A 144,179-nucleotide genomic window follows, 5' to 3' on the forward strand; every position below is an offset into this window, starting at 1 on the left:
TTAATTTATTATAGCAAAAAGTAAAAAATAAAGTTTTTTGTTTTGTTTTTAAAATTGTGGCTCTTTTTTTGTTTATGTAGCGCCGACTCCTGAAGAGCACGCGCTATGTGTTTTTTTTCTATTTAAAATTCCTAAAGCCACAGTTGGCTTTTAAGAGGAAGTAAACTCTCCCACTCTGATGCTTCTTTTTATTTAGTCCATTATAATAAGTAATTATCAGACTATAGCTACTGTAATCCAGCCCAAATCACATATTACTTACTGTTTAAAGAAACTTTAAAAAACTTGTTTCCAGGGGTTAGGCAGCGCCATCTTAAGTATTGTTTTCTGAGTCCACAGTGGAGTGTATTTCCGCCCTTACATTGAGCACTTCCTGTACTGTTAACCAAGCCTCCTTCTCAATCCAACGTTTCTATGGTAACCCTGCTTCCCTGTTCATACAGTGGTGTGAAAAAGTGTTTGCCCCCTTCCTCATTTCCTGTTCCTTTGCATGTTTGTCATACTTAAGTGTTTCGGAACATCAAACCAATTTAAACAATAGTCAAGGACAACACAAGTAAACACAAAATGCAATTTGTAAATGAAGGTGTTTATTATTAAAGGTGAAAAAAAATCCAAACCATCATGGCCCTGTGTGAAAAAGTGATTGCCCCCCTTGTTAAAACATACTATAACTGTGGTTGTCCACACCTGAGTTCAATTTCTCTAGCCACACCCAGGCCTGATTATTGCCACACCTGTTCACAATCAAGGCATCACTTAAATAGGAGCTGCTTGACACAGTAAGGTCCACCAGAAGATCCTTAAAAGCTACACATCATGCCAAGACCCAAAGAAATTCAGGAACAATTGAGAAAGAAAGTAATTGAGATCTATCAGTCTGGAAAGGGTTATAAAGCCATTTCCAAAGCTTTGGGAATCCAGCGAACCACAGTGAGAGCCATTATCCACAAATGGCGAAGACATGGAACAGTGGTGAACCTTCCCAGGAGTGGCCGGCCGCCCAAAATTACCCCAAGAGCGCAGCGACGACTCATCCAAGAGGTCACAAAAGACCCCATAACAACGTCCAAGGAACTGCAGGCCTCACTTGCCTCAGTTAAGGTCAGCGTTCATGCCTCCACCATCAGGAAAAGACTGGGCAAAAATGGCCTGCATGGCAGAGTTCCAAGGAGAAAACCACTGCTGAGCAAAAAGAACATCAAAGCTCGTCTCAATTTCTCCACAACACATCTTGATGATCCCCAAGACTTTTGGGACAACATTCTGTGGACCGATGAGACAAAAGTGGAACTCTTTGGAAGGTGTGTGTCCAAGTATATCTGGCATAGAAGGAACACTGCATTTCATAAAAAGAACATTATACCAACAGTAAAATATGGTGGTGGTAGTGTGATGGTCTGGGGCTGTTTTGCTGCTTCAGGACCTGGAAGACTTGCCGTGATAAAAGGAACTATGAATTCTGCTGTCTACCAAGAGATCCTGAAGGAGAATGTCCGACCATCTGTTCGTGTACTCAAGCTGAAACGAACTTGGGTTCTGCAGCAGGACAATGATCCTAAACACACCAGCAAGTCCACCACCGAATGGCTGAAGAAAAACAAAATGAAGACTTTGGAGTGGCCTAGCCAAAGTCCTGACCTGAATCCTATTGAGATGTTGTGGTATGACCTTAAAAAGGCCGTTCATGCTCGAAAACCCTCTAATGTAACTGAATTAGGACAATTCTGCAAAGATGAGTGGGCCAAAATTCCTCCAGGACGCTGTAAAAGCCTCATTGCACGTTATCGCAAACGCTTGGTTGCAGTTGTTGCTGCTAAGGGTGGCCCAACCAGTTATTAGGTTTAGGGGGCAATCACTTTTTCACACAGGGCCATGATGGTTCGGATTTTTTTTCACCTTTAATAATAAACACCTTCATTTACAAATTGCATTTTGTGTTTACTTGTGTTGTCCTTGACTATTGTTTAAATTGGTTTGATGTTCCGAAACACTTAAGTGTGACAAACATGCAAAGGAACAGGAAATGAGGAAGGGGGCAAACACTTTTTCACACCACTGTAGCTGACTTGTTTTATTTCATATTATTTACTTGTGCTGATTACCTAGTGTTTGCCTGTATGAGTCCTATCAGCTTCAGCTGATAAGACTGCAGTAATACTGTCCCATGCCCTGCTTTACACTGCATGTGAGGTCACATGGTCACATGGTGTGTAGAAGGAAGCTCTGAGTGATTACGCAGCCTCCTGGGAGTTCAGGGTTGTGTGCTGTAGGATGTCCTGATAACAGATAGATAAGACATAGAGAGTGTGCCGTAAATCATGGGAGATCTGGGCATGCTTGGTGACGTCATTCTAAAGAACAAAAAGGATTACAACAATACTAAGCAAGTAAGGAGATATCTACAAGCAGTGTTCATTATGGATTTTTATGCTGATTTAAATGGGACAAAGTTGTAGGGTAGGGTTTACAACCACTTTAAGGGTTAATTATACCAAATTATGGTTTCCGTACCAGTCTAGCTGGGTTGTACTGGGTTCTCCTTGGCCACAGTTGTCGCTGTCACCACTGGCAAGTGTGAGAACGCAGTTTAGCTAGGCATATTGAGTGCCATTCTTTCTCGGAACCAGCCCAGCGGGAGTGTCATCTTGCTGTGCATTCTGGGAGAGGGTACTTAAGGTACTGACATCACGTGCTTCTGGGTTCCGGTCCAGAAGATTTTTCTGTCTGCTTGGTCCTGGTCCTCCTGACCAGCCCCCATGGCCCTCATGGCCTGGGGTGCGGATCCATCCAATTCCAAGTCTTGGAGCTGGCTAGCCTGAGGCAGAGTAACTGGGAGGAGGATTCAAAGGTGGTTCATGCCGTCTCATCTGTGGAGAGGCCCAGCAACTGGAGAAGCAACTAGGGGAGGACTCTTCAGGAGAAGGCCACGCATGAGGCTGGCTTCTCAGAAGGGGCCTGGAGGCTCAGTTGAAAGACACCAAGTGAATCTACACTGATACGGTATCGCCAGACCGGCTGCGAGATACTGGTACCATATGATGGCTCTCTAAATGTATCTACATCCTTCAGTTACATCCAAGTCTGTGGCAGAGACTTTATTAACAAGTGTTCTACATCCAAGTCTGTGGCAGAGACTTTGTTTTATCTAAACACTCTATCGGCTGCTGGGCCTAGTGAGAGGAGGTCTATCCGGTAGCTGTGAGAATCCAGTTGTGAGTGGCAATTCTCTGGATTCCTATAGTGAGAGACTTCCTATCTTTTGCAGTTCCAAGAGTACCTGAACTTCCTACCCAACCCTCTATCCTTCATTGAGAGACTGTTCTGTCTACTTGTTGTCAAATAAATATCCCAAAAGTGCATCCAGTGTCAGTTTCTGCAGTTGTTTGGGCCATCTACCTCGGGAAAACCCCTAGACCTACACGAGGTCAAGAAGGTAACGGTAAGCCCAATTAAACCAGCCGCTCCTTCGGGGGTCAGTGCTACATTTATAAGAAAAAAAAGAATAACAACCGCATCGGTGATCAAATACCACCAAAAGAAAGTTCTATTTGTGGGGAAAAAAAAGGACTTCAATTTTGTTTTGGTGTAACGTCGCACGACCGCGCAATTGTCAGTTAAAGTGATGCAGTGCCGTAGGGCAAAAAGTGCTCTGGTCAGGAAGGGGGTAAATCCTTCCGGGGCTGAAGTGGTTAAAGTGGAGATCCAGAAATAACAATTTTTGTTTTTGTTCTGTTTTTTGTGTTGAATGGAGAGGGGAAGAGGTACAGTAGTTGGAGGAATTATTCTGCAGTCGGTGTAGCCTCTTCCCCACTTTAGCCAACCATTAAAAAAAAATTCTGTCTGGAAGTCCACATATCCATTTACGAAACTTTCTACATTCAATTTTTTATGTTTGTTCTTGACCCTTTGCCTTCAGTACTGTAGAGTAGATGCCTTAAAGCGGAGTTCCGCCTGGGAAGCAAATACTGCATTGGCTGGACTTTTACCATAAGGACACTTACCTGTCCAGGGAGCCCGCAATGTCTTCTGGCCCGTCCCTTGGCTCCCGGTGCCGACATCCTTACTAAGGGAAACAGGAAGATTGGCCAAGCATGCGGGGTCACAGTGCATGCTTGGCCAATCACGAGCCAGCAATGCACTGCGCCATCGCAGTGCATTGTGGGCCGTGAGCGCCACACGAATTTGGCACGAACGGCCCATAACGTTCGGAATTCGCCGAACGGGCGAACAGCCGATGTCCGAGTCGAACGTATGTTCGACTCGAACACGAAGCTCATCCCTATGTATATGTAATGACAGGTCATGTGACACTTAGATTGCACACAGGTGGACATCATTTCACCAATTATGTGACTTCTGAAGGTAATTGGTTGCACCAGAGGGGGTGAATACATACACACATGGCAATTATCAGCTTTTTATTTCTGAAAAATAGTTTTATGTATATGTTTTTCTAATTTTACTTCACCAACTTAGACTATTGTGTTCTGATTCATCACATGTAATTCAGATTAAAAGAAACCTTGAACTGAAGGCTGTAATGTAACAAAATAGGTAAAAATGGGGCACTGTAGTGTATGTGAGGGTTTACAACTACTTTAACAATTTTAGCAAACTAAAATATCAGTTAATAGAGAAAAAGAGGGTGCCATTTTGGGCCATAATGGCATATCTGAGTTGGATATATTGGTAAAACACCCGCTTATCTAAGTTTAATTCTTCTTGAAGTTGTTAAAGAATTTTAAAAAGAAAAACTCTTATTTGCACACGTTCAGGAGATTGAAATGATGCTATGTTTAGCCCAATTTAGAGCATTAAGCCATATAGGGAGGAAACGAGTGTACCTGGTTATCCCAAGAAGAATTTTTGAAGTCCAAATGCGTCCCTCAGCTGTACAGTAGGAAACTTAGAATAAGCATGAGATTCCAGGGCATGCAGAGGGCTTAGCCTTGGCAAAAGTCCACTTATCTACTCTTAAAACTTTGTACATTTAATTTGTTATGTTTGCTCTTGGCTCTTCAACTTCAGCACTGTAGAATAGAAGTTGCAGGAATTTTTATGAAGTCAACATACTTTATTCCTTTACTTTTATTTATGACTTTTGGTACATTTTTTAACACCTTCCGCAATAGCATTTAAAGGATTATCCGGCCTGCCAACAACCAGAAATCATCAGCTTAAGTGAACAGAGAAGATTAGAACTAGACAAACTACGCGGCACTTATGCAGACGCCTAGCGGCGCTAAGCATCACACAAGGATAAAAGAAGAGTTTGGCAAAGTTCTACATTTTTTTTTTTTTTCCTTTGCTAAGTTTTTCTTTTCGCTAAGCACAATTTGTAAGGTTGCTTCTTTCACACAGCTTGACAAATAGATTCTGCTTGGTGCTGACGACATTCAACCCTATTTGCAAAAAAAAGCCACCAAAGTCAAAAGAAAGGTACTTCGAACAATACATCATCTAAGGTTCGCAGCGGCCATGCCAGGCTAATTAAATAGACTCATTCAGAATGATTACGCCGGTGTTGCATCTCTCCCCTGGTCTCGGCGATTGACAACCCAGCAAGCTCCTGACTCACTATAAGCCATCTTGAGAATTAGGTAACTGCTGACGACTGTTTCGGCTAGTAGGAGAATACGTTGGATATAACCATCACACACGATGAATCAAGAATGGAAGGCTTCACAATTGTGCCGTCAGTTTTCCCACAGATTTTGAGAAAATGGTAAGAAAGTAACGTCACCGCAATACTTGTTTGTAAAACAACGGGGGTTTCGAATGGTTTTGATACTGGTGGGAGTAAAGAAGCTGAGAACGGTCTCCTTGGCAACTGCTGCTACAATATTACAAGTCCTGTCGCTTTTTTTGTACAAAAAGGATAAAAAGATAAGATAAATTTATCTTTATTTATTGACTGCCCGGGGAATGACCTTTGTGCCATCTGGCCGCCAAGTCATAGAAAGCCCATTCTACTTCGGGACTATATGTTTAAGAGAATATGTTGCCTATCATTTTGGTCAGATGTGTTTAACTGCAATCTTCCAGCCACCTTAAAGAGGAAGTAAACCCTGATGGGTTTACTTTCTCTTTTTTTCCCTGCAAAGGTAAAGCATAATGGACTACTATGCATCGCATAGTAGCTCATTATGTGTCACTTATCTGACACAGGAGCCAGCGAAGTCGCCGCTGATCCCTGTAGTCCGCCGCATCCATGTTGCTGGTGGCGTCTCGCAGCTCCGACGAATCAGAGCGGCGAAGCCGCGATGACGTCACTCCCGCGCATGCGCACGGGAGTCGCGTCTCGCAGCTCCGCCGCTGCCACTCGGCGAAGCCGCGATGACGTCACTCCCGCGCACGGGAGTCGACAAATTTGGCAAATCCATTCATGGATTTGCCGCATTTAGTGCGCCTGCGCGCCGCTGTCTACGGCGCATGCGCCGTAGACAGCGGTGCCCATTTTCGGGCAAATATCTCCTAAACCATATAGGTTTAGGAGATATTGCTTGGACCTACAGGTAAGCCTTAATCTAGGCTTACCTGTAGGTCCAAGTTGTTTGGAAGGGTTTACTTCCTCTTTAATAGAGTGTTTTGTTTTAGTAGTAGTTTTTGATGCCAAGATCTCATTACTAGTGCATGGAAATGGTAGATTGGTAGAAACCCCCACGCCTAGCTAATTAGGCTTTTTAAAAATGCTTTATAAACCTGTAATTACTTACCTCAATCCACAGTCACATGATACTCTTTCAATATTGGGGACTGGTGCTGTACATTTTTTCTGTTTTCTTCTGGTCTCCATTGTTCTTTTGATGGATCTACCAACCTTTGTGATGTCACAGTCCTTCAAGACTAACAAAGTCCCTGTGGACCAAGGTGACGCACAACTTAACCGTTTCAAACCCTGGAAGATTTTACCCCCTTCCTGACCAGAGCACTTTTTACAATTTGGTACTACATGTTGTTGGACGCTGTACCCAAACGAAAATGTGCCCCATTTTCCCACAAATAGAGCTTTCTTTTGGTGGTATTTGATCACCTCTGCGTTTTTTTTGTTTGTTTGTTTTTGCGCTATAAACAAAAATAGAGCGACAATTTAACAAAAATTAAAAAAATATATATTTTTAACTTTTTGCTATAATAAATATCTCCCCAATTTTATTTATTTTTTAAAACAAATGTCTTCATAAGTTTAACCCAATATATGTTCTTCTACATATTTTTGGTATAAAAAAAAATAAATAAGGGTACATTGATTATATAATCAATATTATATAAGCAAAAGTTATAGCGTCTGCAAACCATGGGAAAGATTTATGGCATTTTTTTTTTTTTTACTAGTAATGGTGGCGATCTGCGATTTTTAGCGGTACTGTGACATTGCCACTGACAGGTCAGAGACTTCTGACACTTTTTTGGGACCATTGGCATTTATACAGTGACCAGTGCTATAAAAATACAGGGAAGGGGTTCACACTAGGGGGCGTTCAAGGGGTTAATTGTGTGTTCCCTCACTGTGTTTTAACTGTGTGGGGGATAGGATTGACTAGGAGATGAGACATATTGTTTTTCCTACTTAGTAGGAACAAACGATTTGACTCCTCTCCTCTGACAGCACAGGGATTTGTGTGTTTATACACACAAAACCCTGTGCTGGCACTCGTGCACGCGATCGCAAGTGGACGGTGACGATCGTGGCTGCTGGCCACACCCATCAGGTCCCCCCACCATGCGGCGGTAGGTTTTGGCATCAATACTTCAACCCCCATGCTTCATAAACTTGTAATTACTTACCTCAATCCACAGTCACATGACCCTCTTTTAATGGTGGAGATTAGTAAATGCTGTGCACTCTTGATCTCCAATGTTCTCTTGATGGGTCTACCAACCCTCATAATCACATTGCTTCAAGACTCAAAAAGCCCCAGTGGACCAAATTAATGGACAACTTATGCAGCCAATAAACAGAACCCATGTCACTAGGACTGACATAATTACAGAAGAGTCCCTGGTAGGTTTTGGCAAAAAAAACTTCAGATGCAGATATGAAAAGTTCGTCAACCCCCATGCCCAGCTAATTAGGCTTTTTAAATATGCCCTATAAACGTGTAATTACTTACCTCAATCCACAGTCACCTTACCCTCTTTCAGTGGTTAGGACTGGTACATTTTTGCTGTTTTCTCTTGGTCTCCAGTGTTTTCTTGATGGGTCTATCAACCCTTGTGATGTCACAGGACTATATATTTCAGATAATATGTTGGTTATCATTGGGTCTTCGGGCTGGGCAGCAGGCTCCGGGTCTCCGGGTTGGGCAGCAGGCTCCGGGTCATCAGGCTGGGCAGCAGGCTCCAGGTCATCAGGTTGGGCAGCAGGCTCCAGGTCATCAAGCTGGGCAGCAGGCACAAGCACATCAAGCTGGGCAGCAAGTACATCAAGCTGGGCAGCAGGCATGGGCACATCAAGCAGGGCAGCAGGCATGGGCACATCAAGCTGGGCAGCAGGCACATCAAGCTGGGCAGCAGGCACGGGCACATCAAGCTGGGCAGCATGCAGGGGCACATCAAGCTGGCCAGCAGGCACAGGCACATCAAGCTGTGCAGCAGGCATGGGCACATCAAGCTGGGCAGCAGGCACGGGCACATCAAGCTGGGCGGCAGGCACATCAAGCTGGGCAGCAGGCACATCAAGCAGGGCAGCAGGCAGAGGTTTGGCAGAATCAGGTGGGTTATCAGGTTCAGCTGGCATGCAAGCAGACTGGAGCAGGTTGGTTGATGTGGAAGCAAGATAGGTTACTGGCAGGATCGTGTGAGTGGGGAAGAATTTCATTTCTTCTTTGGCTTAACTGCTGAAGATCAGTAGGTGGCTGTAGGATTGTAGGTAGGAGGTGAGGCATACTGAAATGAAGGGCTGGGATATGGCAAGGAAGGGGGGAACAGCGGCCAGAGGAAGTTTTTGTGGGGAAGTTGCATATAGTAGAGAAGAGGCAGGTGGGTTAAAGGCAGGATAGGTGCAGGAAGTAGAAACAGGGTATTGATACTTGATGGGGAGCAGGGTATATTGGACTGTAGCTGAGGTTGCCACGGGGAATGGGAGAAAGGACGTCTGAGCAGGCAGGTGTTTAGTAGCAGGTCTGGGTTGTGGAGAGTTGACAGTGCTTGAAGTACAGGTAGCACAAAATAATCCAACAACCATACTAAGGATGCAACCTGGTTAATGCTGAAGGGGGGGAGAAAAGTCATCATGGCCATTTGGGATACAGGGCAGAGCCAGCTCTGTACACATTCCAATCAAAGGCTGAACATCCTCAAACAGTACACTGCCCTGATCAACCACAGTGTGAGCTAAACGAATAATCTCCAGCAGCTGATCACTCGACCACCCCTTCAATGTCTGGCGGAGATATTCAGAACTCTCTGTTGCTAGTTGAGCATAATAAACAATTATATCTGAATTCATCTCAGCAATGTGAAACAGAACCAAAATGGTTCCCCTGTGCAGCCACTTCTGGTCAGAGATGGCTTTGGTATACTGTCATGAACAGGTGTGACCAGATTGTATGGACTGCAAAGAGGAAACCAAAATGCACGTAAGTGAATAAGGATAACGTTTATTTAAGATAAGTGATATAAATAAGTAAACACCCCAAATACAAATAGTGCTCAACCAACCAACAGAAACCCACAGAGAACAGATAATATATACAGCCAAAGGGAAGTACCGAAATCAAACACGTTAGCCAGGCCAGGGTCATACACAGGGGATCAGCAAATGAACAAGGGCAGGACAAGAGAAGATAATGGATGGGATCAGGCTTACAAGGGAACAGGAACACAGAAGGGACAGGATCAGGATGGGATCGGTTGCAGGCTCAGGTTACAGGGTTCCGGATAAAGGTCGTAGGTACAGGCCAGGGCACAAGGAAGAAAGATACCAAGGCAAGCATGTGAGGGCTTGCCGGGTATTTATGAGACTGCCAGTGATTGTCCTCATGTAACTCCTGAGCGCAGGGAGTGTTGTCTGCTCCATACTGCCAGGATCCATCCGCTGGTGGACGTCAGTACTGCAGCCCAGTGATGACATAACACCCGCAGGGAAAGACTCTACTGACAGTTCCAAACTGCCATGAGACACCTGCTGGTGGACCTCAGTACTGCACGCCAAATGATAGATCTTAAGCGCGGACAGACCCTTTCCTGACAGCTGCACTGCTTCTTTAAAAACAATCTTTTTAAACTTTTTTTTGCATTAGTAGATGTAACGGAACCACACTCTGCTTGAGTGCTTCCGTCATATACCGTTTCCTCCAGTCTGAAGATAGATATCAGATATTATAGCCGCATATTGCAACCAAGAACTAGGCAGAACTCGTTTGGCTGCAAAGCTGAAACACATTTGAACAAACTAATACTGAATAAATAAACCACTGGAGGATCATATTACCCTAACAATAAAAACTGCACACAGGATAATAGATAAAACAACAGATATACAGTGGTGTGAAAAAGTGTTTGCCCCCTTCCTCATTTCCTGTTCCTTTGCATGTTTGTCACACTTAAGTGTTTCGGAACATCAAACCAATTTAAACAATAGTCAAGGACAACACAAGTAAACACAAAATGCAATTTGTAAATGAAGGTGTTTATTATTAAAGGTGAAAAAAAATCCAAACCATCATGGCCCTGTGTGAAAAAGTGATTGCCCCCCTTGTTAAAACATACTATAACTGTGGTTGTCCACACCTGAGTTTAATTTCTCTAGCCACACCCAGGCCTGATTATTGCCACACCTGTTCACAATCAAGGCATCACTTAAATAGGAGCTGCTTGACACAGTAAGGACCACCAGAAGATCCTTAAAAGCTACACATCATGCCGAGACCCAAAGAAATTCAGGAACAATTGAGAAAGAAAGTAATTGAGATCTATCAGTCTGGAAAGGGTTATAAAGCCATTTCCAAAGCTTTGGGAATCCAGCGAACCACAGTGAGAGCCATTATCCACAAATGGCGAAGACATGGAACAGTGGTGAACCTTCCCAGGAGTGGCCGGCCGCCCAAAATTACCCCAAGAGCGCAGCGACGACTCACCCAAGAGGTCACAAAAGACCCCACAACAACATCCAAGGAACTGCAGGCCTCACTTGCCTCAGTTAAGGTCAGCGTTCATGCCTCCACCATCAGGAAAAGACTGGGCAAAAATGGCCTGCATGGCAGAGTTCCAAGGAGAAAACCACTGCTGAGCAAAAAGAACATCAAAGCTCGTCTCAATTTCTCCACAACACATCTTGATGATCCCCAAGACTTTTGGGACAACATTCTGTGGACCGATGAGACAAAAGTGGAACTCTTTGGAAGGTGTGTGTCCAAGTATATCTGGCGTAGAAGGAACACTGCATTTCATAAAAAGAACATTATACCAACAGTAAAATATGGTGGTGGTAGTGTGATGGTCTGGGGCTGTTTTGCTGCTTCAGGACCTGGAAGACTTGCCGTGATAAAAGGAACTATGAATTCTGCTGTCTACCAAGAGATCCTGAAGGAGAATGTCTGACCATCTGTTCGTGTACTCTACCTGAAACGAACTTGGGTTCTGCAGCAGGACAATGATCCTAAACACACTAGCAAGTCCACCACCGAATGGCTGAAGAAAAACAAAATGAAGACTTTGGAGTGGCCTAGCCAAAGTCCTGACCTGAATCCTATTGAGATGTTGTGGTATGACCTTAAAAAGGCCGTTCATGCTCGAAAACCCTCTAATGTAACTGAATTAGGACAATTCTGCAAAGATGAGTGGGCCAAAATTCCTCCAGGACGCTGTAAAAGCCTCATTGGTTGCAGTTGTTGCTGCTAAGGGTGGCCCAACCAGTTATTAGGTTTAGGGGGCAATCACTTTTTCACACAGGGCCATGATGGTTTGGATTTTTTTTCACCTTTAATAATAAACACCTTCATTTACAAATTGCATTTTGTGTTTACTTGTGTTGTCCTTGACTATTGTTTAAATTGGTTTGATGTTCCGAAACACTTAAGTGTGACAAACATGCAAAGGAACAGGAAATGAGGAAGGGGGCAAACACTTTTTCACACCACTGTATACTATAAATATTATGTTAATTAGACACCTGCATGACTCAGTGCCCACCCAGACAGAAACAATAGGTGCATGGGAACTCACACCTAGACAATGCTTTGATTTATCAGGATCTCACTACTTGTTGTCACCGAGCTTCACACAGTGCAATACACATTATCATAAGTATAAACACAGAACACCTTCAGACAATAGCATGGGGTCTACTCTAATTAAACCCATTATGGCAGGGGGCCCCAGACAGGTGGGTTGCTGATAACATCAACATCAGCTATGAGTCCCAAGCTGGCATAGACCATCATGGCCTTTTTAATAATGGCCTTTTGCATTACATAACAGAACATCTTGCTAAATGCTTGTAGCTCCCTCAAATGCCAGGGCCCATAGTCAGTAGGAAAGAGGCTAGCATTCAGCCCCCCCCCCCCCCCCCAAATCCTCTGTCCCGGGTGAGTCTGCCATCTGTGCTGTGAATCACACATGTCCACCACAGCAGTATCCAGGCCCCATACCTTTTTTATGGCCAATAACTTGCGTATAAGCCTTCAAAATGGTGATTTTTCAAGTTCGGGTCCCATAGACTTCGATAAGGTTCGGAGTTTGTGTCTGAACTTTTGCTATATTTGGGAATTCTGGTGCGAACTGAAACAGGGAGTGTTTGTCTCATCTCTATTCACAAAAGAGTAAAAGATTTAAGCATTACATCAATGGCAGTTCCAGTGTTGGCAAAGTGTCCCCCGTATTAGGGGACACACCCCCTTTCTCAGAGCTAGAGATAGCTCTGAGAAAGGAGGTAATCTCCCGAAACTCGCCAGCTTGCTGATATTGTGGTGCATTGGATCAGGTGACACTTTACCAACACTGGATCTGTCATTGGTGTGATACAATGCTTGCATTTTTTACCTCTTTTGTGAATAAAAAGGAACAAGATATATCCCTGGGAATTACAGACCAGTTAGCCTGACATCAATAGTATGCAAGCTCTTAGAAGGGATGATAAGGGAATATATACAAGATTTCAGTAATGAAAACAGTATCATTAGCAGTTGACATCATGGATTCATGAAGAATCGTTCTTGCCAAACCAATCTATTAACCTTCTATGAGGAGATGAGCTGCCATCTAGATAAAGGAAGACCCGTAGACGCAGTGTATCTGGATTTTGCAAAGGCATTTGATACAATTCCCCACAAATGTTTACTATACAAGTTAAGGTCTGTTGGCATGGACCATAGGGTGAGTACATGGATTGAAAAGTGGTTACAATGAATGAATGAATGAATGAAATACTTATATAGCGCACAATGCGAACTGAATCGCCTCTAGGCGCTGTGGCGAGCTTTGATCATCTGCTAAAAGAGGAAGGTCTTGAGTTTTTTCCTAAAAGCCAGGTGATTTTCTTCCAGGCGGATGTTGATTGGTAGAGCATTCCATAGCCGAGGCCCTTGGACAGCGAATCTCCGATCACCCTTGGATTTATACCGGGCTTTGGGCACGAGGAGGAGGTTTTTGTTGGCTGATCGAAGACTGCGGTTTGGTGTGTAATGATTTATTTTCTCCATTAGGTATTGCGGAGCTTCTCTATGCACGCATTTGTGGGTGAGGCAAAGGGTCTTGAACCTGATCCGATTTTTTACGGTTAGCCAATGTAAGCTCCTCAGTGAAGGAGAAATGGATTCCCAGGGTTTTTTTCCTGTTATCAGCCTTGCCACCGTGTTTTGGATCAGTTGTAATCGCGCAAGTTGATATTGTGGTAATCCTATGTAAAGCGAGTTTGCGTAGTCCAGTCGTGAATTAATGATTGTTCCAACTACCACTGCTTTGTCATTCTTTGGGATAAAAGGGATGAGTCTGCGAAGCATGCGCAGCAGATGGTGAGATCGACTGACTACAGATCCTATTTGCGCATCCATTGACATTTGTGCGTCTAAAATAACCCCGAGACTCTTCGCTTTGGTCTTTGGGGAGATAGTCTGCCCAAAGACGGTTGGTGGAGAGCAGGAGGTTTTGGTTGCGGGCTTATGATTTGGGTGTAAGATAAGAAGCTCTGTCTTTGATTGGTTCAGCTGGAGGGAGTTGGTGGTCATCCAGTCCTCTATTGATTTGAGGCAGTTTTCAAGTTGTTGTTGGTGATCTTTTTTTCCATTGATCCGGAAATAAAGTTGCGTGTCGTCAGCGTAAGAGTGGAAGCAGAGATCTGAGCATCTGATGATTTGAAGGAGTGGGCGAATGTAAATGTTGAAGAGAACGGGTGACAACGGAGAGCCTTGAGGGACTCCGCAGGTGACTGCCCGAGTTTCGGAGAGGAATTTTCCTAGTTTCACTGTCTGTGACCGATTTCCTAGGAAGGACGCGAACCAATGGAGATCTATGTCTTGGACTCCGGCTACTTCTGTGAGGCGGACGAGTAGAGTATTGTGATCTACTGTATCAAACGCTGCACTTAGGTCTAGCAGTACGAGGAGACACGGCTCTCCGTCATCTGCTGCTTCGAGGGCGTCATCCCAAATCTTGAGGAGAGCTGTTTCTGTTCCATGACCCGGGCGGAAGCCTGATTGCAGCGGGTCCAGGAGTTTGTGAGTATCCAGGTGAAGTTGTAGCTGATGTACTACAGCTTTCTCCATGATCTTAGAAATGGTGTTGAGGCTTGTAATCGGCCTACGGTTGTTTGGATCCTGAGGGTCCAGGTTTGGTTTCTTGAGTAGAGGTTTGACGATGCCTTGTTTGAGGATGCTGGGAACAATCCCTTCGTGGAATGATCGGTTTATGAGGTGGGTTATGGTTGGAGCCACGATGTCGGAGCATTCTTTCAGTAGTTTTGTGGGGATGATGTCAATAGGTGAGGTACTGTCACGCAGTTTATTAATGATGTTTTTTGCGGTGTCTACGGTAATTGGGGATAGTGAAAATTTTGGCGGTTGCGGTATGTTGGTGCGGACATCCTCTTTATGTATTTGCTGGCTGAGGTTGGATGTTTTCTTCTGACAAATTGTTTCCCTGATGGTTTTGACTTTATCGATGAAAAAATCCGACAGTTTGTCACAGTAATCCTGGGATTCGTTTTCTGGGGGTTCTAGGCACACCGGATTCATTGATTGATTAACCAGTTTAAACAGTTCCCGTGGTTGGTTTGCGGCCGTTGAGATTGTATATGAGAAGTGGTCCTTTTTGGCTTTGAAGATTGCTTTCCGATAATTCTCTGTCAGACCTTTGTAGTTAAATAGGTTTTCCTCGGTGGGATTTCTTCTCCATGTTCTTTCCGCTCTTCTGCGTTCTTGCTTTAGTACGGAGAGGGAGCTATTAAACCATCCAGCATTTTTCTTCCTGATGAAAGCCCTGCGTTTTGGTGCTACCGAGTCTGCTGATTGCAGTAATGCCTTGTTCAGGGAGTTGAGTGTTTCCTCCGTAGAGTGGTTTAAAGTTATTGTAGATATTTTTTTGGACAGAGTGGTTTTGAAGGCTTCAGAGTACAGTTTTTTATGCGATCTGGTCCAGTGCGTTGTTACAGGTTTCCGTTTTGCGTTGGTGATGTTGGTAGTGATTTTGAATTTGATAGCGTGGTGATCCGTCCATGGCAGAGTTATGTTGTCGAGTATGTTGACGTCGATGTTCTGTTTGAAAATGAGGTCCAGGGTGTGTCCTGACCCATGCGTGGGAGTCTTTATCAGTTGCTGTAGACCCAGTTCTTCTAGTTGATTGATGCAGGCAGTCGCGATGGGGTCTTTAGGCTCGTTTGCCCAAAGGTTGAAATCTCTGAGTGCCAGGAAATTTTTGAATTTTAGGGTGTGCATTGCAAAGGATTCCGTGAGGGGTGAAAGAAGATTGGACTTTGGTCCCGGTGGTCTGTAGCACAGTAGAATATGAGTGGTGTCATGGGGTGTTGGTTGAAAATGTAGCGTCAGGGTTTCCATAAAAGACACTGGGTTCTGAGATGATGGTTTAGTGAGATCCAGGTGACCTTTAAAGATCACTGCTAGGCCTCCTCCTTTTTTCCCTATCCGGTGTTCGGTTAGGATCCTGTAGTTTTCCGGCACCAATTCGGTGAGGATGGTGTTGCAGTCAGAGGTTAACCAGCTTTCGGTGATGAAGAGGCAGTCTACATTGTTCTCGATGATGAAGTCGTGTACTTCCAGTCTATGTTTGACTGCAGACCTGGCGTTAATCAAGGCGCAATCTAATTGTAGTGGTCGAGTAGATGTCTTCCTGTGGTTGGGAGCTGGTTGTCGTCCGGTTTTTAATAGTTGTTCTCTTTGAAGTATTTTTTGTATGGAAGATGGCAATGTGGTGTTGATGTTCCTTAGTCTGTGCAGAACTTCAGCTGAGTATTTGAAGTAGCACATGGTTTGTGGATGCTGTTGATGGTACTATGGGCCTAAGATGATGATCCTGATCAGGGTATTGATCCTGAGGTGGGGCTAGGTATCAGACTTGCCGCCGTGCTTGAGGCTATTAGCGCGCAAGTTGATCAGGGGATGCCTATATGGATGCGGAAGGAGTAGTTGTATTCGGTTGCTGGCTGTTCCAGCTGCCTTTACTTAGGGTGGAGGTCTCCGCTTAGAAAGGAAGTCTGGCTGTGATCTGGAATAGTCGTCCTAGGATAGCGTAAAAAATGGAAAGGAGGCCGGAGGTAGGGGTATGCTAACCTATGGTTGTTCTAGAGGAAGGCGAAAAAACCCCTGACAGTAGCAGCCAAATGCACCAGTGGGGAAAAAAGTTCAGAAGGTGGTGATAAATGGGGAGTACTCGGAATGGTCAGGGGTGGGTAGTGGGGTCCCCCAGGGTTCTGTGCTGGGACCAATCCTATTTAATTTATTCATAAATGACCTGGAGGATGGGGATGGGGTAAACAGTTCAATCTCTGTATTTGTCAGACGATACTAAGCTAAGCAGGGCAATAACTTCTCTGCAGGATGTGGAAACCTTGCAAAAAGATCTGAACAAATGAATGGGGTGGGCAACTACATGGCAAATGAGGTTCAATGTAGAAAAATGTAAAATAATGCATTTGGGTGCCAAAAATATGAATGCAATCTATACACTGGGGGGAGAACCTCTGTGGGGATCTAGGATGGAAAAGGACCTGGGGGTCCTAGTAGATGATAGGCTCAGCAATGGCATGCAATGCCAAACTGCTGCTAACAAAGCAAACAGAATATTGGCATTAAAAAGGGATCAACTCCAGAGATAAAGTGGTAATTCTCCCGCCCTACAAGACTCTGGTCCGGCCACACCTGGAGTATGCTGTCCAGTTCTGGGCACCAGTCCTCAGGAAGGATGTACTAGAAATGGAGCGAGTACAAAAAAGGGCAACTAAGCTAATAAAGGGTCTGGAGGATATTAGTTATGAGGAAAGGTTGCCAGCACTGAACTTATTCTCTCTGGAGAAGAGATGCTTGAGAGCGGATATGATTTCAATATACAAATACCGGACTGGTGACCCCACAATAGGGATAAAACTTTTCTGCGAAGGGCATTTAAAAAGACTTGAGGCCATTCACTAAAATTAGAAGAAAAGCGTTTTAACCGGAAACTGCATAGAAGGTTCTTTACGGTAAGAGCAGCAAGACTGTGGAATTCCCTTCCACAGGCGGTGGTCTCAGCGGGGAGCATCAATAATTTCAAAGAACTATTAGATAAGCACCTGAACGACCGCAACATACAGGGATATACAATGTAATACTGACATATAATCACACACATAGGTTGGACTTGATGGACTTGTGTCTTTTTTCAACCTCACCTACTATGTAACTATGTAATATGAATTTGGCTTTCCTGTTTATTTATCAATAAATCTTTTAGTAATGCATTAGGCATTTGTGCCCTCCTGTTTGTTTCAACTAAAGTAACATTCCAGTTAAACTGAAATTGAAATTTTGAGATCCATATAGGGAGCACATCTTTACGATTAGTAAGTAGTAGTAGTAATAGTAGTAAGTAGTTCAGTTTTTCAGTCCACTGTAGTCCTTTTCATCATGGAGGTCTTGAAATAAATATATATTGTAAGGGATCTTCCCGGGGTAGGGTGTGTTTGGACACAGTTCACAGCAGACTTGGAATTTGATAAAGCAGATCTTGGCGTTTATTCGTGGTACAAACAGTCCAGCAAACAAAATATACAGCAACACCGTGCTTTCTAAGTACAACAAAAATAAAAGTCCTAGCCCGACTGGGCGCTTACTAACAGGTTCTGCTCACCTATCTGACACTTACAAACACAGCGTCTTTCGCCTGGATGTCGCAGGGTGAGTTTTAGCTCCAGCAGTGGCTGTGCTTGCAGCTTCCTTCAACACACAGATTGTTCATTCCCTGGCTGAGAAGCAATCACCTGCAGACCCTACAGAGCCTTTAGCTTCCCAGGCTAATTAGGATCCAAGCTCACCTGATCCCAAACCCAGAACTGGATCGGGGGATGTGGAATGACAGGTCCCTCTACCAAACCTACCTGCCATTCCATATAAACCCAGGCCCGGCAAAATTAAATAACAACTCAGCAGCATATCGCTGCTGAGAAACTGATCCATCCTGGATTTACCATCTCACACTGTGTAGCAACCTAGGTGAGATGTACACCCCCTCGATCACTTCTCCAGTGACATGTCTACATATCCCCCCCCTCTTTTTCAGACCGGAGGGCTGAGCCTTTTGTCCCCACAGACAACTTACCCTTGACAATGCGTCAGCATTTGCCTGTAATTTCCCTGGCCTGTGTTCCACAGTGAAATTAAAGTTTTGTAGGGAGAGAAACCATCTAGTCACTCTTGCATTTCTCTCCTTGTTTAACTTCATCCATGTTAGGGGGGCATGGTCTGTCACCAACTTGAATTTCCTGCCTAGCAAGTAATATTTTAAAGATTCTAGGGCCCACTTTACTGCCAAACATTCTCGCTCCACAATGGCATAATTTTTCTCGGCCGGGGTTAGTTTTCTACTCAAGTACATCACTGGATGCTCCTCACCATTCACTACTTGTGAGAGTACTGCACCTAAGCCTGTGTTAGAGGCATCTGTCTGGACCAGAAATTCTCGCCTGAAATCGGGGGTGACTAACACAGGTGGTTGGCACAAGGCAGACTTAAGGCTTTGGAAAGCCTCCTCGGCCTCTGGGGTCCACGTGACCATTGCTGTCTTTCCGCCCTTTGTCAAGTCAGTTAGCGGAGCAGCAACTGAGGCAAAGTTCGGCACAAATCTACGGTAATAACCCGTAATACCCAGGAAAGCTCTAACCTGTTTCCTTGTCAGGGGTCTAGGCCAATTCTGTATTGCCTCAATTTTATTTAGCTGTGGCCTAACCAATCCTCTTCCAACAATGTAGCCCAGATATTTGGCCTCTTCTAGGGCTAGAGCACACTTCTCGGCATTTATGGTCAACCCTGCATCACTTATGGCATCCAACACGGCCTGTACCTTACAGAGGTGACTTTCCCAATCAGGGCTAAAAATGACCACATCATCGAGGTAGGCGGCTGAGTAATCACGATGTGGTCGCAGAATCAAGTCCATCAACCTCTGGAAAGTTGCAGGCGCTCCATGTAACCCGAACGGCATCACTACATACTGGAATAGCCCATCAGGGGTGGAGAAAGCAGTTTTCTCTTTAGCCTCGTCAGAAAGTGGAATCTGCCAATAGCCCTTTGTGAGATCGAGGGTGGTTATGTACCTGGCGTTACCCAACTTCTCAATCAACTCATCTACCCTGGGCATAGGATACGCATCGAACTTGGAGATCTCATTCAACTTTCTGAAATCGTTACAGAACCTCCAAGTTCCATTGGGCTTTGGGATTAGCACAATTGGGCTGGACCATTCACTCTGTGACACCTCAATTACCCCCAGAGCAAGCATACGTTTTACCTCGGCAGATACGGCTTCCCTACGTGCCTCGGGTATCCTATAGGGCTTAAGGTTTACTCTGCTTCTAGGCTCAGTTTCAATGTGATGATGGATGAGGTGTGTACGCCCTGGGAGGTCAGAGAACTTGTTTTTGTTTTTCTGTAAAAATTCCTGAGCCTCCTGTTTCTGTGATACTGATAGAGTATCACCTACCTTGACTGGAGGGATTGGTTGTGACAAATTATTAACAGTATTTGTCGCCCCCAAGGATTCCCTGTCTTTCCAGGGCTTGATCAAGTTTATGTGATAAACTTGGAAAGGCTTCCTTCTACCTGGTTGGTGCACCTTGTAGTTCACCTCACTGATCTTTTCAACAATTTCATAAGGACCTTGCCACTTCGCCAAGAATTTACTCTCAACAGTGGGGACTAGTATAAGGACCCTATCGCCTGGGTTGAATGTCCTGATTCTTGCGGACCGGTTGTAAATTCTACTTTGGGCCTCTTGAGCTCTCTGGAGGTGTTCCCTTACCAGGGGCATTACAGTGGCTATACGGTCCTGCATTTGTGCTACATGCTCAATAACACTCTTGTATGGGGTGGACTCATTCTCCCATGTCTCTTTTGCAATGTCTAGTAGACCCCTAGGGTGATGACCATAGACCAACTCGAATGGTGAGAACCCTATGGACGCTTGGGGCACCTCCCTAATAGCAAACATGAGGTAGGGTAATAAATGATCCCAGTCACGACCATCTTTTGCCACCACTTTCTTCAACATATGTTTCAAAGTTTTATTAAATCTCTCCACCAATCCGTCCGTCTGGGGGTGGTACACAGAGGTACGGATGTGTGAGATTTTAAATAGTCTGCATAATTCCTTCATTACTTTCGACATAAATGGCGTACCTTGGTCAGTTAGGATTTCTTTGGGGATCCCAGTCCTAGAGAACATATAAAACAACTCACGTGCAATTGTTTTAGATGCAGTGTTTCTTAAGGGTACAGCCTCAGGATAGCGGGTCGCATAATCCAGGACTACCAAAATATACTGGTGTCCTCTAGCTGACTTTACAATGGGACCCACTAAATCCATGGCAATACACTCAAAAGGCACCTCTATAATAGGGAGCGAAACCAAAGGACTGCGAAAATGTGACACTGGGGCACTAACCTGACATGTGGGGCACGACTCACAGTATTTTTTAATGTCATCATATATGGCCGGCCAAAAAAACCTCTGGAGAACCCTCTCTCGCGTTTTGTCAGTCCCCAAGTGTCCCCCAAGAACATGGTTATGTGCCATGTCAAGCACCTGACGCCGGTACGGCTTAGGTACCAGAAGCTGTTCCACAATCTCATCCTTAACCTTATTAACCCTATAGAAAAGATCATTAGTCACCGAAAAATGTGGAAATCTTTTTTCAGCATCTGGTTCCTGAGGTACCCCATTCATTACAGCAACCTGCTCTCTCGCATTTTTGAGAGTGGGGTCCTGTAATTGTGCAGCCCCAAAATTATCTCTAGACACCTCTAAGTCTAGTATATTTTGCTCAGTGGGAGGAGCCTCCTCCTCCCCAGCCAGGACCTGTAAAGGAAAACAATCATTTTCATCCTGCATATTTTTATCATTCACAGTGGACAAGGCAACCCCCTTAGAGGTATCCTCACTCCTTTTGGGGATTTTTCTTTTTTTCCAGAGAGCCCAGAATAATGGAAAATCGCGCCCCAATATTACATTATGCATGAGGTTTTTAACCACACCCACTTCATATTGTACGGTGCCTTGTTCAGTCCCGACTTTAGCCAGCACTATAGGGTACATTTTTGTATCACCATGTATGCACACAACACTCATATGCTTTTTAGACTCTAAGTCCCCAGTCACCAGGCTAGCATGCACCAAGGTTACAAGGCTTCCTGAGTCCATTAACGCTTTAACAGGAAAGTCATTGATTGTAATATCGCAGATTTGCGGTTCAGTCTCTAGTCCAGGAACTGCAGCACAAGATGGTTCCGCAAATAGCGACTGACGCCGGCTAGCGTCACATTCCATGGGTTCAGAGGTAAGAGGGCAATGGGCCGACACGTGTCCCGCCTCATGGCATCTCCAACACTGGATAGGGCCTGGTCTCTTTGGCAAGGAGTCCTTTTCAGAGCCCCTTAGCCACCCGGGACCATCACCAGTCTTTTGTCCCTGAGACACCACTTGAGCCCTTTTCCCCCCCATCAGCACCCCTCCACACTCCCCCAATAGATGGAAGTCTCTTACCAGCTGACGGCACAGATCTGGCGCTCCGGGGAGGTGAAGATGCTGCAGGAACATCACGGAGGTAGTCCTCAGTCGCCTGGAACCTCTCCACAAGGTTGACAAGTTCGTTTGCGTTCCTAGGATCACCTTGTCCCACCCAGCGTTGCAGGTCAGTAGGAAGCGCTCGGAGGTAGCGATCCATCACGACCTTCTCTAGGATTTGTGCAGGAGTAGAAGTGTCTGGCTCCAACCACTTTCTTGCCAAATGGATTAGGTCATACATCTGGGACCTCGCTGATTTGTCCAGACTGTAGCTCCAGTTGCGTACCCTCCGGGCACGGACTGCAGTAGTAACTCCTAGTCGGGCAAGTATCTCCTCTTTTAGCCGAGTATAGTCCTTAACCTCTTGCTCACTGAGGTCATAGTAGGCCTTTTGAGGTTCACCTGTTAAATAGGGCGCAATTACCTCTGCCCACTCAGCGGCTGGTAACTTCTCTCGCTCAGCCACGCGCTCAAATACTGTTAGATAGGCCTCAACATCGTCCTCAGCAGTCATCTTTTGCAGCGCTTTCTGCACAGTCCTTCTCCCAGAAAAAATCTCTGGAGCGGCTCCCATCACCACAGGCGCCTCTCGATTTGCTATCAGGTGCTCAATAAGTTGTTGTTGTGCAGCCATGGACTGTTCATGTCGTCTATTGGCCTCTATCTGAGCCTGCTGTTGTGCAGCGATCATCTGCTGTTGTTCAGCCATGGACTGTTCATGTCGTCTATTGGCCTCTGTCTGAGCCTGCTGTTGTTGCAAACTCACTTGCATAAACTGCTTCAGCATCTCCTCCATGTTGCTGGACTGTTTTTGGAGTGTAGTTGCAGCTTTCACCCAGGACATCAGCAGCTGTAGCCAAGTCTGTCCACACCGTTGCCCCTAGCAACCGCGTTGCCCGCTACCTCCACCAATTGTAAGGGATCTTCCCGGGGTAGGGTGTGTTTGGACACAGTTCACAGCAGACTTGGAATTTGATAAAGCAGATCTTGGCGTTTATTCGTGGTACAAACAGTCCAGCAAACAAAATATACAGCAACACCGTGCTTTCTAAGTACAACAAAAATAAAAGTCCTAGCCCGACTGGGCGCTTACTAACAGGTTCTGCTCACCTATCTGACACTTACAAACACAGCGTCTTTCGCCTGGATGTCGCAGGGTGAGTTTTAGCTCCAGCAGTGGCTGTGCTTGCAGCTTCCTTCAACACACAGATTGTTCATTCCCTGGCTGAGAAGCAATCACCTGCAGACCCTACAGAGCCTTTAGCTTCCCAGGCTAATTAGGATCCAAGCTCACCTGATCCCAAACCCAGAACTGGATCGGGGGATGTGGAATGACAGGTCCCTCTACCAAACCTACCTGCCATTCCATATAAACCCAGGCCCGGCAAAATTAAATAACAACTCAGCAGCATATCGCTGCTGAGAAACTGATCCATCCTGGATTTACCATCTCACACTGTGTAGCAACCTAGGTGAGATGTACACCCCCTCGATCACTTCTCCAGTGACATGTCTACAATATATATATATATATATATATATATATATATATATATATATATATATATCTATATATATATATATATATATATATATATATATATATATATATATATATATATATTGTGATGCTGGAACATACACTGCAATTAATCTCTTACAGCAAAAAAAACAAAAAACAAAAACACAGTACTAAGAATTTTCTCGTAGCAACCAATCAGATTCATATGTTCTTATGTTGAATGTGATTGGTAATACAGAAAGTAGAGAGAGAGGAAGAAAGCACAGATCAGTCTTCTTCTTGCAGTCTTTCAATCCTGTTGTGTCTAGAAGCTAGCCACTGCCACCTGGTGGATGGTATTCAGCACTGTGCTTGATCACACTGCAACTGCACACCAGACCTCAATTAGTAGAGTTTAAACCTGAACCCTGTGCACTAAAATGTTAATTGACATTTATTTCTCAAAAGATACAAGGAATGTAAATCCACTTTGTGTGCACCACCTGCCTTTACAAACCTAGTTATTAACTTGTGAAAGTAGCAGTGACATCATCACTGTGGTGTGCATAGCTTGTGCAGTGAGAAGGGCTGGGGGACCAGCAAGCTCCACCCACTAAAGGCTGCCTGTAAAAAACTACAGGAAGGGGGCGGAGACAAAACAATCACCCTGCACAAGGAGAGGGAGCGCCAATGAGCGCGCTTTACTACAGGAAGCTCCTGTACAGAGGTAGCGTCTCACACTGGATTACTGCACAGATCTGGAAGAAATTCACAAAGTACATCAAGATTTAAGAAAAAATACACATGAGGAATAGATTTAGAGTTACATTTTTTTTTTTTGTAGATCCTGGAGTTCAGATTTAAAGCTGTATTAAACCCAAAATACAAACATATATTATATTGTAGCTTTCAAATCCTTAGGTGTGGTGGCTGCATTCATTTTCTTTGTTTAGGCTTTTTTTCCCTTTTATTTTCACCTGGTGATTCAGCCATTAAGTCTGTTATTTATCAACTTCCTTTAACTACTTCCAGTCCGGGCCTTTTCTGGCACACGTCTGTTCACATGCCCTCCTTACATTAGGGTGAAGATATTTGCCAGCACACCATGGAATGGCATAAATAGCGTCCAGACGGGTAATTTATTGCATGATCACAACACAAAGTGAGTGCACTCTCCTTGTGTGGTGATCATGCAATAAATTACCCATTTGGACGCTATTTACGTCGTTCCATGGTGTGCTGGCAAATATCTTCACCGTGACTTGAACCAGTATCCAGCTGGTTGTTGCTACAGCACCTAAAATTCGAGAGCTCATCAAGGAACGTGTGCGATGGTAATATGAAGTACCCCTTACATTAGGGTCCCCAGAGAGCCTCCCCCTTATATCAGGGTCCCCAGAGAGCCTCCCCCTTAAATCAGGGTCCCCAGAGAGCCTCCCTCTTAAAATCAGGGTCACCAGAGAGCCTCCATCTTAAAATCAGGGTCCCCAGAGAGCCTCCCCTCTCCTTGGTGTCTGCTGCAGAAACTCGGGGCTATGGGCTCCAGATTCGGGGGTTTAGCCCCAAAAGCCCCCCCTAGCGACGCCACTGCCCACTAGTGTTGCCAATGTGTTCCCACCAGTGCTGCCAATCCGTGCCTCCTCGTCAGTGTCACCTGTCAGTGCTACCTACTGTATCAGTGCCCCCATCAGTGCTGCCTTTCAGTGCCACCTATCAGTGCCCATCAGTGCCGCCTCATCAGCGCACATCAGTGAAGGAGAAAAATTACCCGTTTCCAAAATTATATAACAAACTATGAAAAAGTTTTAGTTTTTTTAATCAAAATTTTCTTGCCTTTATTAATTAACCACTTACAGACCGGACCATTTTGCTGGTCAAAGACCAGACCACTTTTTGCGATTCGGCACTGCGTCGCTTTAACTGACAATTGCGCGGTCGTGCGATGTGGCTCCCAAACAAAATTGACGTCCTTTTTTTTCCACAACCATCTGTTGGTGGTATTTGATCACCTCTGCGGTTTTTATTTTTTGCGCTATAAACAAAAATAGAGCGACAATTTTGAAAAAAACGCATTATTTTTTACTTTTTGTTCTAATAAATATCCCCCAAAAATATATAAAAAAACATTTTTTTCCCTCAGTTTAGGCCGATACGTATTCTTCTACATATTTTTGGTAAAAAAAACTCGCAATAAGCGATTATTGATTGGTTTGCGCAAAAGTTATAGCGTTTACAAAATAGGGATAGTTTTATAGCATTTTTATTAATAATTTTTTATTATTTTTTTTTTACTAGTAATGGCGGCGATCAGCGATTTTTATTGTGACTGCGACATTATGACGGACACATCGGACATTTTTGACACATTTTTGGGACCATTGTCATTTATACAGTAATCACTGCTATATAAATGCAGTGATTCCTGTGTAAATGACACTGGCAGTGAAGGGGTTAACCAGTGGGTGGCAGTGTAGGGGTTAAGTGTCCCTAGGGGTGTGTTACTAACTGTGGGGGGGTTGGGCTTTCATTTAGTGAACACTGATCTCTGCTCCAATCACATGGAGCAGAGATCAGCGTCACTAGTTGCTAGGCAGAATGGAGAAATGCTGTTTACACGGCATTTCCTCCATTCAGCCGTCCTGTGAGATGATCGCGGGGATGCCCGTGGCGATCGAGACCGCGGGTCCCGCGACCGGACTCACAGGGGTCCCGACCAGCGCGGGAGCGCACTGCTGGCGGCGCGCTACCGATGGAAGAGCGGCATTGAAGATTGGACGTACATGTACGCCAATATGCCTGCCCGTGCCATTCTACCGACGTATATCGTCGTGCGCTGGTCGGGAACCGGTTAATTTAGCAAAAAATAAAAAACCCAGTGGTAATTAAATACCACCATAAGAAAGCTCTATTTGTGTGGAAAAAGTTATAAAATTTTGGTTTGGGTACAGTGTCGCATGGCTGCGAAATTGTCATTCAAAGTGCGACAGCGCTGAAAGCTGAAAATTGGCCTGGGCAGGAAGGGGGTAAAAGTATCCAGTAGGCATTAACATGGACGAGATACCCTCATAAATAGCCGATTATTTAAAGAAAAAAATGAATAAATAAATAAATAGCCGATTATTTAAAGAAAAAAATGAATAAATAAATAAATAGCCGATTATTTAAAGAAAAAAATGAATAAATAAATAAATAGCCGATTATTTAAAGAAAAAAATGAATAAATAAATAAATAGCCGATTATTTAAAGAAAATAAATAAATAAATAGATGATTATTTCTATTTTCTATGCACATCACTTTCCACTCTATCAAAAACTGAAGAAAAAAAAAAGTTTTGCGTTTAGTTACACTTTGGGAAATGTGTATTAGACTTTGTACACAATTTTATATCTGCTTCTTTTTGACCAAAAGTCTTATTTCTAAAAACTACCAGTGCCATATTTTTTGGTGCCATCCCCTAATTTACTGTGAAAATGGGGAAGTGTTTGTAATAGCTGGGAGAGGCAGAAACCCGACAAATGCAATAGGGGTTGATTTACTAAAACCGGAGAGTGCAAAATCTGGTGCAGCTGTGCATGGTAGCCAATCAGCTTCTAACTTCAGCTTGTTCAATTAGACCCCTTTCACACTGGGGCGTTTTTCAGGTGTTTTTCAGGCGCTTTAGCGTTCAAAAAAGCACCTGTAAAGCACTTGAAAGAAGCCTCATCTGCAATCCCAATGTGAAAGCCCGAGTGCCCCTTTCACACTGGGGCGGGAGCGGCGTCGACGGTAAAGCAGTGTTATTTTTAGCGCCGCTTTACCGTTGTTTTAGCGCCGGTATGCGGCCGCTAGCGGGGCGGTTTTAACCCCCGCTAGAGGCTGAAAAAGGGTATAGCGGTATAGCCACACTGCCCCATTGATTTCAATGCGTAGGAGCGGTGAAGTTGCGGTGAATACACCGCTCCTTCACCGCTCCAAAGATGCGGCTAGCATCTTCACCGTTCTGCTAGCGCACCGCTCCAGTGTGAAAGCCCTCCGGCTTTCACACTGGAGTGAAAGGGGCCAGATTTTTTCAGGCGCTATTTTTAGCTCTGTAGTGCCTGAAAAACACCCCAGTGTGAAAGAGGCCTAAGAGCCCTTTCACACTGCCAACGCCCGAAAAAACGCTCGTAAAGTGCTACTGAAACTAGCGGTGCTTTACAAGTGTTTTTCGAGCGCTAGTGGGGCGCTTTTAACCCCAGCTACTGGCCAAATAAAGGGTTAAAAGCGCCCACAAAGCGCAGCTGCCAAAAGCGTTTTGCAGGTGCTTCCCATTTATTTCAATGGGAAGGGCCGCTTCCATGTATTCACCGCTCCAAAAGCGCTGCAAAGAAGCTGCTTGCAGGACTTTTTTTTATGCCCTGCCAGCGCAGCTTTCACATTGGGATTGCAGTTGAGGCTTCTTTCAGGAGCTTTTTTTAACGCTAAAGTGCCTGAAAAACGCCATTGTGTGAAATGGGTCTTTTTTTGATGCCCTACAAGTGCAGCACCTCAGTGTGAAAGCACTTGGGCTTTCACATTGGGATTGCAGTTGGGGCTTCTTTCAGGCGCTTTACAGTCGCTTTTTTTAACGCTAAAGCACCTGAAAAACGCCCCAGTGTAAAAGGGGATCTTAAGCTTTGACAAAAGAACCTGAAAGCTGATTGGCTACCATGCACAGCTGCGCCAGATTTTGCACTCTACAGTTTTAGTAAATCACCCCCAATGCATTCTTCTGGTACCTTATTTAGGTCAGCACTAATATGCCCGGCGCAGATCGGTCTTCCATACCAGATTAGATGAACGCTAATTGAATTTTTGTTAAATATTCCGGATCACACGTCTGTCTGCGGGATTCAGCGAGGACGCAGGAAATGTGTGTTTCTCATAATTTTAAGGAATTGAAAACAAACAAGCCGAAATAATTTTCCTGGGAATCCATGTTTTATTTACTCCTCCGATCTTCTTTTTTTTCTTTTTTTTTTTTATAGCTTTTTGATATCGTGCCGCGGCCTTTCCTGGGATTCTGCTGGGATCTATTAATATGCAAGGAATGGAACATGATCAAGGACACAGGGCTTTGCCCCACAAGAAGGAAAGCTAAAATAGAAGCCCAGAGGTCTGCTGGTATCTGGTATGTGTTTTCCTTGTAATGCCGATTGCCTCTGTGCATTCTGGCCGGCCCTGCAATGTTTCACAAATTAGAAGCTCTATAAACACACAGGAAGGGTCTTGGCTTCCCAGGCTGGGTTCACATACAGTACATACCTCCCAACTTTTTGAGATGGGAATGAGGGACACCTACCGTGTTTCCCCGAAAATAAGCCAGAGTCTTATATTATATTAACCACTTGCCGCCCTCCATATAGCAAAAAGACGTCGGCAAAGTGGTTACGTCTTTTACGTCCCGGGGGCGCACATCACGGCGATCGTTGTTGCGATGTTTCAGTCTGACACACCGCAACTCCCATCTAGGTAAACAGTCTCTGACGGAGACTCTTTACCACATGATCAGTCATGTCCAATCACAGATGATCACAGTGTAAACAGGAAGAGCCGTTGATTGGCTTTTCCTCACTTGCGTCTGTCAGACACGAGTAGAGGAGAGCCAATTGGCCGTTCTTCTGACGGGGGGGGTTCTGTGCTGATTGATTATGAGCGCAGCCCCCCCGAGGATGCCCACACTGGACCACCAGGGATGCCACCAGGACCACCAGAGATGCCCACCACTAGTCCCCACCAGGTATGCCATCCATTGCCATCAGGGATGTCAATCAGTGCCCACAATGGATGCCAATCAGTGCCCACAATGCATATTGTGGCGTATTGCCAGCGGTTTTAACCCTTTTGCGGCTGCTAGCGGGGGGTAAAAAACGCCCCGCTAGTGGCCAAAATGTGCCGCAAATCCGGCGGTAAAACGCCGCTAAAAATAGCGGCGTTTTACCGCCGACGCTATGGGCGGTGTGGTGTGAAAGGGGTGCTTGACTTGGCTAGTAATGTTATCATACTCTCCCTGCCTTTATCAGTGCGAACTGCCTATAAGATGTAACATCATACATATCATAGTCATGTAGCTCCTGTTATTTTTTTGTATTTGTATTCCTGTTTCCTTTACTGTATTGTTATATTGAGTTCCCTGGGGGCCTCTCTCCCAGAATAAATAAAAAAAAATATATATTTTTTTTCTAAATTGTCGCTCTTTTGTTTATAGCGCAAAAAATAAAAAAAGCAGAGATTATCAAATCCCACCAAAAGAAAGCTCTATTTGTGGGGAAAAAAGGGACATCAATTTTATTTGAGTACAGCGTCACATGACCGTGCAATTGTCAGCTAAATCAATGTAAGTGTCATATGGCCTGGTTATTGAGCAGCCAAATCTTCCGGGGCTGAAGCGGTTAACTAACTCATCAAAATGGTATCACCCTGAGGACATGGCTCTCGAGAGCCAGTAGGTACAGAGCACTTTCATGGGTCATCGTGGTTCTCAGATAATTTATTATCCGTGCCAATTTGCTGGAGGACCTTTCTCCAGAACAACTAGTGACCATCATGTTCATATATAAGTACTACAGTAAGGCCGCGTACACACGGGCGGACTGTTCGCCCAACCTTGTTCGGCAAACAGTTTCATCAAACAGTCCGCTCAAAATTTGCATGAGCGGACTTGCCCACACACGAGCGGACTGTTTGACGAACAAGGTTGGGCAAACAGTTCGCTCAACTTTTGAAATAAACGGACTCGCCCACGTAAGGCGGAGGCAAGTCCGCCCATTTCGAGCGCGTGTACAGGTAGGCGGGGCCCGCGAAGGAGACGTCGCGGGCTCCGCCGCCTGGAATGGGCTTAAAGGGGAACCCCAACGCCGAAAAAAATCGGCGTGGGGGTTCCCCCCAAGTCCACACCAGACCCTTGTTCGAGCACGCTACCCGGCCGGCCAGGAAAGGGGGGCGAGCGAGCGCGCCCCCCCTCCTGAGCCGTACCAGGCCGCGTGCCCTCAACATGGGGGGGTGCCTTGGGGAAGGGGGGGGCCGCGCGGCCCCCCCACCCCAAAGCACCTTGTCCCCATGTTGATGAGGACAAGGGCCTCTTCCCGACAACCCTGGCCGTTGGTTGTCGGGGTCTGCGGGCGGGGGGCTTATCGGAATCCGGGAGCCCCCTTTAATAAGGGGGCCCCCGGATACCGGCCCCCCACCCTATGTGAATGAGTATGGGGTACAATGTACCCCTACCCATTCACCTGTGAAATAAAGTACAAATAAAAACACAACACAGGGGGAAAAAATATTTTATTGCACAGCCGGGGGTCTTCCGTCTTCGGGGGTCTTCTCGCCGGACTCCTCCGCTATGTGTGTGTAGCTCTTTTGCCAGCGGAGGAGTCCGGCTTTCTTCCTCCCCGCCGCCGGCCTCTTCTCCCGACTTCGGGGGTCTTGTCCCCCTCTTCGGTTCTTCTGCCGGGCCACCGCGCCTGGTCCGGTGGCCCGGTCTTCTGTCGCCGTCTTCCGTTCTTCTGTCGCCGCCTTCGGTTCTTCTGCCGGGCCACCGCGCCTTCTTGTAGCTCTTTTACAGGCGGTGGCCCGGTCTTCTGTCGCCGTCGCCGCCTTCCGTTCGTGTTCTTCTTCTTGTTCTTCTTGTTCTTCTCCTGGAGATGTTGACTCGACGAGCTCTCCGGCCGGAATGCCGGGGACGCGCTGTGCGGTCACTTATATAGTGACAATGGGGCGGGGTCACATGGTATATGTCACATGGGTTGGTCACATGGGTTGATGTCACATGGGGACTATGACATCGTAAGGGGGCGGGGTCACCATGTGACATCAACCCATGTGACATATACCATGTGACCCCGCCCCATTGTCACTATATAAGTCACAGCGCAGGGCGGCTCTGGCATTCCGGCCGGAGGGAGCGACGTGTCAACATCACCTGGAGAAGAACAAGAAGAACAAGAACGGAAGGCGGCGACGGCGACAGAAGACCGGGCCACCGCCTGTAAAAGAGCTACAAGAAGGCGCGGTGGCCCGGCAGAAGAACCGAAGGCGGCGACAGAAGAACGGAAGACGGCGACAGAAGACCGGGCCACCGGACCAGGCGCGGTGGCCCGGCAGAAGAACCGAAGAGGGGGACAAGACCCCCGAAGTCGGGAGAAGAGGCCGGCGGCGGGGAGGAAGAAAGCCGGACTCCTCCGCTGGCAAAAGAGCTACACACACATAGCGGAGGAGTCCGGCGAGAAGACCCCCGAAGACGGAAGACCCCCGGCTGTGCAATAAAATATTTTTTCCCCCTGTGTTGTGTTTTTATTTGTACTTTATTTCACAGGTGAATGGGTAGGGGTACATTGTACCCCATACTCATTCACATAGGGTGGGGGGCCGGTATCCGGGGGCCCCCTTATTAAAGGGGGCTCCCGGATTCCGATAAGCCCCCCGCCCGCAGACCCCGACAACCAACGGCCAGGGTTGTCGGGAAGAGGCCCTTGTCCTCATCAACATGGGGACAAGGTGCTTTGGGGTGGGGGGGCCGCGCGGCCCCCCCCTTCCCCAAGGCACCCCCCCATGTTGAGGGCACGCGGCCTGGTACGGCTCAGGAGGGGGGGCGCGCTCGCTCGCCCCCCTTTCCTGGCCGGCCGGGTAGCGTGCTCGGACAAGGGTCTGGTGTGGACTTGGGGGGAACCCCCACGCCGATTTTTTTCGGCGTTGGGGTTCCCCTTTAAGCCCATTCCAGGCGGCGGAGCCAGCGACGTCTCCTTCGCGGGCCCCGCCTACCTGTACACGCGCTCGAAATGGGCGGACTTTCCGAGCGGGAACAGTCCGCTCATTTCGAAAGTACAGCGGACAAGCCCACACACGGGCGGACTGTTCGCTCAAACACAGTTTCAGCGGACAGTTTTTCGGAATTTCCGAAAGACTTTGTCCGTCCAACTGTCCGCTGAAACTGTCCGCTGAAAGCCCACACACGAGCGGACTGTCCGCCCAAACACTGTTCAGCGGACAAGGTTGGGCGAACAGTCCGCCCGTGTGTACGCGGCCTAACACTTGGAATCATATCAGCAAGCCCTTCATCATGTAATAAAACTGTCTGTTAAGATGGAGTGAGACATGACCCGAGCTTGGCAAAGGTTGCAAACTGGACAATTTCCTCAACACTACTGAAAGTGGTTGTAAACCCGAAAATATATATATTTTTTTTAAAAACATACCCCATAGGACAAAAGCTTAATGAGCTAGTATGCATCGCATACTAGCTCATTATGAAATACTTAAAAATGAAGTGGTAGCGCCGCCTCCTGGTCGCAGGGCAGTATTCCAACATGATAACGACCCCAAACACACCTCCAAGATGACCACTGCCTTGCTAAAGAAGCTGAGGGTAAAGGTAATGGACTGGCCAAGCATGTCTCCAGACCTAAACCCTATTGACCATCTGTGGGACATCCTCAAACAGAAGGTGGAGGAGCACAAGGTCTCCAACATCCACCAGCTCTGTGATGTCATCATGGAGGAGGGGACGAGGACTCCAGTGGTAACCTGTGAAGCTCTGGTGAACTCCATGCCCAAGAGTGTTAAGGCAGTGCTGGAAAATAATGGTGGCCACACAAAATATTGACACTTTGGACCCAATTTGGACATTTTCACTTAGGGGTGTACTCACTTTTGTTGCCAGCGGTTTAGACATTAATGGCTGTGTGTTGAGTTATTTTGAGGGGACAGCAAATTTACACTGTTATACAAGCTGTACACTCACTACTTTACATTGTAGACAAGTGTCATTTCTTCAGTGTTAAGCAAAAACAGAAAAAAAGAAAAAAGGAGAAGACGGACTTTAGAGGTTGCCACTATGATCCCAAATAGGAAAAGGGAATCGTCTCGTATCTGAGTAAAAATATATAATTTATTTGAATCACATTAAGAAACACATATATTAAGAAAAAGGTCATATATATATATATATATATATATATATATATATATATATATATATATATATATATATATAGATATATAGATATATATATAGATATATAGATATATATATAGATATATATATATACAGGAACACATCTGAAAAAGTACTACACTGTCTCATACAAAAGAATAGATGAGGAAGCTGAAACAGAGACGTCTCATCATGGATGGCTTATGAGACTGGGAAGCCAAGTAGTCCTAGAAGATTCCTTCAGGCTTAAGGTCAAACATAAAAAACTTCAATATCAGCACCAATGTATCGCAACGAGTTTCACCTTTAGCTTCTTCAGGAGAACCTATTGGTACTAAGAAATATGTCATAATCACTATTGAGTTCATATATAAATGTATCATATTGAATTGTTGAAAATGTTCGGAGACCATCATCTTGATGGAAAATATTCAATTTTAACAACTGTGTATCACTCAGAAATAAAAGATTATATATATATATATATATATATATATATATATATATATATATATATATATATATATATATATATGCTTAGTATTTTTTGAATAACAACCTAAAAAGCACACTTTCATCAGTGTTGTCACATGAAAAGATATAATAAAATATTTACAAAAATGTGAAATACTGTAAGCCTTATTACAGGCTTACCTGTAGGTACAAGTGGTGTAACAGGGTTACCACTTGAAGACTCCAGGGAAAGCATTAATACGTTTCTTAGCTTTTCTCAGTTTTTATCTGTGCATCAGGTAGACTACATAAGTCGACTATTACTTTAAACTTGTCATACATAGATTGATATGCTACTCTGTGCTCTTGCTAGGCAAAAAACGACTGATCTAAAATAACATGGACATTTTTCTCTGGGAGAGAAAACAGTTGCCATCGAGACTAATGTTGGGTTTGCATCATATCACTTATTTCACTTTGGTGACCTGCCGGTAGTCGATTTGTAGTCTGCATTGCCACAGAAGTTTCGGGGCATCCAGTTCTTCATACCAGTGTTTTTGGCATCAAATTTTTATTTCATTTTAGTTATAGTACAAAGAGCAAAGGAAGTGGGACTTTATATGAAGTACGGGGGGGGGGGGGGGGGGGTTAAGGTTTGGTATTAGATTTCTGTAATAAACGTATCTGCACCTTGTTAGTTAATAATAATCAGGCATGTACTGGCCATCGGGACTACCGGGAGTTTCCCAGTGGGCCGATGGCTCAGTGGGCCACTCTGATATAAGGGGGCTGGTGATGGGACACTCTGATGTAAGGGGGCTGGTAATGGGACACTCTGATGTAAGGGAGTGCTGATGGGACACTCTGGTGTAAGGGGGCTGGTAATGGGACACTCTAATGTAAGGGGGCTGGTAATGGGCCACTCTGATGTAAGGTGGTGCTGATGGGACACTCTGATGTAGGGGCTGGTGATGGGACACTCTGATGTAAGGGGGCTGGCTGGTAATGGGACACTCTGATGTAAGGGACTGCTGATGGGACACTCTGATGTAGGGGGCTGGTGATGGGACACTCTGATGTAAGGGGGTGCTGATGGGACACTCTGATGTAGGGGGCTGGTGATGGGACACTCTGATGTAAGGGGGTGCTGATGGGACACTCTGATGTAAGGGGGTGCTGAGGGGACACTCAAAATGTAAGTGGGCCGGTCTGGATGAAGTCCAGGGCCAAATTTCTGTCCCAGTCCAGCCCTGATAATAATTATATTATTATTAATCATTTTGGATAAATATATATATATATATATATATATATATATATATATATATATATATATATATATATATAGATAGAAAGATATCTATATCTATATACATATATATATATATACTGTATATATATATATCTATATATATATATATATATATATATAATGTGTTATCTAGATAGATAGAGAGAGAGAGAGAGAGAGAGAGAGAGATCTATATATATATAAATTATTATTATACACGATTTATATAGCGCCAACAGTTTACGCAGTGCTTTACAATGTATAGGGGGGACAACACAATTACAGTTCAATACAAAAGGGACGTGAGGGCCCGGCTCGTAGAGCTTACATTCTAAAGGGAGGGGGTGGTGGTACAAATGGTAATAGCGGCAGAGAATGATTTGATGGGGGTGGGTGGATGTGGGATAGGCTTCCCTGAATAAATGAGTTTTCATGGATCTCCTAAAGGTGGATATATATATATACACATAAATAAGTACCTGCATAATTCGATATTACTGTAACTCCTAACCTTGAAGAGGGATGAGAAATTATACTAGATAAAACCTTTATTATACATTGGTGAATACACAGTTCGTAAACAATCAATAAGAAATTTGACAAACACATAATGGATAATGGAACCCAATGTCTTTAGGCTAAGAACAGTTGGTACGGTACAGACTACATTGATATGACACAAAATGGAAAACGACAGCTATTGGCTCAACGCGTTTCGTGACTTAGTGTCACTCAACAGGAGCAAGCGTGTAATGTGTTTCTGCAATGATATAGGTAAATTTCTAATTAATTCAGTATATTCCCAAATAATCAAATGAAAAAAGGGGGGGTGGACCCCATACAGTGCTTACAGGGTATCCATGTGATGATGGTATGGTACTGTAGATCATGAGTCCCCCCATGCGGGGAGTGTCTCCTTGGGGAGCTGAGATGTTATATTCCACGACGGACCTCCCACATAGGCCCCACCCAGGACAGGCAAGCATCAGGCGGTGAATAATAAGTGGGAATGATACCAAAAATGGTCTGCAGCTGTAAAAAACGTGTGGTATGTGTTAAACCAAGAGTGCATGACATCCCCCATCTAGATAGGGAAGGTAGTGCAGAAGAATAGAAAATGTGATAAGTGAGGCTGAATCAGAAATGACCGATGGAAAAACAAATGGATGAACATCAAAAGGGAAAGAACGCCCAAGAAAACCAAGAAAGTGAAGGGAATGTATAGAAATGAAATACAAGCAAAGTGAATAAACTAAGAGTGTTACCTGCCAACCAAGCTGGAAGGCATACAATGTATGAAGTCCAGTGGAATGAGAGAAAGCCAAATGCTTGAACCATTCAAGGATGGTGCCCATATACTGTAAGCACCGCCCATCAACGTCATGCACGCCGAGCAAGGGGAAAGGGGAGGCGCCTACACCAATATGTAAGAGCCGCCAGGTAGTTTGGCGCCAAACACTTCCCATGCTGCTCGTAGCGGGATAGTCACTGCCGTAAGTGCGCCACCGGAAGTGATGTCGCAAACCTGTCCATCCTGGGTGGAGCCTGTGTAGGTTGTCCGTTAGGGAATATACCATCTCAGTTCCCGGAGGAGACGTTCTGCGCATGGGGGACTCATGACCCACAGTACCATACCATCAACACATGGATACCCTGTAAGCACTGTATGGGGTCCCCCCCCCCTTTTTACATTTTTATTATTTGTGAATATACTGGATTAATTAGAAATGTACCTATATCATTGCAGAAACACATTACGCGCTTTCTCCTGATGAGTGACATTAAGTCACGAAACGCGTTGAGGCAATAGATGTCGTGTTCCATTTTGTGTCATATCAATGTATTCTTTACTGTACTGTACCAACTGCTCATAGCCTAAAGACATTGGGTTCCATCATCCATCATGTGTTCATCAAATTTCTTATGGATTGTTTACAAATTGTGTATTCATCAATGTATAATAAAGGTTTTATCTAGTATAATTTCTCATCCCACTTCAATGTTAGGGATTAGAGTAATATCTATATCTGTACATAGATGTGTTTTATCCAAAATGAAATAGAATTCTTATTAATTAACAATGTGCTATAGATTACCATATATTATACAGTACATCACAGATATGTTTATTACAACAATGTAATACCAAACCTCATCCCTTGCATTGTAGTTATAGTTTTTTGACTAAAATGCCATTTTAGTTTTTAGTCTCATTTTATTCGTTTTTTTAGTTGAATAAAATCTCCAGTACATTTTAGTCAAATAAAATAATTTTAGTCTTCCATTGAAGGTAAATTTTAATGCATTATTTAAGTATTTCTATAAAATTTCCAAACTCCTGGAGTAAAAAAAAAGATTCCAATATCAAATCATTATTATTCAACCCAAAAAATAATGTCAAAGCAATAACTCCAATAGCACGAAATTAACAGAAGGAGCCCAAAGGGTGGCGCTAAAGAGCTGAAAAACCACATAGTGCATTTAGTACGTCATTACGTTTGTAATTGTCGGCCAACAATTGTGTGGCCGTGTGTATGCAAGACAAGTTTGGGACAACGCCCTTCAGACAAAATTACACGGTTTTGTTGGCCAACAATCTGATCGTGTGTACGAGGCATACAGGGCTGGACTTACCATTGGGCTTGACTGGGCTCAAGCCCATGGGCCCCGCCCAATAGGGGGCCCTGTGGGCCCCACCGAGATACATAGCTGAGTGTACTCGGCTCCGCTCCTCTCACAGCCACGCCCAATCCCGCCCCATGATGGACATAACACAGGGACTGGGCGTGACTGTGAGCCGAGTCAAGTACACTAGGCTACTCTTGGCTCCACTCAGGACTGCGAGAGGACCCTCGGCCACCGAGAGGACCCTTAGCGCCCGAAAGCCGCCAAGAGGACCCGATAGCCGCCGAGATAAAGAAGACTATGTATCTCGACAACGCCATTTTTAAACTTCAAGACTGCAATGACAAGGCTGCAAATGACACTGGGGCAAGGCTGCAAATGATAAGGCTACACTGACAAGGCTGCAAATGACACAGACAAGGCTGCAGATGGATGGGCAAGGCTGCAGATGGATGGGCAAGGCTGCAGATGGATGGGCAAGGCTGCAGATGGACACTGATAAGGCTGCATTGATGGGCATTTAAATGTAAGTTTTTTCCTTAAACTTCCCTCCTAAAAGTTTTTTTCCTTAAAATTCCCTCCTAAACTTGGGATGCGTGTTATACGTCGGTGTGTGTTATACGCCAATAAATACGGTAATGTATAGAAGGTAGGGCCTGAAAGTGACCCAAGCCCAGGGGCCCCCACCACCGTAAGTCCTGCCCTGGAGGCATAAGACTTGCTGCCCAACCTGCAGGCCAATGACCACATGGCCTTTGTGCTTTGTTATTCTGGTTCTTGACCAAGATGCCTCCCTCTCCAGGAACACATAAAATAATCTATATATACTGTGTATGTATATATATATATATATATATATATATATATATATATAATTTTTTTGCAGGCTCTTGCCTATTTGTAAAACAAGTGGTCTGGGCAGCTGTAGAGACCATCATTCTCTAATTAGTCCCATGTAGATGTAATGTTCATACACATCCACTGATCATGTTTAAAGGTCATGAAAAATAGTCCACACCTCTCTGAAGACCTCTTCGGGGGGACAGAAGCACACTCCAAGGACATGGGGAAAAAAAGAAGAAATATAGAGGGCACCTCTAAAGCCCCATACACACTATCAGATTATCTGCTGGGTTTTTCCTTCAGATTTACCAAAACCATGTAGTAGAAGGGCCTGCCTGATTGCATACAAATTGAAACTCCTAAGGTTTGTCCTCATATTATATTGCTTTGGTAAATCTGAAGGAAAAACTCAGCAGATAATCTGATAGTGTGTATGGGGCTTAAGCCCTTGTACACACGGTCGGACATTCCAACGGAAAATTTCCGATCGGACCATGTGTGGGCTTCATCAGACTTTTTCCGTCGGAATGTCCGACCAACAAAGTTTGAGAGCTGGATATAAAATTTTCCGACAACATGATCCGATCGGACTTTGTCCAATCGTTTGTAGAGAATTCCGATCGGACAAAGTGCCACGCATGCTCAGATCAAATTCCTAGACCAAAGCTATTGACTACTAGCCTGAACGTAGTCCTGTCACAACAAACGAACATCATTACGTTCTGAACGATCGGATTTTCCGACAACTTTGTCCGATCGTGTGTATGCAACACCAGTTTCGGACAAAATCCGTCGGAAAAAATCAGACGGATTTTGTGGTCGGAATGTCCGACCGTGTGTACAGGGGCTAAGAGCAGACTGCATGACATTTAGTAGGGAAATAATATAAGAACAACTCACACTGAGTAGGATAAAAAAACAGGCACATCAAAACATCCTGCCTCGGTGGGTCTGCGCTCCTGCTGGTCGTGTCATACCCCTGCTCAACTGGGAGTGAATGCCGGCTCAGTGCGTGGATTGGGAAGGCAGAAACACGCGTTGACCGCGGCGGCGAGCGTGATTAAATCAGCGGGCGTTACCGCAACACGTTTCTGAGCATGCGCACTGGTGATGGCAAACACTTGAAAAAAAGGAGCGTGCCTGACCTTGCCATCGCCAGTGCACATGCTCAGAAACGCGTCGTTGTAACGTCCGGTGATGTCATCACGCTCGCCACCACTTCTACTCAATGTCAACTGTTCTTATATTATTTCCCTAATAAATGTCATACAGTGTGCTGCTAGAGGCACCTCTGTATTTCTTCTTTGGGCAGCTGTACAGCTTTCTGATGACAATCACTGGGCAAGGGGTGCACGTCTCTCCACCATCCCTGTAGTTTCCAGGCCCTCCCATGAGCCTGGTACCACAACAAATACTTTCTAGTGTAGCACAGACTCTGGACTGGTCTGGCTCTTTGGTCCCGGGTTCCATTCCCTGATTGGCATATAGTAGCCAGGCACACGGTAGTTCAGAGTCACTTGACTTTAACTCTGAACTGCCCCTTCACGGTGAGAACCACCTTCTTGAATGTGTAGGGTAACTAGATCCAAACAGGAAGTCCTCAGCAGCAGTATAATCATGGATGTATTGCCATAAGCTCTCCCAATTAGGGCAAAAAAATGTCCCTGGAATCCACATGGTAGGTATGCACTGTGCCCTGTATACTGTGTTGCCATCTGCAGTATCAGTCAGCTTCTGTATTTGTTGCCTGTGTCCTGGATCCTCAGGTGAGTTTTCTGCATGCTTTCAGGAGGCTAGGCCAGAGGTTCCCCAGCCCAAGCAGGAGCTGAGGCCCCCAAAAAAAATTCTTCAGTCTCACAGTGATGCCTCAGCCCTTACTCCCCGAAGAACAAGAGGAAGTTCTTCCAAGCCCCAGCCTATTTATACCCCTCTCAGCCACCTGCTGGTCACTCACTCTTCTCAGAGTTCAGTGGAATGCAGGGGAAAGTAGCTGAGTTTTTGCCAGCATAACCTATAACAGACACTAACAAATGATAACTACTCTCCCTGAATACAGGGAGGCCAAAAACGAAATGTACCTAACACTAGTAGCCTACTGAGGGCACTACACTAGGTAGTGAGTGGAAGCGAATGCAGCAGACAGAGCGACAATTTTTTCCCTGATCAGCTCTGTGATAAACCAACCCAGAAATAGTGAGCCCTGAGCACTTCTGGGTTCAGAGATCTCAGAACCCGGTGGCTCTCGCAGGGAAAACAAGGAAATTGAGCGCTGAAACAAAGAAACATAGAGTAATGGCAGAAAAAAGACCAAATGGTCCATTTAGTCTGCCCAATTTTTTAATATATACACATTTTGATTTCAGAAGCTGGCTATATTCATTCTATTTCCATTATATTCTATGCTATTCTAATCCATTTTATATTCTATTGTTTTGTATTCTAATCTATTCTTTTATATTATTTTCTGTTCTATTCTTTTATATTCTAGTCTATTATTTTATTTTATATCCTATTCTGTTTTTTTATATTCTATTCTGTTTTAGTATATTCTTTTATTTTCTGTCCTATTCTGTTTTTTTTATATTCTATTCTTTTATTTTCCATTCTATTAGACCCCTTTCACACCACACCGCCCAATAGAGTGGGCGCTAAAATGGCGCTATTTTTAGCAGCGTTTTACCGCCGGATTTGCGGCGTATTTCTGCCGCTAGCGGGGCGCTTTTACCCCCCCCCCCCCCCGCTAGCAGCCGAGAAAGGGTTAAAACCGCCGGCAATATGCCGCAATAGCGGCGTTTTGCCGGCAGTATTACAGCGCTGCCCCATTGATTTCAATGGGGAGCAGCGGTGGAGGAGCGGTAAACACATCGCTCCTTCACCGCTCCAAAGAAGCTGCTGGCAGGACTTTTCCCTGATGTCCTTCCAGCGCACCGCTGTAGTGTGAAAGCCCTCCGGCTTTCACACTACAAACAATGGTGCAGCTTTTTTAGGGCGGATTGCAGGCGCTATTTCTAACGCTATAGCGCCTGCAAAACGCCCTGGTGTGAAAAGGGTCTTATGTTTGTTCTATTCTACTCTATTCTATTTCTTTATTTTCTATTTCATTCTATTCCATTATTATATTTTCCTGTCTATTCTAGTCTTTTATATTGTAATATTTTCTATTCTATTCTTTTTTTATTCTATTATATCCTTTTATTTTATTTTCTATTGTTTTATTCTATTCTATTCTTTTTTAATTCTCTATAAAGCAGCGTAAGTAGGAATCATCATCTTATTTCACTTTCATACATTACTGTATTTATTAAATATGTTTCCATTTCAAATTTTAATTAATTTTCGAATTTGAATAATATGTTTTGGTATAATTTATTACTGATGTTATTCGGAAGTTTGGATACATCAGAATCTTTGAATAACAAAAAATTTTGTTGTCTGAATTTAGTTTCCTGACTAATTAAGCAGCTCATTGAATGTGCCTTCCAACTGCTCCTCCATTCTTTAATCATGTTCCGAAGGGAAGACTGACAGCACTGTGGAAATCAATAAAGATCAAATTGGCTTAGATGCAGGGATCTCAAACAGAAGCAGAAGAAGAAAGGTCAACACTCTAACATAGCTCCCAACTGTCCCGGATTTCGAGGGACTGTCCCTGATTTGGAGCAAAGTCCCTCCGTCCCTTTCCCCCCTCATTTGTCCCTCATTTTGGTCTTATCTATATAGTTGTATATAAAATTCACTAATTATCTTTCATAAAGTGTTTCCCAGTGTTAAACCTTTCATCCAAATTCTAAATTGCTGCATTTGTCATTTTTTTTAAAGCCAATATAAAGGAATAATAGTAGTAAAAATAAATGGATTTAATTAACCTTTTTTTTTTTGGTAATTCTCCTTTAAGGGGTGTGGCAGGAGGCGTGTCCTATGCCTACATACGTTTGCTAGTAGGTGTCCCCCTTTCCAGGGCCGTCTTTAAGGCAGGGCAAAAGGGGCAGCTGCCCTGGGCCCTGTCCTGGTTTACATTCCCTTGTCCCTTGAAGTTTTAGTCCTGTGCCGTGTCCCGATATCTCAGTGTGAAGTGCTGCTACTAATGCTGCCCAGCCCTGCCATATTGTTGTGTACAGATGACTCACCTGCAGACCCTGTGTTTACATGTAAATAACCAGCATTCATATGTAAATAGTGGCAGCATTCATAAGTAAATAGCTGCGGCCGGCAACATTGATATGTAAATAAGGGTGGCATTCATATGTATATCATGCCCCCCTGCAGTGAGAAGATGATGTGCTGTAACCTCTAGCAACCAATCAGTGGGCAGTATTACTGTACAGTAATCTCTAGCAACCAATTAACAAGAAGAAATCATTTGCTGTAACCTCTAGCAACTAATCAGTGAGCCATAATGTGTGCTGTAACCTCCAGCAACCAGTCAGTAAGCAGTAATAATATGCTGTAACCGCTGGCAACCAATCACAATTGCTGCCTGATCTGATACAGTTAATTGATTTTAAGTCTAGCTGCTATTTATTGTATGTCTCAGAGCAGGTGGAGAGTGAAATTGCATGGGGGGGGGAGGGGCCCAAGAAAAATTTTGGCCAGGGTCCAATCCATATTAAAGACGGCCCTGCCCCTTTCCCATCTCAAAATGTTGGGAGGTATGTTCTAAGCCAGGTGTCTCAAACTGGGGGCCCTCCAGAAAAGTTCCATTAAGACATTGCAAAGCTGACAGTTACAAGTGTCGCGTCACATTCGGCTACCCATCACATTTTGCTACCCGCTGGAGTGCGCATGCGTGACGCCGTCATATGCATTCCAACACAGGGCCCCTTGCGGGCATGCTTCAGGGATGGCCTCACTTCGTTCGGCATAATTATACTCTAGCTCTAGGTCCACTTGGATGGTGGGGCTTGAACCTGAACTCAGGGGTGGAACGCGTAGGGTGGCATCGCGCATGCGCAGTCCAGCGGGTAACCAAATGTGATGGGTCGCCATATTGCCATTTTATATTGGCTTTAAAAAATTACAGATGCAGCAATTTAGAATTTGGATGAAAGGTTTAGCTCTAGGAAACACTTTTTGAGAGATAAAAAGTGCATTTTATGTACAACTATACAAATGAGGAGGAAAGAGGGACAGAGGGACATTGCTCCAAATCAGGGACAGTCGGGAGCTATGTTAGAGTGTTGTCCTTTCTTCTTCTGCAAATGAAAAGAAAAAGAAAACATTTAACCACTTGCCGACCGGGCCATAGGCGAAAGATGACTACAGCTTGGTCGTGTTTTTCTGGGTGGGCGTCCTCCTAGAATCTTGCTCTCACGCGCCCCCTGGGGCGCGCTCCCACAAACATCCGTGACCGCCAGGATTGGTACAGTGCGAGGGGAGAGGGGGAGAGATTGCAGCAGCGCTGTGGGCTGGATGTGTGGTGCCCACAGCGCTGCTCAGTGCCAATACTCTCCCCATACTGTGCAATACTCTGCAATACTCTGCCAATACTCTGCAATACTCTGCCAATACTCTGCAATACTCTGCAATACTCTGCCAATACTCTGCAATACTCTGCCAATACTCTGCAATACTCTGCAACACTGTGCAATACTCTGCTATACTTGCCAATACTGTGCCAATACTGGTCAATACTCTGCCAATACCCTGCAACAGTGCAATACTCTGCCAATACTATGCCAATACTCCCCAATACTCTGCCAATACTCTGCAATAAATTTTAACAGAAACAGATTTTTATTTATTTTTTATTACCGACAGTATACAATCCCACAGTATACACATACATGTACACATAGTATACACAGACATGTTTCTATTGGCTGAGAAGGTACTGGAAAGGTGGGGCAGCTATAATCTCAGGATTTTTAAACCAAAAGGATGTTGGTAAGGGACATTTTAGAGACAGATGTAAAAAAAAACACACATATTTACATACTGCCCCTGGTTTTACTGAGGCTGGATAACTCCTAAAATGGGCATTCCCGGAGGTATAGAGGCAGAATGTCTACTGATTAGACATGTGCAGAGTAAAATATTTCGTTTCGGAATTTCTTTTTCGTCCGAAAACTTAATTTATTTAGTTACTCCCGAAATTCGTTATTTATTTATTTATTTCGTTTTTCGTTCAAAAATTGCATTCGTCCGAAAATCCACATGAATTACGATCGAATCTGTCTTTGAAGGCTTATGGTGTCTGTCGAATGTATAAAGAAGATTCGATGGAGCTAGTATACAGCATACTTTAGAACCCCTATTAAAGTCTATGGGACTCCAAGGTTCAAAATCTAAAGTGCTAATTGTAAAGACTAATTTGCAAGTTACAGTCCTAAAAAGTGTTTGGGGACCCGGGTCCTGCCCCAGTGGACATGTATCAATGCAAAAAAAAGTTTTAAAAACGGCCGTTTTTTCGGGAGCAATGATTTTAATAATGATTAAAGTGAAACAATAAAAGTGTAATATTCCTTTAAATTTCGTAGGGGGGGGGGGGGTTGTCTATAGTATGCCTGTGAAGGGGCTCATGTTTCTGGTGCTTAGAACTGTCCCTGCACAAAGTGTCATTTATGCAGGAAAAAAAGTCCTTTAAAATCACTCGCAGCTATTATGAATTGTCGGCTCCGTAATACAGAGAACACTCATTGAAAAAAAAAAAAAAAAAAAAAACGTGGGGGTCCCCCAAATTCAATTACCAGGCCCTTCAGGTCTGGTATGGATATTAAGGGGAACCCTGCTTCAAATTTAAGAAAAAATTTGACGTGGGGTTCCCCCTAAATATCCATAACCAGACCCTTCAGGTCTGGTATGGATATTAAGGGGAACTCCGCGTCAAATTAAAAAAAAAATTAACGCGGGGGTCCCCCTAAAAATCCATACCAGACCCTTTATCCGAGCACGCAACCTGGCAGGCCGCAGGAAAAGAGGGGGGCACGAGAGAGCGGCCCCCCCTTCCTCCTGAACCGTACCAGGCCACATGCCCTCAACATTGGGAGGATGCTTTGGGGGTATGTGACCCCTCAAAGCACCTTGTCCCCATGTTGATGAGGACAAGGGCCTCATCCTCACAACCCTGGCCGGTGGTTGTGGGGGTCTTATCAGAATCTGGAAGCCCCCTTTAACAAGAGGACCCCCAGATCCCGGCCCCCCCCCTATTTGAAATGGTAAGGGGGTACAAAAGTACCCCTACCATTTCACAAAGAAAGTGTAAAAAATAGTTAAATAAGACAAACACACTTTTGAAAAATTCCTTTATTAAAAAAAAAAAAAAAAAAAAAAAAGATTCCAGTGGTGGTAATCCACTCTTGCTATAAAGCGACGGACGATCATCTCTCCGGGGTCCAGCGATGGCTCATCTGATTCAGCGCAGCATCCTTCTTCTGTCTCCATGGAGGAGACACTGCAGGGATTCCTGCGGCCTGATGTTTCTTATATACGGAGGGCGGGGCCACCCGTCACCTGACCCCGCCCCCCTCTGACGCAAGGGGAAACCCAGAGTTCCCTGTGACGTATGGGTCACCCCGCACCCCTCTGATGTAACGGAAACCTGCCTGTGTTACATCAGAGGGGTGCGGGGTCACCCATACGTCACAGGGAACCCCGGGTTTCCCCTTGCGTCAGAGGGGGCGGGGTCAGGTGACGGGTGGCCCCGCCCTCCGTATATAAGAAACGTCAGGCCGCCGGAATCCCCGCAGTGTCTCCTCCGTGGAGACAGAAGAAGGATGGATTCCCTGCGCTGATTCAGATCAGCCATCACTGGAGAGATGACCGTCTGTCGCTGGATAGCAAGAGTGGATTACCGCCGCTGGAATCTTTTTTTTATTATTTTTTATTTTTAATAAAGGAATTTTTCAAAAGTGTGTTTGTCTTATTTAACTATTTTTTACACTTTCTTTGTGAAATGGTAGGGGTACTTTTGTACCCCCTTACCATTTCAAACAGGGGGGGGCCGGATCTGGGGGTCCCCTTGTTAAAGGGGGCTTCCAGATTCTGATAAGCCCCCCGCCCGCAGACCCTCACAACCACCGGCCAGGGTTGTGGGGATGAGGCCCTTGTCCTCATCAACATGGGGACAAGGTGCTTTGAGGGGTCACAGACCCCCAAAGCATCCTCCCAATGTTGAGGGCATGTGGCCTGGTACGGTTCAGGAGGGAGGGGGGGCCGCTCTCTCGTCCCCCCCTCTTTTCCTGCGGCCTGCCAGGTTGCGTGCTCGGATAAAGGGTCTGGTATGGATTTTTAGGGGGCCCCCACGTCAATTTTTTTTTTTAAATTTGACGCGGGGTTCCCCTTAATAACCATACCAGACCTGAAGGGTCTGGTTATGGATATTTAGGGGGAACCCCACGTCAAATTTTTTCTTAAATTTGAGGCAGGGTTCCCCTTAATATGCATACCAGACCAGAAGGGCCTGGTAATTGAATTTGGGGGACCCCCACGTTTTTTATTTATTTATTTATTTTATCAATGACTTTCAATGAGTGTTCTCTGTATTACGGAGCCGACAATTCATAATAGCTGCGAGTGATTTTAAAGGACTTTTTTTCCTGCATAAATGACACTTTGTGCAGGGACAGTTCTAAGCACCAGAAACATGCGCCCCTTCACAGGCATACTATAGACACCCCCCCCCCCTACGAAATTTAAAGGAATATTACACTTTTATTGTTTTATTGTATCACTGCTCCCCGAAAAAACGGCCGTTTTTAAAACTTTTTTTTGCATTGATACATGTCCCCTGGGGCAGGACCCGGTTCCCCAAACACTTTTTAGGACAGTAACTTGCAGAATCTTTTCTCTATGTCAAATCTTTTTCTCTGTCGAATATTTTCTCTATATAATCTTGGACTAATAGACTACACATTGGACCACAGGTTCTATAGACAGATTGTTATTGTTAAGCCGCGTACACACGGGCGGACTGTATGGCCTACTTAGTCCGTCGAAAAACAAATTTCAGCGGACAGTCCGCTCGTGTGTGGGCTTCAGCGGACTTTTTCAGCGTGCAGTCTGGCGTACTAAGTATTTCGGATTTTTCGAAATACTGTCCGTCATACTTTGGTTTCAGCGGACAATCCGCTCGTCAGTAGGCTAGTTCGACAGACTAAGAATGGTGCATGCTCAGAAAGGATTTACACGGCGGAAGGGTGCATTGCTGTGTATTGGACTTCCTATTTCTAGTCCCGTCGTACGTGCTGTACACGTCATCGCGCAAGCTTTCGACGGACTGTTTGTGCATCCGTGTGTGGTCAAGTCCGTTCATTCGAAAGTAGGACGGACTGTCCGTCGGATTGTATGACGGACTAAGTAGGCCATACAATCCGCCCGTGTGTACGCGGCTTCAGAGTCACGTCGAATCTCCTATTCTATATCGAACTGTTGTAACAATGAAAACGAAAATAAAGCATTTATTTATGTCGGATCTTTTGTTTTTTTGGATTCTGTGCTTTCGTTATCGTTTGTCAAAACGAAAATGAAAATAGCTGAAATTCGGACGAAAATGCATTCGGACGAAAACGAATGCACATGTCTACTACTGATGTCTGAATAAGTTTAATTGGGTTAAGTGGGGTCTGGGGCAGCTTTCCATTCACCTATTGGTCAGTGTGTTAATGAATCCAACTATTATCTGCTACGGGATCTACACTCCTAGTCATGGGTAGGGCATGGTTTTATTGTTAGGGGAATGCCCCTGGAAAATTAGTTAAGAAACCCCTTGCATGGGGAATAAGATAAAAAGCCAGCTGTGGCTAAATAAAGTTGTTGATTGACTCCCTGATCTGTGTGTCGTCCAGTTACTGGGGGGTCGGGGGGGGGTAAAAGGTGGCTGTGGATAAGTTAGCACTTCCTCAGCTTCAAGGATTTCCCAGCGGACTTGGAGATCCTCTACAGCAGGGGTCTTCAAACTACGGCCCTCCAGTTGTTCAGGAACTACAATTCCCATCATGCCTAGTCATGTCTGTGAATGTCAGAGTTTTACAATGCCTCATGGGATGTGTAGTTCTGCAACAGCTGGAGGGCCGTAGTTGAGTTGAGGATCCCTGCTCTACAGTGTCCAACAAGGTCATATAGGTGTGATGAATGATGGTCAGGTGTCCACCAACCTTGGGTCATGTAGTAGAGAAACAGAGAGAAGAGAGAGAGAAAGCATTTTTTTAAAAGACCACAGGTTCATTTTAGTAGACATAAAGCTACTGCAATTCTTTTTAGCACGCTCTTTACGAATATAATCTAGAGTTTGTCTTCTTTGGGCTGGCAAATGACCATTATTAGCTAAGTTAAGTGTACTAACCTCTTTGTCAGATTAGAGCCCATCAAAGCCTGCAGACATCTAAGATATCAACAGAAGCCGGCTTATTAAATGCTTATCTCTAGCTGTGGTAATTGAAAATAGAGATAGAAATAGCTGCTGAGCCAAGCTTGTGTCTGCGTATTTTCGTAAATTCTTTTTGGCGGTGGCTAGGAGAGATGTGTTTCTAGATACAAAGGATACAGGATTTCTGCCCCAATTCATTTCTCTGCATGCAATATAAGAATATAAAAGCCACAAAACAAAGTAAACACTGTCCATAAACAATCGCTACCAACAGAGGATATGAGTGTAATCAAAACTGTTCAGGTTTATATAAGAAAATCTATAATAGCACCACTTTAAAATCCACCATGCCTGCAGCCATTATTTTTTAAACATGTGTTTTAGAAAAAGAAACGGGATTTTAAAGGTGCCAACACACTTGGTATACAAATATCCAAAGTTTTATTATAAATACATATTTTAAAATGATAAATTCATACAAAACCATCACAGAGGATCCAATGCGGCTTTAATGCATGCAGCAGCTTCAGTTCTCAACATGTTTCACTAATCACTGGCTTCTTCAGGAGATTTTTAGAAATGTGGAATTTCAAATTCTCCTGAAGAAGTCAGTGATTAGCGAAACACGTTGAAGCTGCTGCATATGCATTATAGCCGCATCACATCCTCTGTGATGGTTTTATATGAATATGTAATTTTAAAATACTCTATGTATTTATAATAATACGTTGGATATATTTATAACAAGTGTGCTGGCACCTTTAAAATCTTGTTTCTTTTTCTATACACATGTTTTGAATTTTTTTTAAAGAGGAAGTAAATTTCCTTTATTGACTTTTACCAAATAGGTAAGCCTATAATAAGGCTTACCTATAGGTAGTGTAAATACTTACTGGTGTATGCACTCTGAAGGAACGGCCACCTGTGCTGCTCCTTCCGAGCTCTGTTCCATGAAAGGCGGCTCCCACGTACATGCACAGGAGTGATGTCATTGCGCCTCCAGGCCAGTCATGTAGCTAGAGCCCGCGAAACCCGGAAGCAAGACCGGTAAAGATGAAAGCTGCGGCAGTGCTGACATTGCGGTGCTGACATTGTGGCACTGGAACAGCTTCGTTTTAAGGTAAGGTTCACATAATGTGCTAGTATGTGATGCATACCAGCACATTATGACTTTACCTTAGAGGAGAAAAAAAACATCCAGCGGTAGACAACCACTTTAAGGGATGTGGTGCCTTTGAGTCTCAGACACCAGAAAATTCTACTTTTTTTTTATTTTGTTATACAAATGTAGCACCCTGCTCCTAATGAGCAATCGCTATTGTTTTTGTAAATTCAAGTTTGTCTGAAGCTGCAGTTTGGCTCGGACTAATTATGTCCAAGTTCTGGTTTCTGTACCAGTTCAGCTGGGTTGTGCTAGTTTCCACTTGGCCGTGGGTGTCGCTGTCACCACCGGTAAGTGTTGGGAATGCAACAGGCTGAATGCATTGGGTACCCCTTTTTACTCGGAAATGCCCAGTGGGAGTGGTTCACCTGCTGTGCATTCTGGGTAAGGGTACTTAAGATACAGGCGCCATATTTTTTGGAGTTCGTTATCCTGAGTTCATGGCCCTCCTAGCCTGAGGTGTGTGTGCTGCTTGTCTCTATGTCTCGGGGGCCGGCTGGCCCGAGGCTTTATAACTGAAAGGGTTTGCCCAAAAGTCTTGAGGCCTACCGATCCAGGGGTGGTCCTGTGCTGTCTTGCCTGCGGGGAGAAGCCAAGCGACTGGAGGATCCAGGGGAGGACTTTTTCAGGAGAGGACCGACCAACAAGGCTGGTATCTCTGGAGGAGCCTGGAGACATAGTTGGAGGACACCCGGGTCACTAATCACGCAGTATCGCCGGATCGGCTGAGAGAAACTGGTACTGTGTGACAACTCTTTAATTTCTCAACAAGTTGCTGGTTGTGCTTTCCTGTGGCAGAGGATTGCACAAGGATTTCGTTGAATTGACAAGTCTGTGGCAGAGACTTTGAACTTCTCACCGGCTGCTAGGTCAGTGAGAGAGGCCTATCCGGTGGTTGCCAGATCCAGCCTGTGGAAGCCGTTTGTCCTCTGGATCAAGAAAATACCTCTAACCCGCAATTACAAGGTACCTGAACTCCCCTTAACCCTCCATCCCTATATTGCAAAACAACATGTTTCTTTCAAATAAATCTTTGGAAAAAGGACTAAGTGTCGGAGCTAACCGTCTTTAATCCATACTACAATGGGACCCCTAAGACGGATACAGTGAACTGGTGAGGTAACGGTAAGCCCAACAAAAACCAGCAGCTCCTTCGGGAGCTACACAAAGTAAACCCAGCTTTAGATATTCAATATGCACCTTTAATAAAGTGACTTCCCCTGCAGTCATTTTTTTTCTGGCATTAGTCTTCTGTCTGATGGCCAATATTGTACCACCCACTTCCTCTAAGCCAAGACTATCCTGACACCCCCCCCCCCCCCCCCTCCCAGCCTGTGACTGCACAGTGAAAAAAGAAGCAGCACAATCATTGATTGGCTACATGTATTGCCTGTTCCACTTCTCCGCCAAGAGACTGATACCAGAATACATTCAGGTACAATCACTACTTGCATTTAATGATGTACTAATGATTACAGAGATGTCTTCATTTGTGTCTTTTATATCTGCTTGGAGTTCAATCGTTTTTTTTACGTCAATACTTTTGAATCACTGACCTGAAGAAAAATGCTCTCCATAGATGTCACATTTTCTTATCTTTATTTGTGTTTCAGGTCAGCAACTCAGACAGCATTGAAGCCAAAGCTTCGTCATGACAGCCAGGAAACTAGTATCCTCAAAAGTTGAGTTTAGTGACGGCAGCCTCCATTATATCCTCAGGGCGATCTACTTTTAAATTGGTAGTAAATTCAAAAGTTTGATTTTACACTACAGGTAAGACTATATAGAAAGTCTTAGCCCTTGTACACACGGTCGGAGATTCTGACGGAATGTGTCCTATTGGACCGTTTTGTCTTTCCGTCGGAATATCTGACGGACCAACTTTTCCAACTTGCCAGTAAAATTTTCATACAAAATGCTCCGATCGGACATACTCTGATCATGTGTAGCCTACTCCGACGGACAAGGTGCCACGCATGCTCACAATCAAATTCGGACACGGAAGCGCTCGCTCAGGTAAAACTACCGATCGTAATCGATATAGCACATTCGTCACACTGCAATGTTAAAAATTATTTCATGAAGCGCATTCTCTTGTTGTTTACAATGCTGCAAGAAGGAACTTCTTTTGATGCTCATAGTCACACACACTTCTCCCGAACGTATTTCCTGACTCTTTTTTACTCATTTCAGCAATACAATATTTTAAATCGTCACATCTACACAATTTTTTATTTTTTTGGGGAATTTTGTGGTTGTTTTTTTTCATCAACATCTCCTCTTTTGTCAGTTTGCTCATCTTTGCATTTTTTGGGGTGTGTTTTGTGTGTCAACTTACCACAACACCATTATTATCTTTTTTGTATTTTGTTTTTCTTTTTTAATCTACAGGAGGTTGTTTAGTGTTGGTGCCCCTTGTTATTCATTTCACTTTGTTTTAGGTGTCAGTAACAAATAAAGAGGGAGGCAGCGCTGGAGAAACTGGGGAGATTAGAGAAGCCTTTGGCCCCCAGGGCACACATCAACTATTTAAACACAAAAATTGGTGGCCTGAGGAGTACATGTCTGAGGGAGAGAAGTCTGGTCCTGAAGTCCAATAAACCTGGAACAGCAGCAGATGACATCTATGTTCCCAGGCTGTGGTACTACAAGAGGCTGCATTTTCTGTCAGACCAGATTGAACCCAGGTTCTCACACTCTGGTCTTCCTTCCACGCTTCCTTCCAGGCTGTGGCTGTGGTGCTGGAGGTGTGACAGAAAGAGGAGGAGGAGGGGCATGGGCCAAATCACATAAGCGTGTTGCTTGTGTGATTTGGCCCAACAGACCCTTGTTGAGGGTGTGGAGAATTAGCTCCTCACACAAGATCTTTTGCCCCTCCTCCATTTGCTGGAGTTTACATGCAGCCAAGGCGGCAAAGGCCTCTTGATAGGTAGGGGTGGCTTTGAGGGCCGCTGAAGCCTCCCCGATGAGCCTTACAGCCAACTCCTCCACATTCCCCCCCTTTCTCCCCCTTTTGTGTGGAAGGTGGAGGGGAGGGACCTGGGATTCTGTCAGGCTCCTCCGTCTGCCCATCGCTTACCCCTGCCTCCTCCTGGCTGCCACTTTCCACAGCCACCTCCTGGCTGCTGCATTCCACACCCTCCTCCTGGCTGATGTCTTCCTGTGTATGAAAAAGGGACATAGTTTTAGTTTTTGGTTCATCAAACACGCACACAATTTTCACATCAACACTGTTGCAAATTGTTAACCAATAGAAAAGACTATCATTCTGAGCCCAGCATTTTTCATTCTTGGCCCAAAGGTTTTGGCCACTACTGTCTATTGATATGTGAAACACTTTCTAAAATCAGCAATTAGTGAGCAACAATCAAGTTAACATCATTCATTTTTACTCCCAAAATATGTACAACAATACTATACCTGGCTCAAGCTGGGCTCCCCCAGTTCTTCCTGAGTGGAAGGCCCAGGTTGGGCGTCGGAAAACTCAGCAGGTGTGGAATGTAGCATAGAAGGACGCGTGGAAGGAAGGGTAGAGAGGGATTCCCAGACCTCAGCCTGGTCCGACAGAAACTGCATCCTGTCATAATACCACAGCCTGGGGACATAAACTTCATCTGCTGCAGCTCCAGATTGCATGGACTTAAGCACCTTCTTCCTCTCCTTCAGATATGTACTCCTGAGGTCACCAATTTTCACTTTTAAATAGTTGACATCTGCCCTGGGGACCATCAGCTTCACAAACTCAACCAGTTTCTCCAGCGCTGCCTGCCTCTTTAGTTTGTTACTGTAATGAGGGTGCATTGATTGCCACAGGCAGGGCAGCTCCCTGTATTTATCAATGAACAGAGGGAGGAAACTGCAATCATTGAAACCGTCCATAATCTCTGCAAGACACAACACAAGACAAACCCTAATGTCAGGCTAAACTCCACTAATGCAGGCCTCAATCTGGAAGCAGTGTAGGCTAGTGATGTACCAAGTTCAAAATGTTACCTTTGTTTGCACGATCGTCACGTCAGCTTCTCCCTCTGTTCACAGATCGTATGTACGACACACACGTTTTGCGTTTTATATACAGTGCGCATGCATGAAACTCTGCTTGCCCCTGACGTTCTTTCTAGACTATTCCTCGCCCCTTCTCTTTTGGCGCAGTGGGGAGAGCACATGGCGGAGAGAACACAGGTGCGAAATCAGAGTTCCACTAACGAGGAGGAGGGTGAGGAAAGCCCTGAGCCTGAAACGTCCCCGATCCTGGAAGAGAAGATTTAAGGCCTCAAATATGTCTTTTGGAGAGATGTTGGAGATGGTGGACATATTGAAGAGGACCGACTATGATGGGAAGTATGGACCTTACCCAAACCCAAATATCAGAAAGGCCAAGATCATGACTAAAGTTGTGAAGAGACTTCAGAAGAATTTTGGGGTACGACGATCCAAGGATCAACTGAGAAAACGCTGGTCAGACCTGAAACTGAGGGACCATGATCAGTACAGAAGGATCACGCGTGTTCTTCAAAAAAGTAAGTAGTTGTCGTGTGTTCATATGATTATTCTTGCTTGCATACTGCTCCATGTGCTTTGATTTCATGTTGTACAGTTTAAAATGGCCACTTTCAACTTCATGGGTTCAATCGTTCGTAAGAAACATCGTTCTGCAGGTATGTATTCCAGCTTAACAAAGTGTCCACAATAATGTTCTCACCTTTGAACTCGGCCAAAAAACACAATTGTACAACACTTCCAAGCAATGTTTCATATTCCTATTTCTGCCCTCTGTGTGCTAATTATTCCTTTTTTACATTCTCATAGGGGAGAGAAGACTCGGGAAGTCTGAGGACACCAGGGACCCCACACCTCCCAAAGAAGGTGAAATTCCAACACCAGAAGCAGAGGAGCAGGAGGAGGAGGAGGAAGGAGAGATCGTTGAAGTTGGACAAATTGTCACCACAACAGGTGAGTGTCGGAGACCACAGCTTCCGGTAAGCTCATCAATGTATGTCGGCATATTTATAATACATGGTGTGTTTTTTTGCTTTTTTTTGTAGGTGATGTGGAAGAAGAATCACATTTTACCTGTGAAAGTGCCCAGATCCTGATTGGGGAGATAATGGAGTGCAATCAGGATTTAGAAAATATACAGAAAAACATCAATGATGTTCAAAATAAAATGAAGAACATCATTGATGTTTTGGGGAGAGTCTAAAACACCCCAAACAAGCTAGGGTTTTATTTTTGTGTTTTGAAACAACAACTTTTGTATTTTACAAAAAGCCAAATTTGGAAGATGCACACAGTGTGTCAACATGCGCTATCTTCCATCATGGGGGATCAATGTACGTGTTTTGTGGAAAGTGTCTGAGATGAAGGGGTTGCAGCCCCAAAACATGTACATTGATCCCCCATGATGGGAGATAGCACATGTTGAAACACTGTGTGCATCTTCCAAATTTGGCTTTTCCAGGGGTGACACCCCATGTGATGAAGGCAATATCAGCCCAGTTTGTACATACTCATGTCTGATATTGTCTTCACTTTTCAAAGTTGAACTTTGTAAGTTCCTGTGTTCTGTATGTTATGCTTTGATACATGCCTGTTTACACAAAAACACCAAGTTACAAAAAAATTACCTTAAATAATGTTTTTGATACACCCTATATGTTGGTTTGTTGTAAAACCCTTTTCTAAACGCACATGTGAATGTGCTTTGATTAAAAAGTTAAATTATCAAAAATGTGTGGCTTCCTTTTTCAATGCGCAAAAGCAGTATTTGGAGTAAAATTTTTGTTTTCGGTGACAATGGGTGTTATTTACTAAAGGCAACTCCACTTTGCACTCCAAGTGCAGTTTCAGGTATACTTTTGCTGTGCACTTGTAGTGCATAGTGGATGTGCCTTTAGTAAATAACACCCACAGTGATGTGTTAATTTTCACAATCCTGACATTTTCATGACCCCACATATTTCTGCCATGGTGCTGAAAATGAGCAAGATTTTGGTCAGGAATGCACTACATACATTAGTTAACAAAAACAAGGTGTGTGTGTAGCAGACCCACAACATAATAAGATTATCTGAAGAAGAGACTGTCCCCTCATTTCGCTCAGAACTTGGATGTGCACTGTTGTAGAAAAAGTCACAACAACAAAAATCAAAAATTGACCTAGGAGACACCTAAAACCAAACCAAGCAGTAAATGAAAACAAAGATTATTGTAGTTTCAAAGAAAAAATTATTACAAAAATGCCTCTCAGACATTGTCTGGCATATCAATGGCCCCCCTACCCACAAAGTACTCCATGTATTGGGTTCTAACCTCGTGGGCGCTTTGGTAGGGCAAGCCAGGACGAGCAGCTTCAAGGGCCATGAGGTTATTATTTTCTGGCAAGATTGCATCTGGGCCAACTGAGGCCACATAGTTAGCTGAATGTCTTTTCAAGAAATTGTGCAGAACACAGCAGGCAAGCACAATGTGATTGAGTTTATCATCAGCCATGTGGATAGGCGTTAAAAAAAGGCGGAACCGGCTGTCCGTACACGAAACATGGTTTAAAACGGTCGGCTGGTCAGAACGGACAACAGAAAGCACCGATAAACAGCAATGCCTGAAAGAACGACCTGAAAAGCAGAAGCAAGAAGACAATAAGAAATGCAAATCAAAGAGTACTATACCAAGATACAGTCCACAATGAGAAACAAATGCTTACTGACTACACGCACTAATAATCAGATACGCAAAGACAAGCAGAAACTGAAGAGCAGTCCCGAACTGAAGCACAAATCTGAAAAGTGCGAATCGTCTCTCACCAAACTTCTACTAACACGCGATAAACACGAGATCAGCAGAAGGAGCCCAAAGGGTGTCGGACGTGGTGCTGAACTTCCTTTTTCTAGTGCCGTCGTACGCGGCTTACGTCACCGTGTTCTTGGAAACCGAAACTTCCGGCAACATAGTCCGACCGTGTGTATGCAACATCAGTTCCGGACCTCTTCTGGAATAAATCCGTCGGAATTTATCCGATGGATTTGGTTGTCGGAATCTCCGACCGTGTGTACAAGGGCTAACACTCCATCTCCAGCTTCCACCCAAACATACTCCTCCCCCGCTGGGCTGATCCAAAGTATTTGAGGAGGCCTGCCCCCCTACCAACCCAGACTGGGGATTGGCCAGGGCCCTCAGAATACTCCAGACAGCTCTACCTCACCTCCACTCCCTTTCTTCTGGAAGTTTCTAGAAAGTTTGAGAAGTAGGGGGATGGCTCAGTGAGTCATCCAGCTCTCCCTGGATCTCTGCCCAACCCAGGAAAAACACAGACAGGTTTGACTGCCAGCCAAGCCTGCACAAATTTACCTATACTAAACAAAAAAAATCTATCTACACTTCTAGCACACTAGAGGGTGCTATATAAAGATCTCTTACAGTGTCGTGGGCTCTGCAAAGAGGGGACCTGAGAAAATGGCAGCTCCTCTAGGGGTGAGCGTCACACTATTAACATTGATTATTGTAGAAAAAAAGTGCTTGGTTTTTAGTATGTGAATATGTGTGGATTGCGCTAACTCCTAAAACATAATAAATACCATACCGCTTCTAATAACCAAAAAGCAAAAAAAGCAAGAGGCAATGGAAAGGCTGTTGTTGGACCCATCAAAAACGGAGTGGTTATCCGAAATTAATGAACCAAAGGCGCATAATTGTTTATATCTGGTGAGTGGCCATTTAACTAGGTGGTGGTGTAGTCACTATAATGGTGGAAGTGAAAGTATTTAAATACGTCGCTATTGGAAGGAATTGATCACTCACTGTGGACATTCACTGCACTGTGCTATACACATATATGTGTTTTTATGTATGGACTTATTGGATTGAGTTATTTGCATACCTAATATTAATATCTGTACATTTTGTAAATGTTGGCTTATTCTCAACCTCATCCTTAATTTTTTCTTTCTTTCACATTTTTATATATATTTGGCACTTGCACTTTAATTATTGATACCTATCTGTTGATAATATTGCACAAAGACCCTTTACACAGGGGTATTATATTGGGTGAAGTTTGGGCACATATATGTAGCGCCGGTACTCCTGATGAGTACGCGCTATGTATGCAAATTTAGTTTTTGCCCAAAACTGTCATTGAGTTTTGGGGTTAATTGTGTGAAATTATGCTTTGGCATCAGTTTGGCTGGGCTGTATTAAGGTTCTCCTTGATCATAGGTGGGGTTTTCATCTGCGAGGGGCATTAAAAAGCAGTCTGGTTGGACGCATTGGGTACCAATCTCTCTCTCTGAGCCAATCACTGGACGCGTTTGTCTCGCTGTGTATTCCGGGAGAGGGTACTTAAGGTGCCAAAGTCACGTGGTTCTGGGTTCCAGTCCAGAAGTTGCTGCTGACTCCATGGTCCTGGTCCTCCTGACCATCCCCCAGAGGCCCTCACGGAACAGTAACTGGAAGGAGGATTCTAAGGTGTTCCGGTGCCCTCTCGGGTATGGAGAGGCCCAGCAACTCGACATGCAACTCTTTAGTAAGAGGGCCACGCATGAGGCTGGCTGCTCGATAAGAGCCTGGAAGCTGAGCTGTTAAGGACACTTCTTGAATCCGCATTTCTTACGGTATCGCCGGTCCGGCTGCAAGATTCTAGTACAGTAAGAAAAGTTCCTACCTTTATCCTGCCGTTTACAACTAAGTTCCTGTGAGCATCTAAGTTTTCAACCAAGTCTGTGAGAGAGACTTTGCTAAACCAAAATGACGTGTTGGCTGCTAGTATCCATAAACAAGGATTTATCCAACAGTTATAGAATCCAGTTGCGAGTGGCTATTCCCTGGATTATGTACATTCAAGTCAGCAGTTCCAAAGTACCTGAGCTATACTTCATCCTTATACCTTCTATTCCCAACTGAGAAACTGAGTTGTTCAACTGTTTTATGCAAATAAAAATTCTAAAAAGGAATGCAAGTGTTGGTCTCTGCAGTTACTGGGCCATCAACCTTGGGAACCCCTAGACAAGAACGACGAGCTACGAGCTGGAGGAGGTAATCGGTAAGCCCAGAAAATTTCACCGATCCCTCGGGAGTCAGTGCTACACATATATATATATATATATATATATATATATATATATATATATATATATATAGAAAGGCCAGTATGGTGGCCTGAAATTATGGGTGGAGCCCGGTGGTATATAAGCAGCCGTTCGCCCATCCTTCCTCGTCGGTTCCAGTGCGCGATATCTGATACGTCAGATATCAAGGGCCGACTATCCAGACCAGACGCAGTGAGCCTGTTCGTCAGCTCCCGCGTTATTCGTCTCCAATTTTTTGACAAACCGTCTCTCATCCATCAGCATCCGTAGGTTTTCGCCGTCGGAGTGTCGTTGTACCCGTCGAATTTGTCGCTACGCCTCGGGCCGGCTGTCGCAGGTAGGGCTTCGGCACCCTCTTTTCATTATGTTTTCGATGTACCGTCATCATGCTTATACTCACGAGCCGCTCGGTCCTTTCATATCGAATGTTTTCGGTGGCCTCGTACGCATGTCACTATGTTCTACTTTCGATGTAGTCATTATCATCATTCGACACGTTCGATTTCGCCACGTCAGGCGATTCATTCGCAGGTACGGCAGTCGAAACCGTTCGACTGCCCGAGCATTTCTATTTGTAGCGGTCGAATCGTTCGACTCACAGCCGACTGCTTGTTACGACGAGGCAAACAGTCCGCACGTTTCGCTTGGTCTACTCCAGTTCGAATATGTCTCTTCATTCATGCAATTGTGTTATGTGTCTCATTTTTATCTCGTTTCATTCATTTCAGTCCCAGTCATTTCTACTGTCTCAAAATCATTTCTGTCACTAGTCGCGCTCCGGCGCGAATCCTGTCGCACCTCCGGTGCACCGATTCGCTTTGAAGTGCCCCAGGGTTCGGCCTCATTTCTGTACATGCTCCAGAGACTGAATCACTCGCAGGATCACGCACGGTCCCCGATTCTTGTCTTTGTCATGGCATACCATTTCTGTCACTTATTACGCTCCAAATCGAGTCTTGTCGCATTCCTCTATGCACCGATTCGTTCTGGTGCGCCCAGCTGCTACGCCTCATTTCGGTACATGCCCCAGAGACGGATTCTCTTGTAAACCTACAGATCAGTCCTTGAATCCTGTCTCTGTCATGGGACATCATTTCTGTCACTTATTACACTCCAATTCGAATCCTGTCGCATATTGTTATGCACCGATTCATTCTGGTGTGCCCAGCTGCTACGCCTCATTTCAGTACATGCGCCAGAGACGGATTCTTTGTTGCTACCATCAGTCCAGTCGTTGATTCCTGTCTCTGTCATGGGATATCATTTCTGTCACTTATTACGCTCCGATTCGAATCTTGTTGCATTTATTGGATGCACCGATTCGTCCCGGTGTGCCCAGCTGCTACGCCTCATTTCAGTACATGCTCCAAAGACAGGATTCATCTGTTAGGTGCATGGGCTCGTCTTCTGATTCCAGTCTTTGTCATGGGTTTCATTTCACTTCACCTATCACGTTCCGGTACGAATCAATCACATTTACGATCCAATTCGTCCCGGCGTGCCCCAGGATTGGCCTCATTTCAGTACATGCTCCAGTTTCCGTTTCGTGCTCGGTCGCAAGTCTGTGGCATGGCGATTCGGATCTCTGTCATGGCAGATTTACTCATTTCACGGTCACGTTTCGCTTCCCGCTTCGGGTCCAGTTGATTCTTCAATGTTGGATTCCTATCGGGGGGCCCTTGCTCGTCAGCCTCATTTCACAAAAAAAAAAAAAAAAAAAAGAGGGGGGAAAATATATATATAATAAAGGGGGTAGGGGGGAAGAGAAGAGAAATTTCATCTGTTTTCTTTCATTGGTGTCATCTCATGTCTGAAGTCTCACCTCCACTGTTAGCTAGCCTTCATCAGGTGCGAGTCTCAAACAAAAACTTCACCTTCATCTCCTCAGGTCAGTCGAGTTCAGTAGGTCCAGCCTGCACCTGGTCGGACGGTGCCTCCTTCGGTAAGCATAAATCATCTAGGGGGAAAACGCCCTTCAGCAAAAGCATCCTTCCTTAAAACAGGTATTTCTGTAGGAGTCTCCAACCAGTTATAATCCATGTCACCCCTTGTAGGTCCGTATTAGGAGAAAACCCGGATCACAGGGCGTAGCCTCATCAGACCCACGTTCTGTTACCATGTCCCAGGCTGACAGCGAGGACCTCACGGCTCCATTATCCCCATCCGTTTCAGAAAATGGCAGTCAAAGGGCCTTCAGAGCATGGACCATTCCCAGGCTGACAGCCGAGCTGAGACGCAGGGGCGTCCCCTTTCCAGCAACAGCCAGAAAGGCAGAGCTTTTCCGGCTCCTGTTTCCTCCCCCCGCGGTGGTGGAGGCTTCGGCTCAGCAGGCCTCATTGGGCTCCATCGCCTCCTCTATCTCGCAGCTCCACACCCTGGTGTCGTCCCTCACTACCTCGATGTCTGATCTACAGGGCCGAGTGGCCCTCCTCGAGACCCACCCCTCTGTTTCTCCGCCAGAGCCAGCATCCCAGCCAGCTGTTAGTCTTCCCGCAGGTATCTCCGGAGGTGCACCAATAGTGTACCCATCTCATTTGGTGTCAGCAAACATCAGAAAAGATATATTAGAGGGCAAGGACGTCAACTTGGCTTCTCTTCTGATCTCGATTCACGAGCTGGCAGAGAATAAGGCGTATACTTGGGGGGACGTATCAGTGGTCCTCAAGGCCAAGGATCCCAGACTAGACAGGAAACTCTCTATCACCGAGTTTTCCCTGGCCTTCGGCATGATGAGGGACATCATTTGCTCAGCCTCCCCTGGCAGAAGGGAGGAGCTAGATCGGTACCTCCATGTGGTAGTTGACCTGGGGTACAAGTACGGCGGGTTTTCATTCTATGACTATCACCGCTCCTTCTCCGCTAGAGCAGCTGCCAGGCTCTCCCAGTTCCAGACCCCTACGGACTGGAGCACCATGGACACCGAACTGTTTTGCCGCCACTTCGCGGGGCTACGGTCCCCTCTGTGTGCAATATGCCAGTCAGCAACACATACTGCGGCCTGGTGCGCTACCTCAGTGGCAGCCTCTCCCTTCGACGGTCCATCTACCTCGGGTACCGCTCAGGGCCTGCAAGCACCAGCTCGCCCGCCACAGACCGATAAGCTAGGGCGCCCAGTTAAGACCATGGGCGGTGCTCCGATCTGCAACAACTACAACAGCGGGTCGTGTAACTTCAGTCAGTGTAGGCTGCTCCATGTGTGCACCCAGTGCCATAGAGCTCACCCCCGGCTCATGTGTGAGGTCAAGCAGCTCAAAAGGTCCTGACTGAGCCGACTCAATGTCGCATGGCTTAGCGTCTACCTTTCCAGTCATCCTACCCCCTCACTGTCCACCTTCCTCGTCCAGGGCTTCACAGAAGGTTTTCACACTGGACTTGTCTCCCTCCCTCACTGCACGCATGAATGCCAGAACCTACGGTCAGCAGCCACGGATGAACTAGCCATCGACCAACTGCTGCAATCTGAGCTAGATCAGGACTTTGTCATCGGCCCTTTTGAACAGCCCCCTTTCAGCACCTGGCGAGTCAGCCCTATTGGGCTTGTCAAGGGCAAGTTCTCTAATAAACTCAGATTGGTTTATGATTTGTCAGCGCCTCATTCCTCCATGGTTCCCAGCCTCAATTCCCTTATTCCCTCTGAGGAATTCTCCCTTAAATATGCATCAGTAGACATGGCCATCCAGGCCATTCTTAAAACAGGCACAGGTACCTGGCTTTCCAAAGCCGACATCTCAAACGCTTTTAAACTTCTTCCCATCCATCCGTCCCTCTGGTGCTGGCATGGAATCAAGTGGAGGCAGCGGTACTACTTTGCCACTAAACTCACGTTCGGGTCCAAAAGTAGTCCTTGGCTCTTCGACACCTTCGCGCAGGCTCTTGCTTGGATCCTGTTACACGTAGCCCAGTGTCAGGAAGTCATTCATTATCTGGATGACTTCCTGCTGATAGAGCCACCCGGCTCTCCTCCACGAGATCTGGGTAAGTTGAGGGTAGTCTTCAATAATCTTAATGTCCCCATCGCCGAGCACAAGGTGGAGGGTCCGTCGCAGGCTATCACCTTCCTCGGGGTCAGCCTAGACACCAACACTATGCAGGCCAGCCTTCCCCCGGATAAACTGACCCGCATCAGGACGGTCATGAGGGACTTCACTCATGCCAGAACTTGTACCAAGAGACAACTTCAGTCCCTTCTTGGTATGCTTAATTTTGCTATGCGCATCATCCCCCAGGGGCGCTCGTTCGTGTCACGCCTGTTAGCCTTGTTATCCCACTCTCAGGACCCGGAGCAAGTACTCAGCCTGGATTCCGCGGCTATGGCAGACCTAGCCATGTGGGAGGAATTCTTATCTTCTTGGAACGGAGTGTCCCTGTTCGTCCCCTCCGTGTCCGCCCTTTCACCTCGGGTGGTGACCGACGCGGCGGCCTCCACTGGCTTTGCGGCGATCTTTGGCAACCTCTGGCTCGCAGCCCCCTGGCCTCCACAGATACTGGCTATTCCTGGCTTCACTGAGACGTCCTCCCTGTTTGAGCTATATCCCATTGTAGCCGCTGCACACACCTGGGGCCGCAGCTGGTCGGGCCAGACGGTGGTCTTTTCTACAGATAACCTGGCCACTGCGGAGATTGTTAATAAAGGCAGGTCCAGGTCTCTACAGATTATGTCCTTCCTGCGGTGACTGACCCAGCTCTCATTATTGTTTCAGTTCAACCTTCATTGTTCCTTTGTTCCCGGCAAATTTAATCAGGCGGCGGATGCTCTCTCCCGCTTTAACTTTGTTTCATTTTTTAATCAGGTACCCGGAGCCGAACCAACATCAGCAGCTATCCCGGACTGGTCTCAACTGATCTTGGATTAGCCCCACACTTGTCAGCAGCAACGCAACTCATCGATCACTCCCTCTCAGACAATACCCGCAAGGCCTATCAGTCGGCCTGGAGGGCCTTTAGTCGCTTCACATCATCTCACAATACAGAGTCCTCCCGGGTCAAACAAGTCCTTGCCTTCCTTTCCTACTGCCATTCGGACTTGGCATTATCCTTTAACACAATCCGCTTGTACTTGGCCGGGATACAACACTTCACGTCCCTCCAGGACCCTACCAAGCCCTCCTTATTTACCTTTCACGCCGTCCGGGCTCTCATGCGCGGCATTCAGAAACGTCGGCCAGTTTCCAGCGTCAAACGGCTGCCCATCACAGGCGAAGTGTTCAGGGACATGTCAGACATTTTGGCCTCTTCACCTTTCGGTCTCCATGTCAGTGTCGTCCTGCAAGCAGCCATACATCTGGCCTTCTACGGCTTCCTGCGCCCAGGCGAGTTTACCTGCAGTAGCCCCTCGGCACGTATGCTGTGCAAGCACCATCTAGTCAGGTTCGAGGACCACTTCATCTTGCACTTAGCGGTTTCCAAGACACAGCAGCTTGGCCCAGTGACGGACATACATTTCTATAAGACCTACAACCGCTGGTGTCCGGTTACTGTCCTCTCCCGCTTGTTGACCCTTTTGGCCGATCAACCAGGGACTGGCCCACTTCTACCCTTTCACTCAAAACCTCTCAACGCAGCCCAGTTCATGGAGCATGTCAGGATACTCCTGGGCATCCTTCACCTCAATCCTGCGCACTACTCAGGACATTCGTTTCGCATCGGGGCAGCTTCAACGGCCTCCCGCCAAGGGGTCCCGGTCCATGTTATAAAAAAGTTGGGCAGATGGAAGTCCTCCTGTTTTGCACGTTACGTACCCAATCCGCAGATTGAGATGGCCCAGGCCTTTGTCAAGCTTACCCAGTAACAGTCTGTGTTCAATAAAATGCTTCCCCTACCTGAGTGTTTTGCCCCCTTATTTTGGTATACCGTACGTTAGACCAAGGCACACTTTCAGGTCCATTTCAAGTAAGCAAGTTTATGTTATCCTTGTCTGTCATCCTTATCCGTATCGGTCAGAGGGCTCTACACCATAAATAGAAAGGCCAGTATGGTGGCCTGAAATTATGGGTGGAGCCCGGTGGTATATAAGCAGCCGTTCGCCCATCCTTCCTCGTCGGTTCCAGTGCGCGATACCCGCCCACCCGCCCCTTTTATCAGGCCTTTACTCTAGCACACTCCTCATATGAGTACTCATTTCACCCATTTCATATTTATTTCATTTTAAGGTATGCCCCCTTATTTTGGTATACCGTACGTTAGACCAAGGCACACTTTCAGGTCCATTTCAAGTAAGCAAGTTTATGTTATCCTTGTCTGTCATCCTTATCCGTATCGGTCAGAGGGCTCTACACCATAAATATATATATATATATATATAAAATCAGCACGAAGAAAAACACCCGCAAGGAGTTCACATATAAATAGATGATAGATTTATATATATATATATATATATATATGTATATATATATATATAATTATATTATATTTTTTGGTTATTAGAAATGGTATGGTATTTATTTATTATTTTTTAGGAGTTAGCGCAATCCACACATATTCACATTTAACATCCAACCCTAGGGCGGCATGTATTTTTGAATGAAGCAAACTAGACTATTGGTCTCATATTTCGTTTTGTTTGCGCCAGTAGCACAATTTTTCCTATAACTTGTTTTTTAGTATGGTTTCATTTTCTTGTCTATGGAATGCACTGATTACTGTGTAAATGTCACTGGCAGGGAAGGGGTTAACAGTAGGGGGCGTTCAAGAGTATAAATGTGTTCCCTGGGAGGTGTTTCTAACTGTGTGGGGAGGGTGGCTGACTGGAGGAGGATAAAGATCTCTACTCCTAATCACTAGGAAGAGCAGATCTGTCTCGTCTCCCCTGTCAGAACAGGGATCTGTCCGTTTACATTGACAGATGCCCGTTTTGGCTCTCTTTCCTGCCATCGTGGCCACCGGCCACGCACATTGGGTCCCCCCGCCATGCAGCGGGGGCACGCACCTGCTGTGGCTCTTAAAGGAGCCGACGTACAGGCAGGGCCGTCTTTAATATTGATTGGACCCTGGGCAAAATTTTCTTGGGGGGCCCCCCATGCAATTTCTACCTGCTCTGACATATACAATAGCAGCTAGACTTAAAATCAGTTTACTGTATCAGATCAGGCAGCAATTGTGATTGGTCGCCAGTGGTTACAGCATATCATTACTGCTTAATGACTGGTTGCTAGAGGTTACAGCACACATTATGGCTCACTGATTAGTTGCTAGAGGTTACAGCAAATGATTTATGCTTGTTAATTGGTTGCTAGAAATTACTGTATAGTAATACTGCTCACTGACTGGTTGCTAGAGGTTACAGTACATCATCTCCTCACTGCAGGGGAGCATGATACACATATGAATGCCGCCTTTATTTACATATGAATGCCGCAGCTATTTATTAGTAATGCTGCCGCTATTTACATATGAATGCCGGTTATTTACATGTAAACACAGGGCCTGCAGGTGAGTCATCTGTACACAACAATAGGGCAGAACTGGGCAGCACTTCACACTGAGATTTCGGGACACAGCACAGGACTACGACTTCAAGGGACAAGGGAATTTAAACTGGGATAGTTGGCAAGTATGAGGCATCTGCTTTGGGCCCCACAACAATGACAGGCCCCACAAAAGCTGCCCCTTTTGCCCTGCCTTAAAGATGGCCCTGCGTACAGGTACGCCGATTCGCCAGAACGTGCGGACCTGCCACTGTATAATGACGGCGGCTGGTCGGCAAGTGGTTAAGTAATGACACAGTTGTTGTTTATTAAACAGGCCCATAGCCGACATAAAAATGACTCTGGTCCACAGGGGATGTACAGGTGTGAGCGATGAACTCGTAAAGCAGACGAATTTACCATGCTTATAGAACAAAGTAAATGCATTTTATTTAGGGCCATGTGCCGCTATGGAGGAGAACGAGCAGCTGCAGAGTGATTTAATAGATGTTAATCCCCTTGTAAATGTGTGTATTTTTATTGGCTTATGATAGGAAGAAATCTTCCCTTCACTTTAGAATCTACGGCGTAAGCCTTAAATACACCCAGCAGGTTTACAGCTTGGATAAACCGATAAGCAAATCCTCCTGCCATTATTAAAGTCCTAATAACGTACAGCATTGACGAACTACCGAACAGTTTCAGGTTTATGGACTTTCAGCTTTTAAAGAGCATTTTTTATTTGTACCTTTTCAGCTAAGAACGTAATTTCGTATGACCCATTTGTGGGGAGCTTAACGCCACTCTCCCAGCTGCTCCATTGTTGTCCTTTTACATTCTGGAAATATACATAAGAATTATTTTAAAATTTAGTAAAAATTTTTGAATCATTTGGAGCTCATGCACACAGGGAATTTGAGGTTCTCCTCCGAACACCTTTTACTCCGGTAAGGAAAATGCAACTTGAAAAATGTGCCTAAAGCCATGTATTGCACAGAAGTTTAGGCACATTTAGGTGCATCAAGCACTTAAGTGTTTATGGATTTTATTAGACATGTGCACTGCCAAATAATTTGTTTGTTTTCGTTTCATTTTCGTTATGATCAAAATTCGTTATTTCTAAAAAAATTCTGAAATTTCGAGCATTCCAAAAATTAAAAAATTTGGAAATTCAAAAATTCGAACATTCGAAAAATTTCAGAAATCCGAAAATTCAAAAATCCAAAAATAGCAAAGAAAATCCGAAAATAAGAAAGAAAATCCAAAAATTATAAAGAACTACATAATAACTAACTAACTAACTAATAATAACTAACTATTAATTTATAAGTATTGGAATTTGCTTTAAAATGTGGCTGTTAGTGAACGTAACTGAAGCGCCCCCCCTGGGTCTACTGGGAACAAAGACGTACCTCCAGATACAGGGAGCGAGCTTACATTCACCCCAAGGCTGAGTCCATGGCTATAATGGGAAGTTGAACAGAATTTAGGAGCCAGTCAGTTTTTGTATTTTTCAATGCTTTGAGACCCGGTTCACACTGAGGCAGCATGACTTGCAGCGTGACTGCCTCAGGCGACCGGGATCCGACTTTAGCGGCGGCTTGCAAAATGACTTCTGTATAGAAGTCAATGCAAGTCGCCCCAAAAAGTCATACAGGAACCCTTTTCTAAGTCGGAGCGACTTGAGTCGCTCCGATTAGAACGGTTCCATTGCACAGAACGGGACGTGACTTGTCAGGCGGCTAAGTCGCCTGACGAGTCACCCCTGTGTGAATCAGCTCTAATGAGAACTTGAGAAAGGTTGTAGAAAGAGGTTTAGGAGAGGTTTCAGATACACTTTTTAGCAGATCACTTACAGACTCTTTGAATCTCTTTGAAAAGCCTCTCTGACAGACTTAGCAGCCAGCAGAACTCTTGGATAAGTCTCTCTCACAGACTTGGCAGCCAGGAGCTAGGTACCTTGATTAGATTGTAGAACAGCTTGACAGTACCAGAACCTTAAAGCGATCTGGTGGTACTGTAAGGGTAGTTTAGATATAGGTGCGTCCTCCAAACAAGTCACCAGGCCCCCTGAGAGACTAGCCTTCATCCTGGCTCTATCCAGCAAGGGTCCTCCTGAGCTTGGCTCCGGTTCTTCCACAAAGGCAAGACAGCCTAAGGACCACCTCAGAATTAGTAGGCCCCAGACAGGCTTCCGGACCTACTTGCAGAACTTGACGCAGCACATCCTCAGGCCAGAAGGGCCCCGAGGTAACAACTGACTAGAGCACATGGCATCTGTCCAATAAATACCCCTTCCCAGAATGCACAGAAGCCAGGAACCTGCTACTGGGCTGTTTCCGGAAAAAGAATATTCATTACAGCTCAACCTAGTTGTAATTCTCACACTGTCCTGTGGTACCAGTGCCACCGACTGGCAACAGTGGGAAATGCACAACACAGTCAAGTTTAGAACAGAACTAAATATTCAATCAAATCTGAGCTGTTTACAGCTCAGCCAAAAACTAAATTTACACTATAGCCCCATTTTTAGGAACAGGGGGCTACATAACGAATTTCTCTGAAGTTACGAACTATCCAAAAGAACGAATGTCGCATCTAAACAAATGGGCAGCAAAGGAAAATCGCACTCCAGGTGAGAGACTCCAGGCACAATGAATGGTGTAAGAATCCTCACACGGGTGCAAACCACCATAGAAAACTGAATGAAGAAAGAAATTGGCTGCACACCGCACACCAATTTCATTGAAGTCCATTTATTGAATTCCATGCAAACAATGACACACGCCAACAAGTTGCAGTACCTGGAACAGAGGTGGACTAGTTTCACACAGCTACACTGTGCTTACTCATCACCTTGAGGTGTGCTACTGACATTCCTTAAATAGGCCCCCCCCCCACACCCGTGTCCACAGGTGTGGGCGGGTATCACTAGACACACCATCTGTCCCAATTACATACAGAGTTGCATATTCAGAACCAGATGGGGGGATGGAAAAAGACACACATTATTAAGTCCCGGTGCCTCCCTAACATCCTAGAGAATAAAATGGCGGTCGTTGCAATACTTTCTGTCACACCGTATTTGCGCAGCGGTCTTACACTTTTTTTTTTTTTTAATAAACTTTTTTGAATTAAAAAATAAGACAACAGTAAAGTTAGCCCAATTTTTTTTTTTCATATTATGAAAGTTAATATTACGCCGAGTAAATTGATACCCAACATGTCATATATTGTCATGTTGTAGGTAAAGCCAGGCAAGACTAAAAGGGTGAAATGAATCATGATGGTAGCAATACATTTGTCAACAGGATGTTTGCAAGTAACTAGGCCCAGGCTTTACCAAACAGCTTAAACTGTAACAGAGTCACCTAGAGTATCAAGATCAGCCAGAAAAGCAAAGTATAAACCCCCAGATACTACACTGCGTTAGGCCCTGGAGTGGCTCTGCTAGGTCCAAGTCTGCCTGCAGGACTTCAGTGTTTGGGAAGGTGATGATTAGCTAAAGTCTATGCAAACACTATGAAACAGGGAGGAAAAACATCTTCAAAAACAAGGATATTTCTGCCAACGTGGTTGGGCCCCTTTCAGTGGTGCACTAACTGTGATGCCGAGGGACTTCAAGATACTCTCAGTTCAAGAAACTGAGGATTTGTAGGAAGGGTCTGGCAGGAATTATTATTATTATTATTATTCACAATTTATATAGCACCAACAGTTTTACGCAGCGCTTTACAGTGTAGAGGGGGGGGCAGCACAATTACAGTACAATACAGAAGGGACAGGAGGGCCCTGCTCGTAGAGCTTACATTCTAAAGGGAGGGGTGGTGGTGCAAAAGGTAATAGCTGCAGAGAATGATTTGATAGGGTTGTTAGGTGGGTGTGGGATAGGCTTCCCTGAATAAGTGAGTTTTCAGGGATCTCCTAAAGGTGGACAGGTTAGGGGCTGATCCGATATACTGGGGCAGGGAATTCCAGAGGATGGGAGAGGCTGTGGAGAAGTCCTGAAGATAAGCATGTGAGGAGGTAACAGGGGAGCTAGAGAGCAGGAGGTCCTGGGAGGAGTGGAGGGGATGATTTTGGCAATATCTGCAGATGAGATTGGTGCTGTAGCTGGGGGTGATGTTGTGGATGGCCTTGTATGTTGTGGTTAGAATTTTGAACAAGGCTTAACCGCGATGAAAAGGGCAAGCCACAAGTGTAGGGAGGGGTTAATTGGATCTGAGCTGCTAGAAGAAGAGCTGCAGAGAGAGCACAGCCACCCTAGAACAGGAAGGGTGCTACTATCCAAACTACTGAGCGAAAATAAAGGGAAAAAAGGCTAAAAAAAAAAAAAAAGAATAATTAAGCCACCACATCTATGGATCAAGTGTATTCACACACTATGAAACAGGGAGTAAAAAATCTCCAAAAATTTGGAAAAGAGAAAGAAAATAATAGTTATTTCTGCTGGCGTGGTTGGGGCCCTTTCGGTGGTACACTTACTGTGATGCCGAGGGACTTCAAGATACTCTCAGTTCAGGAAACTGAGGATTTGTAGGAAGGTTCTGGTAGGAATAACTTGAACAAGGCTTAACCACGATGAAAAGGGCAAGCAACAAGTGTAGGGAAGGGTTATGTGGATCTGAGATACTAGAAGATCTGCAGACAGAGCACAGCCACCCTAGAACAGAAGGGTGTTATTACTGGGGGAAAAAAGAAAGAAGAGAAAAACCTTAAAAAAAAAAAAACTAAGAAAATAATTAAGCCACCACATCTACCACAGTAAACTTTAATATATTAATTTTGAGAGTTTAGATATGCTTTACATTTTTAATTAGCTATATTGCAGAATTCCAAATGGTGATCACTATTAGCACAATTGCAAATTGTCTTAAAAAAATAACATTCTCAAAGATGAGTCACAGAAACAATGTTGCTCGACAAATAAAAAATTAGCATTTCTTTTATACCTGGCATAAAGGTCTAACTCTAACAAAACATGCCTTTAAGAATGAAACAAAGACCAATAGATTTGTACTGCGTAAATATAACAACCAGCTGCCCCATGAGGTTGTTTTCCTATCCTGTGGGTTGTTGATACATGTGTGGCTTTTCTAATACTCTAGCCGTACTGCTTTTTTGACATTTTTCTTATTGAAGTTTTTGCTTTCTACATCCAAATAACTATAGACTTGAAAACAGAAAATCAATGAAGCAACAGTTGATGTCTGACAGCTCAGTCAGAGGTGGCATTCAGCTCCTAAGTGTAACATTGCTTCTCGCTTGTAGTTTTCTTTGCAAAACTTAAAGTGGATGTAAACCCACTCTCATCCTTTCTAAACTACTGCCATATTGGCTATCTATAAGGATATACATGTCTCCTGCATGTATTGTTACCTGTCAAATGTCTCCCCTCTGTCTTTTATGAGACCCGAAAAACTGCAGATTCTGTGGGTGGGTCTGTTGTCTGGAGCTTGGTGGGTGGAGTCGTGATGTCAGTAGACTCCCCTCCCACCACTATGCGCCCCTTGTCAACATGCATTTTCTCCTGTGTATTTCTTACACTGAACTTCTGCTATGATCAATAACGTCCAGTCAAAACCCAGAAACGTCACCACATGACTTCAGCATGCCCAATCGTGCTGAGGTATGGAGCAGCCAATCCTGGGAGAGTAGGATAAGAAAGGAGGAGGGGATCTGAAGTAGATCAATGTCTCTCTCAGGCTCCTGCATGAGATATGTAAATCACCTGTCACTCAAAGAGGGAGAATTGTACTCCTATTTGTCTGTCTGTTTTTATCTCACTGAAAAAAGATAAGAGGATTGCTCAGAGCTGGATTAACTCTTCGTGGCAAGACTGGGCACAGATGACATGAAATCCTATACTGTACAATGTGCACACCTTAATTAAATTTTTGGAGTTTACATCCACTTTTTTTGTCATAGACAGATAGAGATGGGGTTAGAATGTCTTTAGATTTGTTCTGCTCTCTATAGCCCGATGAGGGAGGTTTAACCTCAACAAGCCAGACTAAGTTTATTCTAAATTGAATCCTGGTGATAATAGATTGAATCAAAGCAATAGGTTGGGCCACTGTAATGTTCTGGAACAAAGTGATTAGCAGGATTATAGTTATGGAATGGCTGAACTATAGTAATAGGTTGGTTCATGTTGATGGTCTGGATCATGGTGATGGGTTGGGCTGTGGTTCATAGGCTGGACTGTGGTGAGGGGAAGAGCAGTGGTGATGAGCTAGGCCATGGCGAGAGCCTGGATTATAGTGACATCCTAGACTATAGCAATGGGCTGGAGCTTGATCATTTGCTGGATCATGGTGATGCACTGGATTGTGTCAATAATTTAGACCATGGTGATGGACTGGAACATGGTGATGGGCTGGACTATGCTAACAGACTGAACTTTACTGATGGGCTGGATCATGGTGATAAGCTGTACTGTGGTTATGGACTGGACCATGATGGTGGCCTGGAGTATAGTGACATACTAGATTATCGTGATGGGCTGGAACAGGATAATGGACTGGACCATGGTGATGTGCTGGACTGTGATGGTGGCCTGTACTATAGTGATGGTTTGGACCATTTTGATGGACTGGAATATGGTGATAGGCTCGACCATGCTGACAGGCTGAACTATAGTAATGGGCTGATTCATCGTGATGCACAGGATCATGGTGACGGATTGAACTGGTGGTGATGAGCTGGACCATGGTGATGCCCTGGATTATAGTGACCTGCTGGACCATAGTGATGAGCTGGAATATGATGATGGGCTGGACCATGGTGATGCACTGGACTGTAATGATAGGCTGAACTTTAGTGATGGACTGGTTAATGATGATGGACAGAACCATGGTAATGTGCTGGACTGTGATAATAAGCATGACCATGATGTTGGAATGGACTATAGTGATGGCTGGGATCATTTTGATGGACTGGACCATGGTTATGTGCTGGACTGTGATGACAGGCTGATGGCCTGGACTATAGTTATAGTTTGGACCACGTTGATGGACTGGAACATGGTGATAGGCTGGACCATGCTGAAAGGCTTAACTATAGTGATGGGCTGATTTATTGTGATGCGATGGATCATGGTGATGGGCTGGACTGTGGTGATGGGTTGAAGCATGCTGATGGTCTGGATTATAGTGCCATGTGGGACTATAGTGATGAGCTTGGATATGACGATGAGCTGGACTGTGGTGATGGGCTGGAGAATGATGTTGGCCTGGACGATAGTGATGGGCTGGACCTTGCTGCTCACTGAAACACGGTTCTAGATTAAAACATTGTACTGGATGGGCATGGTCTTTTGGTGGGGGCCTTTTAACAGGCAATCATATACGGGGGGTAAAAGCACACATATGCATACATGTTCACATCACAAGAGTTTTTTTTTTTTAAAACAACAAAGAGCATATTTGTGAAGTGACAGACAAGTCAACAGCAAGTCAAGGGAGCCTTTGACTTTAGTCAACCCTGTTCTTTGACTTGTGCCATGACTTTGACAATGACATTTCCCCAATCCTCATGTTAACTTGTTTTGCCACTTCTGTCTACACATAAATAACGCATTTCTTTCCATCCCTGTGTTTATACATATAACACAATTGTTACAGTTTAAGCTCCTGCATCATCTGGACATGACAGCTCAATTTTGACAGGGTTGTGTCTTGCATCAGTGACTGTTGATTTCACAATTTCTGTAATCCGTCATGGTGTATTTTGGCACCGGTTAAATAAATCTTCTCAGCCAGAACAATGGTGCAGCGGGAAGCGATGCAGAGCCGCCAGTCACAGATTAGACCGTGCTATTGTTGCAATGTGTGTGATGGCATTTTGTGAAATGTACTTACTGACACTTCTTTGTTTTATCATTGCTGAACTTCTCTCCAACCCCAGAAATACTTGGCATATACTCTTCTACACAGACACAGAATATATAATATATAAATATGCATGACTGGAGCAGCATTTACCCAGAATTCTAAGGGCCCACTTACAATAATACAGTTGCACTCGTAAGTTTACATACCCCTGGCAAAATTGGACCGTTTTTAAGAAATTAACCTAGAAATTTTAAGAAATTAACCAACTTTGTTTCATTTTTTAATGTGATTCAAATTAAACGATCACATCACAATATAGCACAAGCATTAAATTATACATATTCTTTGCACCCAGATTATGCACAATAAAATATTTACTTATTCCAAACAAGTAGCAAACGCTCTTTAAACCAAGCCTTCATTAATCTCTGTAGCTATAAGCAATGTGGCGAAATTAATTTTCAAATGTAATTTTCAATACATTTTACATTAAAGGATGAGTATCTCATGAGCTGGTGGATGCTATGTTTGCCCTCCCCCTCATAGCTGTGATCCTCTAGCTCTGCGGGGGTGATTATGAGCTGCTTTACTTGTCATAGGCACTCCTCAGAATCAGTGGCAGCTGTTGTTTTTTTTTGCTTTGGGGGGGGGGTGGCAAACAACCCTTCCGCATTGGAATCCATGCGTCCGTGTCCTGAAAGGGGCCAGACACATGGATAGGGGAGGTGGTGATGGATAGGGAGGCAGCGCACGTGCGCCCCTGATCAGAACTGCAGCCTATGCAGTGTTCATTTTGAAGTCAAATTTTTCAATTTCGTTTTAGTCATAGTATTTTGTCAAAAATGATATTTTAGTCGTATATGAGTCGAATAAACTCTGCAGTACATTTTAGTCGACTAAAATCTCCAGTACATTTTAGTTGACTAAAATCGAATAGGTTTAGTTAAATTGTAATGCATTATTTAAGCGTTTCTTTAGAATTTCCAAACTCATTATACTCCTGGAGTAAAAAAAAAAAAAAAATTTAATAATGTTATTATTTATGGTATTAAGGTTTGAACAAACTACGCAGACACAGATTTAGGCCGCGTACACACGGGCGGACTGTTCGCCCAACCTTGTTCGGCAAACAGTTTCATCAAACAGTCCGCTCAAAATTTGCATGAGCGGACTTGCCCACACACGAGCGGACTGTTTGACGAACAAGGTTGGGCAAACAGTTCGCTCAACTTTTGAAATGAACGGACTCGCCCACGTAAGGCGGAGGCAAATCCGCCCATTTCGAGCGCGTGTACAGGTAGGCGGGGCCCGCGAAGGAGACGTCGCGGGCTCCGCCGCCTGGAATGGGCTTAAAGGGGAACCCCAACGCCGAAAAAAATCGGCGTGGGGGTTCCCCCCAAGTCCACACCAGACCCTTGTCCGAGCACGCTACCCGGCCGGCCAGGAAAGGGGGGCGAGCGAGCGCGCCCCCCCTCCTGAGCCGTACCAGGCCGCGTGCCCTCAACATGGGGGGTGCCTTGGGGAAGGGGGGGCCGCGCGGCCCCCCCACCCCAAAGCACCTTGTCCCCATGTTGATGAGGACAAGGGCCTCTTCCCGACAACCCTGGCCGTTGGTTGTCGGGGTCTGCGGGCGGGGGGCTTATCGGAATCCGGGAGCCCCCTTTAATAAGGGGGCCCCCGGATACCGGCCCCCCACCCTATGTGAATGAGTACGGGGTACAATGTACCCCTACCCATTCACCTGTGAAATAAAGTACAATAAAAAACACAACACAGGGGAAAAAAATATTTTATTGCACAGCCGGGGGTCTTCCGTCTTCAGGGGTCTTCTCGCCGGACTCCTCCGCTATCTGTGTGTAGCTCTTTTGCTAGCGGAGGAGTCCGGCTTTCTTCCTCCCCGCCGCCGGCCTCTTCTCCCGACTTCGGGGGTCTTGTCCCCCTCTTCGGTTCTTCTGCCGGGCCACCGCGCCTGGTCCGGTGGCCCGGTCTTCTGTCGCCGTCTTCCGTTCTTCTGTCGCCGCCTTCGGTTCTTCTGCCGGGCCACCGCGCCTTCTTGTAGCTCTTTTACAGGCGGTGGCCCGGTCTTCTGTCGCCGCCGACTTCCGTTCGTGTTCTTCTTGTTCTTCTTGTTCTTCTCCAGGAGATGTTGACACGTCGCTCCCTCCGGCCGGAATGCCAGAGCCGCGCTGTGCGGTCACTTATATAGTGACAATGGGGCGGTGTCACATGGTATATGTCACATGGGTTGGTCACATGGTGACCCCGCCCCCTTACGATGTCATAGTCCCCATGTGACATCAACCCATGTGACCAACCCATGTGACATATACCATGTGACACCGCCCCATTGTCACTATATAAGTGGCAGCGGAGCGTGTCCCTGGCATTCCGGCCGGAGAGCTCGTCGAGTCAACATCTCCAGGAGAAGAAGAAGAAGAACAAGAAGAACAAGAACGGAAGGCGGCGGCGACGACAGCGGCGACAGAAGACCGGGCCACCGCCTGTAAAAGAGCTACAAGAAGGCGCGGTGGCCCGGCAGAAGAACCGAAGGCGGCGACAGAAGAACGGAAGACGGCGACAGAAGACCGGGCCACCGGACCAGGCGCGGTGGCCCGGCAGAAGAACCGAAGAGGGGGACAAGACCCCCGAAGTCGGGAGAAGAGGCCGGCGGCGGGGAGGAAGAAAGCCGGACTCCTCCGCTAGCAAAAGAGCTACACACAGATAGCGGAGGAGTCCGGCGAGAAGACCCCCGAAGACGGAAGACCCCCGGCTGTGCAATAAAATATTTTTTTCCCCTGTGTTGTGTTTTTTATTGTACTTTATTTCACAGGTGAATGGGTAGGGGTACATTGTACCCCGTACTCATTCACATAGGGTGGGGGGCCGGTATCCGGGGGCCCCCTTATTAAAGGGGGCTCCCGGATTCCGATAAGCCCCCCGCCCGCAGACCCCGACAACCAACGGCCAGGGTTGTCGGGAAGAGGCCCTTGTCCTCATCAACATGGGGACAAGGTGCTTTGGGGTGGGGGGGCCGCGCGGCCCCCCCTTCCCCAAGGCACCCCCCATGTTGAGGGCACGCGGCCTGGTACGGCTCAGGAGGGGGGGGCGCGCTCGCTCGCCCCCCTTTCCTGGCCGGCCGGGTAGCGTGCTCGGACAAGGGTCTGGTGTGGACTTGGGGGGAACCCCCACGCCGATTGTTTTCGGCGTTGGGGTTCCCCTTTAAGCCCATTCCAGGCGGCGGAGCCCGCGACGTCTCCTTCGCGGGCCCCGCCTACCTGTACACGCGCTCGAAATGGGCGGACTTTCCGAGCGGGAACAGTCCGCTCATTTCGAAAGTACAGCGGACAAGCCCACACACGGGCGGACTGTTCGCTCAAACACAGTTTCAGCGGACAGTTTTTCGGAATTTCCGAAAGACTTTGTCCGTCCAACTGTCCGCTGAAACTGTCCGCTGAAAGCCCACACACGAGCGGACTGTCCGCCCAAACACTGTTCAGCGGACAAGGTTGGGCGAACAGTCCGCCCGTGTGTACGCGGCCTTAGCTGTTATATTACATCTTTGTAAGTAAAACGTCCCTCCCTTACATTTTTGTTCTGTTTCCATTCATTGATGAAAATTGGAATAGATTTTTGTCATAGTTTTCATCAATTGCCGAGTAATTTTATTTTCTTTTTCATCACCGGAAAAATGCCACTGACGAAAATTATGACGAAAACATTTTCGTTGACGGAATGAACACAGCCCCTATGTGTTCAGGGTTCAAGTGTGGGTACGTTAAAGGGGAAGTACAGCCAAAGCTTGTTTGGCTTTAATTCTCCAGGATCCCTTGGGCCCTTAAAAGACCCAGTATTGGTGTACACCTGTGACCCATTTTCAGCAGACAGCGGGCTGAAGTCCGTTGTCTGTTGACATCACAGAGCTGGTCCAGATTCAGGCAAGATCGCGACACATGCCGGGATCCGCCCACATGCCTGGACCAACACCCAGCACTGCTTCTCAGTGAGCCACTGAGTCAGTTGCTCCGGCCCACTCCGCAGGCCAGAGCTCCAGTGAGCACTGGTGGGGCAGAGCAGAGAGCGGCTGACTGAAAGTCAGCCGCTCTCTGTTCTGGGAGCTGTGAGAACCAAGCAATCTATTATAGCCGGTGGGGGACAGATGCAGCATTGGACCGATGCTGCATCCACTTAGGTAAGTCTAAATCTGCAAAATCCCTATACTTCTCTTTTAAGTGTTATGGGATCCTCTGATGTTTTCCACTCCTTGGGGACGTAACGTGTACGATGGGGCTACCCTTGTGACATCATCACGCTCAAGCAGAGTTGCTGTATGTGGATAGATACCAGTTGCAATAGGAACCAAGCGGCATATTAAGGTTTGGACAAACCACACAGACACAGGTTTAGCCGTTATATAACATCTTTAGAAGTGAGATGTCCCTCTCTCACACTTTCGTTCTGTTTTCATTCGTTGACGAAAATCAGAATAGTTTTTCATCATAGTTTTCATCAACTGACAAAAATTCGGAATAATGGAAAAATGCCACTATTGAAAATGATGACAAATTTTTTTTCGTTGATGGAATTAACACTGCGCATTTTCCCCTTCTTTTGCATCAACTTGCAGGCAGTCCCATCCATGTCAATTGAGATGCAATGGCTGCATGGACTAGTTGACAGCAGCGTGGGTGCAAGTGCACGGCCCTGAGCGCAGACAGTGTGCATTCGAGGCCATGCATCTTCACCCACATCAATGACCAATTGGGAAAAGCAGCAGTGTTCATGAAGATGCTGCTTCCCAAATGACATGAATGGGACTGCCTGCAAAGAGATGCAAGGAACACCTGTGCATCCCCACGTGGGTAAACACGGCTATCACACGAATAGTATACTCCTGTAAATACAAAGCAGGTGTTTCTAAGTACGAGTTGCTAGAAAGTGGGGATGAGATTCTGGCTAAGGTGGAACATGGGTTCAAGGTGAACCCAGCCTGTTCATGGAATCGCCAAGCTAATGTTGCTATTCACCTGTCCAAATTCCTGGCTACTTTAATGTAAAAACAGTGCCAGGTATCCTGGGTGACACCATTGACCAAATATGGTCATTACCATGTTTAGTCAATTACAGGTATGTCCTCTGGGGTCTCCGGTACTATGTTTACATTACTACAGTGCCAGAGATATGTCACGGGTCATCGTGATTGAGGATTACATCACCTGAATGTCAGGGAATTCATTGCTGTAAGAGGTGGATGACACTGGATTACATCAGGAAACTTTTTTCACCTTTTTATATGTAGCACCCTGGGGTTTAGTCAGGGAGCTCCTCACAAATTTACTTGCCAGTAGTTATCTTGGTCGATTGATAGAGATCTATTGATTTCTCCCTAAGTTTGGCCTTGTTGCACTTTTCTCTTCTACCACTTCTACCACTAAGTGGCCGGGATACTAGATACGAGAAGTTCAACCCAAGCTCACGATATGGGTATATGGGGTACCTCGGCCAATGGGCAGGTGTTTTATCGATTCCCTTGGCCTGCTGGGAGAACCTATATATTTGGGTAGAGTCAGGTGATCTGGGTTCTGTGCCACCTGGACGGCTATCTGGGTGGACATGTGTCGTACACCCCGGGCTGATAGGCCAGAGATTGGGCATATCCTGAGGGCATCTGGCTGCCAGGCTGTGTGAGAGCCTATCCAGAAGTAAGAGGGCAGGGTTGGGATTGCAGCTTGCAATTCAATGCTGGTTCTGCTGGCCGGAGAACCTGTCAGTGGTCAGAGGTAGAAGGAAAGCTGTCACCACAAAAGGACCAACCACCTTTACCAGGGACCACAGAAAGTAACTGAAGAAAGTACCGGAACCATATTCTTACCGAACGGCATGGTGGAGAATCGGGAAACTTCAGGCGGTGATCAAGTCAGGGACCCAACCAGTGAAGGAGACGCTTGCAGAGCAGCCTTGTGAGTCAAGCCAAGGACCTCGCTAGTGAGCAGGGGTGAAGCTTGAGAAGTATCTGGAGTGCCAAGCTAGGGACCCTGCACCCACTATGCCTCACAATCCACCACATATAGAAGGATGTAAGCTATCTTTGGTCTTGGAGGTCCTCTTTAGACTGGAGACCTTGCTAAATATGTATTTTTTTGTATTGTCATTAAAGGACTTTTTTTTAAGGAGTGTGAGTTTATTTACATTTAACTCTATAGGAATGGGTTAGGGGTACTATCGTAAACCCTATACAAGTGATGGTGAACCTTGGCACCCCAGATGTTTTGGAACTACATTTCCCATAATGCTCATGTACGCTGCAGTGTAGTGGAGCATCATGGGAAATGTAGTTCCAAGACATCTTGGGTGCCAAGGTTCGCAATCACTGCCCTATACTCACTCACCTGGGAGGAAGCGAATATCTGGGGGGGGGGGGTTATTATAAAAGGGGTTTCCAGATTCCACTATAAGTCTCCCATATTTTACCCCCACATCCTTCTTGGGAAATCAGATGTGGAGTACAGACCCTTGTCCCCCAATTTTGGGACAAAGTGCCTTGCACGGAGGGGGTACTCACCTCCCAATGTTGAAAGGCATGTGGCCTGGTCTGGTACATAAAGGGAATGTTGCAAGCTCACTGTGTACATTGTCACTTTAAAAAAAACAACATGAAAAAGTGTGGGGTTCCCATTAAACTTCCACCTTCAGAAATGTCCTTTAATGACATCACAATCAAAATATATTAAAAAAAGGTTAAAAATCACCCCCACTTACCGCGTCATCCAGCGATGTAATCCACATCATTAGAGTATCCAGTGAAGTAATCCCCATGGATCACGATGACCCACCGCTCAAAGATGTTTATCATTTCCTCACAGAATGACAGATTCAAGGGTCAATGATATCACCAGAGCTGTTTTTACATTACCGCAGTGCCAGGGATCCCAGTACAGATCTCTTATCCGTAAAAAAAACAAAAAAACATAAATCCCCTCCACTACAGAACCCTTCCCCCAAATCACCCCCAGTAAAGATATCTACCACCCAAATGCATTCCCAAAACTGCCCCAGCCACAGACAACCCACCAAAATTACCAATACTTCAGATCTCTACCTTCCCACCTCATATAAAGTCGCAGTCCCAATGAGGCTCATTAGAGCCAAGGAGGAGCTTAGGAGAGCCTTCCTCAGCTCTGTACAGCTCTGTGGTAGTCGGCGGGTAGTTGCTCCCAAGCTGCTGGTCTATGCATCCATAAGACACATAGAGCCGTGGCTCGCACCCCCCCCCCCTCTCCCCTGCTCTCTCCTCATTGGCTTACATGCTGTAATTGAAAAACAATGTCCGGCTCCCGCTGGTGTCTCAGCCAATGAGGAGGGAGAGTCCCAGGACAGACGGGGCCATCATGAAAATCGCTGGATCAGAGAGAGCTCAGGTAAAGATTGGGGGGGGGGGGGGGTTGCACACAGGTTTTTTACCTTCATACATAGAATGCATGAAGATAAAAAAACATTCAGCCTTTAGAACCACTTAAATAATGTCCAAGGAGACATCCCTTCCACCACCACCCCAACCCAACCCATAACAACTCCTCAATTGCTTTGGCAATGCTAACATGTCTTTGGTCCTGCAGATTTTAAATTGAGAGAGAGAAAGGAAGAGAGAAAAAAAAAAGGGGGGGGGGGTTTGAGAGAGAGGAAGAGAGAGACCCAATAAAAAAAAAAGAGAGAGAAGATAAGAGAGAGAGGAGATAACAGACAAAGCAGAGGTGAGAAATAGAGGAAGAGAATAAGAAAGATAGAAAGGAGATGAGAGAGTGGTAAGATAAGAGAGAGAGAGAGATCCTGCCAATAAAGCTTATTTGAATTTAATTGAGAGAGAGAGAGCTGGAAGATCGTACATGCTGATGTTGTATTCTCGTATACACTCTATATTACCAAAAGTATTGGGACGCCTGCCTTTACACACACGAACTTTAATGGCATCCCAGTCTTAGTCCGTAGGGTTCAATATTGAGTTGGCCCACCCTTTGCAGCTATAACAGCTTCATCTCTTCTGGGAAGAGTCCACAAAGTTTAGAAGTGTGTCTAGAGGAACGTTTGACCATTCTTCCAGAAGCGCATTTGTGATGTTGGACAAGAAGGCCTGGCTCGCTGTCTCCACTCGAATTCATCCCAAAACTGTTCTATCGGGTTGAGGTCAAGACTCATCCATGTCTTTATGAACCTTGATTTGTGCACTGGTCCAAATTTGGCGGAGGGGGGATTATGGCGTAGGGTTGGCCACTTAGTTCCAGTGAAGGGAACTCTTGAAGGAGAAGTCCAGCCTGAGCTTTTTAGGCTGGGCTTCTCCTAAGAGTCACAGGAGTGCAATTCGTTTTGCACTCCTTTGACCAGTTTTCAGTGGAGAGCGGTCTGAAGTCCACTCTCTGCTGACGTCACTGGAATCAGTCGAGGCACTGCATCATCCTGACGTCTGGATCCGCCAGCTGCTATGATTGATGGTTGACGGTCTCTCCTCCTTGCCCCTCCACAACACATCACTCCAATCAGTGTGGAGAAGCAGACCAGGAGCGCTCTGCTCGGGGAGGAGTGAGAACCGAGCCATCGGTGGCGTTCTGTGGCTCGGTTCTCAGTGCAGAGACACCGGGGGACAGCTACAGCATCGGTCTGATGCTCCATCCACCGAGGTAAGTATGATTAGCAATAAACAAACAAACCCACACTTCGCTTTTAAGCAAATATAAAGGGATTCCCCAGCTCAAACTTACCAACCAGCCAGCGACCAACTGAATTGGCCTGTCTAACAATATGCATTAAGAACAGGGGTTTAGTTGCACACATTTGCAAATACATGCATAAGCTGCAGGCCCCGCCAAGGCACCCTGTTTCATACAGTCCCTAACTACTGAATGTGTCCGTCTTGGAAGCACATGCATTTATAAACAGGGCGCCTTGGCGGGGCCTGCAGCTTACACGTGCATTTGCTGGCTGGTTGGTAAGTTTGAGCTTGGAAATCCCTTAATGTTTGTTTGACATACATTGCCATTCCAGTGCTCCTTGCTACAAAGACCAGTCATAGGTGGCCACTTTTTTGTACCTGAATATATTGGTCAGGCAACGCACTGATGCCCTTGCTGCCATAGTGCTCTTTGCTGGGTGTTCAGTGTGACCCTGTACCTTTAAGGAGGGGTAGCCCCTTCCAGGCTCACGGGTCCCCTACCTTTCCATTATAAATGCATGTGCTTCCAAGATGCAGACTTTCAGTAGTTTGGGACTGCAGGAAACGGGGTGCCTTTGGGTGGGCGCTGGCTGGTTGGTAAGCTTGAGCTTGGAAATGCCTTTATATTCGTTTGACATACGTTGCCAATCCAGCGCTCCTCGCTACAAAGACCAGTCATAGGTGGGGGCAGTGGCCACTTTTTTGTACTTCTCGTTTAAGCCCTTGTACACACGGTCGGACATTCCGACTGAAAATTTCCGATCGGACCGTGTTGTCGGATAATCCGACCGTGTGTGGGCTTCATCGGACTTTTTCCGTCGGAATGTCTAACCAACAAAGTTTGAGAGCTGGATATAAAAATTTTCCGCCAACATGATCCGATCGGACTTTGTCCGATCATTTGTAAAAAATCCCCTAAGGACAAAGTGCCACGCATGCTCAGATCAAATTCCTAGACCAAAGCTATTGGCTACTAGCCTGAACGTAGTCCCGTCGTAACAAAATAACGTCATCACGTTACGAATGATCGTATTTTCCGCCAACTTTGTCCGACCGTGTGTATGCAACACCAGTTTCAGACAAACTCCAACGGATTTTGTTGTCGGAATGTCCGACCGTGTGTACAAGGGCTTAAGGCGTCAGCATACCAAGACATTTTGGACAATTTCGTGCTCCCAACTTTGTGGGAACAGTTTGGGGATGGCCCCTTCCTGTTCCAACATGACTGCGCACCAGTGCACAAAGCAAGGTTCCCATGGAAGAGGGGTTTTTTTATACAGTGCCTGACCCCACTGGGGACCATCATTCAACCAATATACCAGAGCAAGATGACTCTTCTGAGTAATGGTCTAAAGGCGTATCATTGTTTGCCCTCTGGTGAGTGTTTAGGTTGGTAGAGGTACACGGTTGTGACAAACCTTTCCCAACCACATTGGGTGATGTTTATTTGATGTTTGGATTTATCCTGATATACACAGAAGATTTTTTTTAAGTCAAGTCACGGATTCATATTTTGGGACTTCATTCATATTATAAGACTTTTGTTTACTAATCACAATAAAGCGCTGCACACCCCCGGTTGTTTTCTTATTTTTTTGAAGGTTGTACGTTCACCTTTTGTGTGTCAGCTGCTAAATAATTATACACTTCAGCGCTCACTTTTTCTTTTTTTTTCCTGTTCCAACATGACTGCACACCAGTGCACAAAGCAAGGTCCATAAAGACATGGGTAAGCGAGTTTGAGTTTGGGGTGGAGGAACTTGACTGGCCTGCAAAGAGTCCTGACCTCAACCCAATAGAACACCTTAGAGATTAATTTGAGCGGAGACTGCAAGCCAGGTCTTCTCGTCCAACATTAGTGCCTGACCTCACAAATGCGCTTGTGGAAGAATAGTCAAACATTCCCATAGACACACTCCTAAACCTTGTGGACGGACTTCCCAAAAGAGTTGAAACTGTTATAGCTGCAAAGGGCGGGCCAACTCAATACTGAACCATCCGGAATAAGACTGGGATGCCATTAAAGTTCATGTGTGTGTAAAAGTGTAAAAGGCAGGTTTTCTGATACTTTAGACAATATAGCAAAGCAAGGTCCATAAAGACATGGATGAGAGAGTTTGGGGTGGAGGAACTTGACTGGTCTGCAAATAGTCCTGACCTCAACCCAATAGAACACCTTTGGGATGAATTAGAGCGGAGATTGCAAACCAGGTCTTCTTGTCCAACATCAGTACCTGACCTCACAAATGCGCTTCTGGAAGAATGGTCAAACATCCCCATAGACACACTCCTAAACCTTGTGAACGGCCTTCCCAGAAGAGTTGAAGCTGTTATAGCTGCAAAGGTTTGGCCAACTCAATATTGAACCCTACAGAATAAGACTGGGTTGCCATTAAAGTTCATGTGTGTGTAAAAGTGTAAAAGGCAGGTTTTCTGATACTTTAGACAATATAGTGTATATATATATATATATATATATATATATATATATATATATATATATATATATTTCTTCCTTCTTCACAAAGCTGTAACACACAATTCATGAATTTCATGTGCTCCGTTAATAAGATACATTATGATTCCTCCATCCCTCTACACATTTACACCACTGACAAACGATTCCCGTATTCCAGTATTTCATCACGCTATCACCCCAGAGGCTTTAACTACAATTCTTTCCTGCAGTTTAATGCAGTTGTAACGTAAAGTTATGGAACCTGCCAGATCCCCAGATACGGAGGGAAGATGTAAAAAGAAAAGAGAGGAATATATTAATGCTACAGAATTTAATAAAGGTCAGGTCTGTGTTTCCTAACTACGACTAAATGTGCAGTGTTTGGTATTCCGGGCAGAGCGCTGACATTTGTCACTCATTCATTACCTCTGTCTATGTGGAGCTTTTTATTTTACATACATCCTCACTTCCTAAAGTTCACCTAGACTTTTTTTTTTACAGTATGTGTGTGTGTGAAGCTTTTCCTATTTTTGCGGAGCTTTTTAATTCAAAGATGAATGCCAGTCCAGCATAGAAATACATTTTTCAGACGGCATAGATACAAAAAAGAATGAACAAAAGGTAAAGACAAGTATGTAAAGAAAATAGTAATTTCTTTATGATCAAGGGCGGACTAACAACTCATGGGGCCCCCGGGCAATAGGAGATTATGGGGCCGCACAGTATACACAAACACACACATACAGTATACAATCACACAGTATACACATACATGTACACACAGTATACACAGACATGTTTCCATTGGCTGAGAAGGTACTGGAGAGGCGGGGCAGCTATAATCTCAGGATTTTTAGACCAAATGGATGTCGGTAAGGGACATTTCAGAGGCAGATGTAAAAAAAACACAGATTTTTACATACTGTCCCTGGTTTTACTGAGGCTGCCAACCCTGATGGGGCCCCCTAGTGGCATGGGGCCCTCGGGCAGTGCCCCGAGTGGCTCAATGGTCAGTCCGCCCCTGTTTATGATGCATGGGGCTTCAACAAAATAAATGTAATTTGGTACAGAATACAGTTAGAAATTACCCAGTGACATATCCTCTTTGGGTTCAATATGTGTGGTACACATGGGCCCCAAGGGAGGGGGAGGCCCGCTGTGCCCTCACAGATTGGACATGGGGAAAATGCCATTTGGTAATGTCAGGAGCATCTATTGCTCCTGATCCTCATTCCAGCATCTGGGTTTTGGTTATGGCACTCTCCTTGTCTGTCTGTCCACCTGCAAGGTGATTAATGTGATCAGTCTTTGGGTGGAAACCAAACCAGTTATAACTCAGCCAAACCCTCACTCGCATGCTTGTGATAGGAGTGTTATTCCTGATGGATCCCCCTGTCTGCCTGCCCTGCTCTGCTAGACTGGATTTCCCTGTGTATGACCTTGTGCCACGTCGGAAAAAACTCTGATGGTTTTCCCGATGGATGTCTGAGGGGATTTCACTGTCTTGCATACACACGGACACACCAAATTCCGACCGTCAAGAACGCGGTGACGTACAATACGTACGACGGGACTAGAAAAAGGAAGCTCAATACCCAGTAGCCAATAGCTTCCATCTCGTAGTTGAATCTGAGCATGCGTGAGTTTTTGCGTGTCGGAATTGCATACACACAATCGGAATTTCCAATAGAAAGTTTTTCTGTCAGGAAAATTGAGAACATGCTCTAAAATTTTTGCTGGCGGGAATTTGGCTAGCTAAATTCTGATGGAGCATATACACGGTCGCATTTTCTGATGAAAAGCTCTCATTGGTCTTTTGCTGGCCGAAATTCTGATTGTGTGTACGCGGCATTGGATCGGATTTTGGACTATTCCCTGAACTCAACCTGTCTTTTTACTTGGACTGTCATAGAAACACTCTGCTTGTCTGCCAACTGCAAGTACTGTACCTGTTCGTCTTGTTCACTTTGCGCCTGCCCTGACGTGGTGACCAGGCACTATAGCATTGTGTATAGGACCTGGGGGCAACCGAGCAGTGGCGGCCGGTGCATTGAGGGCACATGGCTGCCCCCCCCCCCCCCATTTCTGCCGCCGCCTCCCTATCCATGCACCTGGCCCCTTTCAGGATGCCGGACACATATATTCCAAGGGCGGGGGTGTTTTTTTTTTTTTAAGCATTCAAAATAGGGTGGGCTCAGGGCACAGAGAGTGCGCCCCGATCCCACCTAATTGTGTGTCGATAGCGAATAAATTTTCGCTATTTTTACACTATCGTTCCTGTCCGCCAATCAGGAGGCAGGTCAGTGAGACCTGTTTCCTGATTGTCCAAACCGCTTAGGAAGAGGAGTTACCAGCAGAGGAGACACGCGCTGGACTGCAGGAAGGACACCTCCACCGCTGCTGCTCTGGAAGAGATACAGTCAGGAGGCAGGAGCACTCGGAGAGGACACCGGCGGTAAGTGCTGGACCTCCCGCTAGTGAAGGGCGGGTAGCTGTCAGAGCCGCGATCGGGGGGGGGGGGGTACTGTCAGAGCCGGAGCCACTGAGCTGTACTCCCTGACCTGTGCTCCCTGACCTGTGCTCCCTGACCTGTGATGCTGTATACACTGACCTGTGATGCTGTATACACTGACCTGTGATGCTGTATAAACTGACCTGTGATGCTGTATACACTGACCTGTGATGCTGTATACACTGATCTACGAGGCTGAGCTGTATACACTGATCTGTTATGCTATATACACTGATCTGTGATGCTATATACCCTGATCTGTGAGGCTGAACTGTATATACTCTGATCTGTGAGGCTGAGCTATATACTCTGATCTGTGAGGCTGAGCTGTATACCCTAATCTGTGGAGGCTGAGCTGTATACTCTGTACTCTGTCCCGTGATGCTGGGGCTGTATACTCCTGACACTATGGGTGGAAGCAAGTGGAATATAGGGGACGGAGTGGGTGGATTCTATAAAGGGTGGAGCTTATGAAACGGTGGGTGGGGTCAAACAGTAAGGGTGGGGTCTGGTGCCCCCCCACAGGGCCGCTGTTAGTAATCACAGGGCCCCGTACAACCTACTTGACAGGGCCCCCACCCCGGAAATATCAAGTTGCTAAAATGACATGGTCGCAGTGGGGTATGCTTTGCAGCCATACTAGAAATTAGAGCCATGCTACTGCCACCTCATGGCACCTGTTTTTTTTTTTTCGTTTTTTTTACTTTTTTAAAAATGCCGAATGGCAATTTTACATTGTGCGGCCACGTTGCAAATTTAAAAAAATTATTTGGCTTCAAGGTGCAGAGCAGCCCCATTAAACTCGATGAGACGTTTGACAGGAGGTGCTGCCTGTCAAACTCTGCAATCTGATCTAAAAATGCTGCAGCAATGGCATGTATACAGCCCTGTCTGACTATATGACAGCTGGCTTCTGTTGAAGGGGCATGACCAAAAAAGATCTGTCAACCCAATCAGTGCTCTCAGCCAATGGCTGAGAGCACTGAGCAGAGAGTTCTGGTGGGGTGGGGGTCATCCCCTTGTCAGAACACAATAGAACAGCAGGGGAGATTGCTATACTAATATTGCATTGGTAGTACAGTGGCTCTGACCTGAGGTGTCAGGTTTTTTTATTCAGCCTGCAGGGCTGAATGAAAAAAAAAACTAGCAGTGTATACTAGGCATTAGGCCGTATTCACATTTGACGTTTCCTGAATGTGGGACAAAGTGCAAAGGTAGCAGGCATTTTGGAAATGCACTGCAAATGCTAATAGCGCTTGTGGTGCCATTAATTGTTGATTGCACCCCTGTAGTTAGCACACCTGTGTTGTGTCATGTGGCAAATCTGCATGCTTAGGTTCTAGAACCTCTATGATGTGTTTGTTACACATATGGCAGCCCATTCAAATGAATGGGCTCCCCTATATGTGAAAAACAAGCAAAAAAAATTAACATGCACAGGAATGTGTGTTCCCTCTATGTGAAGTATAAAGGGGGCCTTAGGGGTGGTATATAGAAATGTCTGGGCAGAGATGTCTGTCAGCTGGAGAGAGAGATGTGTCCACTGGTTCCTAGCTCAGCACTGCAGTGGCAGCTATCTGCACTTCTAGGCTGGCTCCATATTTACTTTTCTCCAAAATGAAATTAATGTCCCTTCACTCCAGCAGCAACCCCCCACTCACCCCTTTCAGCAGAAGCACTGCTCCATCCAAACACTGGAGTTCACCATGAACACAGAGCACAGTGAGAGAGAGCAGGACCTGGAGGCAGGTGTATCAGAGGTCAGGACTCAGTGAGGAGGTGGAGCAAACTTCCTGCTCATTTATCATGCTGACCAGAGATAACACAGCCGACTGTTGGGGGAGTTTCAGGACCCAAGAAAGGAACGGCCCGGACACAGGCACTAGGGGGAGGGCCCGGCATGACGAGGGGAGGCGGACGTGAGGCGGCGGAAGCAAGGTGAGTAGGCGGTGACGTGACGACGTGCGTCGGGGTGGGTGGAGCTTGCGCGCACGCGCGAGCAGTCGGCGCCATTTTAGTGGAAGTGAAGGAGCTGTTTGCGGAGCTCCGGCGCATCCGACGGTGTTCGCCCCCCTTCCCCCCCTTTATTTCGGCGTTCGGTGGCGACAGGTACTATGGGGGACATTGAGGCACTGTTTCTAAGGCTCCGGGAGGAGGCTGCGGCGCGGGGTGCTGGCTGGCTGCAGGCCTCAGTCGACGGCCTACTACAGGCGCCCAGCCAGGCCTCTGCTAGTGTGCCCACCGGCCCCCCTCCCCCGCCTAGGACACGTGCTCGGAGGTCCAGGCCTCCAGAGCGATACAGCCCAGAAGCAGCCAGCGTGAGGGATGGGGTTGGGAGCCAGGATCAGGCCCTGCAGACCCCGCCGGCCAAGCGGAGGCATCCTGGGGCTTGCTCGGCGGCTGGTCGGACCCCCCAGAGGCGCCGGACACGTGGTGGTCCAGAGGAAGACGGGCCTGCACCCCATTATCCTGCGGCTGATGTTGGACAGGAGGCGGCTGCCTCGGCGGGTCACCGACCTGGCCCGGGGGCGGCTCGGCGGGGGAGAGGTGCCTCGGCGGGTGATGGCCACGCTCTCGGAACGGCCAGGGCCTGTATTCCGGCAGAGAGAGGGAGGAGGAGGCCTGAGGGGACGCGGCCGCGTAGTCGGAGGGACCTAGCCGAGGTACGGTCCAGAGATGCGGCCAGGCGGGCTTCACCTGCCCGGCCCAGGGCTCAGCGTGGCGTTGATCCCGAGCGTGCGGCGCGGTTCAGTACGGCGCGCAGTGAGGTCGTCACTGCTGAGCGCCCGGCGGCCGTTGAGGATCCAGAGCGGCGGCCTGCGGAGGAGGATCCGAGGGAGGCCGGGAGTTCCCAAGACAGCCTGTCGGAGGGCGAATTGGTCGAGCGGGACGAGGACGAGGTGCCGGAGATGTCGCAGGGAACGGGACGTACGGCTGGATGTCCGTTGGGGCACCGACAGCCAGGTAAGGTTTCTTCTTCTGCTCTCTCTTCTCCCTGTCCTGTGCTAGATAAGGGGGTTTCTGTGGGTGGTTTTCGGGTTGTGAACGCACCTGTAGTGCGGGGGGTGGGCGCTGGCGGGGCGGGTCCTGGTCTGAGTGCCGTATCCCCTGGGATTGCGGGGCCCCTTGATGGGGGGATGGTACAGACTTTGCTGGCGGGTCTGCGGGAGGTTCTGGCGCGGTGCGAGGCTGGTGCGCGGCCTGCGGCTGACGCTGCTCCGGCGGCGGCGTGGGCTGCTGCTCGTACCTCTGCGGCGCAGGGGGCGGGGTTAGGCCATGCTGTGGCGCTAGGGGCCGCTGTGGGCACTGCGGCGGCAGGGGTGGTCGCTCCTGGGGCTGCGTCTGCGTCCTCGTCAGCTGTGCCGGTGACACCAGCGCCTGTCGGGGAGGTCGTGGCGAGTGGGAAAGCGGTTGTTGGTGCCGACGGTGTGCGCCTGGCGGACGCCGCGAAATGCGAGGTCTACTTCTGTTTTGAGGGGCCTTTGGGCGCTCACTTGAAGACTGAGGTGAAAGACCGCATTTGGAAAGGGGAGTATGTCGAGATTTTCTCCTTATTGCCTTTGGAGAAGTTTAACTTGGATAAAGTTAAGCCCGACGAGAGCAAGAAGGAGGAGGAGGAGAAGCGGCGCTACCGTCTGCTTCCGCGTACGTTTGCTAATTGGCTGCAGGCGTTTGCGATATTGGTGAGTGTTATCGGTGAAAAGGCGCCGGAAAACTGCTCCCCCCTTTTTTGCTATCTCGATTCCATCGGGGAGGCCCAGAGAGTTTATGGGGGTACCGCTTGGTTGCGCTATGATGAGCAATTCAGGCAGAGGAAGGCGGTGCGTCCGTCCTTGAGATGGGATCACAAGGACATTAGTTTGTGGATGAAGTTAATGTCGTCTCCGCGCAGTGTGTTGTCTCCCTTTCAGGGGGGGGGGGGCGGTGGTCAGGCAGCTGCCGGACAACCGGCCGGCAATCGCCTGGGTTTCTGCTGGCAGTTTAATGCAGGTTCCTGCAAATTCGGGGCTAAGTGTCGATTCCGACATGAGTGTTCCTCCTGTGGGGGCCCCCACCCGCAGTCTAGGTGTTTCAAGCAGGGTAGCGGGAGAGGGGGTGATTCTGGAAAAAGGGAGGACGCCGGTGAGGGTAGGAAGGATGGTTCCCTTCCTAAGGCGCTACCCTGATCGGGCTGCGGCACAGTTGCAGGAGTTGAGGTTTACCGAAGGTTTTCGGTTGAACTGTCAACCCCGGGTGGTCCCGCCGGTGGCGGATAATTTGAGGTCGGCAAGGGAACAGGCTGGCGTTGTGACTGAGAAGTTACTAAAAGAAGTTGCTTTGGGGCGTATGGCTGGCCCATTTGAGCGGCCGCCGCTTCCTGATCTTGTTATTTCACCGTTGGGTGTGGTTCCAAAGAAGGAGCCGAACAAATTTCGGCTCATTCACCATTTGTCTTACCCGCGCAGGGGGTCGGTTAATGACTCCATTGATCCGGGCCTTTGCACGGTGTCGTATACTTCTTTTGACACGGCGGTCGCTTGGGTCCAACGTTTTGGCAAGGGAGCGTTGCTGGCGAAGACGGATGTTGAGTCGGCCTTTCGCCTCTTGCCGGTTCATCCCGACTGCGGCCGTTTGTTGGGTTGTCGGTGGCAGGGTCAGATTTTTGTTGACTTATGTTTGCCCATGGGGTGCGCTATTTCTTGTTCTTTGTTCGAGCAGTTCAGCTCGTTTTTGGAATGGGCGGTCCGGGATGTCGCAGGCTTGCCATCCGTCATCCATTACTTGGATGATTTTTTGTGTATAGGGCCGGCAGATAGCCTGGTCTGTGCTTCCCTGTTGGCGACGGTTCAGCAGCTTTTCGATGTTTTTGGGGTACCGTTGGCTCCCGATAAGACTGAGGGTCCGGCCACGGAGCTGCGTTTTTTGGGGATTGTGATTGATACCGTGAGGATGGAGTGCCGTTTGCCTTTGGACAAACTGGAAGGTCTGCAGTTGGAGGTTGCGGGGGCGGTGAGGGTGAATAAAATTCAGCTGCGGGATTTGCAATCCCTTCTCGGGAAGTTGAATTTTGCTTGCCGCATCATGCCAATGGGGCGTGTTTTTTGCAGGCGCTTGGCAGCGGCCACGGCCGGTGTTAAGGCGCCGCATCATTTTGTTCGGTTGGGGCGGGAGCATAGGGCAGATTTGAGGGTGTGGGACTCCTTCCTTGCGACGTATAATGGCCGCTCTCTCTGGTTGGGGCAGGTGGTGTCGAATTTTGATATGGAATTGTTCACCGATGCGGCTGGTTCATGCGGCTTTGGGGCTTTTTATCAGGGTCGGTGGAGTGCGGGTGAGTGGCCGGAGGCTTGGAGGGTGGATGGTTTGACTCGCAACTTGGCGGTGTTGGAATTGTTTCCCATCGTGCTGGCGGTTGAGCTGTGGGGTGAGGAGTTCCGGGACCGCCGCGTGCGTTTTCATTGTGACAATATGGGGGTGGTGCAGGCCATCAATAATAACACGGCCTCCTCCCCTCCGGTGGTGCGCTTGTTGCGACACTTGGTTCTAAGGTGTTTATGCATTAATTGTTTTGTGACTGCTGTGCATGTTCCGGGGGTTGATAATTCAGTGGCTGATGCGTTGTCTCGTTTCCAGTGGGACAGATTTCGTCAATTGGCTCCGGATGCGGAGGTGAGCGGGATTCCTTGCCCGGATTGGTTATGGGACATCGTGTTGCCACAGCCCAGATGTTGATTCGCAGATCGGTTTCCGAGGCTACTTGGAGGGCGTACAGCAAGGTTTGGCTGGAATGGGGTGCCCTGATGCGGGAAGTGGGGGATTGTGCTCTCGATGAGGACAGGGTTCATGTGCTGCTATATTTTGTGGGTAGGAATTTCGAGAGTGGGGTGTCGGCATCCCATATGTCCAAAAAATTGGCCGCTTTGGCCTTCATGTTCCAGTTGGCGGGTCAGCGGGATGCTACTAAGGCATTCATGGTCCGGCGCGCCATGCGTGGCTATCGCTCGGGTCGCACGGCAGCTGACAGGAGGCGCCCGGTTTCTTTTCGGATTTTAGGGGATGTGGTGGCGCAGTTGGGGGTCGTTTGTTTTTCGCAGTTTGAGAGGGTTTTGTTTCGGGCTGTTTTTGTACTGGCCTTTTTCGGGGCCTTTCGGGTGGGCGAGCTGGTGAGTAGGAGCAAGAAGGGGGTAGGTGGTCTGGATGCGGGGGATGTGTTGGTGCGTGACGATACGCTGAGGGTGTTCTTGAACAGGTCAAAGACCGATCAATTGGGCAAGGGGGCCTGGGTGGAGCTGAGGTCGATTCCGGGTTCTCCCTTGTGTCCGGTGGCGGCTGTGGGGGAATTTTGTCGGCTCAGGCCTTCGGTTGGGGGGGTTTTCTTCCAGCACGGGGATGGCTCCGCCGTGTCCCGATTTCAGTTTCAGGCGGTGTTCAAGAAATGCTTGGTGGCTGCGGGATTGCCGGCCGCGAATTACTCTTCTCATTCGTTCCGTATCGGGGCGGCTACAGAGGCGGTTCGGTGGGGTTTGGATGACAGGGTGGTTCAGAAAATCGGTCGCTGGGAGTCAGCGACTCCCCCATTTGTTGTGACCTCTTACGTACAGTCGGGCACGGGGGTAGGAGGTTCTTTCCGGTTGTGCAATTTTTCACCTGTTTTTTCCTTCTTTTGTCTCTTCCTTTCCTGTTTATGTTGTAGCGGGTGGGAGCTGCTGTGTGACATCCCCCCCCCTCCCCCTCCTCCCCCTCCTCCCCCGTCCTATTTCTGTGTTTTCTTTTCTTGCAGATTCAGACTCCTGCCTGGTTTGGATCATGGGACATTCTTACGTCTATTGGGGTGCCAGGAGGGCGGATGTCAGAAGAGATGGCAGGCTGTTGGGTTTGTCCAGGGAGGAGGGCACGGTGCGCTGGTTGGGAGTCCCGGGTATGTTGTGGTCCAGGGTGGTGCCCGAAATGCACCGGTACGCACGGTTGGACCGTCCCCCTGATGTGGTTCTTTTGCATGTTGGGGGTAACGATCTGGGTTTGCGCTGCGCGCGGGAGTTGGTGCGGGACATCAAATTTGATCTCTTACGGCTGCAATCTTCTTTTCCAGACACTATTTTTGTATGGTCTGACATTGTGGCCAGGACAGCTTGGCGCTTGGCTCGCTCTGTTGCGGGCCTGAACAGAGCTAGGGTTAAGGTGAACAAAGCGGTGGCCAAGTTCTTTGTGTGGAACGGGGGTTTGGCGTTTCGTCACCGGGATTTGGAGGAGGAGACTTGGCGTTTTTTGCGTACAGATGGTGTACACCTGAATGCCATCGGGATTGATCTTTGGCAGCTGGGTTTGCAGGATGGCATTCAGCGGGCGTTTAGGATGTGGAGGGTGACACGCACGTAAGGTTTTCACGTGCGCGTGCTGTGGCATTGGGTCTATGGGGTCTTTGAAGGTGGTGCTAAAAAATAATGGAGGTCTAGGGGAGTTGGGCTCATATGGAGATATGGGTGTCCATTCCCTTAAATGGTAAAGATGGTGCAGAAGGTTGTATCTGGAAGGAAGTTGATGTTTTTTTGTCCCCGAGCTTTCGTAATACGCGGCGGGGGGCCTGTTCATGGGTGTACCGATACAACTAGTTGGTTGGAAATGATAATTTACCTTCAAAGACCTCTAGATCAAAAAATGTGTAATACTGGGTTATTTATATATTTGGTTTATAATGTTTTTGTTGTAAAATGTATTTATATGCATTAAGTTATGTTTTTTATAAGATTTTTGTATTTTCATATGTTGATAATAATAAAAAGAAGGCTGCTATGGCCATTCGACTCCAAAAGAAGAGAATGTGTCGTCTGGTCAATTTATAAGCTATTTACGATAAGAGGGGGGTATTGTGTTGTTTGGGGAGCCTCACGAAATAGGCATCTCCCTTAGTCAAGGAACGGCCCGGACACAGGCACTAGGGGGAGGGCCCGGCATGACGAGGAGAGGCGGACGTGAGGCGGCGGAAGCAAGGTGAGTAGGCGGTGACTTGATGACGTGCGTCGGGGTGGGCGGAGCTTGCGCGCACGCGCGAGCAGTCGGCGCCATTTTAGTGGAAGTGAAGGAGCTGTTTCCCACCCTCCCTCCCCTTATTGTGGTTATGGGTACTGGTGGGTTTGGTCTTGGGGCATTTTTTGTTTCCATTGGGAGGTCTTTTTCTTGACGGTGGTGGGCTTGATAGAATGGTTGCTTTATTTTGTCGTAGCAGCATTGGGTCTATGGGGTCTTTGAAGGTGGTGCTAAAAAATAATGGAGGTCTAGGGGAGTTGGGCTCATATGGAGATATGGGTGTCCATTCCCTTAAATGGTAAAGATGGTGCAGAAGGTTGTATCTGGAAGGAAGTTGATGGTTTTTTGTCCCCGAGCTTTCGTAATACGCGGCGGGGGGCCTGTTCATGGGTGTACCGATACAACTAGTTGGTTGGAAATGATAATTTACCTTCAAAGACCTCTAGATCAAAAAATGTGTAATACTGGGTTATTTATATATTTGGTTTATAATGTTTTTGTTGTAAAATGTATTTATATGCATTAAGTTATGTTTTTTATAAGATTTTTGTATTTTCATATGTTGATAATAATAAAAAGAAGGCTGCTATGGCCATTCGACTCCAAAAGAAGAGAATGTGTCGTCTGGTCAATTTATAAGCTATTTATGATAAAAGGGGGGTATTGTGTTGTTTGGGGAGCCTCACGAAATAGGAATCTCCCTTAGTCAAGGCACAGGCAGAGACTCTGCAGCTGTCTCCCTCTGCTTCAAATCGGGACACTTTGCCAGTATGTAGAACTGATCCCCCTGCAGAGCTGCTGGATGGAGAAAGCTGGCAGCGCTGCAAAGTGATCCACAGGGGTCAGAAGGCAGTACAGATAGCTCTCCTGCCTTGCAGGTTCCCGGGCCCCTCTTCTGAAGTGACAGAGCTCGGGCCCCCTACAGGAAGGCTGGCTGTACTGCCCTATCAGCGGCCCTGCCCCCCCATACTAAAGCATCACCAGCTGCCACTGCAGCCAAGTACTGGTGCTTGCCTTATGGGAAAGGGGGCTGCTCTAGGTGAAGAACACAGTAGCCAGCTATAGGGTCTGACCACCTGCGTTGGGGTAGACGTGACAGGCTCTCTCTATCTTTGCTGCAGCTGTGAATGTCACTTGCAGCTGCAGCAAAGATCCATCCAGTTCTGGAGATCAGAGGCCGATCTGCAGGGAGGGGGGCATCTGTTTCCAAGGGGAGAAGTACTGTGTTTGGCCACTGCCAAGGCCAGTCACACTCATACTAGCATTGCGTCCCGGACTATGTAAAATAGAGCCCACTCTGAGGACGAAACCACCACGAGTCCAGAAATGGTGGTAATCTGTGTAGAGAAGGGCTGTGTGGCTGTACTTTGGGATAGAGGGTCACTTACTATTGGACTCTTGGACTCTGCATCATTTACTACTAAGCTCTGTACTCTGCATTACTCAATACTGACCTCTGAACTCTGCGTCACTTAAAGTGTTATCAAACCCACATAGTTAAAAACTCAAAGTCACTCATTGGACCATTTTACTTTCTGTAAACAGCGCCCTCTAGGATATAAAGAACGTATTTGCTATTTGCACTCTTCAGGATCTTTATCTCAGTGAAAATTTGGAAAGGGTAGAGACCATGATAGTGTCAATCTTTATTGCTCAGACATAAAAATCAAATGAAAGAATCATTTATTTTTGTTTTTCTTTTATCTTGTGGAAGATGATGTAATGGGTGCAAGAAAGTGGTTTAAAATAAAAGGAGAAAAAAAAAAACGTTACATTAAATGTCACAGGTGGGGAATAAAATATTTTTAAAAAAAATGATATCATCAACACATTTCAGGGGTTAAAAGACATGAACTTCTTCAGGGTTTTATGCAAAATTATTTGTGGAAAATGAGATTCATGGTTCTTAACCACTTCAGTCCCGGGCACATTCACCCCTTTCCTGCCCAGGCCAATTTTCAGCCTTCAGCACTTTCACACTTTCGATTGCACAATCATGCAACGCTTTACCCAAACTAAGTTTTTTTTTATCATTTTTGTGAGCCAGATAGAGCTTTGTTTTGGGGGTATTTAATCACCACGGTTTATTTTTAATTTTAATCGAAAATTTTGTAAAATAAATAATTATTTCTGTTATAATATTTTGTGAATAAGTCATTTTTCTCCTTCGCTGATGGGCACTGATAAGGAAGCACTAATATGCAGCACTGATAGGCTGCACTGAAAGGTGGCACTAATGGGCACTGATAGGCTGCACTGATAGGTGGCACTAATGGGCACTGATAGGCTGCACTGATAGGTGGCACTGATAAGGAGGCACTGATGGGCACTGGCAGGCATCACGTATGGGAACTGAGAAGGCGGCACTGATATGCAACACTGATAGGTGGCATTGATGGGCACGGACAGGCATCACTGATGGGTACTTATTGGCATCATTGATTGGCACTGATTGACATCACTGGTGGGCCCTGGTGGGCATCACTGGTAAGCACTGACAGGCATTAGCGATGAGGAAGATCTCCCATGTGAGGAGAGCACTTATCGGCTCTCCTCTCCTCACGCACTTTCAGTGTGAGGAGAGGAAAGCCGATAACCAGCATTTCCTATTTACACTGTGATCAGCTGTGATTGGAGACATCTGATTACATGGTAAGGAGCCTAAGTCATAGGCTGTTTACCGAGATCGGTGACGCGATGTGTCCGACGGACATACCACACCACGGAGCCCCCTGGGGCGTGCACAAGCAGCCCATTCTGAATGATGTCATATGACGTCCAGTCAGAGCAATAAAGCCCCCGACAGGCCATCATTCTTCTATAGGCCGGAAGGGAAGGTGTTAATGAGAGACTTGGGAGAGAACTGTGTCCCAATATTATTATACAGGTTTTATATAGCGCCAACAGTTTGTGCAGTGCTTTACAACAATACAACCTTCTCCTCTCTACCTAGTGACAGGGATCTATTTAAAAAAAAAAAAATGTTTTGCGAATGCCTCCACATTCACACAACCATAACTTATGTCTGGATTGTGTCTAACAAGTATATTTCCTATGATCATTATCTCCATCTAGTGGCCATAACACAGTATTTTCCTGATTGCGGTATTTTAGGAAAATCCTGAAATATGGCCACTGATGATCATAGGAAATACACATCAGACACTAGAGATGTGCAGCAAGATCCATAAAGACATGAATGAGCGAGTTTGGGGTGGAGGAACTTGAGTGGCCTGCACAGAGTCCTGACCTCAACCCGATAGAACACCGTTGGGATGAATTCGATCGGACACTGCGAGCCAGGCCTTCTCGTCCAACATCAGTGCCTGACCTCACAAATGCGCTTCTGGAAGAATGGTCAAACATTCCCATAGACAAACTACTAAACCTTGTGGACGGCCTTCCCAGAAGAGTTGAAGACTCTTGGTTATAGCTGCAAAGTGAGGGCCAACTCAATATTGAACCCTACGGATTTAGGCCTCATTTACACGAGGCGGACCCATTTAGCGGCGTCCGCCAGCTCAGCAGGGGACCGATCCGTTGATCTCCGCTGAGCCGGCGAATGACAGATCCATCTCTGCTCACTGACTGGAGAGGGGTCTGTCAGAGCGCCGCTGATTCCTATGGAGAGATCGGGCGAAAACAGACAGCATGTCCATTTTCATGAGATCTCATCCGATCCGCCAAGACTGATGGCGAACGTATCGCCATATGGCTTTTTTTTGCGAATCGGATGGCATCCGTCTCCCCATAGAAGTCAATGGATGGCCTGCTCGGATCCGCCTGAAAAACAGACAGGCGGATCCTCGTAGGCTTGCCGTGTGAAAGGGGCCTAAGACTGGGATGCCATTAAAGTTCATGTGCGTGTAAAGGCAGGTGTCCCAATACTTTTCACAATATAGTGTATGAATGCTACATCCGCTTTACTTTTAGATTTCCCAGTCATAAATACAGCACAATTTATTAATTATGAGTCGGAATGTCCACTCGCTGGAAATACACTCTCAAGGATGTATCATCTCATTGTATTTGATCTACCAAAAAAATTCAATGCATGGAAAAACAAATCCTTCTACAGGAAGACAAAATCTATTCTAGATTGCTTGTGGTGCCATGGCAAGAAGGAAGATTATGTAACTCTGTGGAGAGACACGTGTTCCCTACAGCCACTTCTGTCCTCTTATTTCTGGGAGATATTGTGCTAGATCTCGAAATTGTATCCTGCCTCAAGAGATTTCATCATTGAAGGCATCAGTTTCTGGTTCCCCGTAGACTCTTGCGGAAGCCTGAAAAGGACTGAACTTGTGCAGAAGAATCTAGTTCAGTGTATTACCGTGTGAGATAAACGTGTCACGTACTGTTAGGGCCCGGGATATATTCTGTCATTACAACAAAATAATATAAGTGTAGATAGGCAAGTAAAATGGGTCAATGGATGCCAAGGAAAATGAGAGAAATTAAAGTGGAACTTCACCCCGTTCCCTCTTCTTTTTTTTTTTTCCTTCCTCCTCTTACCTTATGAGGGGTTCTCATCAGAAAACATAATTACCTACCCAGTGAATCCAGGCTTGTCCTTCTGTAATCTCCTGCCCCACTGCCACTGCCCAAGTCTTGTGCCACCATTAGGGATGAGCCGAACACCCCCCGGTTCGGTTCGCACCAGAACTTTCGAACGGACCCCACGTTCGTTACGAACGTTAGAACCCCATTGAAGTCTATGGGACTCGAACGTTCGAAATGGAAAGTGCTAATTTGAACGGCTAATATGCAAGATACTGTCCTAAAAAGGGTTTAAAGACCTGGCTCCTGCCCCAGGGGACATGGGTCAATGCAAAAAAAAGTTTTAAAAACGGCCGTTTTGGCGGGAACACTGATTTTAATGACGATTAAAGTGAAAAAAAAAAAGTGACATATTCCTTTAAATATGGTGCCTGTGGGGTGTCTGTAGTATGCCTGTGAAGTGCCACGTGTTTCCCGTGTTTAGAACAGTCCCTGCACAAAATGACATTAAACGGAAATAACACCATTTAAAACTGCTTGCGGTTTTAATGTTATATCTGGTTCCTGCAATATGGTTGAAAATCATTCAGAAAAATGGCATGGGTAGCCCTCCCTGCCCATTACCAGCCTATTTGGGTCTTGTACGCATATTAAGGGGAACCCCGTACCCATATTAAAAAAAGGAAATGCGTGTGGCCCCCAGGCCCTATATACTCAGAACAGCAGTATACAGGCGGTGCAAACAAGACAGGGACTGTGTAGGTTTGTTGTGTTAAGTAGAATCTGTTTGTAATTTTCAACTGGTACATTTTTAAAGTGTAGCTCCAGTCAAAAAAACTATTTTTAAGCTTTTTGGAAAACATAGGGAAGGGTTATCACCCCTGTATAATTTGTTTTGTCGTCCATCTTTTTTCATCTCACTTGCTGCTGTCTCCTTGCGTTTGCAAGTAGGAGATGGTTGTAAGTTGGATGTTTGAAAGTAGGGGCCTGCCCTATATGCTCTGCAGAAATGGCGGAACAAGGTGTTGGTTTTGCCACAACATTGTAAGCCCTCAAAGTGACTCTTGGTGGGCGCTGGAGCGCCCTGCTGTGAACGATTATATCAAGAATTGTAATTACATGCCATTGTTGAACAGTGGTAGAAAAATTGACCTTTGGTGGTTGTGGTGCTGGTGCCACAACACTATAAGTCCTCACCGTTACTCTGGGTGGGCACAGGAAGGGGCCCTCCTGTGAAATATTATATCAAGAATTGTAATTACATGTCCCTGTTAAACAGGGGCAGAAAAATTTGGCCTTAGGCACTGCTGCTGGTGCCACCACACTGCAACCTCTTCCATATACTCTAGTTTTTTTGCTGGAATTAGCCCTGCTGCAAAGCATTGCATCAAAAATTGTACTTAAACGCCCCTGTTAAACAGGGGCAGAAAAATTGGGCCTTAGGCACTGGTGCTGGTGCCACCACACTGCAACCTCTGCCATATACTCTAGTTTTATTGCAGGAATTAGCCCTGCTGCAAAGCATTGCATCAAAAATTGTAATTAAACGCCCCTGTTAAACAGGGGCAGAAAAATTGGGCCTTAGGCACTGGTGCTGGTGCCACCACACTGCAACCTCTGCCATATACTCTAGTTTTATTGCAGGAATTAGCCCTGCTGCAAAGCATTGCATCAAAAATTGTACTTAAACGCCCCTGTTAAACAGGGGCAGAAAAATTGGGCTGATGGCATCACCCAGAACCAAAAATGTTCTTCCAACATATCAGCGGAGGAGGAAGAGGATAGACAATCAACATAACAGGACAGTCACTCAGCATCAGCATAGGCAGTCTTGAAGGGATGTGGTATTTCAAAAAAAATTATTCGGTTACATCAGCTTCAGGTGCTTGGTAGCTGTGGGTGATCCAAGACTGATTCATCTTGATGAAGGTCAGTCGATCAACTGATTCGGTGGACAGGCGCACCCTGTGATCGGTAACAAAGCCACCAGCAGCACTGAAGGTGCGTTCCGAAAGAACGCTGGATGCAGGACAGGCCAGTAGCTCAATTGCATACTGTGCAAGCTCTGGCCAGTGATCCATCCTCAAGACCCAGTAAGCCAGAGGATTTTCGGTGGAAAAGGTGTCCAAGTCTGACCTTGCCCCTAGGTATTCCATATGGCGATGGGTGCTGGAACCAATCATACCTTGGGGCTGCGGACTAAAAAATTGTCTGAAAGCATCAGTCAGACGGCCACCTTCTCCACCGCTCCTTCTGACCGATGCCTCAGCAACACGTTGTCCAGGACCAGGAGTTTGCAACCTCCCAGTCTCTGGGAACGCGTTGCACAGAGCTTTCTGCAAGGCCTCCCGGAGATGTCTCATCCTCTGCTCCCTCTGCGATGGCAAGATAAGGTCGGCAACCTTACCCTTGTACCGTGGATCAAGGAGAGTGGCCAGCCAGTAATGGTCCCTCTCCTTGATCCGAAGAATACGAGGATCCTTCCGCAGGCTTTGCAGGATCAGGGAGGCCATGCAGCGTAGGTTAGCTGAGGCATTCGGTCCAGAGTCCTCTGGGTCACTAAGGACAACATGATCCGCAGCTACCTCCTCCCAGCCACGTACAAGTCCACGTGTTTCTTGGGACTGTAAATCATCCCTATAAGACTGCTGCTGCTGCTGCTGATGCTGAGTGCCAGCCTCCACCTCCATGTTGACACAATCATCCTCCTCCTCCTCTTTCTCCTCCTCATCCTCTTCCTGTGTGATGGGTGGCACAGCAGGAACACTGTCTGGATAAAGGGGGCCTTGAGAGGCAAGGAAGTCCTCCTCTTCCTGCCTCTGTTCTGCCTCAAGTGCCCTGTCCATTATTCCACGCAGCGTATGCTCCAAGAGGTGGACAAGAGGTACAGTGTCACTGATGCATGCACTGTCACTGCTCACCATCCTTGTGGCCTCCTCAAACGGTGACAGGACAGTGCATGCATCCCTGATCATGCCCCACTGGCGTGGTGAGAAAAAACCAAGCTCCCCTGACCCTGTCCTGGTGCCGTAGTCGCACAGGTACTCATTGATGGCCCACTGCTGAGTGTGCAGCCGCTGCAGCATGGCCAATGTTGAGTTCCATCTGGTGGGCATGTCACATATAAGGCGGTTCTTGGGCAGGTTCAACTCCTTTTGGAGCTCAGCCAGCCGAGCACAGGCATTAAATGATCGGCGGAAATGCACACAGACTTTCCTGGCCTGCTTCAGGACATCCTGTAAGCCGGGGTACCTGCCCAAGAACCGCTGCACCACCAGGTTAAGGACGTGAGCTACACAGGGCACATGGGTCAGTTGTCCCTGTCGGAGGGCGGAGAGGAGGTTGGTGCCATTGTCGCAAACCACCATTCCTGGCTTAAGCTGGCGTGGCGTCAACCACCTCTCGGCCTACCCCTGCAGAGCTGACAAAACATCCGCCCCAGTGTGGCTCCTGTCCCCCAAACAAACCAGCGCAAGCACGGCATGGCATCATTTTGCCTGCGTACTTGCGTAGCCCCTGCAACGCCTACGGAGCACCGCTGGTTCTGAGGACAGAGCACTGGAAGAGGCCATGGAGGAAGAAGAAGAGGAGGGTGTGGAGGAGAGAGGTGTGTCACAACCAATAGTAGCATTTTGGAGGCGTGGTGGCGGAACAACCTCCAACACTACTGCACCTTGTCCTGCATCCTTCCCAGCAGCCAGAAGAGTGACCCAATGGGCCGTGAAAGACAGGTAACGTCCCTGTCCATGCCTGCTGGACCATGAGTCAGCGGTAATATGCACCTTACCGCTGACCGCCCTGTCCAGCGAGGCAAGGACATTGCCTTCCACATGCCGGTAGAGAGCCGGAATCGCCTTCCGTGAGAAAAAGTGGCGTTTGGGGACCTGCCACTGAGGAACCGCACATTGTACAAACTCACGGAAGGGGGCCGAGTCTACCAACTGAAAAGGCAGCAGTTGAAGTGCTAGCAATTTAGCCAAGCTAGCATTCAACCGCTGGGCATGTGGATGGCTGGGAGTAAACTTCTTCCGCCGGTCCAGCAGCTGGGGCAGGGACATTTGCCTGCTATAATCGGACGTGGGTGTACCGCTAGCAGAGTTCCCGGAAGCACTTGGCTGTGACACACCTAATTCTACACCTTCATTCCTCTCAGAGCAGGTTTCAGAGAGGACTGAAGGTCTAGTGGGGTTGGAGATGCCAGCTGATGAGGAGCAAGGAGAGGTCCGCTTTGTTCTTTGGTGTGGGTCTTTGAGGTACGCTTGCCAACGAGCTGCATGGCAGGTCAACATATGTCTGGTCAAGCATGTGGTGCCCAAGCGGCTGATGTTTTGGCCACGTGAGATACGCTTGAGACATATGTTGCAAATAGCAGCGGTGCGATCTGATGCACTCGTCTCAAAAAAGGCCCACACCAAAGAACTTTTAGAATAACGCGCAGAGGCAGCGCTCTGCACAGGCGGAGCTCTGCGGTGTGATTCAGTCGGTGTGCTGCCCCTAAGCTGGCCCCCGGAGGGCATCCTGCCTCGTTGGACATGTGCCTCCTCCTCCTCCTTCTCCTCCTCCCTCCTTCCAGGCACCCACGTGGAGTCAGTGCCCTCATCATCCCCTCCCTCTTCATCGCTGTAGCAAACCTGGCAGTATGCTGCAGCTTGTGGAACATGACTGCCAGATTGCTGTCCTTCTTGAGCATCCCCTCTCTCTGCGCTCACGCTACTGCCTTCCTCTAGCTGAGTGTCATCATCAGAGCCCACCAAACACTGGGCATCCTCCTGGAGCATGTACCCAACACTGTGCTCAAAGAGTTCAGGAGACTCCTCAGGAGGACGTGGTGGGTCTAGGGAAGGAGTCACTGATGATGACATTGAGAGGAGGGAAGACGATGCGTTGGCAGCTGCTTTGCGACTACCCTGAGACTGGGTGAGAGAGGATGAGGAGGATGAAGAGGGCTTGGTCATCCACTCTACCAAGTCGTTGGCATGTTGCGGTTCAACATGTCCAGCTGCCGAAAAGAAGGACAAGCATGTCCCATGGCCACGTGCTGATGACAATGCACCGCGTCCACGACCAGCACTGTTGTCTCTAGACACAGAGCCTGCTTGCCCTCTTTTATCGGCTCGCGCCTGTCTGCCTCTCCTTGCTGGCCTTCCAGACATGGTAATGGCCTGAAGGGAGTTGGGTAAAACAGCAGTTGGGTAGTTTATATTGTGCTGGAGGCACACAACACCCACTAACTCCTGCAGATGCCTTTTTTATAGAACAGCAGAGATAAAGGGGTATATACAGATGTATACTGTGCTGTGCTAGAAGCACACACAACTTCCAATAACTCCTGCAGATGGCAATTGGGCTCAAATAGAGAACAGCTATGTAGGTGGATTATAGCGGTATGTACTGGGTACAGAGCACGCAGACAGCACGCACTATCTCCTAACACTACTGATTGCAAGCTCTATTATTAATGATAGATCACTAGCTATATAGGTTAGGTGAATATCCCGGTGTATACTGCGGTCAGGGCACGCAGACAATAACCAGAAAACAGCAGAGATAAAGGGGTATATACAGATGTATACTGTGCTGTGCTGGAGGCACACACAACTTCCAATAACTCCTGCAGATGGCAATTGGGCTGACTGCAAGCTCTATTATTAAAGATATATAAATATAGTGAAGTGAATAGTGAATATAGTGGTGTATACTGCGGTCAGGGCACAGACAATAACCACTACACAACAGCAAGATAGGAAATCAGCCAAAAACGATCGGTGTGTACTGTGTTGAAGGTACACAGAACACCCACTGCTTCAGATGCTAACACACTACACGAGGCCGCCTCAATGGCGGCCTTATATAGTGTGGGGCGTGCACTACACAGCCTGAGCTATGATTGGCCACAGGCATCCTGCCTGTGGCCAATCATGGCTCTCCTCGCTGCTGGCGCTGCGATTGGCCAAGCATGCGGGGTCACAGTGCATGCTTGGCCAATCATGAGCCAGCAATGCACTGCGCCATCGCAGTGCATTGTGGGCCGTGAGCGCCATGCGAATTTTGACGCGAACGGACCAAGTGTTCGGATTTCGCCGAACGGACGAACAGCCAATGTTCGAGTCGAACGTACGCTCGACTCGAACACAAAGCTCATCCCTAGCCACCATCTTTCCTTCTTACGTAAATAGGAGCCAGTTGTTGCTACTCTTGCAACCTCATGAGATATCTGATGGGGATATACCAGGAGCCTGCAGAAGCCTAAGCGAGAATGGCGGTGGGAGTGGAGCCAGAGTTAAAAAAAAATGGATTCCATTAGAAAACTCCAAATTGTTTGTCCAGCCAAAACATTTTTTTCTTAGCTTGTGTAGAGTGGGGAAAGGTTAGAATCATGGTCAGGTTTCTAACTGTTCTCCAGGGCTCCACTGGAGTAGTAACGCTTGATGTTTCAATCCCTACGGTAAGTCGGCAAACTTGATGTCGGAATTGGTGTGTTGAAAAAGGGGAGGGTAGTTACAGTATGTCATCAAGATTATCAAGTGGGGGCACCATGCTTCTTTGATGTTTTGTTACTCAGTAGAGAACACCCGCTGGTCTTGGCAATCTCAGCCTACATTGGGAACACAGCAGTGGCGCCTGGTGCTCAATTTTCTTGTGAGGGGCACCCGTGGCCCCCACCCACCACCCCCCGGCGCTCGATCGCTGCTTCCCCCTACCCCCATCACTTGATCAATTGATCGCTGGTTCGCTCGGCCATCACCCACCATGGCCCCCAGCTAGCCCCGCACTTATTCCATACAGGTCGCTGCTTCAGAAGCTTCCCCCCTGCATCTCCCCCTGAGTCCTGGCAGTTGCATCTCCTCCCGGCCAATCAGGACTAAGTACTCACAGCCAATCGGGTCTCAGGGCCTGCTTCCTGATTGGCCAGGAGGAGAAACAGGAAGACATTGTTTAAGCCAAATTTTGAAGCCAATTAGAGCCTCGAAAAAACATTGAAATCTATGCGTCCGGTAACCTACATGTAGATTAGGGGCCGGGTGCATGGATTAGGCGGCGACGCCCCTGCGCCCTGTATGAACACTGGAACACAGAGAAGATAGGAGGGACCGCTGAAAGCAGGATCAATCAGGTATTTTACACTCTACACAAGACTGATTCATTAGTGGCTTTATGAGTATGAACACTCTGTTATATAGCATGTAATGAGAGTTTTCATAATCTGGGTTTAATGACACTTCAAAGCTACTCCATGGTCCCCAGCTGTGAACCTGACTAGCTATACCTGTTTTGCAATCTCTCTCATGGTCTGGCGGCTGGTGTTTTTTTTTGTGGGGGGGGGGGGGTGGCGGCAAACGATCCACTTGCAGCCAACCCCCAACCCCCCCGGTTGGGTTGGGTCACAGACGGCACCCACCACCCACCCCAGTTGGGTTTCAGGGGTCACGGGCAGCACCCCTCCCTGGGTCTGTCAGTCAGTAGATCGGGGCCCCACACTTCCCTCATCTCTCGGGCGGCGGCTTTTCTCTGGGTTGTTCTCTCTGGCTGTTTCCTCGCTTCCCCTGCGGATCCTCCTCCCGGCCAAGCCGATCGGATCTCCTTTTGCCCAGTCGGGTCATCTGTCTCACGACCCACTTCCTGATTGGCTGGGAGGAGAATCTGTGTTACAATAGAGAATATTCATTCACTATATTCATGTCACACTACTGGGTGGGCACAGAGAAGATAGGAGGGACCGCTGAAAGCAGGATCAATCAGGTATTTTACACTCTACACAAAACTGATTCATTAGTGGCTTTGTGACTCAGAATGTCCACTCGCTGGAAATACACTCTCAAGGATGTATCATCTCATTGTATTTGTTCTACCAAAAAAATTCAATGCATGGAAAAAAAAATCCAGGAAGACTAATGCCCCGTACACACGAGAGGACTTATGTCCGACAGACTTCCAAAGGAGTTCCGCCGGAGTTCCGCCGGAGTTCCGACGGAGTTCTGACAGACTTTTCGGCCGAACGGACTTGGCCACACACGATCACACTAAACTCCGACGGATTCGAACGTGATGACGTACGACCCGACTCGAATAAGGAAGTTCATAGCAAGTAGCCAATAGCTGCCCTAGCGTCGGTTTTAGTCCGTCGGAGTAGCATACACACGAGCGGAGTTTTCGAAGGGGACCGGGTCCGGCGGAGTTCCTTCGGGAAAATTTGAAGCATGCTTCATTTCTAAAGTCCGTCAGACTTTGGCGAATCAAAAGTCCGTTGCAGCCCACACACGATCGGATAGTCTGACGGACTCGGTCCTTCGGACTTTGGATGTTGAAAAGTCCGCTCGTGTGTACGGGGCATAAATCTATTCTAGATTGCTTGCGGTGCCACAGCAAGAAGGAAGATTATGTAACTCTGTGGAGAGACACGTGTCCCCTACAGCCACTTCTGTCCTCTTATTTCTGGGAGATATTGTGCTAGATCTCGAAATTGTATCCTGCCTCGAGAGATTTTATCATTGAAGGCATCAGTTTCTGGTTCCCTGTAGACACTTGGCGAAGCCTGAAAAGAATTGAACTTGTGCAGAAGAATCTAGTTCAGTGTATTACCGTGTGAGTTAAACGTGCCACGTACTGTTAGGGCCCGGGATATATTCTGTCATTACAACAAAATAATATAAGTGTAGATAGGCAAGTAAAATGGGTCAATGGATGCCAAGGAAAATGAGAGAAATTAAAGTGGAACTTCACCCCGTTCCCTTTTCTTTTTTTTTCCTTCCTCCTCTTACCTTATGAGGGGTTCTCATCAGAAAACATAGTTACCTACCCAGTGAATTCAGCCTTGTCCTTCTGTAATCTCCTGCCCCACTGCCACTGCCCAAGTCTTGTGCCGCCATCTTTCCTTCTTACGTAAATAGGAGCCAGTTGTTGCTGCTCTTGCAACCTCATGAGATATCTGATGGGGATATACCAGGAGCCTGCAGAAGCCTAAGCGAGAATGGCGGTGGGAGTGGAGCCAGAGTTAAAAAAAAATGGATTCCATTAGAAAACTCCAAATTGTTTGTCCAGCCAAAACATTTTTTTCTTAGCTTGGGTAGAGTGGGGAAGGGTTAGAACCATGACCAGGTTTTTAACTGTTCTCCAGGGCTCCACTGGATTAGTGAAGCTTGATGTTTCAATCCCTACGGTAAGACGGCAAACTTGATGACAGAATTGGTGTGCTGAAAAAGGGGAGGGTAGTTACAGTATGTCACCAGTATTATCAGGTGGGCACCCTGCTTCTTTGATGTTTCGTTACTCAGTAGAGGACACCCGCTGGTCTATACACTCTCAGCCTACATTGGGAACACAGCAGTGGTGGCTGGTGCTCAATTTTCTTGGGGGGGCACCCACGGCCCCCACCACCCCCCCCCCCGGCACTCGATTGCCGTTTCCCCCCTACCCCCATCACTTGATCAATCGCTGGTTCGCTTGGCCGTCACCTGCCATGGCCCCTAGCTAGCCCCAAACTTATCCCATCCAGGTCGCAGCTTCAGCAGCTTCCCCCCTACATCTCGCCCCAAGTCCCAGCAGTTGCTTCTCCTCCTGGCCAATCAGGACTAAAGACTCGCAGCCAATCGGGTCTTAGGACTTGCAGCCAATCGGGTCTCAGGGCCCGCTTCCTGATTGGCCAGGAGGGGAAATAGAAAGACATTTTTGAAGCCAAATTTTGAAGCCAATTAGAGCCTCAAAAAAACATTGAAATCCATGCGTCCGGCAACCTACATGTAGATTAGGGGCCGAGCGCATGGATTAGGGGGCGGCGCCCCTGCGCCCTGTATGAGCGGCCAAAACTGGAACACAGAGAAGATAGGAGGGACCGCTGAAAGCAGGATCAATCAGGTATTTTACACTCTACACAAAACTGATTCCTTAGTGGCTTTATGTGTATGAACACTCTGTTATATAGCATGTAATGAGAGTTTTTCATAATTTGGGTTTAATGACACTTCAAAGATACTTCATGGCCCCCAGCTGTGAACCTGACTAGCTATACCTGTTTTGCAATCTATCTCATGGTCTCCAGCTGTGAGTGAAAGATTGTGTTGCTGCTGTTTGGAGTAAGAAAAAATTGCCCTCTGCAGAATTGTGCTCAAGCGTCTTGGATTATCTCACCAGTGGCGGCTGGTGTTTTTTTTTGGGGGGGGGGGGGTTGGCTGCAGGTGGATCGTTTTCCGCCCCCCCCCCCCAAAAAAAAACACCAGCCGCCACTGGTGAGATAATCCAAGACGCTTGGGTTGGGTCACAGACGGCACCCACCGCCCACCCCAGTCGGGTCTCAGGGGTCACGGGTGGCACCCCTCCCTGGGTCTGTCAGTCAGTAGATTGGGGCCCCGCACTTACTTCATCTCACGGGCGGTGGAATTTCTCCGGGTTGTTCTCTCTGGCTGTTTCCTAGCTTCCCCTGCGTCTCCTCCCTCTTCCTCCCGGCCAATCCGATCGGATCTCCTTTCAGCCAATCGGGTGATCTGTCTGATGACCCACTTCCTGATTGGCCTCTGGCTCTAATCACGCGCTTCAAAACCATCCTCCCCTCACCATTGGAATCCATGCATCTGGTGCCCTGCATGTAGATCAGGGGCCAGACGCATGAATGGGGGGGCATGCGCCCCTAAAGGACAGGCTGTCACTGTATCTCACATCACCTCGAATCCTCTCCCAAGTTTCTACAAGCAATAAAAATAAATTAAAAAAAGCTTGAGGACTGGCCACATCATTCTTATTCAATTGTCAGCGACATCTTTGTAGCGGCCCGGCTTTCCCTTGCTCGGAAGTGGAAATCCGCCATGCCTCCGAATATAACCCAGTTGATAACAATATTAAACCAGCACTTCCAATTGAGGTACATGATTGCCAGGGCTCATCTCAGTATGACCAAATTCCTTAACCACTTTCCTACCGGGCACTAACACCCCCTTCCTGCCCAGGCCATTTTTCAGCTTTCAGCGCTATTGCACTTTGAATGACAATTGCGTGGTCATGCTACACTGTACCAAAACACATTTTTTTATCATTTTCTTCACACAAATAGAGCTTTCTTTTGGTGGTATTTAATCACTGCTGTTTTTTTTTAATTTTTTACAAAAAAAGGACCAAAAATTTTGGAAAAAAAAAAGTTTTTTTACTTTTTTTCTGTCAGTAAATTTTGTAACTAAGTAATTGTTCGCTTTCACTGATGTGCGCTGATGAGGCGGCACCAATGAGCACTGATAGGCTGAACCTGTGGGCAATGATGAGGTGGCACTTATGGGCACTGATGAGTCGGCACTGATGAGGAGGCCCTAATATGCCGCACTTATGGCCACTGACTGGTGGCACTGATATGTGGCACTGATGAGCACTGATAGGCAGCACTGTTAGGTGGCACTGATGGGCACTTATAGGTGGCACTGGTGGGCACTGATGGGCGGCAGTGGCGGGCACAGATAGACGGCACTGGTTGGCACGAATAAGCGGTATAGATAGGCATTGACAGTGGTGTAGTTGGGCAGCACAGTGGTGTAGTGGTTAGCACTTTCACCTTAGCAGCAATAGGGTCTCTGGTTCAAATCCCGACCACGACACCATCTGCCTGGAGTTTGCATGTTCTCCCTGTGCCCGCGTGGGTTTCCTCCGGGTACTCCGGTTTCCTCCCACACTCCAAAGACATGCTGGTAGGTTAATTAGACCTTGTCTAAACAAAATTGGCCTTAATATGTGTATGTGTATGTCAATGTTGTATGTGTTTATAAGTGTGTCAGGACCTTACGGGGTAAAGGACCACACAAATCGCAGATGGACTCTGGTGGCAAGGAAGCGCCCTGAAGCGATTCAGTTTGCATAGGTAGCGCTATACAAGTCACTCACTCATTGATGGGTGGTACTGATGGGTGACACTGATGGGCATTGATGGACAGCAGTGATGGGCATTGATGGGCAGTACTGATAGGCGGCACTGATTGCCAGCACTGACTGAGATGGCTAATGGGCACTGATTTGTGGCACTTGTGGGCAGTGGTGGACACTGATTGCTGACACTGTATGCTGGCATTGGTGGGCACTGTATTGTTACACTTTATTTCTTTATTGTAATCAGGGCACTGATGATCAGTGCCCTGATTACATTCCTAGATGTCCCTCTGTGAGTAGATGCAGCTGATCAGCTCTCCTCTCCTCACACTCTGTCAGTGTGGAGGCGAGGAGTATTTACATGTGACCGGCTGTGATTGGACACAGACGATCACGTGGTTAAAGAGCCGCGGACACATATGATGGTGGCCCAGAACAAGACTGTCATTTGACAGTGGGTGGGCGGGAAGCAACAGTGGGAGAATGGGATGATCGATACTAGAAGCACACCGCTCACTTAGAGAAAATATCTAATGTCTACATCTTATGTCTAATCAAGAAAAGACCACAAGCTTGACCCCCATACCCCAGCACTGACAACTGTGAGAACATCACCAGACAGCCTACTTATTCCTTATTCTCTATAGCCCCGTAATTATGGCTTTAGCCACGTGCCATCTATTGCTAATACACCGAATCTATTCTGCACTTACAGATTCAAATGCAATACAGGTTTTCATATTTTGTATACAGTGTTTGTTAAACTCCTGTTAACCCTATATACTTTTGAAACTGATGTTTCTACATTTGTAACCTGAAATATCTTAATTTTTAATTAATAAAAATTACAAGTTTAAAAAATAAATAAATAAATACATTTTAAAAAAAGACAATCCCCTGGACCGTTCAATGAGCCGAAGTCAATAGGCTGTGCACCTGATTGCCTCTGCACTGTTGTGGAAAAGAACCAGTGAATCCCAGCGGCTCCTTTGAGGGTAGCACTACATTTAGTTCCACTTTAAGATACGGTACTTTCACTGCTTGCATTTACAAAATATATTTTGTACAAATCTGCATTAATTAGTGTCTCTTATATCTGCCTGGTGTTCAGCATGAAAATCTGCAAGAATGTTTCATGTTTGTGCGCTCAAGACCACTATTTCTTATACATTATTAACTAGAACTGAGCCTATAATCGGAAATCTAGACATGTGGAACATAGCTTGCCATTGGATCATCAATCCTATTTCCTTAGTCCTTCTTAAACTATTTGTTTCACCAAGTTTTAATTACAGTATCCGCCGAGTCCGTTCTGCATTTGTAATTACTGTGGATTTTATGTCCTAATGATCACACATTTACATTTCCTCCGACAGGGCTTCAGGTGCTTTCTGTATTACATCTGTGCCTGAGCAGACTCGGAGTGATTAAGACAGTAAGCCACCTTTCATGTAATGTGCCGGCTGAAAGAACGGACGTCAGGATTGATAGTGACAGTTGGGTTTTGTGTGTGTGTTTCTGTAGCCTTGTGCTATAGAGATATAATTAAAGACAGATTTTTTTTTTTCTTTTTTTTTTTTAAAAGGAAGGTACCAAAAGGTAAATCTGATTTTGTTAACATTTTCTTGTTTTAGATAAAGTGTGGAATCTCCAAATAATGTTAATACCATGGACTTAAAAGTGTACTTAGGGAACTCGGTTTAAGTAATTGCCAGCCCATTGTTCCTAACTTTTACTGACAGTCTACTGACTGGAATGGTACCAGCGGATTGGAGAAAAGCCAATGTAGCACCAATATTTAAAAAGGGCCCAAATTACATCCCTGGGAATTACAGACCAGTCAGCCTAACATCAATGGTATGCAAGCTCTTGGAGGGGATTAGAGATGGCCTTGCGGCTCGCCCGGCGGTCGGTTCGCGGCGAATTTTGCTCGTTCACGATTCGCCAAACCGGCGGACTTCTGGCGCTGTTCGCGGCGGCCATATTTGTTTACATTATGAAGAACTTTGACCCATGACACATCCATTATGGGGTACAGGACAGCCAATTGAGACATTTCAGCACATGGATAATTGGACATTCCCCCTACCTTATAAATAGACCTGATCTGGCGGCCATTTTATATTCTGTCTTTTGTCAGTGTAGGGAGAGGTTGCTGTGTGGAGCAGGGACAGACTGTAGTGACACAAATCGCTAACTATTAGGTCCACAAAAGTCCTTTTAAGGACTGGTATAGGTGTACAGTATAGGTGTCATGGTTATGTAGTGATCTTCCTGTGTTTGCTTACCTTCTCCCATGTCTTCAGACTAAGAGGTCAGCCACTTCCACCTGGTGATTTTTATAACCTCTCCTCTAAGCATGGCTCCACCCCAGGCCCTATCAGGGAGCCCTATATTAACCTGTGTTCTTCAGTGCTGATCAACCATTGTGTATTCCTTTGTGTGTTAGCTTCCTGTTTCCTGCCGTGTGCTCTGCTTCTGTTTTCCGTTACTGACTTTGGCGTGTCTTGACTATCCCTGTTTGCCTGTGATCCTGACCTTTTGGCGTGTACCCGACTATTCTTGTCTGCTTGTGGCCCCCGACCTTGGCTTTGTCCCTCACCATCATTATCCCCATGTTGCCTACTGTGGGTGTGAGCTGGGGGACCCTGGGGGTCGCGACCTGGAGCCAGTTGCAGCCAAGTCCATCCTCACCACTGGAGGCGCTGGTGAACACCTGCTGGCTCTTAGACTCCGCGCCCCAGGGAATCTTACGCTCTAACCCCAGTGGGATCTGTCCCCCGTCTGCAGCAGTCAGGCGTAGGGTTCACAACCTTGCGGTGCACTCCTGATCCCTACGGTGTGCACCTGTCACCTCGCCTCAAGGTGACCTGACAATAGGGTTCTGGTGCACTGCTGCTGATTGCTGAGTGAGTGCACTGCTGACCGATTCTGCAGCTGTCTTTTGTCAGTGTAGGGACAGGACGCTGTGTGGAGCAGGGACAGTCAGTTTAATCACTAGCTATTACTATTAGGTCCACAAAGGTCCTTTTAAGGACTGGTATAGGTGTACAGTATATAGGGTGCTGGTGCACTGCTGCTGACTGCTGTGCTGGTGATTGCTGAGTGCACTGCTGACCGATTCTGCAGCTGTCTTTTGTCAGTGTAGGGACAGGACGCTGTTTGGAGCAGGGACAGTCAGTTTAATCACTAGCTATTACTATTAGGTCCACAAAAGCCCTTTTAAGGACTGGTATAGGTGTACAGTATATAGGGTTGTACACGTATAATATACTTTCTTTCAAATACAGTGCCTTGCCAACAAGTGGGACTTAATTGTGAAGTGGAACGAAATCTATTGGATTTTTGAAACTTTTTTAACTAATAAAAAAATGAAAAGTGGGGCGTGCAAAATTATTCGGCCCCCTTGCGTTAATACTTTGTAGAGCCACCTTTTGCTGCGATTACAGCTGCAAGTCGCTTGGGGTATGTCTCTATCAGTTTTGCACATTGAGAGACTGAAATTCTTGCCCATTCTTCCTTGCAAAACAGCTAGAGCTCAGTGAGGTTGGATGGAGTGCGTTTGTGAACAGCAGTTTTCAGCTCTTTCCACAGATTCTCGATTGGATTCAGGTCTGGACTTTGACTTGGACATTCTAACACCTGGATACGTTTATTTGTGAACCATTCCTTTGTAGATTTTGCTGTATGTTTGGGATCATTGTCTTGTTGGAAGATAAATCTCCGTCCCAGTTTCAGGTCTTTTGCAGACTCCAACAGGTTTTCATCCAGAATGGTCCTGTATTTGGCTGCATCCATCTTCCCCTCAATTTTAACCATCTTACCTGTCCCTGCTGAAGAAAAGCAGGCCCAAACCATGATGCTGCCACCACCATGTTTGACAGTGGGGGTGGTGTGTTGAGGGTGATGAGTTGTGTAGCTTTTACGCCAAACATATCGTTTTGCATTGTGGGCAAAAAGCTGTAGTTCTCTGCAGTTCATCCAGAGTAATCATGGGCCTCTTGGCTGCATCTCTGATCAGTCTTCTCCTTGTCTGAGCTGAAAGTTTAGAGGGACGGCCAGGTCTTGGTAGATTTGCAGTGGTCTGATACTCCTTCCATTTCAAAATGATCTCTTGCACAGTGCTCCTTGGGATGTTTAAAGCTTGGGAAATCTTTTTGTATCCAAATCCGGCTTTAAACTTCTCCACAACAGTATTACAGACCTGCCTGGTGTGTTCCTTGGTCTTCATGATGCTCTCTGCGCTTTCAACAGAACCCTGAGACTATCACAGAGCAGGTGCATTTATACAGAGACTTAATTACACACAGGTGGATTCTATTTATCACCATCAGTCATTTAGGACAACATTGGATCATTCAGAGATCCTTGCTGAACTTCTGGAGTGAGTTTGCTGCACTGAAAGTAAAGGGGCCGAATAATTTTGCACGCACCACTTTTCATTTTTTTATTTGCTAAAAAAGTTTAAAATATCCAATAGATTTCGTTCCACTTCCCAATTGTGTCCCACTTGTTGGTGATTCTTCACAAAAAATAAAAATGTTATATCTTTATGTTTGAAGCCTGAAATGTGGCAAAAGGTTGAAAAGTTCAAGGGGGCTGAATACTTTCGCAAGGCACTGTATACAAAGTATATTATGGTGCACTGCTGACTGCTGTGCTGCTGATTGCTGTCCGATTCTGCAGCTGTCTTTTATCAGTGTAGGGACTGAGGGACAGTTTGGTGTTCTGAGCAGGGACAGTCTGCAAATCACTAGCTACTAGCTAGCTACTATTAGGTCCACAAAGGTCCTTTTAAGGACTGGTATAGGTGTACTATTTGGTGTGCAGTATATAGTGGTGTAATACACGTATAAAATACTTGCACATATAGAAAGCATAGTATAGTGCATTTCCACTGAGCAGCATTGTGACTGCTGAGTGGTTCAGCAGCGATACTACAAAGAGTGACAAACGCAATTAAAAAAAGTATTATAACTGGTGTAATAGACCAGTGACCCCCAAAAACGACAGATTGAAGCAGGGTGTTATATACTGTCTTCCACATACATACTGCACTTCTCTAGAGACTTTTGTCACAGGGTCATTTAAAAAATGACGGGCAGGAGCAACAGGCTTGAGCCAAAGTGGCAATTTGCAGAAGGTGCGTGCGATTACATCAAACGATGCACCAGACTTGGTTGAGTGGCTCACTCAGCCTTTCTGCACCCTCCTCATCCTCTCGATCTGCACCCTCTTCTTCACTCTCTGCTGTGTGCATCCCCAAAGACACTACCACCAACACCACCACCACCATATACCTTCCGTTTGAGTCACAGGAATTATTTTCCGATCCATCACAAGACATTGCCGATGCGCAGCCACTCTTGGCATTGGATCAGGAAGAGGAGGTAGCAACAACCGCAACTCAGCAGTCTGACGACAGTACCCAGATCAGCCCAAGGAGGAGGTTGGTCCCCGGTGTTGCTGCCTACTCCGAGATCTCTACTTATAGCGGTGGGGAAGGTGAAGTCGATGATGACGTGTCTAGTGATGTCACGTGGGTGCCCACAAGAGAGGAAGAGGAGGGGAGTTCAGAGGGAGATATGGACCAGCAGATAGGGAGGAGAAGCAGGCAGAACTTAGATTGCACAGGAGGAACAAAGCAGACTGCTAATGTATCAGGAGCGAGGTATCAACCATGTACGGTCACATCTTGCGCTCCCAGGACGCCGACACATGGCTCCGCAGTGTGGGCTTTTTTTAACGTGTCCGCTGCTGACAATAGTGTTGCCATCTGCAGCCTTTGCAGGTCAACGCATAAGTCGCGGTAAGCCCAACACTCACCTAGGGACGACCGCCTTAAGAAGGCACATGAGCTGCCATCACCGAGTCCAGTGGGAGCAAAGGAACCCACAAAGCCACACTCCAGGCTCTCACCGTCCAGCCTCGTCTTCTACTTCTCCTTCTCCTCTCTCCTCAGAATTGTCCTCCGCTCCACCTTCCATCATGCCGTCCTCACGTTTTTCTGCAAAAAGGCAGGCTTCCATGGGCCAAATGTTTGAGCGTAAAAAAATGATGACGCCGGATAACCCTCTTGCCCAACGGTTGACGGCTGGCTTGTCAGAACTGATAGCCCGCCAACTACTGCCATATAAACTGGTGGACTCGGAGTCCTTTCGAACATTTGTGGCCATTGGGACACCACAATGGAAGTTCCCAGGAAGGAAGTATTTCTCACAGAAGGGCATGCCAGAGCTTTATGGCCATGTTCAGCGGCAAGTGAATGTATCTCTGGCACACAGTGTCGGTGCCAAGATACATCTGACCACAGACACGTGGTCTAGCAAACACGGGCAGGGAAGGTATATAACTTTTACTGCCCACTGGGTGAACCTTCTGACCGCTGTCAAGCATGTAACCCGTGGCACCCGTGTAGATTTGGTTTTACCGCCACGGATTGCATGCAGGCCTGGCTCTTCTTCTCCTCTTCCTACTCCATCCTCCTCCCTCTCCTCCTCGGCTGACTCCTCCTTTTCCGCTGCTAGCGTCTCTTCCGCTGCGCCGCCCAAGCTCCCCAGAACCTATTCGACATGCCAGGTGAGACGATGCCATGCCGTGCTGCGTCTGTTGTGCCTGGAAGCCAAGAGCCACACTGGCCCTGCACTCCTTTCAGCTTTGCGTTCACAGGCAGATCAGTGGCTAACAACGCTCAATTTGACAGTTGGTAAAGTGATGTGTGACAACGGTGCCAATCTGCTTAGCGCATTGAAACAGGGCAAAATTACGCACGTGCCATGCATGGCACATGTCTTAAACTTGGTCGTGCAGTGATTCTTGTCAAATACCCTGGGGTCCAGGACATCTTGTGGCAGGCAAGAAAAATCTCGGCCCATTTCAGAAGATCTTACACGGCCATGGCTGGCCTTGCTGACATTCAGCGGCGACATAATCTGCCGGTCAGACGTCTTATTTGCGATTGCCCGACGCGATGGAACTCAACCTTGTATATGCTTGATAGGCTGCTCCAGCAGAAACGTGCAGTTAACGACTACCTATACGAACTCTGCAGCAGAACAGGTTCTGGGAGCCTGTTTTTTTTTCACCGCGCCAGTGGCTGCTCATGCGCGACGCATGCAGACTTCTGCGGCCATTTGATGACTGGTCAGTCACAGCCATGACGCCATCAGTGACATGGTACCTTATGCCTTCTTTATGGAGCGTGCATTGCGTTGTGTCATTGATCAAGCCGTGGAGGAGCAGGAGCAGGAAGATGAGGAAGTCGCAATGCTGGATGAATTCCCAGGGGGAGCTACTCTATCTGAGACAAGTCAACAACAGGAGTCTGAAGAGGAGTCAGAGGATGATGGTGCCGGGGTGGATGAGGAGGAGCAAGAAGAGCATGCTTTAAACCTTTCTGGAATCCCTGTTGTGCGTGGATGGGGAGAGGAGAACGAGGAGGACGACATTATCCTGGATGATGAGCAGGAGCCAGGCCACCACACCGCTTCCAGTTTAGTGCAAATGGGGGTCTTCATGCTCCAGTTTTTTAACATGGACCCCCGTATAAAAAGCATAAGGGTCAAGGACCAGTACTGGGTGGCAATGTACTTAGACCCCCGGTACAAACACAAAATGGCGGAAATGTTACCACCATCACAGAGGGCTGTCAGAATGGAGCACTTACAGACCTTGCTTCGACAACTGCTGCATTCTGCTTTTGCGTGCGCTGGCAGAGGAGGAATTCCCACTCCCAGAGAAAGAGTTGCGGGTACCAATCCAACAGCGCCTGCAAGAAGAGGGCGATTTGAAGATGTGTTGGTGACTTCTGATATGAGGTCATTCTTTCAGCCGACCCATCGACAGGTGTCATCCGGATCCAGCATCAGGGAATGCCTAGTCCAACAGGTGTCCGACTACATCGGGTTAACGGCCGATGTGGACGCTCTGAGGAGTGATGAACCCCTGGACTACTGGGTGGGCAGGCTTGACCTCTGGCCAGAGCTTGCCCAATTTGCAATGGAACTGTTGGCTTGCCCCTCGTCCAGTGTCCTGTCCGAAAGGACGTTCAGCGCAGCAGGGGGGATCGTGACCGATAAGCGCACTCGCCTAGCTCACGACAGTGTTGACTACCTCGCATTTATAAAAATGAATGAGGCATGGATCTCGCAGGAATTCAACATATGTGACCAGTAGACCATATATATGCACACGGACCTTTTTTCTACCTTTGGCTCACGTCCTTGTACAAAAAAAGCACACCATACTATATGCCCGTACCCTCCTGTTTGAAGAGGTTGAGCGGTGTCATATTTTTTTGTCCCGCAGTCAGTTGCTGGTATCAGTGCTGCTGTCAGTGCTCTCTATCTCGGCGCTGTTGTCAGTGCTCTCTCTCTATCTCGGTGCTGGTGTCAGTGCTCTCTATCTTGGTGCTGGTGTGGTCTCAGTGCTCTCTATCCCAGTGCTGGTGTGGTCTCAGTGCTCTCTATCTCAGTGCTGGTGTGGTCTCAGTGCCCTCTATCTTGGTGCTGGTGTGGTGTCAGTGCCCTCTATCTTGGTGCTGGTGTGGTGTCAGTGCTCTCTATCACGGTGCTGGTGTCAGTGCTCTCTATCATGGTGCTGGTGTGGTCTCAGTGCCCTCTATCTCGGTCCTGGTGTGGTGTCAGTGCTCTCTGTCTCTGTGCTGGTGTGGTGTCAGTGCTCTCTATCTCAGTGCGGGTGTGGTGTCAGTGCTCTCTATCACGGTGTTGGTTTCAGTGCTCTCTCTCTATCTCGGTGCTGGTGTCAGTGGCAGTGCTCTCTCTCTATGACGGTGCTGGTGTGGTCTCAGTGCCCTCTATCTCGGTCCTGGTGTGGTGTCAGTGCTCTCTATCTCAGTGCTGGTGTGGTGTCAGTGCTCACTATCTCGGTGCGGGTGTGGTGTCAGTGCTCTCTATCACGGTGCTGGTGTCAATGCTCTCTCTCTATCTTGGTGCTGGTGTCAGTGGCAGTGCTCTCTCTCTATATCGGTGCTGGTGTGGTGTCAGTGCTCTCTATCCCAGTGCTGGTGTGGTCAGGGCCGGTGCTACCACTAGGCACTGCTGCCTAGGGCGCCCAGTCACTGGTGTTCCTACTCTCTTCTCTCTGCAGCAAGCAACTAAGGCCGCGTACACACGGGCGGATTGTCTGCCCAACTTAGTCCGCTGAACCGTGTATCAGCGGACAATCCGCTCGTGTGTGGGCTTCAGCTGACTTTTTCAGCGGACAGTCTGACGGACTAAGTCTTTCGGAATTTCTGTAATTTTGTCCGTCCAAACTTGGTTTTGTCCGTCCAAACTTGGTTTCAGCGGACAGTCCGCTCGTGTGTAGGCAAGTTGGACGGACTAAGTATGGCGCATGCTCAGAAAGGATTTACACGGCCGAAGGTTGCATTGCAGTGTATTGGACGTCGTTTTTCTAGTCCCGTCGTACGTGCTGTACACGTCATCGCGCAAGCTTTCAGCGGACTGTCTGTTCATCGTGTGTGGTCAAGTCCGTTCATTCAAATGTTGGACGGACTGTCTGTCGGATTGTCTGACGAACTTAGTTGGACAGACAATCCGCCCGTGTGTACGCGGCCTAAGTCTCAGCATCAGCAGGCAGCCGCCGTTCTGTTCGCACATAGGGGTTGATTTACTAAAGGCAAATAGACAATGCACTGTGTAAAGTGCAGTTGCTCCAGAGCTTAGTAAATGAGGTAAAGCTTTTTACTTGCACATGAATGGATGATGGAAGTCAGCAGAGCTCTTCCTCATTTACTAAGCTCTGGAGCAACTGCACTTTACACAGTGCATTGTCTATTTGCCTTTAGTAAATCAACCCCTATGTGCGAACAGAACGGCGGCAGCCTGCTGATGCTGAGACTTAGTTTCTTGCTGCAGAGAGAAGAGAGTAGTTTAGTTGCCTTTAGTAAATCAACCCCCTAGTGTCAGAGGCGCATCGGCAGCCGAGGATTGTGTCCTGACTCCCGAATCAATGGAAGCAAGCAAACATTTATTGATGGGCGCAGGTGAGGTTGCATTTGATGGGTGCTGGTGAGGTTGCATTTGATGGGATGCAGGTGAGACTGCATTTGATGGGCGCTGGTGAGGCTGCATTTGATGGGCACTGGTGAGGCTGAATTTAATGGGCACTGGTGAAACCGCATTGGATTGGCGCTGGTGATACTGCATTTGATGGGCGCTGATGAGGCTGCATTTGATGGGCGCTAGTGGGCTGTATTTGATGGGTTCTGTTGGGCTGTATTTGATGGGCTCTGGTGGGCTGTATTTGATGGGTTCTGTTGGGCTGTATTTGATGGGCTCTGGTGGGCTGTATTTGATGGGCGCTTCATTAAAAAGGTGGGGTATACATGGGCAGGGAAAAGGGGCTGTAGTCAGGGGTGGAGCCGGGGGGGGGCGGAAAAATTAGGTTTCACCTAGGGTGTCAAAAATTCTTGCACCAACCCTGGGTGTGGTCTCAGTGCTCTCTATCTCGGTAATGGTGTCAGTGCTCTCTATTGCGGTGCTTGTGTCAGTGCTCAGTCTCTATCGCGGTGCTGGTGTCAGTGAGGGAGATAGCAGTGGAGAAGCCAATCAGCAGGCAGTGCCTGCACCATGGCTGAGGATCAGCACTGGACTGGCACCTCCGGACCACCGCAGTGGAGCCCTGCAAAGGTGGGGGTAAGGGCCGGGCAGAGGGAGGGGCTCAAGCACAGGTTGGCACACTGGGACACTGGCACAGGACTGCGCTGCCCTGACTGTGGCACTGATCATCTCCTGCACCCCCTTCATAGCCTGGCCTGACCTTGCCTCTCCTCCATGGCCTTCATGCGCTCCTGAATTGTCAAAATTTCACAGATAAAAAAAAATGTTTGTTGTTGTCGATCCCAGATTCACTTAATACTTTTGTTATGTCAGTGTCCATGTTGTGGGACTATGTGCGCACAGCTAGTAAGTATTTTGTGGCTGAAAATATGGCCTGGAGGTTTTTAAGGTTCGCCTGCCATTAAAGTCAATGGGGTCCGCCGCAAACTTTGCGGTTCGCAAACTTTTGGCCGCGTTCACGGTTTGCGTTTGCAAAACGTCCCGTCGGACGTTCGTCCATCACTAGAGGGGATGATAAGGGACTATATACAAGATTTTAGTAATGAAAACTGTATCATTAGCAGTAATCAGCATGGATTCATGAAGAATCATTTTTTGCCAAACCAATCTATTAACCTTCTATGAGGAGGTGAGTTGCCAGCTAGATAAAGGAAGGCCCATAGACGTGGTGTATCTGGATTTTGCAAAAAGCATTTGACACAGTTCCCCATAAACATTTACTGTACAAAATAAGGTCCATTGGCATGGACCATAGGGTCAGTACATGGATTGAAAACTGGCTACAGGGGGAGAGTTCAGAGGGTGGTTATTACTGGGGAATACTCGGAATGGTCAGGGGTGGGTAGTGGGGTCCCACAGGGTTCTGTGTGTGACAGACTCACTCAGGACAGAGGCTTTTGGAGGGGACTGAATGCTAGCCTCTGGCTACCGACTATGGGCCCTGGCATTTAAGGGAGATACAAGCATTTAGGAAGATATTCTGTTATGTAATGCAAAAGGACATTACTAAGGAAGCCATGATGATCTTTTCCAGCTTGGGGTGGTTGGTATATTGTCTCATTTTGTTGTGTACTCTTTGCTGGGTCATTTGGGGTGTGGCTGTATATCAATGTTCTACTGTGTCTGTCTGCCTTGGATATTATGGGATGTGTATGTAGATTAGCTGTGAGATTGGTGGGGGCGAATTCCTCCAACAGCTCTCACTGCTGATTGGACAGTCTACCCTGCCCGGAATGCAAAGGGATTGTCTAGAGTATTACCTGTGTTTTCAATAAACAGTCCATGTTCAGCAACCAAACGAGTATTGTCTTGTTTGTTGTTAGCAGCGGTTGGAATATCTGATATCTATATTCAGACTGGGAGGAAGTGGTATATAACGAAAGCACCCAAGCGGAGTGTGGGACATTTCGTTCGTCATCAGACCAGGCAATGTTTTTCTAATCTTCTATTGTCCAATTTTGGTGAGCCTGTGCAATTTGTAGCCTCCGTTTCCTGTTCTTAGCTGACAGGAGTGGCGGTCTTCTGCTGCTGTAGCCCATCTGCTTCAAGATTTCAATGTGCTGTGCGTTCAGAGATGGTATTCTGCATACATTGGATGTAACGAGTGGTTATTTGAGTTACTGTTGCCTTTCTATCATCTCCAACCAGTCTTCCCATTCTCTTCTGACCTCTGCCATCGACAAGGCGTTTTCCTTCACACAACTGCCACTCACTGGATATTTTCTCTTTTTCGGACCATTCTCTGTAAACCCGAGAGATGGTTGTGCGTGAAAATCCCAGTAGATCAGCAGTTTTTGAAATACTCAGACCAGCCCGTCTGGCACCAACAACCAAGAAACTTAGTCACTTAAATCCCCTTTCTTCCTCATTCTGATGCTCAGTTTAAACTTCATCAAGTCGTCTTCACCATGTCTAGATGCCTAAATGCATTGAGTTGCTGTCATGTGATTGGCTGATTAGCAATTTGTGTTACCAAGCAATTGAACAGGTGTACCTAATAAAGTGTCTGTAAAATATATACTGTGTACATTTTTATTATTTATTTTGATTTTATTTATATATATATATATATATATATATATATATATATATATATATATATATATACATATACATACACACACAAATGTACACAGTATATATGTAAATTAAAATAACAATATACTTTTTTTTATTTTTTCTGACTACTAAGCCACAGTGTTCCACACTCACTGGTTGGGGTGATGGAAGGATTTAGAATTTACACCTAAGATGTTATACTCAAAAAAAATTTAGTTGATGCTGAAAAGTGTTGGTGAGCTACTAAGTAAAGCTTTTTTGTGGCATTGGTGCAGTAAAGGCTTCTTTCTGGCAACTCAACCATCCAACTCATTTTTGTTTTTTATGGGTATTTTTTTAGACAAAAAAAAAAAGACAAAAACAGAACATTCCATAGCTCAACTCACCAACCAGTCTGCTGACCAACCAAATTAACCTGCCAACTGTCTCGTGCTAACTAAACCCCTGTTTTTAACACAATTAGCAAATGCTTGCATAAGCTGCAAGGCCTCTTCACGGCACCCTGTGTATGCTTGCAGTCCTAAACACTACTGAATTTAAGGGGCGTTCCAGCTGTTTAAAAAAAAAAAAATCAGCAGCTACCAATACTGTAGCTGCTGACTTTTAATAAGGACACTTACCTGTCCAGTGAGCCCGCGATGTCGGCGGTCCACGAGGCCGATCCTTCCGTCAGATCGGCGGCCAGCGCCTCTATCCTAACTAAGACCCCATTCACACCTGAGCGTTTTGTAGCCCTACGCCTGAAGCTACAAAACGCTGGAGGGGAAAAAATCCATTATTCTCAATGGAGATGGTTCACATCTCCACTCAAAGTCGCCTGAAGCCCTACGCCTGAAGCTCAAACAAGTTCCGGACCCTTTTTTGTCACGCGAATCGGGCTGATTTGGGTGTTTTTCTTCTTTTAACATTGGTGACCTTTTGCCCTGCACAAATTCGCGACAAAACGCGGCAAAAAACGCCGCGAATCGCGGTAAAAAACGCTGCGAATCGCGGTAAAAAAAGCCGCAAAAAACGCTTGAAAAAGCTACGCTCAGGTGTGAATGCAGCCTTAGGGAAACAGGCAGTAGAGCCTTGCGGCTTCACTACCCGTTTCCTACTGTGCATGCGCGACTTTGTGAATGGCCCTGTTGTTTCTTAGGCCACACACACGTCCCAGAAGACAGCGGTGCCGCTCACCGAGGAGGAAGAATTGAAGAAACAGCACAGCGTAATAGTAAGAGGCAGATTAGGAAGAGTGCCTAGCAACAGCAAACATTTTCAAATGTTTTTTTTTTTTTTTTTTTTTTTAAAGAGTATTAATGTATTTTTTTTTTAGGGTGGCCCTCCACTTTATGACCGTCTCCACAGTGGGAGCACATGCATTATTATAGACTTATTATAGACTAACTACAGTGGAACCTCAGATTGCGAGTAACGCGGTTAACGAGCGTTTCACAATACAAGCTATTTTTTTTTTTTAAATCCTGACTCGGCTTGCGAGTGTTGTCTCACAAAATGAGCAGGATGTGGGGTGTGCAGTACATTTGGCCAGAGGTGCAGGGGTGTCGGTGACACTTGGAGACGTTCTGAAAAACACGGAAACACTCGGAAATACTCAGTTCCCGACCGTTGAGTCTGAGCCTTGCCAAGGGTTTCTGAGTGTTTCCGAGTGGTCACCGAGTATTTCAGAGTCTCTCCGGTGCCCCCCCCCCCTCCAGACATCTGGCCACATGCTGTATTGCATGCAATAGAAGTCAATGTGGAATGAATTATCTTCTTTATTGTCTTTTATCTTATTATCAAATTATCTTTCTATGGGGAAACACGCATTCATATGCGAGTGCTTTGGATTACAAGCATTCTCCTGGAATGGATTATGCTCGTAATCCAAGGTTCCACAGTACCAATTTATTAAAACACTTAATATATTACTCTCACTCATATCCTATCCTGCAACCAACAGGATATGAAAGGGTTGCATCTATTTTAAGCAATACTCCAACCTCTTAAAAAATATTCTTATCTGAAATATTTTAAAATACTTTTAATGTGCAAAATTGTGTATATAAATTAATTAGAATTATAAATAATGAATTATATTAAGACCCTTGGGATGTAAAGTTTCCAATTGATACATTCATTGAGTCTCTTTTTTTTTAAATATCCTTTATCCCATCACCTTCTCTCCAATGTGGTTTGACGCAATCAATGCCATAAAACGCTAGACTACTTGGATCCTTATTTTGCTTTTCTTTTGAAGTGTCTTTATACACTATGCTTTTCAAACCCATTTTTTATCCTTGTTATATTTTCTCCTATTTTAATGTGTAGTTTTCTTTTTGTCCTCCCTATATACTGCAATTTACAGGGACATTCTAAATTGTACAATTCATGCGTCACAGGATATGAAATCTCTAATCTCATACCTCTTGTTAGTTTCAAATGAGTACAAGATAAACTTCCTTGTATCTCCTATAATCATCAGTTCCAAATAGTGGCCATAATGGGGTATTTGCTTGATTAAGATATTTCAGGAAAATGCCACATTGTGGCCACTAGATGAAACTGAAAATCATAGGAAATACACATATTATATAAATTAAGGCGATTATTTGCGACTGCCTTGTAAATGATGAGACATTTGAAAGGCGCATGTTATTATACATAGACCCCTGAAAATAACAGGCAGTACGGACAAAGCCTTAATATGGACCAGTGCTTTGCTCATTCTGGTTTAGCCAACAGGAGTAAAAGGAGATATCCAATACTTCTAAGTTTGGAGGGGCACAGGGAGTTCTCAGTTCTGTGTAAGCACCGAGTCTCAAAACACAGGTTCAGTTTAAGACACAAAGGGGGGGTTTACTAAAACTAAAGAGTGCCAAATTCAGTGTGGCTAATTTGTAACCGGATTGGCTACCATGCACAGCTGCACCAGATTTTGCACTCACCTTTTTTAGTAAATCAACCCCTAAGGGCAGGGCCGTCTTTAAGGCAGGGCAAAAGGGGCAGCTGCCCTGGGCCCTGTCATTGTTGTGGGGCCCAAAGCAGCTGCCTCATACTTGCCAACTATCCCAGTTTAAATTCCCTTGTCCCTTGAAGTTTTAGTCCTGTGTTGTGTCCAGATATCTGTGTGAAGTGCTGGTACTAATGCTGCCCAGCTCTGCCCTATTGTTGTGTACAGATGACTCACCTGCAGACCCTGTGTTTACATATAAATAATCTGCATTCATATGTAAATTGCAGCAGCATTCATAAGTAAATAGCTGTGACCAGCAGCATTGATATGTAAATGAAGGCGGCGTTCATATGTATATAATGCCCCCCTGCAGAGGAGATGATGTACTGTGTCCTCTAGCAACCAATCAGTGAGCAGTAATTCCTTTACAGTAATCTCTAGCAACCAAATAACAAGCAGAAATCATTTGCTGTAAACTCTAGCAACTAATCAGTGAGCCATAATGTGTGCTGTAACCTAAAGCAACCAGTCAGTAAGCAATAATTATATGCTGTAACTGCTGGCAACCAATCGCAATAGCTGCCTGATCTGATACAGTAAACAGATTTTAAGTCTAGCTGCTATTTATTGTATGTCTAAGAGCAGGTGGAGAGTAAAATTGCATGGGGGGGGGGGGCAAGAAATTTTTTGCCCAGGGTCCAATCAATATTAAAGACGCCCCTGCCTAAGGGTAGACAATGACCATAATACCGCTAGGAATTTTTTATTTTCTTTTGTTTCTTTTACTAAAATCCACTTTAAAAGATGTGATTGAAGGTCATTGTGTTATGTAAGAACACTTTACAGCTGTGCTTAATATTGATTTTGAGAACTGCCAGACCTGTCTATAGATCTCTATTTCTGATCATACCCTGCACATGACCCCAGTTATATATTTGTTTGCCTTCTTGGACAGATACAAATAAAATAACCCCGGCATCTCGTGTCTGTGGCCCCGTAATATAAAGGTGGGGGCTTTACGGACACAAAGCCACCTGACATTTTCTCAGATATTTATATGAATTCTGTGCACTTTGATTTAAGCTTCATGTCACCGAATATCCATTAATGGCTTTCAGTAGATATATTGAGCTCGCCAAGCCGCATCCTTGCTCTGTTTTGATTCACGCTATTGACAAAACGAAAATATTTTTCTCGTCTACATTTTCCAGTCTCCAATTTTTCACTTCTAATGTATTATATGTGGTTTCCATGACTGCAATGTGTATTATCTGCCCGAGAATATCAATGTCCTTTCCGAAGAAGCCTCTACCTCGCTGATACTGTTAGATCTCCACCTAGAGGTTAGCGGTGGCAGTGTCAGATCAATGAAATGTACAATATATACATTCAACACATCTACTTTGTCTCTTATTATTATCTTTTATCTCCATTTACCTCTTCCCTATTCATTTTCTCCACGTCCTAATCTTTTCTCTTTCTTTCCTTCCTTCTTTCCTTCCTTTTTTTCCTTTCTTCTTTCCTGCTTTCTTTCTTTTTTTCTTCTTTCTTTCCTTCTTACTTTCTTTCTTTTCTTCTTTTCCTTCTTTCTTTTTCTTCTTTCTCTCTCTTTTTATTCCTTCTTCCCCCCTTTCATTCATTCTCTTTCTTTCTTTTTATTTCTTCTTCCTTTTGTTCCTTCTGTTTCTTTCCTTCTTTCTTTTTATTTCTTCTTCCTTTCGTTCCTTCTATTTCTTTCCTTCTTTCTTTTTATTTCTTCTTCCTTTCTTTCCTTCCTTTTTTTATCTTTTCTTCTCTTTCTTTTTATTCCTTCTTTCCCTCTTTCTTTTTATTCCTTCTTTCCCTCTTTCATTCATTCTTTCCTTCTTTCTCTTTTTTTCTTTCCTTTTCCTTTCTTTCCCCCTTTCTTTTTCTTACCTCCATTTTTATCGCTTCACCATTCGTTTTCTCCACATCCTAATCTCTTATCTATTTTCCTTCCTTCTTTTCCTTTTTTCTTCCCTTCTATCTTTCCTTCCTTCTTTTGTGATTTCCTTCTTCAATCCGTCTTTTCTTTTTACTCTTCTTTTTTCATTCGCCTCGATTGGTAGAGCGAGAGCACTAATTCTAGCCCTAGGCCCCCTCTGTAACTCAAAACATGCAACATGTAGAATTTTTCTAAACACCGCCTATGGAGATTTTTTAAGCCCCATACACACTATCAGTTTTTCTGCTGAGTTTTTCCTTCAGATTTACCAAAACCATATAATATGAGGTAAAACCTTAGGAGTTTCAATGTGTATGCAATCAGGCAGGTCCTTCTACTACATGGTTTTGGTAAATCTGAAGGAAAAACCCAGCAGAAAAACTGATAGTGTGTATGGGGCTTAAGGGTAAAAGTTTTATGCCATTCCACGAGCGAGCACAAATCTAAAGCGTGGCATGTTGTGTATCAATTTACTCGGCGTAACATTATCTTTCGCAATATTAAAGAAAAATTGGGCTAACTTTACTGTTGTCTTATTTTTTTAATTCAAAGATGTGAATTTTTTCCAAAAAGGTGCGCTTGTAAGACCGCTGCTCAAATACGGTGTGACAGAAAGTATTGCAACTTGTATGTATGTATAATGTTTGGGGATTCTAAGTAATTTTCCAGCAAAAAAAATACAGTTTTTAACTTGAAAACAACAAATCTCTAAAAGTGGCCCGGTCCATTAAATGCAGTATAGCTTTCTAAAACAAATTCAGTGAGAAAATATACCTCATGTTGGCCACTAGATGGAGCTCATGAACATAGGAATTAATTTATTACAGAAAAAATGGGGGACATTCATCCAGCCTGCACAAATATGACACACATTTCTGCAAACTGGGCGAATTTTCCCCATATTTTCTGTAATAGATTAATTCCTATGAGTGCCAGCTCCATCTAGTGTCTTAAATGAAGTATAGATTTCTAAAACTACTTCCGCAAGAATGTATACTACATTTTGGCCCCTAGGTGGAGCTGATGGTCAAAGGAATTAATCTATCACAGTAAATATGGGGAAAATTCATACAGCTTGTAAAATGGATGTGATATTCGTCCAACAAATGTTTTATACATAGACCCCTTTGTGTTGTATGAACTTTACTTTTAATAAAAATGGGCAAGAAAGCCCTAAATAGGACATGTTGGTGTGTGGGCTGCCTTCTTCAAGCACTACGTTTGAGTTGATCATCACAAGCCCCTTGATTTAAAGTTATGCTCACTGGTTGTACAGCAATCAGTGTGTGCAAGCTGCATTTCAGGGATGAATGCATTTGTCTCTGGAGAAATTGCTCTTATTCCTGGTGATAATATAGATACACTTCTCACATGCTGACAGCTTTGGGTTAGGAGAACACACACGCCAGCTGTGTAAGGTTGAAGATTTTTTTTCTGGTAATTGTTGTGTTAGGAGAATAAATTAGGCTCATCGATCTTTTGAGTGCTAAATGATTCCAAAAGATTAAAATACGCTTCTAAAAAATGAATTGTAAACATTCTTCATAGGAACACCAGTGCCTGGCAGTATTCAGATAGCTCTACACCAGGGGCCTCCAAACTGCAGGCCCAGGGGCCAGATGCGGCCCTTTGCTTGTTTTTATCTGTTCCTGGGGGCACTATTTCATCCACTAATTCCAACAATGGGGCACAATTCCTCTCAATAACACCAACAATTCCTCCCAATAACGCCAACAATGGGGCACAATTCCTCCTAATGACACCAACAATGGGGCACAATTCCTCCTAATGACACCAAAGATGGGGCACAATTTCTCATAATGACACCAACAATTGGGGCACAAGTCCTCCCAATAACACCAACCATGGGGCACAATTCCTCCTGTAGCGCCGGGCTCCTGAAGAGCATGTGCTATGTTTTGTAAATTTTGTTTTTTCCTAAGACCATAGTTGGGTCTTGGGGTTAATTTCAGTAAATTGTGGTCTTGACATCAGTTTGGCTGGACTTTACTATGCTCTGCCTGGTCATGGGTGTAGGTATCACCTTTGACAGGCATTGGAACGCAGTCTGGTTGGATGCATTGGGTACCAATCTCTCTCTCTGAGCCAATCAGTGGGTGCGTTGTCTCACTGTGTATTGCGGGAGAGGGTACTTAAAGTGCTGAGGTCACGTGGTTCTGGGTTCCGGTCCAGAAGTATGTTCTGACTCCAAGGTCCTGGTCCTCCTGACCAGCCCCCAGAGGCCCTCATGGCCTAGGGTGCGGATCCATCCATTTCCGAGTCTCGGGACTGGCTAGTCCGAGGCACAGTAACTGGAAGGAGGGTTTCACGGTGGTCCGGTGCCGTCTTGGGTTTGGAGAGGCCCAGAAGCTCAAAACGCAACCAGGGGAGGACTCTTCAGAAGAGGGCCATGCACGAGGCTGGCTGCTCGGTAAGAGCCTGGAAGCTAAGCTGAAAGGACACCAAGTGAATCTGCATTCTTACGGTATCGCCGGACCGGCTGCAAGATACTGGTACTGTAATAAAGTTCCTAATTACATCCTTCAGTTACACCTAATTTTCTGTGCTAATTTAAAAGTTCTACAACCAAGTCTGTGGCAGAGACTTTGCTAAGCTTAAATCACCTGTCAGCTGCTAAATTAACAAACAGGGATTTATCCGGTAGTTGAAATATCCAGTTGCGAATGGCTATTCCCTGGATTACCTAGAGAGAGACATTTCAAGTGTCAGCAGTTCCAAGAGTACCTGAGCTTTACTACCCATAACCTCTATTCTGAACTGTAGAGACTGTGTTCTGTTCAACGTTTATTGCAAATAAAACTTCCTAAAAGGGATTCAAGTTTTCGGTCTCTGCAGTTTATTTGGCCATCAACCTCGGGAACCCCTAGACAAGAACGTGGTGGAGAAGGTAAACGGTAAGCCCAGCAAAAAAGTCGCTCGTTTGGGGGTCAGTGCTACACTCCTAATAAAACCAAACATGGGGCACAATTACACCTAATGACACCTACTATGGGGCACAATTCCTCCAACTGACGCCAACAATGGGGCACAATTCCTCCCAATAACACCAACCATGCGGCACTTCATGCGGACTTCTTTTTGCAACCACTGGTACGTAGGATGCCATCTTTTATTAAAGATACGAGGCATGTTATTAATCTCCTCGGAAGGTACAAACCACGACAAGGGACCCTACTTGTGACTGCAGACGTCACGTCACTCTATACGATTAAACCCCAACATTTAGGTTTGGAAGCCGTTTTTGACTCATTGGAGCGCTTTTCAAACTTGCCTTCAGAACAGATTGATTTTATTATGCGGCTCTTAGAATATGCAGCCACCCACAATTTTTTCTGGTTTGGCGGTAGTTTTTTCCGCCAGACCAGGGGTGTAGCTATGGGGGCTAAGTATGCCCCCAGCTTGGCGAATCTTTTTATGGTCAAGTGGGAGGAGGATGTCATCTATGCTCAGCATAGGCCGCAGGTGACCCTGTGGGCCTGCTATATAGATGACATCCTCCTCCTATGGGATGGAAGTGAATCGGATCTTTCCTCCTTTATGAAATAGCTTAATTGTAACACTAGAGGAATACATCTTACGTATGAAGCTAGCCCTGAGAAAATAATTTTTTTAGATCTTACTATTTCTATCAGTGGAGAGCGTTTTGTTACATCAACTTTTTTTAAAGCCACTGATAGGAATTCTTTTATACCCACTTCCAGTTGCCATCATCCGGCATGGTTGAGGTCAGTGCCTAAGAGTCAGTTCATGAGACTGAGATGTAATTGTATGGAACATGAGGTATTTTTGGAGCAGGCTCAGGTCCTGACTCAAAGATTTATCGATAAGGGGTATTCATCATATTCCCTAGCCCTCACAGTAGAACAGGTAGGCCGTATTGATAGAACTGACCTACTGAAGGAGCAAAGAGATGGCCATAGAAATGACTCTTTCCGTTATCCATTCATCACTAATTATTCTTGCCAACATACTAGAATCAAACATATATTCAATAAGCATTGGCATATATTGAAGAACGACTCTGTACTCAAAACTATTTTGCCTGATAGGCCACAGTTAGTCTACAGAGGAGTGCCATCATTGAAGGATAGAGTGGCCCCTAACATCTTGGATCCTCCCATAAATCGTCTCCACCTTTTTTTCAGACCTCATAGGTTACTACCAGTGTAGGAAATGTCCTGCTTGTAGTATCAATGGTTGCAGGACTAGGAGAAGTACGACCTTCAGGTCAACTACTACTTCGAACGTTCACAATATAGAGCCTTTTATCACCTGCTCTACAGAGGCGGTGGTACATTTGCTGGAGTGCCCGTGTGGCCTCCAGTATGTGGGCCGGACTAAACGTCCCCTGCATGTGCGCCTTAATGAACACATTGGGAACATTCGTAGGGGCTTTACTAAACATTCGGTATCTAAACACTACCTTGTCGCACATAACAGAGACGACTCTAATACGATTTTTTTGGGGATTGATAAATTTAAGCCCAATTGGAGGGGCACTCACCTAGTCAGAAGTATCTCAAAATTAGAGATGATGTGGATACACAAATTGAAATGTTACACTCCCTATGGCCTTAACATTGAAGTGGATGTAAACGCTTTTATTGATAATGCATGATTCCCATTTCCATTATGATAAAAGTGTATTTATTTGAAGTGCCCAGCTTTTGATTACTATCTGTGAACTCGATCTGGGCCCCATGGGATGGCTGAATATGATTTGGGAAATCTTTTTGATATAGGGTAATGTCCCCCACCGAATATTTTGCTGGGACCCCTTTATTGGGTTCTTTTGTCAGGTTGTCTTACTCTTATTTTTATTATAAAATATTTTTTCCTAAAATATTTTTTCCTAAAATATTTTTTCAAATATTTTTTCCTATATTTATCTTTTAAATATATATTTTTGTAATATATTTTTTTATCCTATTTTATCATTTTTCCCTTATCAGGGACTATGAGTATAATCTAATTTACGGTAGTATTTTTATGTGTTGACATTTTTTCATAGTTTATTCTTTATATATGAAACCTATTCTTTTAATGTGAAATTTATTCTTATTAATTTTTATATTAATTCTCATACATTTTTTAGGGCATTTAATGTTGTCATTTTTGAGGGGGAGTAATTCCCTCACTTTATAATTTACACAATATACTGACATTTTTGTCTTATTATTGTAACCTCCATGTTGATTGTTGCAGGAGTAGGGCATTTTTTCTTGTCTTTCCCTCAACCAATATGGTGGATTCACACGTCTGATGGAGTCCAGACCGAGGCGTGGTAACATTGTATGCTATTTAAGCGGTGCGTCAGGGCGCCGTCCCGTATCCCGTGAACACGTCCGTCTAGTGCCGAAACGCGTAGGTAGGAACAGCGTGCTGATGTCACCTCGTTCTATGCGAGACCCGGAAGTGCGGGCGGTAGCCGAGAGGCGGCTGGCTCGATTTTTTGAAAACTGTCTAGAATTTCTAGAAACATGTGAGTGTACTTGTTTTTTATTTTATTAATGAATTAAATAAGGGTTTTTTACGCTATGCAAGTGTCCTCTTGTCTTTTTGCATGAATTGGGGCACTATCGTTTAATCGATTGGAATTACTGTTGAGGAGAGCTCGGTGTGGATCCTTGTGACGGCTCATCTAGATTATCCATATATATGTCTTTTTGATCTCGCTTAACACTGAGATCGTACACTTTGGTAAGCGGCTTTAATTGCTCATTGGTGGAGGTGCTGCATTGGATTCCTATCTACACTAAGTTACGTGAGTGTCAGCTTTTCATTTCACTTCGGACGATTCACTACTATTTTGGCTTGTCACTATTTATGGGACTTGAGTGGACTAATTTTTTCTTTTTCTTTACATACTGAATGAAATTAAATTTTGTTGAAATCATGTCTGTATATGTTTAAACTATAAGGTAATTCATCACTCCTTTGTTTTAATTTTCATCTAATATTTTTTATTCATCTATTCATGGATTTTCTGATAGATCACACCCGTTGAGGTCAGCTCACGTGATTTGTCACTAGTGTTTTCGTTTCTTGGTTTTCTCACATTCTAATTAGTTTGAAATCACATATTTTTTTTTATATAAATAATCAATTTATTTATTCAACTAATGAATTTAATTATGTATTGTACTTAATTTATTTAGGCACTTAACTTATTATAATTTTTAGTCACTGATTATTTACATTTCCATTCATATAAACTTTTGTGGATGGGGGTATAATATATTCACCATATAGTCAGGCTATTTGTCTTTGGCCTCTCAAGTTTTCTAGATATAGATAAACTCTTTCATTTATTCAGCGCAGCTCACCATTACACATAGCCATTATGTTTTCCCACTGATGTCGGGACCTTTTCTACTCCCAATAATTAGGGATGGGCGTGAACGGACCCCCTGTTCGGTTCGCACCAGAACTTCCGAACATCACGAAAGTTCGGACCCGAATAACAAAGCCCATTAAAGTCAATGGGACCCGAACATCAAAATCAAAAGTGCCCATTTTGAAGGCTTATATGCAAGTAATTTGGCATACATTGGTTATAGGGGTCCGGGTCCTGCCCTGGGGGACATGTATCAATAAAACAAAGTTTGTGAAAAACGAAATTTTTACATAAGCAGTGTTTTTTGTTTTTTTTTTAAAGTGAAAGCCTAAAAATGAAAAATTCCTTCCAATATAGTGCCGGGGGGGGGGGGGTCCCCTTCGTCTACCTGTATCTGTACTATATATAGAATCTGCTGTAGCAATAATTGCATTTATAAAGCCAAAAAAATGCAATTTCCCTGCAAGCTGCCTTTATTTTGCTCAGCAACAGCTGGGGAGCCAGTGTGTATGATGAGGCCACAATGTAGTGCACTGGGAACAAGATTAGAGATTTTTCGGATACATTCTGGTGTCACTTTGACTTTGTATAGAAATAACGGGTGCGTAAAAATTGGTCTTTGGGTGTCGGTGGCGCCTTTCCACCGTAGCCCTATAGAGGTACTCTTCTTGATGAAGGCAAAATAAATTGCAATGATATGCATATGGTTGCTGTTTTTGCCACATGATGTGCCTGAGACGGTTTGCAGATAGCAACAGTGTGATCTGCTGCAGAAGTGCTGAAAAAGGCCCAGACAGCTGAGCTTTGGGGAGTGGGTCGGGAGATAACAGCTGCAGAATGTAATGGAATAGGGTGGCTGCTCTCTACTCTTTCTTGATGTCGACCTCCTTGGGGTTGTGCCGCCTCACCTTTAGTTTCCTCCTCTGCTCTATCTGGCACCCAAGTCGCATCAGTGACCTCATCATCATCATCATTAGCTGCATCTCCTCCATCTTCATCATTACCACTGAAGACAACTTGGCAATACGCTGCGACTTGGGAAACATAAATGCCAATTTGTCTACCAGTGTTCCTCCCTCTCTCTAGGCTCATGTTTCTGTCATCCTCAACCTCAGAACTAGGGGTGAGCCGAACAACCCCCCCCCCCCCCCGTTCGGTTCGCACCAGAACATGCGAACAGACAAAAAATTTGTTCGATCACCCGAACACTGTTAAAGTCTATGGGACACGAACATGAATAATCGAAAGTGCCAATTTTAAAGGCTTATATGCATGGTATTGTCATAAAAAGTGTTTGGGGAGCAGTGATTTTAATAATACTTAAAGTGAAACAATAAAAGTGTAATATTCCTTTAAATTTCATACCTGGGGGGTGTCTATAGTATGCCTGTAAAGGGACGTATGTTTCCCGTGTTTAGAACAGTCTGACAGCAAAATTACATTTCTAAAGAAAAAAAAGTAATTTAAAACTACTCGCGGCTACAATGAATTGTCGGTCCTCAATACATATAAAAGTTCATTGATAAAAATGGCATGGGGATTTCCCCACAGGGGAACCCCGAACCAATTTTTTTTTTAAAAATGCGTGGGGGTCCCCCTAAATTCCATACCAGGCCCTTCAGGTCTGGTATGGATATTAAGGGGAACCCCACTCCAAAAATTTTAAAAAAATGGCGTGGGGGTCCCCCTCAAAATCCATAGCAGACCCTTCAGGTCTGCTATGGATTTTAAGGGGAACCCTTCACCAAAATTTAAAAACAAAATGGCGTGAGCTCCCCTCAAAAATCCATACCAGACCCTTATCCGAGCACGCAACCTGGCAGGCTGCAGGAAAAGAGGGAGGGACAAGAGAGCGCCCCCCCTCCTGAACCGTAGCAGGCCACATGCCCTCAACATTGGGAGGGTGCTTTGAGGTAGCCCCTCAAAGCACCTTGTCCCCATGTTAATGGGGAGAAGGGACTTATCCCCACAACCCTTGCCCGGTGATTGTGGGGGTCTGCAGGGCGGGGGCTTATCGGAATCTTTTAAGCCCCCTTTAACAAGGGGACCCCCAGTTCCCACCCCCCTGTGTGAATTGGTAATGGGGTACAAATGTACCCCTACCATTTCACAAAAAAAGTGACAAAAAGGTTAAAAAAGACAAGAGACGGTTTTTGACAAGTCCTTTATTAAATTCTTCTTCTTTCCACTTCTTCATTCATCTTCTTTCTTCAGGTCTTCCTTTGGTGTTCTTCTTGTTCCTCCAACTTCTTATTCTCCCTCTTCTTCTTCATCTTCTTCTTCCTCTTGCTCTTCTCGTCCCGCATCTTGCTCCAGCTTCTTCTCCGCGCCGTCCACACGATCCACCTCAGTGGGAGTCTTCAGCTGTGTGACGCTTTGATTCTTCTGACACATCTTAAATAACGGAGGGCGGGGCCACCCGGTGACCCCACCCTCCTATGACGGGTGACCAAACATACAGTGACGCACAGAACTATATGGCGTTAAACTAGCAGTAATGGACAAAACTATGTGGCTTTAAACTGGCAGTAATGCACACAGAACTATATGGCATTAAACTGGCAGTAATGCACACAGAAGTAAATGGCGTTAAACTGGCAGTAACGCAATCAAATAGACGGTGTTCAACCGTCACTACACTGATGCTATCTGAACTGTCCCTATTCTAGCTATACACTAATGTAAAGATTACGGACACGGTCTCACAACACTACAATGAAACTATATTAGCTGTCCCTACTCTAGCTTCACACTATGCAAAAATGATGGTCCTCCTCACTACATTAACACTATCCCTGACACTAAACTAATATTCTACACTGACAATTGAAGCAAAATAGCACAGTATAGCACACTAACTAACAGCACCAAACAGAGCCCTGTTCTATCTCTCTCCATGCCGAAATCACACTGAAAATGCCTGTCATTGAAAGAATACTTTTATACTGTGGGGCGGAATGAGCCATGATTGGATAATGACAGTGTCCAATCATGACTCTGACAGTGCTCTGTGCCCTGACTGGCTGAAACTTTCACTGCTTTAGCCAATCAGGGTTTGCAATGCACTGTTAAGCGCCGCAATGCATTGTGGTTGGTTCAGGGGGGGTGAACAAATGGTCGAACTACCCATTTGTTTAGCTGTTCGAACAGCCAAACCGTTTGCCCATCCCTACCAATATCCACAGTCCAGTGCCTCTGAAGCCTGAAGGACAGTAAACTGGCCCTTTGTTGTGAACATTTGGACACCCCTGCTCTAGACATAGAGCTACATAGCAGATAGAAGGCAGCAGTGCAGGTCCTACCTTTAACAGACATGGCACCAGTGAGTGCCAAGTCCCCGCTGACAGCTGAATTTAAAGAAAACATGCCGGCTGACAGCTAAGTCACCTTTTGTTGATGATGCGGCAGCCGGCTTCCCGGCCCACTCCTTAGCAACCAGCTATGGGGGGGGGGCCCACACTGTTTCTGACAAATACCACATTTTTTGTGAACATTTTTTACTGCATGCAATGATTTGTGCAAATGAATCACGTGACTGTGTTATTGCATGCGGTAAATGTTAGTGTATTGACCCTAGTGTTGCCAAACACCATTAGCAGCTCTTATGTCGCGTACACATGACCAGACTTTCCGGCAGACTTGGTCCGACGGTCTTCCTGACGGACTTTTGGCAGAGTTCCGACGGAACTTTCCGAACGGACTTGGCCACATACAATCACACCAAAGTCCGGCGGATTCTAACGTGATGACGTACGACTGGACTAGAATAAGGAAGTACATAGCCAGTAGCCAATAACTGCCCTAGCATCGATTGGCAACCATGGATTTTTCGACCGGATTCGAGTCCGTCGGAAAGATTTGAAACATGTTCTAAATCTAAAGTCCGTCTGATTTTTAGACAGCAAAGGTCCGAAGAAGCCCACACATGATCGAATTGTCCGACGGATTCGTTCCGTCGGTCCTTTACTGTTGAAAAGTCCAGTCGTGTGTATGCGGCATAAGAGAAATGTTGATTATTTATTATTTGCTAAACTCAATTTTATTTTGACGATGTGAATCCTGGTTGTATGAGCCTTTGTTCACATTGCAGCGATTTGGCATGCGATTTGACATGTCAAATGTCATCCAAGTGGACATAAAAAAATTACCGAGCGAAGCGAGGCCATGCCTGACATGTGGCGAGTGAAGCGAGCCCCCGAGGGGCCCTCTTACTAAGTGCTGTTTAACCAGATGCCGACCGCCGCACGCCGATGTACGTCGGCAGAATGGCACGGGCAGGCATATTGGCGTACAGGTACGTCCATACCTTCCCGAGGGTGGGGGCCCGATCAAGGCCCCCCGGTGCCAGCGGCGGTCGGATTCCGTGTAGGAGAGATCCATTCATGGCCACCCCCTCGCGATCCCCAATCACCCCCTGCACCCCCAGACACAGTGACACCAATTGCATTTTATTTTTTATTTTTTTATTATTGCATTGGTGTCATTTGTGACTGCAATAACTGTTAGGGCAGTTAGGGTTAGCCCCCTTTAGGTCTAGGGTACCCACCTAACCCTCAATAAAGGTTTAACCCCGTGATCACCCCCGTCGCCAGTGTCACTAATAAGTGATCTTTTTCTGATCGCTGTATTAGTGTCACAGGTGACGCTAGTTAGGCAGGTAGGTATTTAGGTTCGCCGCAGCTTTTTATAGCGTCAGGGACCCCATATACTACCGCATAAAGGTTTTAACCCCCTGATTGCCCCCTAGTTAACCCTTTCACCAGTGATCACCATATAACTGTTATGGGTGACGCTGGTTGGTTAGTTTTTTTTTATAGTTTCAGGGCACCCGCCATTTATTACCTAATAAAGGTTTAACCCCCTGATCACCCGGCAGGTGATATAAGTTAGGTTTTAGGGTCAGATAGGGTCTGCGTCGCCCCAGGCAGCGTCAGGTTAGTGCCAGTACCACTAACACCCACGCGCAAAGCATACACCTCCCTTAGTAATATAGTATCTGAACAGATCAATATCTGATCTGATCAGATCTATATTAGCGTCGCTAGCAGTTTAGGTTTCCCAAAAACGCATTGTTAGCGGGATCAGCCCAGATACCTGCTAGCACATGCGTTTAGCTCCTCCACCCAGCCCAGCCCAGTCCACCCAAGTGCAGTATCGATCGATCACTGTCACTTACAAAACACAACACACATAACTGCAGCGTTCGCAGAGTCAGGCCTGATCCCTGCGATCGCTAACAGTTTTTTTTGTAGTGTTTTGATACAGTCGCTGACAGCCTAGGTGCTTTTTTACCTGTGAGTCTCACTAGTGTACCCCTAAATTTAGAGCCCAAAATGGCAAAGCGAAGGTACACTAGTGAAGAGGCCTACACGTTTCTGAGCATGACAGATAGTGAAGAGGAAGTCACTCATCTGTCAGATTCAGGCTCAGAATACGATCCTGTAGAGGACAGCGGCTCCATGACAGATAGCTCTGATGACGGAGATGAGGTCCCTGTTAAGGGCAGGCGTACCAGATCCCGAACTTCTTCTGTTGTTGAGGTGCAGGAACCACAGGTCCCTCGTATGGAGCAGAGAAGTACTAGAGCCGCTCATCCTTCTGGTGAACTGGCAAGCACCAGCGACCTAGTACACCCTGGACGTACATCCAGCACTGCAGTAACACGTGGTGACGTGGCGAGTCCCATAAGTGCAGTTCAAGCTGGCGAGGTGGCAAGCACAAGTAGTGTCCCACTGCCACCAAGACGAAGACAAAGACAGGCCCGTCGTACCCATAGTGCCCTTCCTGCAGAATTCGCCAATCCTGATTGGGTGCCCACCACTTCTGCAGAATCCGTACTTCCCCCATTCACTGGCCAACCCGGCATTAACGTGGAAACAGTTGATTTTACGCCACTTGATTTTTACTCACTGTTTTTCACCGAAGATCTCTATAGATCTATTGTGGACCAAACCAATTTGTACGCTGGTCAACACATCACCACTGTTCCCCAGTCCGCCCTTGCCAGACAATGGAAACCAATTACGGTTTCCGAATTTAAGATCTTTCTGGGCCTCTCCCTCAACATGGGCATAACCAAAAAGAGTGAGTTGCGGTCATATTGGTCCACTGACCCAATTCACCATATGCGCGTGTTCTCTGCTTCCATGTCCAGGAAACGATACGAGCAGATCTTGCGGTTCATGCACTTCAGTGACAATGAACTCTGTCATCCTCGTGGAGACCCTGCATACAATCGGCTCTACAAAATTCGGCCCCTCATAAACCACTTCAACCAACGTTTTGCAGACTTGTTTACTCCCCATCAAGTTGTCTGCGTTGATGAGTCCCTAAATACGTTTTCTGGTTGCTTGTCATTCAAACAATACATTCCCAACAAGCGTTCCAGATACGGGGTCAAGATGTATAAGCTCTGTGACAGGGCCACAGGCTATACATGTAGTTTTATGGTTTATGAGAGTAAAGATAGTCACGTAGAGCCGGAGAACTGCCCTGACTACATAGGAAGCGCTGGCAAGATAGTGTGGGACACGGTGTCACCCTTATTCAGAAAGGGGTACCATTTATATGTGGACAATTATTACACAAGCGTGCCACTGTTTAGTCACTTGTTTGATCAGCAGATTGGAGCATGTGGCACCGTGCGACCTAATCGCCGGGGCTTTCCCCAGCGGCTTGTAGATTCTCGTCTTAGGCTGGGGGAGAGAGCCTGCTTGCGGTGTAATAATTTGCTCGCTATGAAGTGGAGGGATAATAAGAATGTTTTCGTTCTTACCTCCCTTCATGCAGACACGACAGTCCAAATTCCTACGGCGACTGGTATTGTGGAGAAACCCCTCTGTGTCCACAAATATAACCAAAATATGGGAGGGGTGGACCTCAATGACTAGTTGTTGGCGCCGTACCTAGTTACCCGTAAGGCCAGACGCTGGTACAAAAAAGTGTCTGTTTATTTATTCAAATTGGCTATACTGAATGCTTATGTGCTACACAGAGCTTCAGGACGGACTGGATCCTTCCTTAAATTCCAGGAGGATATCGTCAGAGCCCTTCTGCTTCCAGACGGTGCTCCACCTCACGTTCCCCAACCAGATGCAGTAAGCCGGTTGTATGAGAGGCATTATTCTTATCTCCTCCCGAGTACCCCTACCCAACGAGCCCCCCAAAGAAAATGTTGTGTCTGCAGAAAGCGCAGATATAGGCGTGACACCCGTCATTATTGTCCCCTCTGTCCTGACAATCCTGGTCTTTGCATTGGTGAATGTTTTGAACGCTACCATGAACTAGTTGGGTACAGCATTGCACAGGCTAGGCACACGTTCACATCGCATTTTGAGAGCCCCAAACCGCTGGAACCGTTACAACAGAACTGTTAAAGTTACATAAAAAAGTGTAAAAAATTAAATAAAAAAAAAGTAAAAAAAAAATAAAAAAAAAATATATATAAAATAAAAAAACCAAAAAATAGTTGTCGTTTTATTGTTCTCTCTCTCTCTATTCTCTCTCTATTGTTCTGCTCCTTTGTACTGTATTCTATTCTGCAATGTTTTATTGTTAACCATTTTTTGTTTTCAGGTACGCCATTCAGCTGTAGCATGGATTTATTTATCTTGACAGCAACAGCGTTT

Source organism: Lithobates pipiens, unplaced genomic scaffold (genome assembly GCF_037356315.1).
Source record: "Lithobates pipiens isolate NorthernLeopardFrog02 unplaced genomic scaffold, aLitPip1_a1.2 Scaffold_19, whole genome shotgun sequence".
Lineage (NCBI taxonomy): Eukaryota > Metazoa > Chordata > Amphibia > Anura > Ranidae > Lithobates > Lithobates pipiens.